The sequence below is a fragment of the Anastrepha ludens genome, chromosome 5 (assembly GCF_028408465.1).
Source record: "Anastrepha ludens isolate Willacy chromosome 5, idAnaLude1.1, whole genome shotgun sequence".
Classification (NCBI taxonomy): Eukaryota; Metazoa; Arthropoda; class Insecta; order Diptera; family Tephritidae; genus Anastrepha; species Anastrepha ludens.
In genome coordinates this window covers 122886238-123030416 of record NC_071501.1, presented here as the reverse complement: position 1 = coordinate 123030416, position 144179 = coordinate 122886238, and the positions used below count along the sequence as shown (strand labels likewise).

General features: G+C 38.3%; 3 protein-coding genes across 5 annotated transcripts in view; 1 reads left to right on the top strand and 2 right to left on the bottom strand.

The window, feature by feature from the left end:
• The first annotated feature begins 55244 nt into the window (after positions 1 to 55244).
• Positions 55245 to 56185, top strand: LOC128864885 (piggyBac transposable element-derived protein 4-like). The gene is made up of 2 exons (XM_054104645.1): positions 55245 to 55998; positions 56052 to 56185. Exons 1-2 carry the CDS (start codon positions 55245 to 55247, stop codon positions 56183 to 56185), a joined length of 888 nt encoding a protein of 295 aa, XP_053960620.1.
• Positions 56186 to 59639: 3454 nt separating this feature from the next.
• Positions 59640 to 139241, bottom strand: LOC128863675 (serine/threonine-protein phosphatase 6 regulatory ankyrin repeat subunit A). 3 transcript variants are annotated; one of them, XM_054102954.1, is made up of 17 exons: positions 138197 to 139241; positions 131745 to 131846; positions 104930 to 105031; positions 89991 to 90107; positions 81802 to 81894; positions 80419 to 80632; positions 80040 to 80335; positions 79662 to 79964; positions 78168 to 79595; positions 77572 to 78108; positions 77259 to 77465; positions 76509 to 77202; positions 76021 to 76119; positions 67431 to 67642; positions 64806 to 64934; positions 63265 to 63373; positions 59640 to 62841 (listed from the first exon to the last, which is right to left on the bottom strand). In XM_054102954.1, exons 1-17 carry the CDS (start codon positions 138584 to 138586, stop codon positions 62558 to 62560), a joined length of 5316 nt encoding a protein of 1771 aa, XP_053958929.1. In that variant the 5' UTR covers positions 138587 to 139241; the 3' UTR covers positions 59640 to 62557. The 3 variants fall into 3 exon arrangements, with proteins under 3 accessions (XP_053958929.1, XP_053958930.1, XP_053958928.1); XM_054102955.1 differs by lacking the exon at positions 67431 to 67642 and adding an exon at positions 66431 to 66660; XM_054102953.1 differs by lacking the exons at positions 67431 to 67642; positions 76021 to 76119 and adding an exon at positions 66431 to 66660.
• Positions 139242 to 143294: 4053 nt separating this feature from the next.
• Positions 143295 to 144179, bottom strand: part of LOC128863186 (medium-chain acyl-CoA ligase ACSF2, mitochondrial-like) — a 13320-nt gene continuing 12435 nt past the window's right edge. The window contains exon 4 of the mRNA XM_054102196.1: positions 143295 to 143794. Within this exon, the coding sequence (XP_053958171.1) occupies positions 143540 to 143794 (255 nt within the window). The 3' untranslated portion in view covers positions 143295 to 143539. The remainder of the gene's footprint in view (positions 143795 to 144179) is intronic.

The window sequence follows — 144179 nt, the reverse complement described above, 5'->3', positions numbered from 1 at the left end:
AACATAATAAGAAAATAATAAACCATAAAAAATATACGAAATGTTGTTGGAAATGGGCAAGTACGCAGTGTGTGTGTGTGTGTGTGTGTGTGTGTGTGTGTGAGGCTATTCGCAGCAATTGGCCAATAACGCTTTGCCACATAAGTTCAACACATTGTCTGCGAAGTGTTTGCCGCATGCAACATCAAAGTTAAATTAAATGCGCTATAATTTGGCGGAGTGGCCACAGGATAATAGAGCGATGAACAGACGTTCAGCGCATTGAAAAATGCCGGTTAAGTGGTCAAGCGCCATGTTGCAGTCGGAGTTGATTGCTTTGAGCCGCGAGGAGTCTCCAGTACGCGATTGAGTCGACTACAAATAAATATATGTATGTATGTACGCATGTATGCATATATGTATGTATGCATAAGTGCATGTTCACATATATGATTACATGCAAGTTCGATTTGCATTGACTGCTGCCGAAATAATTAAGTCACGCATTTCGAGGGCAGCTGCGGTGAGGCGAGATGCCTCTCTCGAATGTGAAGCTCACTAGCATTCAATTTAAACTGCTTGCGAGCTTTCATTTACAGCCCTTTGATTTGTAAAAGATTTTAAGATACAGGCCCATGCACTTTGAAATCACTTTTGAACACATCAAATTATAGGGAGGCTCTTAATGCACTGACACAGGTTATTCCGATTAAATTAGTTGCTAATAGAACAAAATGGTAGCCAAATTCTTCTTAAATAGTTGAATAAAAATTTGCGAAAAAAGCGTATAAAATTTTGGGTCTTTTTTTCTGGGATGTCGCCCGTGAAGAGGAAACTCTCATGAGTAGTGCTATACTGGCATGGCAGTATGTACCGCTCCACTATCTACCACTCTCGCCGCGGCACTGCCAAAAAGGTATTACCTCACGGGGTTGGTTAACTCAAAGGCTCCTAACTACTGCTGACGCCTGTGAAATTCTGCGCGTCTTAAATTGTGTTGCATGCGCGCAGATTCTCTTCCAGTTATTAGCATGAATCCATTCTCCATTTTCTCCGTTTCAAAATTTGGAGGTTTTGGAGGTTTTGGGCATTGGAACAAGACGTGTTCAACATCTTCTCCCTCTCCGTACAGAATGGGCAGTTTGGTGAGCCATCATGGCCGAGTCTGTGGAAGTATAAGTTATCGCTGTTTTTTTGATGAAAATACAACTTTATTCTAAAAAAAGTGAATCATTGAAAGTATTTCCCATCGCTGGCTGGCTGGGAAAAAGCCCATCTTTCTGGTAGATCTCGTATACCGTCGTAGTAAAACTGTTCATCTTTTGAGGCTATCCATGGATCAATCCATTTTTTATCTTCATATGAATGGAACTGCTGATCAGCTAGACCATGGGCCATCGATCGGAACAGGTTATAATCGGACGGCGCAATATCTGGAGAACATGGCGGGTGGGGTAGGATTTCCCATTTCAGTGTTTCCAGGTAGGTTTTAACGGGTTTGGCAACGTGAGGCCGAGTGTTGTCATGCTGTAGAATCACCTTTTCATGCCTCTCCGCGTATTGCGGCCGCTTCTAGCGCAGTGCTCGGCTCAATCGCATCAGTTGAAGTCGATACCGATCCCCAGTGATGGTTTCGCTTGGTTTTAACAGTTCATAATAAATAACACCAACTTGGTCCCACCAAATACCTTCGCAGCGTGAATCTTCGGCCGAGGCGACGACGTAGAAGCATGACCGGGCAGTCCCCATGACTTTCTTTTCTTTGGATTGCTGTAATGAATCTATTTTTTATCACCCGTCAAGATGCGATGAAGAAAACCATTCCTTTTTTGCCGCTGGAGCAGTTGTGCACAGGCGAAAAAACGACGTTCAACATCCCTTGGTTTTAACTCATAAGGAACCCAAGTCCCCTGTTTCTGAATCATTCCCAAAGCATGCAATCGCTTGGAAATGGATTGGCGGATAACTCCTAATACTGAAGCAAACTCTTCTTGCGTTTGACATGGATCCTCATTGAGCAATGCCTCCAATTCAGCGTCTTCGAAGGAATTTGGCCTTCCTTCACGCGGACGGTCGTCAACATTAAAATCACCGTCTTTGAAGCGACGGAGCCAATCTCGGCACATTGTTTCACTTAAAGCAGCATCTCCATAAACCTTTTGTAGCTCTCGATGCGCTTCAGTCGCCGCTTTTTTCGAATCAAAGTGGAAAATCGACACTTCCCGCAAATGACGATTATTCGGCACAAAATCAGACATTTTCACAAAACCAAAAGTATATGATACCAAAACCAAATCACTAATGTGTCGAGCAGTTTGCTTACCATATGTCTAAGCTTTGTTTATGACGTTTAGGTTATGTCAGAATCGACTAGCACACACTGCTGGCGGCATCTATTGACAAACAGCGGGAACTTAGTCTGTGAAAGTCTGTTCCCCCGTGGTTCAGGCTCATGCGTCCATCTACCCTTGGATGACCTGTTCCACCGGTCCTGCCTGTGGGCGATGGAGCGACGCCTTTCTTTTTCAGCGATTTCTTTACGCATTGCTCTTTCGTCGAGTTCCGATAGCCTTATAAATATTCTCTGCATTTCTTTAGCCAGAATGCCAACTGTCCTGCAATAACGAACGATGTGTCGTCAGACATTGTGCGGAAGCCATCGCTTAGGCGATAGACTGGTATTAGTTTTTTTGCCGCATACAAAAGGATCGAGCTAACAATGCTACTATACAGTATTCTTTTGCTATGACGTGTCAGACTGGACTACACACTCGAAGCCTTCTCCACGGCGTTTTCTAGGTGCGTTTTAAAATTAACGACTATTAACTTTAAATAACTATCAATCATCACCCCTAGGCATTTAATAGCGGGCTTTCAATTGAGAGTTGCAGTCGCAATTTTTACCTTCTTGTATTCTACTGCCTTCCTGCTGCTCATCAGAACCATATCAGTTTTGTGCTCAGCTAATTCCAGATTCATGGACGTCAACTAAGACTTGATCCCACTTACGGATTCGCTGGCGATCCTCTCGATTTCCCACTATTACCACCGCGACATCATCCGCGAATCTAATGACTATCGTTATAGGAGGCGTATCTAGTCGAAGTAGCTCATCGTACATAAGGTTCCATAGTAGTGGGCCTAGAACTAATCCTTAAGGAGCCCCTGCCGTTACATTATACTCCTCAATGCCTTTGGCGGTTCTAAACCTCAGTTTACGTTCCGAAAAACAGCCCAGAATTATTTTAGTAATATAACTAGTGTTAAAATCATTTCTAAGTCGCACCATCTCTTGCCCTCAGTGGCTTCTGTTGCTAAGGTTGCAAACACAGTGCACGCTGAGACGAAGACGAAGATGAAGACGAAGCTGAAGACGAAAAACAGTGCAGAACAAATCGTATGAATTCGAAGATGAAGACGAAACGCAAACAATCAGCTTCAAACGCTGCTGTACGGAATTTGAAGACGAATCACTTGCTAGTTACCGTGGTTTTTGTTTGTTTGTTCTGTCTATGCTTTGGCACGTTAATTAAATTAAGACAGTCGATAAACAAGTAATTAAATGAGAAGTAATAATCAATAAAAGGCATATAACTAAATATATTTTAAATTATTTTTTACCTTAACGTCACAATTAGCCTTTCAGCACATATAATTGGCGTTTTATTAAAATTAGTCCAATTTTTAATAATAAGTGGCTCAATTTTAATTAGAATATAATCAAATGTGCTAATTGTCATTCTGGTATATTCCACAAATTTCTTTTCATCGTGGCGCAGCTCATCATACAAATGATGAAATTCACCAAATGCTTCTCTTCCCAAATTTATAGTGTGTACTTTTTTATTTACTTTTATACGTTTTAATTTAAAATATAAGCTTTGCTCAATCAACAGGTCATCATCTGATGAGGAATCTATTGCGACTAACATAACAAAAGCGCAACCAATTCGTCTTGCACTGTGCAACCTATTCGCTTACTCGCAACGCAAGCAATTTCTCTTCAGCTTCGTCTTCATCTTCGTCTTCGTCTCAGCGTGCACTATGTTTCCAGCCTAATTCCGCCACGCATTTGATTGCATACACTGTTGAGCGAGATCTACTGAATCCGAACTGGTACTTGGACACAATGCTTTATTTTCTGCGAAAGATGATAGCCTGTCGCCGATAATTCTATCCAGATGTTTTCCCAGGTATATACCTATGAAATGAGACTTTCAGCTATTAGTCCATATATGTTGCTAGGATTATTTTTAAACCTTCCCAAATGACTTGTTTTTTCGTCTGTCATCTGACAACAATATTCCGTTTGTAACAATTTTTTTTAATAAACGTTTGAAATTGAAAAAAGTCTCATTTCATACACATATGTATACACCTGGTAGTAGGGTTGGTACTCGTGCCGTAAGAGGTGGGCTCGCCAGGAATTTTGTTTCCCTTAGGTAAAAGCACACCTTCCACTGCCTTGGGAAAGTGCCTTCGTTGAGGCAAGTTTGGAATACCGTTAACAATATGTCTAGACCTTCAGTGACCGCGATTTATAGAGCCCTATTTGGTATGCCATACGGTTCTGGAGCTTTCGGGGACTGCATTTTTTTTGCACACCTTGCGGAGTTCTCGTTCGGTAACGCAAAGGGTGTCACCTAATTCGTGTTGAGTGCAGTGTGGCAATATGTTTTCGCATCTTTCAGGAAAAAGAGTCGTAAAAATTTTGCACAACCTTTCTGGGCGAGTAATTTGGGGGTTTGTGCGGTTTTGTTTTGGACAAACCACCTGATACGCAGTGCCCCAGCGATTGATATCAGCTTCTTCGCAAAGTTTCTTGAAACTTATTTGTTTGCTAATGTTAATAGCTGTTTTTAATGACTGCCTTGCTGATCTGAAATCACGAACATTGTCAGCGAAATCAGGTCTCCCTCTACTGCGCTGCATCTTGCGTGTAGTGCGCAGGCAATTTGATCTCAGGAGCTTGGGAGATATGTGTTTACACATTACTCACCTGTGCATATAGGCGTCGCAAGCTTCTCGTAGTTCTGCCACTAGGAGCTTAGTTCTATTCTCGGCGGAACTAACTATGGGTTGAAATTGCGCGATCATATATTGAAATACTTCGCTATTTAGCTTCTTGTCCTTCCACTTTGAATCTATTAGTTTGAGCGCGACTTTGGGCCTCCTTACGCTAGCCTCCACTATAATAGCCTGATGATCGCTGTGGGTGTAGCTCTCACTCACCCTCCAATTAATCTTTCTAGCAAGCGAATCATTTGCCAAGGTAATGTCTATGACAGACCCTAATCCCCTCTTCCTATATGTATACGTTGGCCCGTTACTTAGAACAGTAATGTGGAGTTGCGTGAATGCTTCAAAAAGGAATTTTTCGCTTTTATAAATATTTTGCGTCTGTGAAAAGGCATTTGCTTCATTGTTTTTTACTTACATACATATGTATGTATGTACATACTAACATTTAAGTGTGATAATATTTTTGTTTCTTTTGAATTTCTTACCCCGTTTGCCTGGGAAGTTAGCAGCTGAGTTCAATTAATTGCAAACAATAGCGTGCAATCAATTTAAAAATATGCTATTAATAATAATTATTAAAAAAATATTTAGATAAAATTGTGTCAATAAGAAAGAGAGGCTTAAAGCAAAAGTCGCCATGCCAAATGGAAATTTTCTTCACGGCATCTCATCTCCACCTACCATAATTACAAGCATATGCACTTACACACACACACACACACGCGTGCATTGTTCTCATGCTGCGCTTTAATTAAATTATTTCAAAATTGCATTTGACTAATTAACACTCGTTTTAGCTGATGTGTTCAGTGTTCCGGTATTGTTGGTATTTGCTAATTGTTATTACCCAGTAACAACACTCCGTGCCTGAGTTGTTGCCAGAGCTTTAGTATTGTTACTGTTGTTGTTGCTGTTTACTTTTTGTAAATGTAACAGTTTATCAGTCAAATCTGTGTAAAAATATAATTTCATCATGCAATTTTCACATTTTCCACAAATCATTTTCCATCTTCGTAGGCCAGCCAGCGAATGCACCCAAGTGGCGATCATAAAGCGAAAACCAAGCTGCATATGCGGGCTGTGGGCGAGGGTGGGCGGTGGTGCTTAGGCGATAGTGCAATGCGTTGAACAATGAGGGCATGAAAGTGAGAAAATATGCCCGCTGAGCGGTTAAGTTGTGGAAGTCATTGCACTGATGGGCACAGCGTGGCAACTCTGCTGTTAATAATTGCATAAACATGTCAGTGTACATAGATGTTGTTGTTGTTGGGTGTTGTTTAGTTCAGCAATGTTGTCAAAATGTTAACAAAATAGATTTGTCTTTTTGAGTTGTGAAAAATAATTCTATTTTACGCGCTTAAAGTGCAAAGATGGCATGAATGCGAAGAAACTATCAGAGCGAAAGGAATAATCTACCACGTACACACATACTTACACACGTATGTATTATGAGTGTAAGTTTATAGCTAAAACATGTGGCTGCGCATGCGCAAATCTTGCTTTGCTAATTATGTGGCTCCAGCACGCAATGCTGATTGCGAATTAGGTTTTGCTCGATAAATTTATTTTCAATTTTAATTTTATTTATTTTCTTGTAAAAATATGAATGTAGCAAAATTCCATAGACATACTACAAAGATCGCCTTTTACGTGAAGTGGCTGTTAAAATCCATACAAATTGCATTGCCGGGAAATATGCGAGACATTTCGTATGTATCTCATTGCAAATTAGTACTCAGAAACACCGCGCAACATGCTAGCAATATGTTGCCAGCAACATTTCTTCACACTTTTTTTAAAATGCACAAGCCTTTTAAAATTGAGCAAAAACTGTCAATTCGTTTTCGATTGAAATGTCTTAATTTAAGTACTCCGAGATATGGCATTTTTAAGCGAAACGGCTTGCAAAGTGAGTAAATCTTCTTTATATATTTTGTGCCAATATATTATATGTAAGTAAAGAGTCATCAATTTAGAGGTACCGGATTTTAAATTGAAACAAAACAATGAAAATTCAAAATGATTAGGCAATCTTTATTATTTTTGACATTTACTTTTTATATCTTTAATCCCTTTCAAATATTGGGCGCAACTGCGCCGTAATTCGGCCACCCGTAAAGACCAATTTTGAATGACTCGCGTCGCGTTGGACTTCGGTCGCGAGGACTTTGGTCGGTATCTCGTGAATAACTTTAGTAACGTTAGCTTCAAATGCCTCAATCGAAGCTGATTTATACACAAAGCATTTAGACCTTACATACCCCCACAAATGAAATTCCAAAGGTGTGATATCACACGATCTTGATGGGCAATTCACTGGTCGAAGACGAGAGCCAAATTTCTCACCGAAACGACGACGCAGCAAATCCATTGCACCATTGTTTCACGGGCTGTATGGCAAGTAGTGCCAGTTGCGTCTTGTTCAAACCAAATGTTGTGGAGATCACGGGCTTCAATTTCCGGTATCAAAAAGGCTTTTATCATGTCGCAATAAAGTTCGCCATTTTCAGTCACATTTGCGCCCCCTCGTCTTTGAAAAAATATGGCCCGATGATTCCTCCAGCCAACAGCAAACAGTAGTTTTAAATGGATGTAATGGCTGATCTTGAATGGCAATTTCGCTTAATGCCTTAGCCATTAAGCCAAAAATGGGACCCCCTAAACACCATAAGTTACCCTGAGCGCCCGATAAACACTTTTCACAGAGCGTCGATATTCGCAACACAATTTTACGATTTGCAAACGTTGCTGAGGCGTAAGTCTTTTCATGATCAAATATCAATGAATACTGAAAAAAATTATGTATTTAGTTTGACAGTAGTCACGCGTGATCTGTCAAAAAAGTACCTTGGAAAAAGTACCTCCAATCTGATCACCCTTTATATGTGTATTAATCTCATTAATAACACTTTTCTTATCAAAATTTGCCAATAGCTTCGAGGGTGATGCTCATAAATTTGACGATTCTTCTCATTCAGTGTTGCTGGCGAAATTTCACGGCTGTAAAGTAAGTGCTAGCCTTAAAAAAAAAAATATATAATTGTTGCAAGGAACCGAAGGTATTTAACCTAAAATAAACCTTACGTCCACATTTTCAATATTCAATAAGTCTCACAATTATTAATTTTTTTGAAACTTGTTCAGTCTATTTCTTATTCAAACATACAAATAAACTAATCTTCATAAAAATGTAAGGCATGTCCACAATATTTGTATCATTTCACATAGAATCGCTCATTTGCTAAACCTAATAATGGCTGGTGCAAAATTAATCGTTCTATTAGAATTCGCATGTAAGACAGGGCGAGTCTATCCATGAATACACAGATGGCTCAAAGCTCGACGTCAGGGTGGCCGGAGGTGTATACTCTACGGATCTCCTTCAGTTTTCAGATTTCCGACTACTGTAGTGTCTTTCAGGCTGAACTGATGGCAATAATGAAAGCCGCGACACTGCTACAGTGTGATGCGATATCTGGAAATTACATTTACATTTTCACTGACAGCCAGGTGGCGATAAAATCCCTCACAAAACAGTCGACAACCTCCAAGGTATCCATGAAATGCCGCACATCTCTTAATGTGATGGCTGAGTCATTTCGCCTAAGGATAATATGGGTTCCTGGCCATCGCGACATTGAGGGGAACTGCAGAGCCGATGAACTAGCGACTCGGCACCAAATTGACCGATGAATACATAAACAATGACATAGGCATACGAGTACCCTTACAAATATATAAGCCACTTATCCTTGAAGAAATCGTAAGGAAAACCAACGAAAGGTGGCATAATGAAGTCACCTGCAAAATTGCCCGTCAACTGTGGCCGACTCTCACTGCTAAACGCACAGAATCTTTGATAAACCAAAATAAGCACATCCTTAGCACACTGGTTTCAGGCATTCCCGTACATTGTCTAATAGGTAGGCACGCCTAAGGATGCGTGTGTAGGCACATGCCTTCTGCAGAAGTTGTCTTGCTGAGGAAGGGGAATGACAATCTTGCACCTTCTGTGCCATTGTCCTGCTCTATCCAGACGGAGATTTGCTATTCTAGGCAGACAATTTTTTACGAATTGGAAGATCTCAGTTCTGCAGAAATAGGAGGTATTCTAAAATGTTTGAAAACCACACACTGGTTTTAGGAGAAATAGGGAAAGCTCCCCACGCGGCATCCCAATGGGCTATGAACCTGAGTGTGTCCCACAGGACAGCCGCTTCAACCTAACCTAACCTAACCTATTAGAATTCGCCGTAGCCGAATGGATTGATGCGTAACTACCATTCGGTAGTGACAAGGTTAAAAACTCGCTGTGGGCACGAAACACCAAAATGACAGAACAGGAATTTTCTAATAGCGATAGCCCCTCGGCAGGCAATGCAAACATCCAAGTGTTTTAGAGTAGATTTAGCAGGATTGAATTCATGTTTTTGTAATGGAAGGAATTTTTTTTTCATAAAAAACTATTGGCGCCAGTTTTCTTGTGATAAAAGAAAAGCACTTCGTCTAAATCTTGTAATTTATAATTTTGCCTGTTGGTTGCACTTACCCACCAAATATCTACTTTACAGTATTTTCTGCTAAATTATTTATGACGTTTTGCCATGTTACACGACTGTGAGTGTGACAGCTTACGACTCCCCGAGGTGTGAAACTGTCATGTCAAACATGAACCAGCAAATGCTTTGCCCCTTTTGGCGCAACTTAAAGTGAAGAAGAAGCAGCTAAAGAACAACCCAACAGCCTCGAGCGTTAGGCAGTAGGTGAGCTGCAGAGCATAAAATGAGTATAAACAAATGCAACAAGACACTCTCGTCCAACTATTTGACTAAACTTAAAGTTTATTTGGCACACATTTTTTTGTTTATAAATCTCATGCGTTTATGCGCCAAATGTACCTGGTATTTATGTCTCAGGACATTAGCAGTAGCGCAAGTAATGAGAGGGGCACAAACTAGGTGTGAGCCAGATTTTTTGTCACTGTTGGCTCCGAAAGTCCTACTTGTCCCTTTTGGACCCTTTCAAATTAAGTAATTCCAATGCTGCGTGCACAAATAAAATCACGTGACATATCCGCTATCATTCATGCCAACCACTTGGCGCAGGTACGCCCTCAAGGCGTGTTAGCTCATCTTTGAGTAGCCGTAGCGTATGCACAGAACTGCATATTTACATATGTGTATGTATATGTGTGTATGTAGGTGGACCTTTCCTTCCTTCAGTCAATTTTGCCAATTGACAACGCTTGCGGTTGAACATTCAATGTCGTAGATATTTTATGACAAAAACAAAAACAAAAGTGTGGCTGAAGCTAAAAGAATTAAATAAATTGAAGTTGTTGGGCTTCACACTTAACGGCACCGCCTGCTGCGTCCTCAATTCACGACAAGTTGCTGGTGCGCTGGATTTGCGTGCCTTCGCCAGGGGTTTAGTTGGTGGTGTGACATATTCCGCTGAAAAAAGTGTCAGTGCTATTAATTTGACACGCTTTGTGCGAGGATGAGACAATTTGCGTGTCATTCAGAAATCGGCGGGTGGTGCAGATACATATTTTATAGGGGCATACGGATGTTTGTAAAATGTATGTAAGTGCGGCTTGCAGCCAATTTAGGAGAGCCACCTACTATTTGTTTTACATATGCACGTTATTGAGTATTTTAAATAGGTATATATGTATGCATGTATGTACGCAGATATATATAAGTACCCCAAACGCACTTATACAAATTCAAAGTAAATAAATCACTGCTGTTACATAGCAAAATTTTTTTTGTTTTTTTAATTTTCAATTAAAAATAATTAAATCGAGATATCATCATTCTAAACCGCCTAAACTGCAAAACGAGCCAAAAAAAAATACAAAAAATACAACAAATTCAATATAGCAGTGAACCAACCAATGACCGTGATACAAATCTCGACTTTAGGCAATTCTATTGTAGTAAATGGCAGCTGGACAATCGTTGCCAGTTTATGCGAACGCGAAAACAATTAAAAACCCCCAATTCGGAAGTTTTTCGACAATTTTGTTAATTTCAACAATTGTTGACAAATTTCGAAAATGAGTTTATATGCAGCAGATTTATGGTCAGTTGTCTCATAAATTATAGCAGGAAATCGCGATAAAAATACAATTATTTGCTCAAAAATAGCAAAAACAATTAAAACTTGTATTCGACTGAAATGCGAGCAGTGTAGTTGTGCTTGTGAGTGTAAAAAATGGGCGCAAATTAAAAAACTACTAAACATTTATTTTAATAATGAAAGGGAAAATCAACTTTTTTCAAATCTGGCTTCTTATGAACCTGACAATTAAAGTTTAAGAATTTTTTTAAAACGAGGGCCAGTCTTTAATGAAAATGCTAGGTTATGTGGCTATGTTGTTAAAGAGTAATTGAATGTAAGCATGGATATGGGGTATACATTTTGGTAGCTGAATTAAATTCAACTCAGAATTAAAAGCTGAAATATAGTTAAAGAACTCCTGCAATGTTCTAAGGCAACATTCTGGTCTAGAGATGTGAAAATTGAAGACGTTGAAAATTGCAGAAAAACAATCGGTATCAAATGAAAATCATTTTTATTCATTAGATCAATTCTTTATTTACAAAAAAAAAATATTTTTTTAATGACAATAATAAAAAAAATTGCTTCCCCTGACGTGACACATGCCACTGGCGTAACTGATTGGGCTGCTGAGGTAGGTCTGAAAAAAAAAATTCGGTCGATTATTCATCAGCAGATTTGCCGCTATGGTGGGTAGTAGATTTACAAAAAAAAATTGTTTCTAAATATTTTATCTGTTCATTGGAAAAACAAAAAAAAAAAGGATTTTTTTTCACGTTCTCCTTCTTAAAAAAATAGAAAAATTTATTATAAAATTATGATTCTGCTCCACGCAAGATCCACAAGTTTACTCAATAACATATTAAAAATTTAAATCAATCGGTTAAGTACTTTTTTAGAAATTATCAACGCCAACTCGGAAAAAATAGTTTCGAAAAAAATACGGTTAACGCGCTTATACCTGGGTGTGGTACTCCAAATCGGTCTCGTTTTAAAGGAGTGTAACGTCTAAACTACAGCGAATTTCAATATAAAAATTTGCAAGTATATTTTTAAAAGTATAAACTAACATAACATGAAAAAAATGGATTTTTTCGAAATTCTAGACCAGAAAGGTGCCCTAAATAAAGATGCTTTCGAGGCGTAAAAAATTCTAATAAATCATTACTCCTAAGATTTTTGAGAGGTATGTGAAAAGAATGCGCTCTAGGAGTGAAAGCGAGTTAACTGTCCCATAGCGCACCTTGCATTTTATGAACACATCGGATCAGTGAAGTTAGAAGATCTGAGTGCAAAATGCATCGGATCAGTTCAGTTAAAAGATCTGAGTGCAAAACGAAGAAATTTCTTTTGGATGCATCCAAGTCTGCTAATGTGGCACTGATGATATGGCCGCCAAATAAAGACGGCATACTCCAGCTTGGATTGTACGAGTGAACTAAATAGTGACTTCAAAGTGTAAGGATCCGTAAAATCGGAAGCAAACCGCCGAATGAAGGCAAGTGTAGAATACAATTTGGCGATGACAAAATTCAAATGACTAACAAACTTGGAGGAGGCGTTCGGCCAAACACCCAAACAGGGTGTACGCGCCAAATATATATATATACTAGCAAACCCGGCCCCCTTCGCTGGGCACACTAAAATAGAATAGATATGGTTTAGAACAGAAAATATATGATTTTCATATTATTTATTTCTTTATTCAAGCGCTTTATTTTTATTTTTTGTTTTTCTATTTGTTTTTGAGTAAATATAAAATATAAATTGAAAATCAGGAAAAAAGAAGATTGTTTTTAAATTTCAAATCAACGCACATGAATAAACAATGGTATTTTTTCCTGATCATCCATGAATTTTTCGTTTCAATTTATATGTTTTATTAAGCATTGGATCTTTTTTAACCACTATCCATTTATATTTTTCAAAAAAAAAAAAACGAAAAAAATTTGTTTTTCCACGAACACATAATTCCATTCGGATTTCACATTAAATTCTCAAATTTCGTAAGAAATTATTCACTGTTCCAAAATCCACTCCAAAAAAAATCACAAACAATTTTTATATGTTGCACTTACGTTTTTTCCTTATGGCATCCAAATCAGAAAGAAATATTGACACATTGTAACTCACACTGTCAATTTGACAGTTCAGTTCCGCCCCAAGCGTTAAAAAAGTAAGCGACATTATGGCTGGTTCAAAAGAACGCTGTACCCATTGCCAGTGCTCCGAATTACAACCAAACTTTACGAAACCCATTTTCAATACTTACTTAACAATGTGTGTAAGTTTGGTTTAATTCGGTTTAAAGACACGGCGGGTCCACGTTTTGGCATATATTTCGAGACCCTAGTCATCAATAGGTATGCAAATTACCCCGTATTAAAGCACTTATCAACAGCTTTCATTTGATACCCATATTGTACATACACAATCAAAGGTTACCCGGGTCCACGTTTTGACCTATATCTCGAGACCCCAGTCACGGAGTGGCGTGAAAAATACTCTGCACTAAAGCATTCACCAACAGCTTCAATTTGATATCCATATTGTACAAACACATTCTAGGGTCCACATTTTGGTCTCTATCTCGAGACCCTAGTCACGGAGCGGCATGAAAAATACTCTGGACTAAAGCATTCACCAGCAGCTTCCATTTGATACCCATATTGTACATACACATCCGAAGGTTACCCGGGTCCACGTTTTGACCTATATCTCGAGCCCTATTTCCAAAATAAAATATAATCCATGTTACTCGTGGATGATGTAGCTTTCGAATGGTGAAAGAATTTTTAAAATCGGTCCAGTAGTTTTTGAGCCTATTCATTACAGACAAACAAAGTTTTCCTCTTTATAATATTAGTATAGATGTATGTATAACAAACTGAAACGTGGAGTCAAAGATTACTCATAAATCAGTAATTTTATTAAGACGCGACTGCTTTATAAAATATGAGATAAAGATTAAATGCTTTGACTTAGAAAATAACACATGAGAACATTTCTTAATATTTAACTCAATTGGATTTCTATCACTCTATGTCACGAGGTTGTTGAGGTCTGATTGAAAATTGTGTGGATCAGACGAACTTAGCATAGTTTTAAAAAAATTTAAGTCATCTGTATATTGTATAAAAGAAACTCAGAGATATGGAAACATTCAGATATGTCATTTAAAAAAATTACAAAGAACAAAGGGCCCAGAGGCTTGCCCTGAGGCACACCGGAAGAGGCAGTGGAAGAATAAGGAGATACATCATCGACAATAACTACTCATTCACTATTGAAGTGGCACCGCTTCATTCATTTAAGGAAAATCACCCAAAACATATTAGTTTTGAGATTAATGCTGAGTGGCAAGCTTTAACGAAAGCCTTGGAAAAATCCATATAAACAGCATCAACTTGAAGGTGTACTAAAATCTGAAAAAACAGCAAGATTAGTGACGGTTGACCTACCACCCATAAATTCTTTGCAAAACCTGATTTTACAGCGTTAATTTTTTTTATAATATACGCAATGAGCTCTAAAACCGTTGAATGTTTGGAAATAGGCCTGTAGTTCGTCTAGGTCTAGGTCAGTATTTGAGGTCTCGAAACCATTATTTTTCTCTTAGCTCTCTTTCAGATAAGACATGCAGAACTACAACTTAACTCAAGAAATGAAGAGACATGCAGCTATCGTCATTTTGTCGTTAAATTTGCAATTTAGAAATCTCTAAGCTTTTGAAGAGCGCCTGTTTGTTCATTCATAAAGTACGCCGCAAATTGGAAGCATCAGGTGGCTTCCGCAGAATCTGTTGTAAAACCCAAAAAGGACGAGAAACGTTGTAACGCTCTCCGATCTGCAACATTTATTCAAAATTTGTAAGCGATCGTTGGCGAAGAACTTCAAAATCAATGAGAGCCCTTGCGAGGGAGCTTAATGTTTCTGACGCTTATACGTCGAGTTGTCCATGAAGATTTTTGGTATAAATCCAGAAGACAATTTATGTCGGAGCAAACACGAGAATAGCGAGTTATCCGACCAAAACGTCTTCTAAGCAAAACTAAACACTCTGAAGCGCCTAAGATGTTTTAGTTTTTTTTCTGACGAATAAAATTTTAACTAAGACGAAAAGACCAGTCTTGGCCCCTTTGTTCGTCCATGGAAACATAGGAAATAATAATAAGAAAAGACCACCACAGATATGACAGAGAGCTATGTTCCGATCCCACAGAAGTTTCTGTTGCCATGCACACGAAGTTTCCATCGACTGTTACGGTTTTAGGTGTTGTGAGTAACAAAGAACATGTCATGCATCTACACTTCTTTAGTCAAGGATTTCGAGTAAATTCTGTTGCACATATCAAGGTTCGAGAGGCAGTAGTGAAACCCTGAATTTATGGTGTACGCGGTGGCAGCCCATTCATCTCTCAGCAAGACTCTGCTCCTCCATACAAAGCGACGGCGACACAAATTTGGACAATTTCCATTATCACATAACACCGAACTTACGGCCCCTAACAAACCGGACCTTCATCTCCGACATTACTTTCTATGAGGTGTAGTTGAGCGTGAAACCAATAAGCATCCGCTTCTCTTCTCTGAAGGCCGCAATTATTCGTAATACCGAGTCATTTTTATCAATACGACGTAAAGTTTTGTTATAAATTATTTATAAATATACGAGGTTCGTTTGAAAAGCTCGTGCAAAATCGGAGAGATGGCAATGCTGGGGCATATCGAGGTTATCTTTGATTAGTAGAAACTCTTTCGAAAGATCACACGCAAAGTTTCAATTTCTATGTGCTTGGCATTGGTTTGAATCGAGGAAGTCGAATGAGTTTCCTTTTCTATCCTTTTCCATCCCGCCTATTCTGCAGACTCGACTCCCACGGATGCCTTGGACTACTATTTGCTCCACAATTTGAAGAATTGGCTGGCGTGAAAAAGATTTTATTCAATCGAGGAGTTGATTGCAGAAACGAATGGTTATTTTTCAGACTTGGACAAATTCTATTATTCGGAAGGCATCAACAACCAGAACGGCGTTGGGTGAAGTGTATAAGGCTAAAAATGAACTACATACCTATGTCGAAAAACAAACTGCAAACTTTTCTAACTATCCTCGAATTATAAATTATTTACAATATTAGTTTCCGGTTTTCGTCAGTGTGTCGCTGTGTCTGAATTATTTATTAACTCTGTCATATAATATCTATAATCATTTGATTCTTTTAATGCAAATTTCTAATGAAAAATATATTAACCTATAATTGCGAATATGCAGCGATTTTTATACATACAAACGCACGTAGAAAATTGAGTCTGGCTAAAGCTCACCTTCTACGCATAAATTCCACTGTATAATCGATCGATATGCTGTTTTATTTCTCTATAAGAAAAAGTGAGACAAACCATGATTTCTGATAAACAATTTGCTTTGCAGCTGTCACGCAATTCAGTCACCGGTGCAGGTGTTTAAACCCACGGCCAGGAAATTACAACCTGACACTTCTATCTCAAATACTAATCTAAAAGAAGTATTAAACAATCAAAATGTTGAGGCACTAATTCAATCAAATAGAGGAAAGATACACCCAATCTGCAGTTGAATACATCTTTAATAGAGAAACACTTGAGGGGGGCATAATTAGCCTCGTTCCATTGTGAAGCCAAGCAAGAAGTATACAATCACTCAAAAAAGAGAACACCAAAAAACAAATATTATAATATTTTCATTTTCAAACTACTTCCCCAACTTCCTGCTCGGTCGCTAATCAACCACTTTAGCGCGCAGGCGGTAAACCAGCGCCGATGAACGTCGCTGCTGGCTTCGCTAACCACAACGGCAGCATCAGCGACCTCAATCGCAGCCAGTGCAGGGAAATCCTTTTGTTCTTTGCCGTCAACACTAAATACTCACGTCAGCTAATAAATCCACTTCAACTGTATGGCTTAGCAGTTGATCGCGCGCCATGCTGATCCCTTAACTCATTCATCCACTACTAAGAGTCCAGTCAAGCAGTCCGTCAGCCAGCCAGCCAGCCAACAGGCAGAAAGCAAGTATGGAATGTTGCAGACGTTACCAGGCAGACTAGTTGGCTTTGTGGTTGACTGGCTGGCTGGCTTATAATATCACGGAGGCTGCCCAATCTGAACTTCTGATCTGCCCCATTCGCTCACCGCATCGTGCGGCACACAACCCCTCGCGCAAATGAACTAGAAGCCGAGCAGCGCCAGCCAGATCCATTGCAGATCCATGGCAGACCAATTGTCGATTGCCAACCACAATAGCCGCCAAGCAACAGCAGCAAAGAGGCTGGTACACAATCTCACTTAAGTGTTGGAGTTGACGATGGCGTATAGGCTGCGGATTGCGGGTTGCGGGATGTGTCGCGCTCTAGACCCTTTAGGTGTCAAGCGCAATAAAGTGCCGACCTGTAATCAACGCAATCCTAAATAGGTGTACAAATTACACCCAGGTCCTTAATTATAGCAAAACCGCCGACACAGCAGCAGCCAAAGTCATCACAGCCCGTGTGTACCGCCTTTGTGGCAGCGACGTCTGCAGGGAGCCTGCAACACGAAGGATTAATGAAAAAGGGAATAAATACAAAAATACTGGGTGCATGGATAAACGAGTAGAGCGAGAAGTGTAAACGCGTTGAGCGATGGGCCACGAACGTCACGTGCTCAGTCGGCGTTGTGGCACAACAGATGAACTGTGGCAAACGAGAGCGGAGGAACCATTCTGCCCATTCTGCAACTATTAAGAATTTGCCATGCAGCCGGCAATGAGAAAATTAAACAACTACGATAACAACAACAATGGCAAAGACACTTTGCAACGCCTGTCAGTGTACGTTGAATATTTGTTTGGTGATGCTGGTTGGTGTTGTTGATGTTGTCGATTCGATCACTCGATTGATCGGCGCAATTGGTGTAAATGTACGCGTATTTGCCAACATTGAAACTTGCGCGTGTGTGTGTGCGTATTCCTGCTTTGCCACACTTGAGCACTCGAATGCCGCTTGTTGCAGAAGAGGCCACAGAAATTGCTTTTGATCGATTTGATCGAACGCGCTGCAAGATCAAAGGAATTATGTTTGGCAAACGCCAGTACGATCATGCGAATATGCTGACGGCTTTTCCTGTTCTTTGTTTTTATTTTACTTTTTTTGTATGTTTTCTCAAAAGCAATAAACGTTGCGGTGTCGGGTGCGAGGGACGAGCTAAGAAACTGTTGTAAGAGGTTTCATTAGCAATTTACTCTGTTTTTTTACATTTTTGCTATTAATCTGTGGTACTAGGAGTTAAAGTGTGACGGTGTTCGGTGTTCTAAGGTCTCAAGTGCAAAACATTTCTGGCTATGAGCAAAGATCAAAGAAAGCAAGTAAATGCTTTATCGCAATGAATTATTTTCTAGATGTAATTAAATAATTCTGCTTTGCTAGGAATGTTGACTTATATTTTTAATCCAAATACTGTTGTTGGTATTCCGTGTCACAGAAGTGTCATATGGTCGCGCGAGGGCACAAAGGGTCACAACAAGCTTCCTCCATTCGTTTCTGTATAACGCCAGCCACTTTAGTTCGTTTCAAATTTTGTTTGCCCTTGCTATTTCAGTTTTTAACGTTCTTCTCCAAGTTAGTGACGGTCTGCTTCTGCGTCGGCTACCTTGCGGCTTAACCTTCTTTTTGAAGTCGGCCAGCGTCTTGCTCCACCAGGATGGAAAGTCTTTCTTGCTAAAAGATGCTGGACAAGCCACTTTGAAGGCCGTCTGATAAGATCGCAGCAAGTGTTCCACCTGCTTGCCCAGTTGATCAGTAGATGAGTAGGAAAAAGTCCGTCTGTTCAATTTATTATTGAAACCCCTATTGAACAGAGACCAGTCGGTTCTTTTAGGGTTCCAAATAGTAGCAGTGGCCACTAGGTGCTTCTACACGAACCACTGTCACGTCTGGAAAGCTGAAATGAGAAGTCAGAAAGGCATTAATAGTATTCCTAAAGAGGATACAAGCCCTAGGCTTACCTTCAGACTGGACATAAAAAATATCATAGTGTCTGCTCTGGCGGCCCATGATCTTAGACTGCCGAACTTAGGATTTTTGGATTAGGCAGATATCTATGTCTTCCTCCCTGAGGTACCTTTCTTCAGGTACCGTCTCCGTCGCAGACGGCCGTAGTTCGTTGAGCTGATTAGCTACTTCGCCTATTCCGTCTAGGTCGCCATCCGGAGCACTAGACGCGGGGAAGATCTTAAGTTTGTCCTGAGGCCAGAACGGAGTTTGTGGTTCGAAAAGAGGTTTGCCATGAGGTATTCGACGATCATTTCTGACAGCCGTCCCTCAATAGCACCCCAGCACCTCTCTATAAGCAACCCTTGCAGGATCTCGCTATAAACAACCCTTATAGCCGTAAACACCGGACTTGTTGTAGGACCCTCAACGCCCTGAGTCGAAATTTTTTTTATTTTCTTGGCAGCACGCCCGCTCCCATCTTATGCTCGGCTACACTTAGCCGCTGGTTGGTTCCGAGGATTCTTTTGTGATTGACGGTCGGCAGTTTTCCTCGCGATCATGGTTTCGTACTCCGAAACTACGACATCATATCTGACCTTGTCTCCTACATCGCGATCATCTGCTCTACCGGCCAATTCATTCTTAGCTATTTGAGCAGCGACTCAGAGGATTTTTTGTTTCTTTTTGGCACCCCTACCAGAGGTCGCCGGAGAAGAGGATTGCGTTTGTTGAGTTGAGCTGTAAATAGCTGGGTTCCAGCAGGGGAGTGCTATGGTAAGGTCAGACAGTTAATAAGGACTATTGTTTGGGCGTTGTGAGACGTTTACATGAAGCAATTCGCCGAAACGAAAGGATTTGAATGAATTTCTTACAAACAGGCAAATTATTTCGTTCCACAATTCGTCGTATTCACTCTACGACTATTATCTATTCCAGAAACCAGATCGATTGGAGAGATTCAAGTTGAAGTGACCACCATTCTAAACTACTTTCCCGAAGAGGGTATAGATAACATTTGATGACTTGGAAAAGCGTGGAAAATTGTGTGACGAAACAGGAGACAAATTCATTGTTCAATGAAAAATTATTTTCACAAACTACACATCGGTTGATTCTATATCTAATAATTGTTTTTTTTTTAATGCAGAGTCTATTTATAAAGATGTTTGTATATTTGTGTTGCACTGTGGGACTAATAAATCAATTTGATGTACAATAAACTTAAATTACATTTCTCTCATAAATTTCGTAGCATTTCAACAAAAACCGGCGTAAGCCAGTAACTTAAAATCGCAAAACAAAAATAGCAACCAAACCAGCAAATGCACGCATGCTCAAGTTCCCACCTACTTCTCTAAGTTGTCGGTGGTTATCATTGGTGATCATTAGGCGGCGAAATGCCAAGAATACCGACTTTATAATTAAATTGAATGCCGCTGACCAGTTCAGGCGTTGCGGTGTGTGGCAAATTCATATGAGAACCTGTGAAGCGCAAGGACAGACAAACTGTTGCCACAACGGCTGTTGCAAATAATACCGCACAACTTCCAACGCCCGTAGCTAAGCGCACATTCACACATGCATATGAACATACACGACTCGTCGATTGTCGGTGTGAAATCATTTTGTTCTTTCGCATACTGACGATTATTACTAAAATTAGATTAATTTTAGTGCATCTTCAACTCGTCATAAAAATCTTCATCAAAATAAAAGCGAGTTTAGTGGCAGGCCACCAAATGACATGGCATTGCATTGGCTTGCCCCGTCTCTTAGTAAAAATGCTTTGGAAGCACGCATTCATAGGCAAGCTCTTGGCGTTTGCTTTATGTTATGCAACATGTGATTTGTGCATTTGGAGACAGTTACACAGCAAAGGTGCTGGCGGCAATATTCACTGGGTTATTAGACACTCTCCATGACAAGGACTTGAATTAGCTAAGTGCAACACCTGCGAATATCTTCATACACATATACAATTTACGGATATTTCCCGTAACGAGGAAAATTACTTCTGTGTTCATGGAAAATTCAAGAAAGTTTATGTATGCTAAATTGTAAATATCTACAAATCAAACGTTTCATAAAGCTATGGAGAGTTAACATTTTAAGGCCTCCCTGCCATATTTGCTCTATAGCCGGCTGCCCTCGATGCCATTGAGCTAACGCACCAGTGGATAAGCTCGAAACGCAAATTCATCCCTCCGTATTTTGTATCTACGAAGGAGTTTTAGAAATTCGTTTAGTGCACAACTGGAAACAGAACTACTAATTATAAATGTAAGGTCTCGGAGGGGCCCTAATTATGACTCAGATAATTACTCGTCGCTTGTGTTTTGTGACAAGGAATATCGAATGTTATATCGCATAATAATCACAGGACAAATAAATGAATTTAGACGGCTTCGAAAACCGACAGGTGGTTGAGAGATACCAGAACATGGTCGCGGAAGAACTACAGCGTAATAACACCAACGTTCAATTGGCATTGATGGCACGTCGTCCACAATTAAAGATTCTGTTAAAGAAAGTGCTGCTGCTGCCGTGGGCACAGAGCGTAGCCGCAGAAATGACGAATGATTCGATGAGGAATGCAAAGAAGCGATCGAAAAAAACATTGCTAGGGAAAGTATGATGTCACGTAACACAAGACAAAACCTAATGGAGTACCACCAGAAAAGGAAAATAGCAAAAAAACGTATCCAAAAGAAGAAAAGAAAGACGCTTAAAAAAAAATACAGCAAATGGAGATAAGTGGCCCAGGCAACGCGAGAATATTTTACTCTAAAATGAAACACCAAAAATCAGAGTACATACCTAGACTAAACACTTATCAGGATGCGCAGGATAATCTGATTTCAGATGAAGAAAAAGTTCTCACAAGATGGAAAAGCTACTTACAATACCTACGAAATAATAAAAACGATGGCATTGAGAGCAGTAGCATTCCGTCTAACGCAATTCAATTAGCAAAAATTTTGATTGAACCACCCACAATTGATGAAATCAGCTTTGCGATAAAAAAGCAAAAATTGGCAAAGCAAGTGGGAAGATGGCATAACTGCCGAGCTCATCAAAAAAGGATCAGCGGGACTACAAAATGCCTTGTAATGTCTTACAAAAGATTATTTCAATAGATGGGAATCTGAGATTATACCAAAAGAATGCTAGACTAGCATAATTGTGACAATCTATAAAAAAGATGACAGGCGCGACTGCAACAATTGGCACGGAGTTTCGTTGTTGAACACAGCGCGTAAAGTCTTCACGACACAGATTGACGACGAACAAATATTAGGCGAGTGCCAAAGTGTTTTATATAGGAGTGGAAGGTCGACGAGCGACCAAAGCTTTGTAGTTTGCCAAATATTTGAAAAGCTTCAAGAGTATAAAACCAATATCAATGCCCTCTTTATAGATTTTCTGAAGGCGGTCGATTGTATTGAAAGAGGCAGAAGTGAATACGTGCCACGCATGCTAGGAAAACCGCAAAAATTGCTTGTACTAGTAAGTTTAATCCTCGCTGAGACCTATTCCAAAGTGCTCTTACAAGTCAAAGCTTCTGATTTATTCAAAGTTGAATCAGAAGTAAAGCAGGGAGATGCGCTGTATACGTTTATGTTCACTCTGATCCTAGACTATATAATTAAAGAGGTTGATCCATCAGAAACTATATTCAACAAAGCTTCGCAAATATGTGGCTTTCCTGAAGACCTGATCATCTTGGCGAGAAATTTAAATGTTCTCAGAGAAGTATTGCAAGCACTCCGATTAAAAGCAAAATTCCTTGGATTAAAAATCAATGAAAACAAAACGAAGTATCTCGCAAGACTTAACACGTTGAGAAAAACGCCAGTTCTTAGAATTGGCGATCATAAATTTGAAAGCATGGATGAAATTAAATACCTTGGAGTACTTCTCAGTAGAACAGATGGTGCAACGATTGCTATCCAAGACCCTATACAGGCTGCAAACAAAAAATAAGAGAATAAGCCAAAGGGTGATTTTTTAGGTATTACGTTTTTAAACAGTTGGTTTAAACAGCTGACGCACGTTTCGTGTTTTGTTTCACTGTCAAACATCTTCAGTTTGGTCTATCATTTAACAATAAATCGTCTTACAAACGAACAACGCTTGCAAACCATTGAATTTTGCGAAAGGATTTAGCCTTTCAAAATACAACTGATGCAAGAATTGAAGCCGAACACCCTACCGCAACACAGAATTTTTGGTGAATGGGCTCTTGGAAAGTTGGCCGAAGATCCACTTTTTTAACGGAAAATTGTGTTCAGCGACGAAGGTCAATGGATCAATGTGTACGTAAACAAACAGAATTGTCAATTTTGGAGTGAAAATCAGCTAGAAGAATTGCAGGAGCTACCAATGTATCCAGAAAAGGTCCCAGTTTGGTGCGGTTTATGGGCTGGAGGTATCATTGGACCGTACTTCTTCAAAGATGCTGCGAATCGTAACGTAACTGTGAGTGGTGAGCGCTACCGTGAAATGATATCCAACTTTTTTTTGCCCAAAATGCAAGAGCTTGACTTGCATGACTTGTGATTGCAGCAAGATGGTGCCACATACCACACAGCACACGTAACAATGGACTTGTTGGGAGGCGAGTTCGGTGAACATTTTATTTCACGTTCCGGACCTGTCAATTGGCAACACAGGCCTTTAGATAATTTTTTGTGGGGCTATGTTAAAGCTCTTAAACTTAATGAATGCTAGAAAATAATAAATGTGCAAAGGGGTTAAATTGTTATTATATTGTTGTACAATTGTAATTGTGTAGAGTAAAACTTGTATTGAATATTATTTAATTGTATACTATTTCGTTTATTTTAATTTTTAACGCTTTGGCACTGGTCATTAAGCAATGTATGTAAATCCTGACCAAATTGTTAAACAACGTACTTAATGTCAATGGATAGATGTATAAAATAAAGGAGAACAAAAAAAAAAAAAAGGTAAAAAATGTGGAAAACAACATTAAAGCATTTATATGTGGGATACCGGCCGAAACATTGGAAAGAGTATGCCATAATTGGACTAAACGGATGGACCATTTGAAGCACAGTCGCGGTCAACATTTGCATGAAATAATCTTCAAACATTAAATTATATGGACTGTACTATCGATTTAAATAAAAATTTCATGCATTTTTCTGAATTTTACGTGTGTTTCTGTTTTTGAAAAACTTTCCTATAGCTCTTAAAAAGTCACCTTTTAGAGGAATTCCTACAAGAGGAAAACGTCGTGCGGTTTATTAAACTGCAACGCATCCGATGGCTGAGACACGTTTGCATCCTGCAGTGTTTGATGCATGCATGCTTGGGGAAAAGCGAAGAGGACGGCCGCGGAAGCGAGGAAGTTGTTTAGTGAATGATTCATTAAACTGATTAATTTGTATTCCCTACATTTTTTGGCGTTTGATTTCTTTGAAAGAGTTATGAAAATTGATTTAATACAATCTAATAGATTTTAACACTAAACCTACCGGTATTTTATGTATTCCTATTCCTACCAATGTGGGCCAAATGACCCGTCTTTAAAATATTATATACAATATACCGGGTGCTTCAAAAAAATGTATACACACTTTGAACTTCCATAGAAAATTTATTTACCGGTCTACAAATTAAATTTCAGGAAAATAGAAAGCTGAAAGTCCAATGTAAATGAAACATAAATAACAAATGTTAATACTGTTCAAATTGGTTACCTGCAGCATCAATACATTTTTGAGTACGAGTCACCACAGATTCTGTACATCGTATCAAAACGTCCAATGAGATTTCTCTACACACTGCTTGAATCTCATTCCAAAGAATGTCTAGGTTACGTGGTTTACGTTTGTACACCTCATCTTTTACTGTGCCCCACAAGAAGAAATCCAGTGGTGTAAGGTCTGGAGAGCGTGCTGGAAACTCGATTGGCCCCCTACGTCCTATCCACTGGCCCGCCAAATTTTGATCCAGGTAAGCAAAAATGTATTGATGCTGCAGGTCACCAATTTGAACAGTATTAACATTTGTTATTTATGTTTCATTTACATTGGACTTTCAGCTTTCTATTTTCCTGAAATTTAACTTTGTAGACCGGTAAATAAATTTTCTATGGAAGTTCAAAGTGTGTATACATTTTTTTGAAGCACCCGGTATTATTAAGATCACATATATTTCTCGGTAAAACAATTAGCAAGAGAAGAGTAAATCTTGAAAAATACATTCGTTACATTTTTTAATAAAAGTGAAGGCAAACGACGATTTAATAATGTTATTTCTAAGAACTTCTGACAAGAAGTTTAAAATGGGTCATTTGACCCGTCCATGGTAGGTTTAGTGTTAAGTAATACAATTTTTGACAAATGTTTTCTTTTTCACAATTACCGAAGAATAAGAGAATATATATATATGATATATATATAAGAGCTCCTGACTCGGGAAGGCTGTAAATTTCAAACAACAAACATTCTGCCTTCTTAAGTTAAGCCACTTATTTAATGATTTTCTGATTTCAAAACGGCTCCTGTACTTGTCTGCTTTCGGGTATTCTTAATTTAGCCACACACAAAGCACTCCGGCTATTTTGACACAGAAACTCAATTATTATTGCATTAGTAACGCAGCAAAAAAGAAGAAACAGGCTAATAAATACTTCCAAGCAAACATAATTGAGTGCAACAACAAACGGAATAAGCGTAAGGCATTTCTAACGGTAAGGAGAAAATGCGCAAGCAACATTAAAGAAATTTTATTGTCTGCAACTTCGTTAATCAGCTCTGGAGTTCGGTCTTCACCGAAAAAGCGCGTCTGCGCGTTGCAAATTTCTGGCTGAAGCCAAAGCAAATATTTAATTCGGCTAGTCAATAAAATCACGTGCATAAATTCCCAGCTAGCCAGCCGGTCAACCCAACCGATTACGAAGGTAGCAATTGCAGTGGTGGTAGCAGTGGCGTCGGTGGCAAATGGTCATTTGATACGCAAGACAAACAATCCAATGAGCAGCTAACGATCGCGCGCAAGCAGGTGATGGGTGATGGGTGATGGTAGCGAAATTGTGACCGTGTCGTATGCGAAAATTACTGGGAAATTTATATTGCCGACTACCGCCCGCACCAACACCACTCACTGCAGAAGCTGTGAAAGTAGCAACTGGTTACCACTGCAGCGCCGACGACAGCTACCAGCAACAGTAGTGGACATTATGACCGGCCAGGTGCGAACAATTTCGTCAATTTGTTTTGCTGAGCGCTTTTGTGGGTGCAACTCGGTATGGAAAGCCGATGAAGACGCTGCGCGGTAACAAGAAAGTCTGGGAAATGCTGGGGAAAAATAACTTCGCAGTCAAGTGATATTTGCAGTTGAAGAGGTGCTATTGACAAGGGGTTGTGGGAAGCGTGTGGACATGGATTGGTCGCTTCTGCAACAAAGTAACTAAATAATAGCCAAATCTCATTGAATCTTAATTGATTTTCTCATGCCCCACTTACATCGCCCATATGTATGTGTTATGTACATGCATACATATATACATATATGTATATCTACATGAAATATTCCCGACTGTGCAGCGCTTAGAACACTTGTGGCGATCACCTAATGATGCCACGCAATGTAGCAATGATCGTAAATTTTGAAATTTTTGTGCAACTTGTTGCTTTACTTCGACGTTGCACTTACAAATGACAGCGCAACATGCACATGTTGCACAATCGCATGCCACATTGTGCAGTTCACCAAGCGGTGGCAAATGGGTGCTTAGACGATGGTGGGGATCTGCTTGGGGCGAGAGCTCATGAGTCATTTGGGAATGCGTGAAATTCACAATCACTGAAAATGCGTTGTCGTTATGAATTATTTAATACTTCGATTAATATTTGCTACATTTCTTTGAGTTGACCAAACATTTCAAGAAACGAAATTTTTTAGAGAAAATTAAGAAAAGGGTTCCGGGTATGACATGAAGTGATAGGAAATGAAACTTCAAATGCAAAAATAAGAAAATTCCGATTAAATAAACTCGATGAATTTCTTTGATTTTATATAGTGCTATATGAAGATTTTCTTTGAAGCCAAATTCGAAAGAGAAACAGAATTTAGAATTTTATTATAATCAAAGCGGCGTAAGCTTCTATGGTGCTAACCGATCTACTTTGTAAGCATAGAAAAGATCAAACGCATATGACTTTTCCGGCTCTTTTCCTTAGAAGGTTCATTCCCAAATAGCTTAAGATACTGAACGGTCCTTCATGAATTTACCTGAGTAAATGTTTAGACAAGACTAAAAACTAAAAGATACAACAAAATTTTAAATTTGTAAGTTACCACGTTTCAAAGCGCATAACTAAATGAATTTGTAACGCAAACCACAAAGCTCATTCCTTGCAACTTTTTGGAAAACTTGACATACTGCCTGTACTTGTCTCCTTTGGAATATTTCTGATTTAGCCAGTTCGTCTTGCTTCCTTTCCGGAATTTATACTGCTTTAAAGTTCTAAAAACCTTTTTCATTAAATCTGCCTACCTGAAAAGGTTTCTGTGAGAAATCTACTACTTGCGGAAATATTTACTTCGATCTGTATATGTTTTGCCTGCTTTTACCTCTCACCTTAGACGTTTTTTTATATACTTATACATATGTTTTGTGCAATTTGTTCAATTCTTTTCCTGCTCCGTCCAAGCCATTAGAAATCTTAGCTTATTGCATAAAAATGCTAAAATAAATCTGCTTACTTTAAGCCACTGTGAATTAGAAGCCTTGCTAACGTTGATATTGCTAAACGAAATATTTTTTCTTATTTTTTCATTTATTTTTTTCTTATATTTACTTTTAATTTTTTCCTTGTTTATTATTTTATTTATTTATATTATTTTTTTTTTTAGTTTATTTATTTATTTATTTATATCAATAGTACAAAGTAAGACTAAGGTCTTTTAATAATACTTCAACATTAGTGTATTCTCGTACAACTATGTAGAATGATTTTAACATGAAAATTACTTAGTCTAAATTTATCCACTAGTTCATTAATAAATCAATCATATTTATGTAACTCAACTATAATAGTAAGAAGATAAGACTTTGGTAGTAGGAAAACAAAAGAGGAATTTAAAAAAGAAAAGACAAAAGTAGATATTAGAATATATAGAGAGAAATTTATTGTCCTATTCAATGCAGTCAAACACTTCTAAAGCAGTTATAGACTTGTGCCTTGTAGTTAAGCCTGTTAAGTCCAGCCTTCACAGTGTCGGGTAATGATTTCCACACTTTAACAGCGTTAATGAAGAATAATCTAGATGATGCCAGGTAATTGAATGTTGGAACGATGAATTTGTTGTGTCTGCAAGATCTTACTGGTATTAACTTCTCTGTCAGGTAGGGAGGAGACTTGAATAATGTAAGTTTGCACATTAATATGCAATTTCTAGCAGACAAATAACAGTTAAGGCAACAGCCCAGTAACTTTGTTCGCCAGGCGACAATCCCATATACATACCGCGTGGCATTATTAAATGCCACATTAAGTTTATGGCAGGATATGGAGTAAAGTTTGCTGTATACCACCTCAGAGTAGGTAATGAGGGACATAATTAGCTGGAGAACTAATTTGCGCCTAGTTTCCTCTGGCAGAATGATGCAGAGACTCTCAGCTTACGCAATGTAGCATAAATATTCCCCACAACCCTATTTATATGGTCAGCACAGATACGTTTTGTGTTAAGAATAAAGCCCAAATTTTTTACCTTGTCCATAAAGGTAAGGGAGCTAGTACCTATCCACAGTTTAGGGATATTGTCAACATGCACCACACTATTTCATATAGGTAAGACATATGACTTTGACGCGTTCAAACATAAAGCGTGTTCGTTAGCCCAAACAGAAATAGCAGACAAATCACTGTTTATTTTGAAACATAGATCTTCAACGCGGCTGAAGGCCTCGTAGCCAGTGCTGCGTTTTGATATTTATGTAATAAAATTAGTTTTGTTATATAAATTTAATAAAATAAAAAATTAAAAAAAATAAAGATCTTCAACGAGACATATACGACTGGAAAATTACAATTGTATATCATCAGCATACGCGTGGACATTCACACACTGGCTGAATAAAAGTGGACTAAGGATAGACCCTTGCGGAACACCAGTGTGTACGTATATAGACTGAGATGCTAATTTACTGGTCTTGGCCTTCTGTGTTCTCCCACCAAGGTAGCTGGCCATGAGCTTCACCGCACTGTCTTTAAAGCCGAAATAGTTCTTAAGCTTCAAACATAACAATTAGTGATTCACTGAGTCAAATGCTTTAGAAAAGTCAAGTAAACAAAGTAGAGTCAAGTCTCCGTTATCAAAACTAATTCTTATATCGTCCAATATTTTAACCATTGCTGTCGAGCAACTGTGACTTAGTTTGAAGCAAGATTGTAGTGAAGAGAGTAGACGTCCTGTACAAATAATGAGATTTGTGTGGCCATCAAGTTTTCCCAAACTTTGGAGAAAGTGGGCACTATGCTGATGAGTCTATAGTCACCAGCATAAATAGCATTTGTCCTTTTAGCGACTGGGAAAACTATATCCTTTTTCCATGCTGCTGGGAAACATAAACTAGTCAAGCAGTAGTTTATTATATGGATGAGGGGTCCTATTATATATTGGATAACTATACGGACGAATTTTAGCGAGATGTCATCATCGCCTACAGCATTAGACTTTATTTTAGATAAAGCTTTCAGGACATCTACCTCACTAACTGTCATAAATTGAAACTGTTCTTTAAGATTAGCACAAGATGAGGACTCTTTTAAAATAGGAGCACAATTTGTTTTCTTACCAACACTAATAAAGTAGTCATTAAGTTCATCAAGGCCAATCTCACATTCCGGACTTTCCTTGCCATGAATTTTACTTTAATTTTTTTCTTATTTTTTATTTTGCTTACCTTTTTCCATTAATTTTTTTAAATTCTTTTTTCTTATAATACATTATTATTTTATTTTATTTTCTTCCTATATTTACCTTTTGTATTTTTATTTGTTTTCCTTTTTCTTATTTTGTTTATTTTTATTTTCTCTTATTTCTTTAAATTTTTTTCATATGTTTTTCATTTATCTTTCTTTTTTTTTTTATTTCTTACTATTTCTTACTATTTTTTCATATATTTTTCTGTTATACTTTTTTCTCATATATTTCTTTTACCTTATCTTATTTTTTATTTTTTTCCTGTATTATTCTTTCATTTTTTATTATATTTTGGTTTTTTTTTATATTCTCCTTTACTCATTTATTTTTTTTTCGTACATCTTTCTTTTTTTTTGTTTTCATATTTTTTGTGTGTTTTCATTCTTTTATATATATATATATTCATTATTTGTTTCGCATTCTTATTTTTTTTGCTTATATTCTTCTTTTATATTTTGGTTGGGTTGGTTGGTTTAAGGGTGACCCCGCATCGGAGTGCCACATAGACCGCAAGTTGAGTCCGTTGTGTTGCCCTAGAGCTCATTAAGTTATATGATTTCCCCACCTAACCGAGATTTTTATTGTAGACTTTGGTCAAAGATATTAATTCGTTTCGAGAATTTGATGAGAGATTCGATTTTCAGGTTCGAGAGTACTGAAAGATTGTCAATTGTTGGAGAGCCAAGAAGAGCGAGTCGACTTCTGGCTAGACCGGGACAACTGCACAGCAAATGTCTGCTCGATACTTCCTCATCTTCGTCCTCGCAGTATCTGCACAGGTCGTTTTGAGTAACCCCTAGCCGACGTACGTGAGTGCCCAAAAGGCAGTGGCCGGTGATAAGAAATATTATATGCCTTAGTTCGTGTTTCGAAAGACTTATAAGGGTTTTTGTCAGTTTCAGATTGTAGGATGGCCAGATTTGTCTGGTCGTAACGCAAGTAGTTTCCACTCGCCACCTCCGATCAGCAATGCTGTGAAATTCTCGATCAATGAGCATTACATGTTGAGAGCGGAATGTGGATTGTGGGTAAGTTACTAACATTTGATTGCGCAGCTCCAGCTCTTGCGAGCTCATCAGCTTTGCAGTTACCTTCAAATCCACTGTGACCCGGTATCCAGATAACTTGGACAGAATTCTGAATACTTATCTCGTTAAGAGATAAGAGACAGGATCGAACCACATCTGAGTGGGTATAAGAGGAGCTGAGAGCTCGAACAGCCGCTTGACTGTCGGTGAAAAAGCGGATATCCTCTAGTGATATTCTATTTTCTAAGAGCATACCAGATAGCGCATACTTCCGCTTGGAATACGCTACAGTAGTCGGGTAATCTAAATGATAGATTGATGTGAGGGGAATTGGAAAAGATTCCAAATCCCACTTTGCCGTCTTGTTTTGAACCATCTGTATATATAATCAGAGGGCCATCGATTTCGGTTAGATTTGTCTTCCATTCTTCCCTAGTTGGGAGTGAACAGGAAAATAGCAAGGGTGGTGATGGAAGACTTACATGATAGTCTATGTCGGAAGAGATAACAGTGTTCCTGTTCAGGATGGCCGAATGGCCAAGATACTTATTCCATTTCGATATAGCATTCATGCGTGTCGCTGCTTTCGCTGCAATCGCTTTGCCAGCCAGATCGATAGGGAACAAGTGAAGCAACGTATTTAGAGCCTTAGTAGGTGTTGTACTTAAGCATCCTGTTATCAGGAGGCATGCTGTTCTTTGGACTCGATCAATTGTGGCTACTCTGCACCGTTTTTCGAGTGCTGTCCACCATACAACCACACCGTAGAAGAGTATCGGTTTGATGATCGAGGTATATATCCAATAAATGATCCGAGGTGAAAAACCCCAGGTTTTGCCTATAGCTTTCTTGCAAGTATAAAGAGCTATGAAAGCTTTTTTGCATCTGTTTTCGATGTTCAATTTCCAACTCAACTTCCTATCTAGAATAACTCCTAGATATTTAGCTGAATCAGATAGGAGTAATGATTCCCCTTTTATAGTGGAGGAGATTGTTGTTTCCTATTGAAGAGAACAAGATCTGTATTTGCTGGATTCGCATTTAGCCCGCATTCGGTGCACCATTTTGACAGAATATTGATTGAGCGTTGCATGAGCTCAGTGAGGGTATTCAGGTGTTTGCCTGACACGCAGAGAGCAATATCATCTGCATAGGCTACAACCTTGCAGCCTGCTTTTTCGAGATTTCGAAGCAAATTGTTTACAGCGAGATTTCAGAGAAGGGGTGAAAGTACTCCGCCTTGAGGAGTGCCTTTGACGGCGTACATTCTCATGCGGCTTAATCCAAGCTCTGAAGTGATTATTTTATTTTGGAGCATTTGTTCGATCATCTTTCGGATGGAGTAATTAATACCCAATTTGGCAATTTCAGACAAAATAGCGTTGGGTTCAATATTATTAAAAGCACCTTCTATGTCCATAAATGCGACAAGAGAGTTCTCCTTATTGTGAAGGGAAGTTTCCACTGTTTGCACTAGTGAATGAAGTGCCGTTTCAGTCGATTTCCCTTTAGTGTATGCATGTTGTGCCTCAGATATCAACTTGGTATCAAGTTGGGTTTTGATTTGCTCATCTAAGACTTTTTCAAAAGCCTTTAAGCAAAAAGAGGTTAGGCTAATGGGCCTGAAGTCGTTTGGTTTGCAGTGTGAAGGCTTCCCCGTTTTCGGAATGAATACTACCTTCGATTTCTTCCAAATTGTCGGAAGGTAAGAGAGACCGCAGTAGCCGAATGGGTTGGTGCGTGATTACCATTCGGAATTCACAGAGAGGTCGTTGGTTCGAATCTCGGTGAAAGAAAAATTAATAAAAAAAAAAAACATTTTTCTAATAGCGGTCGCCCCTCGGCAGGCAATGGCAAACCTCCGAGTGTATTTCTGCCATGAAAAAGCTCCTCATAAAAATATCTGCCGTTCGGAGTCGGCTTGAAACTGTAGGTCCCTCCATGTGTGGAACAACACCAAGACGCACACCACAAATAGGAGGAGGAGCTCGGCCAAACACCTAACAGAAGTGTACGCGCCAATTATTTATTTATTTTAAGAGAGATTTAAACACTTGTTAAAGATCCTTGTTAACCAAGGCAGTAGAATTTCCAGTTCTTCTTGAAGTTCTGCTGGAATGATGTTGTCAGGACCTGGTGATTTAAATTTTTTTAAAACTTAGTATTGCTGTAGAGATGCTATTAGAGCTGATTAGATCTGATCTATTCCCATAATTACTCTGAAGAGTGCTGGGAAGTGCAGGTAAGTTGGCAACACAGCCTGGAAAGTGAGATTCTAGAAGTATTCTAAGAGTGTGGTCAGTTGAAGTAGTCCAAGTTCCATCTTGAGTCATGATAAAACTGGGAGAGACTGGGTTTGATGCAAGAATCTTGCGTAGTCTGCTTACTTCTGAAGTGTTCTCTAATTCTTGAGTGTATGATCGCCAGGATGTGCGTTTTGCACTTCTGACAGCTTTCTTAAAGGCTTTGAGACATTGTCGATATTCTTCCCATTCGTCTGTTATTTTAGATTGGTTAAAGAGTTTCCGAGTTCGATTGCGAAGTTCTGAGATTTCTGGAGTCCACCAAAAAGGTTTATGCTTTCCTCCTGTTTTCGTCAGGGGACAAGATTGTCGTGCTGCGCTTTGACACGTCTTCGTTATCATGTTGACAGCGTTTTCGATATCGTTTTTATTTGCCATTTCAAACTGCCTGATATCAGGAAGTCCATTGGCAAGATGTTCTTTATATTTGATCCAATTCATACGTTTTTTGTTAAGGTACTTCATGGGTTTTGCCGTTTCGGCTTTTAAAGTGAATGTTATATATTGGTGGTCGGAAAAAAAGTGCTGTTTATCAACGCTCCAGTCCTGCACCAGTTGTGTACATGATTCGCTAGCAAGAGTAATATCGCGTACCTCTCTTCTAGACGAGTAGAATAGGGACATCATCTCTATTACATATATCAAGCTTATTCGCTAGAATATAATCAAAAAGTTGCTCACCTCGTGTGTTGTTGTTTGTACTGCCCCAAACAATATTATGTGCATTAGCGTCTGCTCCAATAATGACGCGTTTCTGGTTCAGATGCGCCGTATTGACGAGCCTTCTCACTGCTTCAGGAGGAGGCGCCTCCGCTGCGTCGTAAGGCATGTAAGCCGACACAATCCAAATCGGGCCGTGGACAGCTTCAACCTCTATGGCAGTGGTGTCAGCATTGCTAAAGGGAAGAAGAAAAGCATTAATATGTTTTCGAATGAGAATACAAGAGCGCGATCTAACGTTAGCCTCACCTTGAAACAAGGTGTAGTGCCTATCTTTCAGGCCGCATATCTTGTTGTTTGATATCCAAGGTTCTTGGATGAGAATGATGTCTTCTCTGAGGTCAGAGAGACGAAGAATGAGGGCTGCCGAGGCAGCCTTAGAGTGGTGCAGATTAATCTGTAGCACTTTTAGACGAACATTCAATGACTGTGGCGTTCGCGTCATCACCGCTATCTAAAAGTCTATCCTCGTCCTCGAGTTGAATGTTAAATAAGTGTCCCACAAGATCGCTGTTCGATTCCGAGTCGGACTGAATCGTCGAAGCTTGTGAGAGAGGCTTATCGACATCCATCTTGGGGGCCGCCGTACTCTCTTCGCTGGGTGCGAGGAGATTTTTCGGCTGATAGGTCCAGATGGTAGTGGTGATGAACCCGCACGCCACAATCCCCTTGCGGTCGTCCAGTGCTTTAACGCTTTCCTGGTCCAGGAGCAGCGTGACATGTCTGGAGTTTTCTGAAGGCTCTTCCACCTTAACTACCCTCCAGTTTTCGGTGGATAGGTTCGGGTTTCCGATTTTCAGTAGCTCCAGAATGGTTTCCGGATCGGATGGCTCTAGAGGTATTCTTGCTATGCCGCGTGGTTGGTTTGATATTTCGCTCTTATTGACGAGCTGGAGATTCGCCCCGGGCCATACCTCGCCGAGTCAGTCGAGGTTCATGCCGTACAGGTTGACAGAGCGTTGATCCGAGCACGCGATCAACTTGACCCTTGCCTGGAACCATCCCGCGTCAGAGCAGAATGGAGGGGGTCCTGGGTTCTGCTTCAGAACGTCCAGGTAGCCCAACTGAAGTTTTCTCCCCACAATCTTCCAGTTTGATGGAGAGATGAAACCGTCAGGGTGTCTCTCTTATTCACCACCGCCATGACCAGACTATCTCTGGCAACTTCGCAGAACTTGCGTAATTTGACCTCAGAGGAAGTTGTATGCTTCTTGGGGTCGTTGGAACTAGGAGGATCCTCTGAAGACCGCTGCCGCTTAGCTGCACTCGGTTTTTCTTTGGACGCCTCATACTTCCGAAGGAATTCCCGGGCCCAATCGAGAGTTGCCTTTTGTTGGTCGGACAGCTCCTCCTCAGGGGTTTTGCCGAGCTTTTCCATAAGGAAAGTGGCGCGTCTTTTATCTCTATATCGACGGAGATGAGGAGGGACAGGTTTTTTGGATACTTCTGTCCGATTAGTTTTCCCAGTTTCTGGCAAAACAGTTTTGGTGATTAATTGCTTCTCCGCAGCCGAGTCGGTTTTGGAGGAAGTAGAAGCCACAAGAGAATGCGGTGGTGTCTCTTTGACGGTTTTGCTCTTAGTAAGCACTTTTGCCACCGAAGGGGTGGTTTCTGACCCCGCCATGAGTTTGGTGTTGCGTTGTTTGTTTTGTGTTTATTTTATTCATTTTTTTTTCGGGGCGGTCACTCAGCTGACGAGTCAGCAGACGTAACCAGAGATATTAGTAGGGAAATAATGGGGTTCGCCACGCCAGAGCCCTATGCCGTGGTAAGTCGAATTGAAACTGGGGTGCGACAGGTGCCCCAGAGTCCGCATACTAGCGACTTAGCTCACCCTAAGCCATGCATCCCTCGGCGTGCGCTGTTCCACCTTGGATTGGTAGCCTTTGATATAAGGAAGTGGCCTTCTCCCCGTGAGTCCATGTTTATTCCATTCGTATTAGCAGAGACATGACCTACTAATACGAGTGGCTTCTCGCCATCCACCGAAGTGGATATGGGTCACTGCCAGCAATTATGGCAGTTGCGGCACGCGTGCAGTAACACTGCACAGCATGTTGTTCCCCCTACCTTAGTTGTTGGTTGACGAGAACTAGGCTGGTTCGCGAGTAGGCTTTTACCAAGGCTACGACCTACTTAACCACAGAAGATAACTGTGGCGTACCCTATCCACCACCTGGGACGCGCCGCAATAGATGCTCAACTTTTCTTTCATCTTTTTTCTTGTATTTTTCTTTTATTTTGTTACTATTTTTCTTGTATTACGTTTTTATTTTTGGTCTTAATTTTTTCTGATACTGTTTTTAATCTTTTATTACGATTTTTTTTCTTTTATTATTTTTTTTTTTGTTTCCTTTTTTTCGAGAACTTGGCTTTGTACTTTAAATCAAAATTTCTATTATTACTCAAATTAATCAATCACTAATGCTTCGTAATGTCCCTTAGTGCAATCCTTAATTTTGAATATGAAACTTTTCATGTGCAATATTGTGGATGAATTAAAATCACTAAAACGTAAAAAATAATCTTTATTAGATTCGTTTTGATTTGACATCAGCGGTTCAGAGTCGGCTTAAAACTGTTGGTCCCTATATTTGTGGAACCACATCAAGAGGCATACCACAAACAGGAGCTCGGCCAAACACCCCAAAAGGCTGTAAGCGCCAATTATATATACATAAGTATTCTTTTTAATCCATTTATAACAACCTCTGTTTTAATTTGATTTGTATTTGGTATTATTCGTCCATAGAAGAGTTCGGGCTAGCAAAGTGATAACTCGAAATGAGAAACACAACACCACAAATCTATAAATACCAGTATTGGAATAAAATATAGAAATAAAAAATACATTACCATTTACTGTCCGAAAAGAAATGCGAAGTAATAAAATACAGATAACCACATAAGTAAATTCACCCTCAAAGAAGAAGCGAGCGAAGTTATCAGCGGAATTTCAATTTAAATTAAGCGTCAACAACTGAAATTGTGTCGACTGAAAAATGTTATCGCTTTGAATTAAGCACGCAATTATCATGAAGGTTTCGCCGCGTTCGCTGTTGCGAAATGAAAGGACACTCGTTAACATATCGGAAAAGCATAGCAGAGAGAAGGCGGAGGGCACGCAGCGCAGGCGATTATGACAAGTTCAAGTGTGAGTTGCGTGAATGCATGTAAATGCGCGTGTATCTGTATCTGTTTGTGTGTATGTATGTGTGCGTGGTACGTATTAATCGATGTACATTTGTGACGCTGTTGGCGTTAAAAAATTATGCGCAGCTGCTGAAAGGAGTTCTGTGGATTAACCAAACCGCTGAGCAGGCAGAAATATCCTCGTAATAAGGACACAAGCAAAAGGATTCGCATTGTCAACTCGTTAAGCCAATTTAAATGAGTTCGCACATTTCGCGAAACACACTAAGAAAGCAAGCAATTGCGCATGATAAAAGTGGAAGGCGCGGGGAGGGTGCCGGTGGAAGATGAGAGTTAAAAAGCAAGAATAAGTAAGTATTAATATTGTGGCTTTATTTGTAGCTTATCCACGCCGTTGATCTATTTCAGGGGTGAGTGCAAAGGAATATTCCAAGGATATGCCAGGATGCAAGTGTTTTGGAGTCGCATTTGCGTTGCTCGATAAGCGAAATGAAGCCAAATTACAAGCAGAATTTCCTGCATAATAAGGTGACGCGAATTCGCGATATGCACCAGGCGTGTACTAATGCAATTGCAACAACAACAGCAATAACCACGTTACCACCCTTCCTCATTTTTCGTAATTACTTTTGACACTTGACACTGACAAATATCAACAAGCTTAAGTGTTAAATTTCAAATAGTGGTTTCTTATAAACGCTGGCACTTGGCTGGTCCAACAGTTGAGTGGCTCGTTAATTTTACCGCTTGGGGCAGGTGTAGCTTTGTGAAAAATTCCAACATAATCCAAAAAAAAAGCAAAAAAAACAGAAGAAAAAATTAAAAATAACAAATGAAGCATTAAAAATATGAATTCCAGCAAAGGCATCTGCGCACTGCCTAGGCGGCAGGCAGTGGTGATGTTGCAAGTTCCCAGGCCAAAGGCCGCAAACCACAACTGCAGAAAGCGAATATTTTCAATTTGGGTTAATTTCGACATTAAAAATCAATTTGAGATTTACTTTTGTGTGCCGCTTGCCGCATGTTGTCCGTTCACTATTTAGCCGGCCACACAGTCAGCGCGATGAATGTTTGGCCCGCTTGGCACCGCCCACTTGCCGCCGCACTGACGTTTGCAGATTTGCGAATGTCAAATTTGTGTGAAAAATCGTAGGCACATTTACGCCATAATTGGCACCGGTAAATGATACACACACACATAACGAACATGCACACACACACACACATTCGTCGCGGCTCGTCGCCGTAGTGGCTGCTGAAGTCAGCACTAGGCTTGAAGCGCTCAACGCCTGCAAAAGCGCTTAGCACTCAGTAAAGCTGCAAGGCATGTTGTCCGGCCTAAATGGGATTTAAACGGGCGACTGGAGACCCGACTGGCATGAGCCACACACACACACACACACACAACTACACTTAAATGATTTCACAGTCTATTAATTTGTATTTGACGCGTCAGCAGGATCGCGTCAGCAAGATCACTCATTTGTCAGCGGTTGTAGTCCGTCCTTCCGACGGGAGTACGCCGTGTACGCGTGAGCCATTTGAAGAGATCTCTGCCTCCATGCCTAGTGTGCCAGTCAGTCGACCGTCGACCGTCACCCGAAACATGTCCCGTGCCCGTCTCGCAGTTCATTTGTCTAATGTGTTTGTCATTTTTCAAGTACTTTTCCTGCGATGCGCGGTCTCGACTCCACTTTCATTGTCATTGCACTGGCTCGGTGCGTCTGCACCAACAATGACACAGCACCAGCAATGACCCAAAGTTATGGCCGCGGCTACGGCTTCGGCTTTGACTGCGGTGTTGATGTCAGTGTCCACGATGGCAATGGTTTCACCTTCAATGACCTCAAGGGTTGGCAAAAGGTGGTTTCGCTGATTGTTTATGTCTGCGCGCGCAAAAATGTGATGCTCATAAAATTTCAATTAATCTTGCATGCAGTTGGCAGTTGCCGGTGCTATTGCCACTCCATACCGGGGTATCAACTTCTTCTTCTCTTATTGTGGGGAAAGTCATTTTTGACGGTTATGGCATGGTTTTGGAGTGAAGTAAAATTATGCTTGGACAGGAGTTTAAAATTCAATTAAACGAAAATATGTGTAAACATAAGTCAGCTTGAACGCTGGCAGTTGGCATGAGGTGGAGACTGAAGGAAGCAATTGTTTGGTAAAACAATTACTAGGTACCATTTGATCGTACTACGGGCCTGTAGAGTTCGTTTAATTTTTCATCTTATTTTGCAAAGCTTTTTCATTACTTATTTTCGTTGGACTGGTCCTGGTAAAGTGTGGCTTCAAAGCCGTAGTGTTGAACTACTTAGTTCAAGGTTGGTTTAGACAGCAAAGGGGGGCGCCCTAGTAAGTCAATTGGGCATTTATGCAAAAAAAATATTGCTTTTTTATCGCTTAGTTAAATTTTAAGTTTGCTCCTCCCAGAATAGTTTCTTGGTCAACCAAGCAAAAAACTGGCGAGCGCTGCCGTCCTTGCGTGGAAGACGAATAACTCTTGTAAACATTCAAAAGATCGTTTTACGAAAATTATAATTCCTACAAGCATATATTACTTTTCTAAAAGAACTTATGGACGCCTTGCTTAAAAAGAGAATGGAAACTGTAGCGCACACTTTCAAAAATAGTTTTACCGCCGTGAGCTTAAATTATCTCCAAAATGATATGTAGAACAGAATTATATAGACTCGGTAAGTACTGGAAGGATATTTCAGGCCAAGCAGATTTTTTCGCAGAAATCAACGCTTCTCGTCATCGAGGTCCAGACTTGTAAACTTTTCTGGTGTCCATTATATTCAAGTACGGTGAGCTCGGTGGACATTGCAGCAGTTTTAGTTTTAACCACCTTTGCTCTGTAAATAGGAGCATTATCCTGCCGAAAAGGCCTCAATAAGTCACTAAATTTCCACTTAAACTTCACTATCGGAATTGGCTGTCGTTTTAGTGACTTCAAATTCCAAATCATATGGCACCACAAAGCATAACACCACCTTCTCAACTGTGTGACAATCTATAGTAAGTACAACTGCGCATTTTTCTCAAATCAACGTATTCCCAAAATTCTACTTTTAATCTGTATTGTATGAGTAAATGCTGGTGAACGACTTTTTTTCATACTGGCAAATTCTTAAAAGTAAAAATTGATCTAGTAAAAACTTGCAACTTCCTCTCAAAATTAACTGCCAGTTCTTTGCACGATTAGAAGGAGCGTACAATTATTAAGTAGAAAAACGTTACAATATTTATGTTATGGCACAATTTACAGAATATGGTAATATATGAACCTTAATCTATGTACATTATTATGTTTCTATATTATATTTATCATAGGTTCCAGTTTCTTGAAAGATTTTTTCAAAGGCAAAACTATTATGAAATGCCTATGCTTCAGATTTCACAAGTCAGGGTTAATCTGTACGCATTTAAGTACCGCTGCTTAATTGAACACTACGAAAGAAAGTTCAAATACTAGCAGGTTATTCGAAAAATTACAACGAAATTTAAACCTTTCTGTCAAATGCCAGATTTGCTTGCTCTTGTTTGTACTTTACGTGATCGCAAAAAAATTATTTTTTATTAGAAATCATCTCCAGATATTGCCCGGTATCGACCCGAGGAATATCATAACTGCCTAACTTCAAACTTGTACTTGGTAGACAGTAAAGATTTCTGTTTATAGTGTAAAAAATAGCTTGCGGCTTGTCAAGGTTTAATTTAATTTTCCAAGTACACAAATAGTCTGCCAAGCTTATCTTGCACATATTGGCGATCCGATAACTGGGTGTCAAATGATGAGCTCCTCATCCGAGGTAGGCAAAGGAAAGTTAAAATTGAAACTCGCGAGCGTAAATGGAGATGGATTGGTCATACTTTGCGAAACTTTGCGACTGACATCAGCAGAATCTTCTTAGACTGGAATCCATGAGGCCCACGCGGTAGAGATCGATCCAAGGAATCTTTGAGCCGAAACCTGTACGATTAATTCACAACAGCTGACGATTCGCTGAGATGGCCGCAAATAAAGCTTAAAGCCTGGAATTGATCCTAATGGAATTTATTTGTTGTGGTACTTTGCGGCTCCAGCCGGCGCGCTAGAAAATAATAATAACAAACCAAATACCAATACTCCAGCGGATAATTCGATGATATAAGAATATTCGCCGTTCAGGCAAACACAAAAGTAACAGTCTTTTAAAAAGTTATTTATGATTTTTGCTAGAGGTAACGGAAATTTCAAATTTACTAATTTGTAAATAGGTCCTTCAAGCTTTCTCAACGTGAAGAAGCTTTAAACTGGTTGATTTCTTATGATAAAAATCAGACTTGACGTGATTACAGATTCATTTAATCTCATGAGTCGTGCTGTTGTTTTGTGTGTAGCGGCCGCCGTAATCGAATGGGCTGATGCGTGAATGCCATTTGGTAATCTCCGTATACGAACATCAAATAATACAAAAATTTGTTTCTAATAGCGGCCCCCCTTCGCAGGCAATGGCAAACCTCCGAGTGTATTTCTGCCACGAAAAAACTCCTCATAAAAACCATTTGCCGTTCGGAGTCGGCTTGAAACTGTTGGTCCCTTCCATCAAGACGCACACCACAAATAAGAGGAGGAGCTCAGCTAAATACCTAACAGAAATGTACGCGCCAATTATTTTTATAATTTTTTTTTTACAACTTTGTGAGTGTCTAAGAACTGAGATATTTTGTTTTTAATACTTTTATTAAAAATCCTGCTTAAGCTGTTTAAAAGAATAATAAGGCGGTAGCTATCAGCTATGTTTGCCTCGCGCTACCGAGGAAAATAAAAAATATTGTGCTCGCACACCTACCTAAGGAGGGCGTGATATATTTTACTTTTCTAATAAAATCTTTCATCAAATTAAAATATTTCTCGAATGCATAAAAAGCAGCTAAAACTCAAGACTTTTGTAAATTTTTGCCTACGAAAACACCAAAACGTGACGGTGAGTAAGAGTTTGTAAGAATTGTTGTTTAGTTTATTTTTTCATGCCCATTTGATGAGTGACACTTACAAAGTCCGCGCCTGGGAGTTGGTGGACCGGACAGTATATAAACAGCAATCAAGCGACATCCATCGGGAGACTCTTAACACTTTCCTAAACTCCCAACCCCCGAATGCCGTTATCGGAAGCCAAACACCACCTGTTACAAACTAAATGCATCAGCAGCCTCGCGAAACCCGCATAACTTTGGCTCAATTACGTTCAGAATACTTTAGTAGCCTGAACTCCTAGGTAGGTAGGTAGGTAAAATGGCAAGAGTGCCACAGGCACACTTCAAGTAGCACTTACGTGCCGTTTTGATACCATAATGTGGACCATTAGCTGTGAAAAGAAAATTTTTGGGAAGAGAAAACCCTGTACAACCATCCTGTGCTGTTGATGTAGTGGAGGAGAGAAAAGGGATCTAGGCTGGAGAATTTCTCCAAGTCATTCCCAAAGGGCACACTAAGGAATCTCAAGCGCCTAGCCGCCAGAGCCGGACATTTGCAGAGAAAGTGTTCCACAGTCTCTTTCTCTGCAGGATCCCCACGGCTTCTGCAATAGGGGTTGTACGGAATTCCAAGCTTGATTTACCCAGTGACCAGTGAACACCGCAATGAGTTTGGAAATTGAATGGCGGGGGATTCCCATCACCTTAAGCGTTGAACTTCTACTTTCGCAAAATCGATCCCGACATACTCAATATAAGACCAACATGTGAAGGCACGCCGCACGATACTAACCACCTATTCACATACTCACCTAACACCCCTCTCCCTCTGGACCCAACCAGTCGAAATAGCACATTTCCTGGGCCTACCTTTGGATGAGTTGGACGATGACGATCGGTGACTACACCGCACTGACAGGGCTTAGTAAGCTGCTATAACAACAACAACAAAGTTCGCGCTGTGTAACGAATAACTTGAGTAGGAATTTAGAAATCTTAAAGAGACTTGATTGTCAAAAGCTATGTTGCTATACGAATTGTTAAAATATGTTGTGTTTAAAGTTTAGCAAAGTACCGAAGTTCCTGCCAGCAACTTTTTAATATATCGCACACCCTATTCAAAATGGGCGTAATTCGAAAGTGTTTTCCAATAAGCAACGTTTTATTCTTCGAAAATATTTTAATATATTTCATTTATCAAAAACAGTTTTTTGAGTTTTCTAAATGGCAAATTTTTAGTTGTTAAAGGGGTGCAAATGTGAGAAGAAGATTGGGTACCCAATATGCATTTAGTTCAATAATTTCTATCTCAAACTATTTGGAAGCTTTTGTTTTCGGTTTTATCTCATTACGATTTAATAATTTATGAAATTCGAAAGCAACTATGCTCAACTTCCATACTTAACAAACTTTCATTTCCATCTGTCCATCTGTTCATCTACTTCTTGGATGGAAATTCGTATTCATTTCATTAAAACCAGGCCCAGTTGTATGAAGTTCTGACTCTACTTGGTACTATAAATCTTCTACTCAACTCAGTCCTATCTTCCATGGCTTTTCCTGGTATTTGCAATCCCAATCAGAGGAAACAATCTTGTACTCTCATACAGTGACATGTGTAGTTACATTTGTAGATGATTTTTCTTACAAGTAAATTATTAATCTTCTTCAAATTAGCATCTTGATTGCATTTGTATTTGCATTTGGTGCATTCATTTCAACATTGGGCATTCGACATACTCCAAATGATCACATTCACATGATCATTGATCAACACATCCACCACCACCACCACCACCAGCACCACCAGCAGCAGCTGCAGCAGGTCTCGCTCACGAATGCGAATGTAATTACACATCAGTCCCACAGAGCAAACAACAACCGTGTGTTGATATGATTACCACAATTAATCTTTTAAAATGAACGGAAAAATCGTTTTCCGAAAACATGCAGACAGACACACACACACACACACCCACCTGTGTGAACCGCTGGTGTGTGCATTTGCTGCAATTGCTGTACGTGTGTGAGTGTGCATATCTCACTGTGCGTCTGACCGGTAACGACTGCGAAGTCATAACAAACAGCAAACAAATCGACGGCAAAGCGATCGTACCAAACGTATCTCACGCCTTTTTGGAGGCACCAAAGTGTTGAGCTTCAAGTGCCTACCAGCTTGTCAGCCAGACATTCTGATGCCTGGTGACTCTTGGCTGACGGCTGTTAGCAGTAGGCAGTGAGCAGTAAGCTATTACCATCGCTGATGGTTGCCAAAGTCTGGTCTGTTGTCCTATGGCTGGTGGCTGGTGGCGTGCAGGCGCCTGCGCCTCTGTCAAATTAAGTGTTTGTGTCGCTGGCCATTAATCAAAACAAATCAAAATTATACGAAAATATAGCAGAAGATGAAAAAATAAAACAAACACCTGAGATGTTGGGCACGAAGTGTGTGATTGCCATTTCGCCCTGTTCCACTGACACTGCTTGCATGCCACAGCTCCACAGTTCCACGGCTACGTATACTTGTAGAAAACACGCGAACAGTAGAGGATCAACGTCAAAGTTAAGCATCATCTGAAGATGTCACCTGCTGCGCGAACACACACAGCCGGCATATATTATTGCCGTCGCTGCTGCGGCCATTCTTGTTGCTGTTGCTGTTACTGCTTGTTGATAGTGATATTATGAATGTTGCATATTAGGTATTCAACATGCAACATATATGTTTGTATGTATTCGTATGGCTGTACATTTGATGAATGATAGACAACTGTTGTTTTATTGTTGTTCGATGCGTCTGCTCTTCAAATTAACCGTAAAACGTTGGCGATTCGTCTGCTGGATTTTGATGTTCAACGAATGACTGGGAAAGAGCCACGTTTGATGCTGCTCATTTGGGTGAAATTCAGGCTAAATGGGGAAGCAACGACAGAAGCAACGCATTTTCATATCCGCACCAATAATTAATCGAAGTTGTGGCCGTGGGAATTTTGCTACGACTCCGAGTGGTTAATTGCATAAACTAAAATGAATCTCCAAATATTATTATTATTAATATATATTAGTTGCTATCGCACCGGCATTTGATGCATAGTGCCGAAATCTGAACGTGTCCACTAAATTGTACACAAAAGAAAGCTGTATGGAAAAAATGTGCCATGCTTTTATACCCAAGCAATAGTGGAGCAAAGAAGTGTAATAAATTTTGTAATCGAAATATACACGTTTGAACAAAAAGTTCTCGGAATATATTCTGAAAACTCTAAATATAAGTTTATTCCTCAAAAGTGACAGTATCGCCTGATACTACCCTTCAACTGCAACGCACTTATGCCAGCGTTTGATCCAGCTCACCTCTCTCGAACTCTTCGGTATGGCCATCAGAGCCGTCTTCAGCTGTTAAAACGCGTTCCCGGTAGTGTTTTTTTTTTTTTATTCGATCCCAAGGAGCCATATGAAGTGAATTCGATGGCTGTGGATGGCATTCGTTTCGTTCTTGGTCAAACATTTCACGGATATTAATGGCGCCGCGCGACGTTACTTAACGTAAACGTCTCATAACGCCCAAATGATACTCCTTATTAACTCTGTGGCCTTCTCGAAAAAATTCGCAATGTGAAATATCGTTGTAACCCATGAAACCCCTGAGCTTTGCTTTCTTTATTTTTACCAAGTGCTTCTTCTTGGTCTTGGTTCATTCGGAGCTCTCCACCCACTCGCCTGATGTTAGGATTGCGTGCCCTAATCATAAACTCACGCCTTGTCTCCAGTAATGATGCATTTGAGTGTTTGATGAATGTTGGGTCGGATTCAGCCTTAGAAATTATGTCTTTGGCGGTTTCAACGCAGGTCCCTTTTTTGCAAGAAATCCATGTCCAACTTCGGGAACAACTTTGTGGCAGCATTGCGCAAACCCAAATCATTAACTCGAATGCTCTGAATGGACCATAAGCAACATTCAAGTCTTCTGCCAGCTCTCTGATGGTTAAATTTCGGTTATTTACGTAATCCTTGTTGGACCCTCGATCTCTTCTGAAGCGTTCATGCCACTCGCAAATGGTTGTTTTCTTCAGCGTATCACTAATGAAAAACTGTTTCCCTACATTTCTAGGGTTTTCCCACCATTGAATCCATTTTTAATGCAAAAGTTGCTGTTGTAAATTCAAATCCATTTCTAAAACTGTAAAAATCGAAAACACATGCAGAGGTAGATTTACTCAAGGCAACGTAACTTTTGCAAATGTTAAGCAATGCACTATGGGGTTTTTTTTAATTTTTTTAGCATAAATCACAAATTTAAAGATAATGACTGAAATTTGTGCAGGTGAATCACGCAGATTAAAGTAGAATCTCGGTTTTTGTTTATTTTTTCATTCGATTACGCCTACACCTCCGCCCTGAACATGATCTTTAAAATAATGTGACAATTTATAGTATAGTAAATTTGTGTTTCCATATATTTCATTTATTTCGCGAATTTGTGCATTCTTAAACAATAAGTATTTATTTAAAATTAATTAAATTATTTCTTTGTTTTTATATTAAATTTGTCTGGGTGGATAATTCCCTTCCAAAATGGCTTAGGTACATTTTTAAACTGCATATATGTAGGTATGTGTTCTAAGAAGAAAGAAAAATATTACGTAACTTACAAACAGCTTATTGAGACTACTTACTACCAATATGAACTTAGTTTTCTTCTATTTTAATATATGGACATATTCTTCGTCAGAAGTAATCACATCAAGTTCAATATCTTCGTCATATTCTTCATCTTCGTCCTAATCTACATGATCTTCTTCAACTTCTTCCTGATAATCTTTGTCATTATTTGTTAAAATATTTAAAGATGGCGATTGAAGCAGCGCGAAAACTTCTGTTGGTATGTCTTTCTTTTTATTTTTGTTTTGTCGTTCTTTTAAAAAGATAGTGGACAAAAATGGGTCCGAAGTATCTAAGGCTCTGTTAAAAACATCTGTCATATTATCCAGCCGACTGCATTTTCTTGCATGCCCCCTTCTATCGCTCTTATAAAACTTATTTCGGGATTCGGATGCATGTTCCCCAAGACAGCCAACAGGAACCAAGGAGTTTTTTATTATTTGATGACCATGTACTAGTACCTTGTGAACAGTAGGAGACATAGGATACCAAGGATAATTATAATGGTACAGTTCAAAACCACAAAAGGTTTCAAACTTGTTTGAGCTAATTTCATGCTCACAGGAAATGCTCACTAAATTATATAGAAGTTTTTCAGTAATTGTTCTTCAACATTTAAAATTGAGGCTAATAAGGCTGCGTCAGAAAATGCCTCCTTGCTGTGTTGCCATCATTGGAGTTTCCGCTGCCGTTTGGAATAGGCTTGTCTACATTGAGGCCCATTTCCCTTAAAAGTGTCCTTTGTATTAATTGTTTTCGAGCTATTAATTGAGGTTTATCGCAATCTTTAACGTGCCACTTTTTCATCTCGACTCTATATGAAAGTTTCAACATAAACTCGAAAAAGCGGATCCAAGCATGCAAAGGGCTGATTCCATATTGAAGGGCATGTGTTTTGGTCTTGAAAACTTCTGAATTAATATCTTTAATATTAAGTAATTGTGTTGGCTTTGCTCCGCAGATGGGGCAAGACTGGCATGAGTTGCATCCCGATTAGGGTCATTTGTCCTAAATATTCCACAAATATCTTTTTACCATTATACCCGTACATATATGATTTCAGATTTCGAATCTCAGTATCCAAGTACTCTTTTTCTGTTAGAATGAGAGCATGACTTTCCTTGATGAATTCAATCTTCAATGACCGACAAAACCGAACTGAATGGGGTGCTTTATTGACCCAAATAATTTGATCGGTCTCATTAATCAGTTTTAAAGGAATAATTGTTGTTACGAACAATGAATAATCAGACACATTACCATGGTCTTGAAAACGTTTGGAAGTATACCTAGGACCTCATGTTGCATTTCAAGGATGCGGGTAGTTGTATAGTCCAAAAGTTGCTGTAAAGGAACTTGTATCTTATCTTCAAAATATTGAATGCCGTCTGGTCTTAGCTTTAATTTGGAACTAGACAAATCCTTATAGGGTGGATATATATCATAATCATGTATTTTTGCATTTTGTTTTACATTATTACATATATTCCTCTTTTGTAAATCCGTTTTCTAACAAAAATGCTAAATCACTGTCGGCTGACATTTGTTGGGGCTCAGACGAAAAAAGTTTCCTTGTTGTCCCGGCAATTGGCGGCCCGCAAATAAAACAATATTTAAGTCCTGGTAGTTGTGGCTGAAATCTTTATTTAATACAATTATTTCAAGTTTAATTATCAAATGTATAAAACTTACATTTTGTTTGCTTGCGGCGCCTGTGCGCTCGAACAATCCAGAAATAGAAAAGAATGAATTTGACATTTGGATGGGTTGCCTCGCACTTTTCGCAACAAGCGTGAATGTAAAAAATTATAAATGAATCGATAATCGCAACAACAAATATCTTTGCTTTTTGCAGCAGCTTTTAAAATAGCAACCATATCTTTCTCTTCTGATTTTTTAGCTGAAACTGTAGCAGCATGTAAAAGCAAGGGCAACGAGTTTTCGTGTTTTTGCGAAAGTTCTTGTGCAAACTTCCGTTTTAGTCGGGAGCTAGCATTCTCGTAGTCCACTTTTGGACGACCAACTTTATTTTCGGATACACGATTAATTTCGGTGTTGGCTATCCTTTTATCAAGCCATTCTGAATGTTTTTTTCTAAATCTTGACATAACTCGATGACAATGGGGCCAGTGTTTTTCAAAATATTTGACAAAAGCTCGTGCTTTTTTATTAATTTGGGCTACCTTAGATTCATTCAGATTTTCACCAATTTTTTTTAATATATGCTGCTTAACTGCGACCTCTGCCCGATTATTTTTGATATAAATATCTAGCAGCTCTACATTTCCGAACGTATATCCCACTGTAAAAGGCGATTTTATCAAAAAGGGGCAAATTTGTGAAAACAAAGTTAGTTACATTTTATTGTGGACGTTTTAGTAAGTAACTCTACATTCAAAACTCTGTGCACTTCTGTGCGCCTTGGAAGTTCTATTATACGGAACGCACCTATACTTGTTAAGACTAATTTAAATAATACATATGAATAAACCACACATAATGGAAAAAATGTTACTAAACTATAATCTTATACACCTGGACTATGACCTTCCATCATTTAAATTTGGAATCATTGTTTTATTTGGATAACTCGAGCAATCAAACTTTTTTCAATGTATTCCCCAAACTGTGCACAAAGCGAACACGATAATCAGCTGACTTTGAAGGCGTACCGTTCAATCAGTGTGACCGTAAAAATTTTTAACGACTAATTTCTCAAATAATTAAGGTATGGTAAAAACAAAAATAAAGCTTATTTTAAAATACAGGATACGTTTTTTTTTAATATATGCTAAAAAAAACGCCAAAACCCCCATAGTGCAATGGCGATAAAATTTTGGTAGGAATGTTAATCACAGATGTTCAGGGTGTAATCAGTTGACTTAGACGGCTGTTCCAACAACTTTTTAATCAAGGTGGTATATAGATACTTCTGCTTATGCATTAGGCTGCCTCACCAAAAAAGTTGCGATTTTACCACAGAAACTATGAAATGTATTATATTTTAGGGCTTCCGCTAAAATATTTCGGAAAAATTTTAAGATTTACGTGAACTGAACAGATTTGAAAATGCCTCCGAAAAACGAGCTTTAATAAAATTAGTTTTTAAAAATGTTTTGTTTTTATACAAACTAGTCTCAAATAATATACACATAATATTAAAAATTGTATCAAATTGCGTCTCAAAATAATGAGATTTTGCGTACTACTTTTAACTTTCTTTGGAAGATAGATTTAATGAAACTTGAATAACTCAGCCAAGTCTTGACGGATTTAGACTTTTTCAGCTAGCAACTATGTGAGCCAAACAATGGTTTTATTAGGGCACTGAATAAACAAATCTCTGCCTTTTTCGTAGGTTAGAGTAGAATGGGGTAAGATAGGTCTTTTTTTTTTGGAGAGCTCTTGCTACGGTGTTTTTGCATTGATTTTCAAAAATAAGCAAGATTTTGAAAGGTTATTTATCTGCTAACATTTTGGTTATACTGACTTATGTTTGGCTAAATATTTTGGAAGCTGCATTCAATAAGACAAAGGTACTTTTTTTCGATATTTTTAAAATCGGGGGGCACGATAGGTCACTATATGTGAGGGGAAAATAACAATGTACATGGCATGGAAATTAACGTTTAAACTTTTATTTATAGAGTATGAACACTTCACATGATATAAAAGTTAGGAATTTTTCTTTAATTCATCACGCGAGCACGTAATGTTTCGAACGGAATTTTAAATTGTTTAGAGGCTGATCGAACACTAGCGCCATCTCGCACTGTCGCGATTGCGTTTTTTACGTCCTCTTCACTTTGTTTCGGCGTTTTTCGCACATAATTACGCACCATTTTGCTGCAAAAACAATTAAAATTTATTTTATTCAATTAAAAGTAGTGACCTATAATGCCCCCAGACGGCTGACCTATAGTGCCCCCAAGCACATGTTTTATGTTAGTGTCGATATTTTTTTTAAAAACAAAAATATCAAAAAACTAACACGTTATTCGTGTTCAGCATTATTTTCTACGTAAAATAAAACTCACCTGACAAATATTTACATACATTAAATGCACTGCACCGTAGAATAAAAAAAATGCGATGCCGGAGAAAAGCTCACAAAAAACTAAACGACGCCAGAACTAGGATAACTAATCAATGGTGACGGCCGAAATGACAGTCGCGAACGTTGTTCCCCACCACGTATTCAATTCACATAAGACGAGTGACCTCTGCAAAAACAGTGCGACGAAAACCCCACCTACCTATTGTGCCCCCATACCTATCTTACCCCATTCTACTCTACTTCTAATAGCATTTGCGTTGCTCCAACCCCTATTAATTCCAAAAATAAGAGATTACGTAAACAATTTTCCAAAGTTTCATCAAAACTTTTAACTTTTTTACCAAGCTAGGTTTTGTCTTCCAAATAAAAAAAAAATAGGTTTATCTGTTTCCTATGGAATAAAAGACGTACCCTTTCAGCGAAAAAAGAAATTTAAAAAATCAGCGGTATTTTGTAGCCACTTGAAACTTACCTACAATTCGTTATACTAAAATTCTATCGGCTATAAAATTGCTTGTCCAGAATGACCCTAAAAATTCTAGTTAAAAAGTTGTTATAATTTTGAAAAACGTTTAATATTTTTTTTTAATTTCTAAACTTAGCGTTAAATGGTTTTTGGTGTATGAACTAAACTTTGCGGCCGCCGTAGCCCAATGAGTTGGTGCACGACTATCATTCGGAAGTGCGTAGGCTCGAATCTCCGTGCATAAAACACCAAAATAATGGAAAAAGGCAGGCAATGGCAAACTTCCGAGAGTATTTCTGCCATAAAAAGGCCTCTCATTAAAAAGCATTTGCCGTTCGGAGCCGTCTTTTAACTGTATTCCCCCCATCAAGACGCGCACCGAAATAGGAGGACAAGCTTGACCAAACGCCCAAAAAGGGTGTAAGCGCCAATTATATAAATATATATGTATGTATATAACTTAATAAAAGACTTATTAATTCCTTTTTTTTGTAAAGAGAGGACTATGTCCTCTATGTCTTTTATTATAATTTTTTATTTTTTTGCCGGAAGGCTATGTCTTCTTAGTCGGCCTGTTGTTGATTTATTAATAATTTTGTTTCTTACTAGCTACTTAATATTAAATGTCGAACAGCAATCATCACATTGAATGCAACGTGAGCTATAATGCAACGTGAGCTGTTTGAGGTGCATTCAATGCAAACATATCGTCAGCACTTTAAATAAATATGTATTGTGATGATTAAATTTGGAACAAACGGAAATGTGTCAGCAATTAAATTGCGACAAGGTGAATTGAACTTTATTATAATAAATATGTTAATTATTAACTTATATATTAAAATACTTATGAAAAAGTTGAGATTTGTAACGAAATTAAAAAAAAAAAATTGTTGAAAGTTTGAAAGTTTTCGTTACCTGAGTTTTTATGTAATATGAGATTAATTTTTAAGCAAAAATAGTTTTGGGTTGATAATTTTGCAACAGGGTTTATAAGAGAAGAAATCGTAGGAGTACGAATTAGTAGTTGCTAGCGCAATATTAACTGTTGTTTCATGCAAAAAGGACACAAATATAATTTTCCATTTTTCGAGGCTTTCAACTCAATTTAAGAGATATAATATCAAATCAATATTTTTAGCAGGTATAGAGGAGGGACTGTTCTATTGAGTCATTTCTCGCGCAAAGGGAACCTCTCGCTTGTGCCCTTATTAAATTTACACCTACTTTTCAACAAAATTCTATTCGCTGCCATTAAGCGTTAAAATTTCTTATAAATAAAAATATAGCAGTCAAACTATCAAAGTGACCGTTCATCGCATGCTATAAACCTCTATCCATGAGCTCAACGATTTATTGCATGAGATGTGCCATGAGTGGTCTTCATTTGCAATATATTTGTATGTACGTAATTAAATCATTAGCTCACTTTTCGAAAAGAAAAACAAAATTCAAATCGTAAACTGTTATACACATTAACGCACCCTGTGCTTCCTAATTGTTTTTTTACCTATTGCGCTGTCTGACGACAATTACACCAATAATTATTGCAGTGCAGAACAGAACCTGCGCATAAACCATTCTTCGGACATCAGATGGCGCTCAGCGTTAAATACACAACATTTGGTAACGGTAGATGTCGCACGCGCAGAGTACACACAGAGAACGTTAAATATAGAGAATTCTCACGAGCTACGAATAGTGTGAATTGTCAAAAATTAAGTGTAACCACCGCCGGGGTGTGGTGAAACTTTTAACAGAGCTGTTTACAGCGATTTCTCCTTTAGCATATTGGCTCTGCACAGTTTTTGGCTTCTGTAGGAAATCAAATTGACGAATAGCCGACGGCGAAAATTTATTCAATTTGTATTTTCAAACAAAGGTGATGAAGAAAAAATTATTGAATATTTATTATATGCGCCAACATTTCAAATCAAAGAAACTTTAATATTTGGATTTAATTTAAAAAACTACATTATAAAACGACCTCTCACATTTTGGTACGTGCGTTTTATTAAATTTGATGAAAGTTTTTACTAATTTTTTGAGTCGAAATTACTTCATAGCATACAAGTGTTTTGGTATATCGACATATGTATTTACATTTGAATATGCATTTATTTGCTCCTTTGGCAAACCAAATTTTTTTCAATTTACATTTTATTACAGGGAATAATAATATACATACATTTGTATGTATGCATTTTCTAGATAGTATAAAACTTTAAAATAAATAAATGAAAACTTCAAAGGAACGTATTTGCATATATGGGACAACTAAGTTCAATTGCATCTTTTTTAAATATAGTGTTGCACGCATATGTACTGTGCACTGAAGCAACATGACCTACCTCACGAGCATCGCCTTATATTTCATGTAAATAACCTAATGATCAAAATTTAACGTTCTCTGCCACGCATTCCAAAATGTTCTAGAACACAACAAAAACACATGCCTCAACATGCGTATGTCGTTCAAAGCCAAAATCTTAGCCTAGCGACTACAAAAACAAAATACATTCGTATACGCAGTCGCAGCGGCCACGATTCTTTTAGTCGCGACGGGGCTGGACAGTCCCAAATATTGCATATCAAAACGAAAGTAAATTCATTCATAAGTTCGAGCTCATATTTCTAGGAGCAAAGTACTTTCATTCATAAAACGAGCCGCCCATTTGCCAATTTTCTCGACCATCCGAAAATAGTCAATATTGGAATATTTCGCGTGGAATTATTTGCCAATATTTGATAAATCTTGAATTGTTGTCATGTCGAGGGGCCGCGGCTCCGTATGTAGCACCGTTATATGTATGTAAATATGTCTTCTAACTGTTCGACAGTCGCGAGTTGAATGCGAGTTAGATTTCTTGAACAATTCCAGCTAATCACATTTTTCTGTCCGCAAAGCCGCATATGTGTACCCTATGATCAAAAAGTATCGGCAATGTTTAAATAAAACCATTAACATTCTCTGGTTAAAGTATATAAATATCGTTTTTTAAATTTATTTTAATTGTTTTATGTTGTCAAAATCAGGTGATCTCAGACATTTTTTGACGACCAGCTGAGAATGTTTTTAGTTATGGATCTGTGCAATGACTAAATCAAAAACAACAGAAGCAATGAATTTGGTGTTTGCTTTTGGTCTCTAGAATTTAAAAATCGATAAACAAACTGCGACAATTTTACCAAATAAATAGAAGAAAATCAATGTTGATACTCTGCTGTTGCAACTGGTTTACATGGGAATGATGCAGTATTTATTGCATAAAAGAAAGGTAAACATAAACATACATACAACACCATAATCAGTTGTATGTCGCCAGCACTCGACTAAGAAGAAAATGTACTCATATTTTTACAGAAGATTGGGAAACAAAAAATTTAGCGTATCCTAAGGCGTTAGAATAAAGTACTTTGCCTTAACCCTTTCGACCCCAATGTTGCCTGTGAGCAACTTCGGCAGTTTAACAGCTTACGGAAAGCGTTCGTTTTGTTTTTGTCTGTTCGTTATAAATGATAACGGTACTTTTATGTATCTACTCAAAATATGAGCAAAAAAAATATCAGTTGTAGATCATTTAGCGAAGTTATGTTGAATAAACAGCAAGTGCAGCGCAGAAAATATTGTTGTGAAATTCAAAAGAGTTTTTAAAGTGAGGGATTAACTTTTATAATAATGAAAAAAATTAAAAAGTTTATATGCCATGTTTTTTAGCAAGGATTTAACTTTCTGAAACTGAATTTAAATTTGATTAGTTAAAAATATTAACCAGGTGAGTAATTTTCAAAGTTGCAATGTTGCCTGTGGGCAACCTTGGGCCATTGAAGTAATAAATATTTTTGTACTTAGTTATGAGACCGAAAGAGAAAGGATTGTCAGATGACGACATTGAGAGGATTGTTAACTTTGATTGGGATGCCTCTTCTGACGACGAAAGTGATGACGAGATGGATGACATTTCTGCAGTGCTAGAGAAGAATTTGGAAGGGATCGTGCAAAGAGGGGAAACTGTAGAGATTGACCTTCTCGAAAATATGATTGCAGAAGAATGTGAGCCGAAATCTTGTGTGGCTGATAATTGCTTTGAAAAAGTTGACCCCAAGACACTAAAGGGGGAAAAAAGGCCATTTGCACCTTTGGAGACCAGTTGGGAAGAAAATACTTTGAAGGTCGACGATGTGATGATGCCAGTAGAATATTTCTGCACTTTTTTTAATAGCCAAGTTTTTGATTTGATCACACAACAAACAGATTTATATGCGCTGCAAGAACACGGCATTGAGCTCAAATACACTGTTGAAGATATTAAACGCTATATTGGTATTTTGTTGTACATGGGTGTTTTAAAATTGCCTCAACTCAAAATGGCATGGTCAAAAGATTTAAATCTTACCGCTATAACAGATTCAATGCCGCGCGGAAAGTTTGAAAAAATAAAACAATGTTTACATTTCAACGATAACACTAAACAATCCAAAAAAGGCGATTTGAACTATGACAAGTTGTACAAAATACGTCCTTTACTAGACAGTCTCAAAGAAAATTTTGGAAAGCTACCCCAGGAAGAACATCAAAGCATTGATGAACAAATCATTGCGTTCAAAGGTATACATTCATAAACGTCATAATGAACATTTTAGTTTAAATTTTTGTTACAGGTCGATCGTCATTTAAACAATACAACCCTGCTAAGCCTCATAAGTGGGGTCTGAAAATGTTTACGGGTGCTGGAACCTCTGGATTAGTGTACGACTTTACGTTGTATGTTGGTGAAGGTACCTGTCCTGCTTAAGGATTGGGCCTATCTTCGGATATAGTTTTGGCTAAAGGACTTCCTAAGGACAAACATTTTAAGCTTTATTTCGATAATTGGTTTACGTCAGTAAGCCTTCTGATCTCGTTGAAAGAAATGGGCATATTTGCAACAGGAACTGTACGTAAAAACCGCATAAGCAATTGCCAACTACTTTCAGATGCTGAGTTAAAAAAGCGTGGAAGGGGATCTTTCGATATGAAATGTGAAATCAACAATAATATTGCATGCGTCAAGTGGTTTGACAATAAGCCAGTTCAACTTATATCTTCGTGTGGAAGCAATGAACCTGTTGGTATATGCAAACGTTGGAATCCAAAGGAAAAAGCTTATATTGATGTTGCAAGACCTGCGATTGTTGCTTCTTACAATAAGGGTATGGGAGGAGTAGATTTGGCTGACATGCTCATGGAGCTCTACAAGGTCAACCACCGTTCAAATAAGTGGTACATACGAATCTTCTATTGGTGCCTCGGAACATCCGTAACAAACGCATGGCTATTGTATAGAAAGCATTTAAACTTGATAAACCCGAGACAAAAGCATATTCCTCTAATAAAATTTCAACTAGAAATTGCTCATGCGTTGCTTACTGCCACTACTTCGCTCGGAAAAAGGAAAGGCAGACCATCGAATGTTGAAAAAGCTACCTCGATAGTATCCCTGAGCTCCCCATCAAGCAGCGTATCTTCCCAACAGTCCAAAAAGTACAGGTTCCATCCGAATCCTTCAGTCTCACAGCGTTACGATAAAATGGAACATTGGGTAGTCTTTAGTCAAAAGGGACGTTGCAGATTGTGCAAGACAGGAACCCCAATGTCCAAATGCCTTAAATGCAAAGCCACCTTTGCTGTAATAACAATAAAAACTGTTTTTTGTCATATCATACCTAATTTTTCAAAATAAATAAAAATCATTAAAAGTTGTTCGAAAGGAAAAATTTGTTTATTTTGTATACCACCATTGCCCAAAGTTGCTCACAAGCAAATTTCGGTAGCGCTCAAACCGTGGGGCGTGACGACTCAAAATTTTGGGCAACTGCTTCTTAAACAAATACAAAAGGATTAAAATTAAAAAAAAAAATTTCGTTCCACAGGAAAAAAGTTGGGGTCGAAAGGGTTAATTGCCGATTTTATAGTTGCCGAAACGACAACTACAGAGCAAGATGAGTGGAAGAGTGAGAAAGCTTTCCCCAAGCGAATCCGTACAAGGTGATATCAATAGTACAAAAACTAAATTTACATGTATTTTGTTATTGCATTTGGTGGTTTGCAAGCCAAAATTTGTATGCGAAATACTTTATTGAACATTAAAAGGACGTATGGAAATTTATGTTACTTGAATAGAATTAATTGAGTCAAAGTCTTGCAATTGAAATGAAAACAACAAATACAATATAATACGCCATAAAAGTTGACAAGAAATATTTGCATTTTTGTAAGCAATATAAGCGATAATCTCAGGTGGAAAAGAAACAGGCAAGTAAACGCTTTTATTATAAAATTTATTTTATTATAAACTTAAATTTTTGATAATTGCACAAAAAAGTGCGTGCATACGTACACATTAGTTGATTGCGTTTTAATAGAGGATACGTTTTGTAACCTGAAATCAAAAGAAATTATGAAGTCTTCCGTGCGGTATTCACCTTTCTTCGTACGATGCTAAGCAATTTAGTCTGAGTTTATAATAATTTTTTTTTTTTAAAGGCTTGGAAACATTACTATACATTTAACATTACTGTTTGGATACTTTGCCTACTTACTTTCATTTTCATATAACTTTTTGCTCATTTCTTTTTCTGCCCTTACATCTGCTTGAAAGACGCACGACTAGTTGCTGTGGTGCCGCCAATCTGAATTTATTCTGCAAATGCCGTCCACGTGCAGGTGCTGTGATGATGTGTGTCGATATGGTCCTTCGTGCCGAATATTTGCTAGTGTTAAAATAAATTGTCTAACTTCGTACCAAAAAATTAAGTAAAAGGTCAGACTTTTCTTCATACAGTTACATACTTAATGTATTTATTTCAATAAAATTTTAAATGATTATAATAGTACAAAAACTGAATTTGGATACACGTTTGCTTTAAATAGTGTTAGGCTTAAAAATTACATATTAACAAATATTTTTACATGCAGTTCTTTAAATTATTAAATAATTCAAAACCTTAATATTACATGGCTTAATTGCTTGTGGTAGTTGATATATATATGTACATATTCATGTGTATATTACATACCAATATTTTATTTAAAAATGTGTGCTTGACACACAATTCCAAAATCTTAATTAAATATTACTAAACTAAATTAAGTGCAATAGGCTAACAGCCAGGATAATAATAATTAATAGGACTATGAATAAGTTCGTGCGGTTTTTTTTCGAAATTTGAAACTTTATTGACGTAAAATGGTTACAAATTTAATATTCAAAATATTGTCCATCGCTTACTACTACTTTTTCCCATCTTTCTGGCAATTCACGGATTCCCTTTGTGAAAAATTCGGTCGGTTTTGCCGCAATCCACGAATCGATCCATTTTTTGACTTCATCGTAATTACGGAAGTGCTGGTCAGCCAGGCCATGTTGCATCGATCGGAAGAGATAGTAATCGGATGGCGCAAGGTCTGGACTATACAGCGGGTGGGGTAGGACATCCCATTTGAGCGTTTCTAAGTATGTTTTGACCACTTGTGCAACATGTGGCCGAGCATTGTCATGTTGCAAAATAACTTTGTCGTGTCTATCGGCGTATTGCGGCCGTTTTTCTCGCAGTGCTCGGCTCAAACGCATCAATTGTCGTCGGTAGACATCCCCCGTAATCGTTTCATTCGGTTTCAGTAGCTCATAATACACAACACCCAGCTGGTCCCACCAGATACACAGCATAACCTTCAGGCCATGAATATTCTGCGCCGACGTCGATGTTGAAGCATGGCCAGGGTATCCATACGTTGCCCGACGTTTTGGATTGTCGTAATGGACCCACTTTTCATCGCCAGTCACAATTCGATGCAAAAAACCCTTTCTTTTGTGCCGTTGAAGCAGTTGTTCGCATGCCATAAAACGGCGTTCAACGTCTCTTGGCTTCAATTCATACGGCACCCAATGGCCTACCTTTCGGATCATTCCCATGGCTTTTAAACGTTTGGAAATGGTTGATTGATCAACTCCCAAAGTTTTTGCAACCTCTTCTTGCGTTTGAGCCGGATCTTGATCGAGCAATTCCTCCAATTCGGTATCCATGAACTTTGGCGGCGCACCCTCGCGTTCTTCGTCTTCCAAGCCAAAATCACCACTTTTAAAGCGTGCAAACCACTTCTGGCACGTTCGCTCAGATAGAGCATGCTCACCATAAACTTCCACCAAGATACGATGACTTTCGGCTGCTTTTTTCTTCATATTAAAATAATGAAGAAGAATTCCCCGCAAAAACACATTATTTGGCACGAAATTCGACATTTTCAAGTGTGGTAAAAATATTGTTGTTTACGCTTCAAATAAAAAACTTATACTGACGTTTGTGCCTTACGACAGTAGCTCTCCAATGAATGTTTGGAAATGTGGATCGATGGAATAATAATCAAGTTACGCCATCTGTTGTAAAACCGCACGAACTTATAAATAGACCTATTAAAACTTCCAAAAATAAATTTTCACTTAATTGGCCATCGTGAAACCGCCCGCAAGTAAAACAAAACTTACGTGGCAGTTTAAAATGAGGAATTGCATAGAGAAGGTAACTGGCCTGAACTTCGTAGAGAAGATATGTATATAAGAACAAAGTATAAAATTTGAGGAAATTTCTGATTAAACATGTAACCATTCTTTCTTTAGACGGTTAGTTGCAACTACCTTTCTCCGTTCATTTGAACTTGTAATATTTATAATGAGGTCACTATAGGAAGTAAAAATAGCTTTAGCTAAGGAAAAAATCTGTCTCTACATTTAGGTAAATTCTATGAAGTCGCTTTATAAGTGACGCAATTCGTTTTGTGGCTCCCTCTTGGGACAAGCGCATTTTATGCAATCGCCACATCTTCACTTTTTGCTGACAAGCGCGCGATATTTCTTAGCAATCGCCTCCCAATCGGCCACATTTTCAATCCGAGTCTGATTGGCAACGGTAAAGTTGCTTTTGTTCGCTGGTAGACCTAATGCATCATTTGAATAATTCTATGATATGAAGTTTTCGTCATGACTCGGCCACGGTGGGGCACATTTGCATTACTATTCTGATTGGCAACGGTAAAGCTCGTTTGTGGCCCAAGCGGTGAAAGATGTACGACAGACCGAGCCACCGAGTTATCTTTGACGCAGCCGCTCCCTATCTAATGGCACCTACGCACTCTTCGCCCATAAGCGCAAGATATTTTTTAGCGATCGCCTCCCAATCGACCACATTTTCAATCCAAGACTAATTGGCATCGATAAAATTCTTCTGCGACCCAAGCAGTGAAAGGTATACGACAGATAAAGCCACTGAGTCTATTGACAATCCGAAAGTTGTAGAGCAACATATTTTTCCATTTCATAAACGCAGGATGAAAAATTGTAATGAGATTAATTGCTTATTTGAGTTGTGGTGAGTTGCGAAATTTTAAGGTAGCGTAAGCTAGAGAGCGCAATTGTAGAGTGGGTCGGACTTCTCCCAACAATTAAATTTCCTACCATTCTTGATTTTCAACAGCAACTTGACATCAGCTTTTGTTTTGCTGGTAGGCCTAATGCATCATTTGAATAATTATACAATATGATATGAAGTTTTCGTCATGAGTCGTATACGGTTGGGCACATTTTCAATCCGCTTCTGATTGGCAACGGTAAAACTCGTCTGTGACCCAAGAAGTGAAAGATGTACGACAGACAGAGCCACCGAGTTATCTTTGACGGAGCCGCTCTCTACCTCTGAGCCTTTAATGGCACCTCCACACTCTTCGCCGACAAGCGCACGATATTTCTTGGCGATCGCCTCCCAATCGGTCACATTTTCAATCCGATTCTGATTGACAAAGGAAAAGTTCGTCTGCGATCCCAGCGGTGAAAGGTGTACGACGGACAAAGCCACCGAGTCTACTGACAATTCGGCAGTTGTAGACCAACATATTTTTCCATTTCATAAACGCAGGATGAAGAATTGTAATGAGTTTAATTGCTTATTTGAGTTGTGGCGAGTTGCGAAATGTTGAGGTAGCGTAACATAGAGAGCCAAATTGTGAAGGGGGTCTGACTTTGGTAAGGTGGATTAAAAACGAAACAGCATTGCACCAACACTTAAATTTCCTATCTTTCTTGATTTTCGACAGCCACTTGGTTCCAGCTTTTGTTCGCGGGTAGGCCTAACACATAATTTAAACCAGTCTATGATGTTGCTGCTGGAAAAATATTTTTCCAATTATGGCAGTGGCGCTGGCACATCCGCACCGCCACCGCTACCTTCGACAGAGCCGCTCTCAGCCTTTGAACCCTTAATCCTTTTGCTCAGTCATACATATATGAGCTGTCACGAGCATACATACATATATGAATGAAAAGGCTCAAATGGTCTTGTTTGCGTTCGTAATACGAAAAGTCTGAAGCTGAGGGTTCGGGGTGAGAAAAAGAACCACAATCTCGATATTAGATGCATTAGTAAGAAATCAGAGATTCTTTTTGCCATTGGTGGCACCTGCGAAGTGTCGAGTTACCGAGTTTAAAACAAATTCTATTGCTTAAGTTTAGAAAGTTATGCAACGCGTGGAAGTGTAAATGAAATTTTCATGATTAAATTTTAATTATATTAAAAGTAAATTTCTTATCTGCAAAACCTTTAATACAGCTTTATTTTCAATCTTATACTCAACTGGAAAACATTTTTGCTTTGTTGTTTATTAAATCTTATTACATAATACTTTATTTTGCTGGCTTACAATACATTACATACAATTAATTTACAGTTTGTGTAGTTTTTTAGAATTTCATAACGGCAATAAAGTTTTTTTTGTGACACTTTATTTGCATATTCTATCTAAGGTAGACGAATTAGGAAGTGTTTAAAGCTTTTAACTACAATTAAATTTCTCTATTATTTGATTTACTTTTTTCTATCTAAAACTTATTGTTAAATTTTTTTGATTAACGCTAAAACCCATTCCTTCTTAAAACAGTTAGTTACAACTATATTTTCTTGTTGACTTAAACCTGAAATATAATTTATGATTAGTTTGCTAGTGACTTTCGTAAGCTTGTGTGGCTCAACGTTCTACTCGATGGAAATGTAGCCATGGGATGTGCTTCAAACGCTCAATGAATGCAGTTGTTTAAATGAAAAAAGCTTTTTCTATTCTCTAAATGAGGAAATAGCTCTCTCTACACGTGCAACAATTGTTCTTGTGGTTGCGCTGCTGCAACATTATTTCCCACCTGTGCCGGCGGCGGTGGCGCACCCGTACCGCCACCGCTACCTTCGACGGAACCGCTCTCTGCTTCGGAATCCTTAATCGATCCGCCCTCCTCGTCACCGACAAGCGCACGATATTTTTTAGCAATCGCCTCCCAATCGGCCACATTTTCAATCCGGTTCTGATTGGCAGCGGTGAAACTCGTCTGCGATCCAAGCGGTGAAAGGTGTACGACGGACAAAGCCACCGAGTCTACTGGCAATCCGGAAGTTGTAGAGTAACATATTTTTTCCATTTCATAAAAGCGGGACGAAAAAGTTTAATGAGTTTGATTGCTTTTTGTGGTGTTAAGAGTGGCGAAATTTTGAGCTAGCGTAAGCTAGAGAGCCAATTATCTGTGTCATAGTTAAAGTGGAAAAAAGTTTTCCTCCTTCACTTTTTAATTTATTATAGTGAAAATCTGCGCAACTATTTACATGTGAGCTTTCCATGAGCTCAACCCGTTTTTAAGCTCCTTGGATCACTTCGCTACGCGTAGCTGCAAAACTCGCTCAAAGCGTACGCTCACTTCACGAGCTTCACAGTTAAATCAGATTACTTGTGAAGTGGGCGTGGCACTTGGTATGGTGAACTAAAATTGGAAAGCAGCGTTGCAGCGACACATACATTTCCTACCTTTCTTGATTTTCGATAACCACTTGGCACCAGCCTTTGTGCGCGGGCTGGCCTGACGTATTCCCATCATCTGAACCAGACTTGGACGCTTCTTTTTCTTCATACGAGCCTATGCGATAAGGTTGGCGTATAGAGCATATATGGAGGGATACGGTGGATTGTGGTTGATGATCGGCAGTGTACAAACGCAAACGCAGTGGCGTTGGCAGTTGGCAGGCAGTTGTTAGTGGAGGCGAGGACAAGAGACAACAACAACAATAACAAACACATATGAGTATGAGTGGCGGCAATAGACAAACATCTACTAAAAATCGTGCTCAACATAGTGCCGGGTATAGTGTATTTAAATAGGGATAGGCACACATAAAGGGCATTGCATTCTGTTAGGCGTAAACATTTTTCTTCTCCACCAAATAATTTATGTGGCTTTGCGCAAATGTAAAGTTTTATATGAAAAACCAAAAATACTTAATATAGTCACTGGCATTAAAATTTTAATTTTATGGGAATTTCATTATGAAGTGAAAGTGAATATGGAATTCACGTATAAAATATTAAAATATAGATTTACATACATATGTATTCAAAGGGTGTCAACCGGTTTTGTAACAAAAAGAAAAACAATGTCTGCCTTGGAATTCAACGGAGAATCTCTTTTGCCCACAAGTCCTCTCTCGACGATCAAAACTATCACTTTATAAAGCTTTCATTACGCACGTATGGCGCAGAAGCTTGAGCGATGATAATATTCGATGAGGCGTCCCTTGGACTGTTTGAAAGAAAGATTCTCCGGAAGATTTTTGTAGCTATCCATAGTGGAGTGAATAAAGATCCAGCAGTTTCGTTGGCTGGGTCATATCTTCCGAATGGATCCAAACGCTCCGACTCTGAAAGTATTCGATGTGGTACCAGCTGGTGGTAACGGAGAAAAGAAAATGCCTCTTCTGCGCTGGAAAGATCAAGTGGAGAAGGACTTGGTTTTACTTGGTGTGTCCAACAGGCGTTGGTTAGCACGCGAAAGAAACGACTGGCGCGCTTTGTTAAACTGGTTATCGCGCCAATCAAGAAAAGAAGCCTCTAAGGTTATTGTAATCATAGACTTAAATAAATAAATAAATGCTTAAATTAACAAAATTGTTTCTGAATGCGCTACTGAAGTATTTTTTTCTCATTTTTGAATTTTCTCATATGAGCGCCTTTGTATTTGCAACGCCCTCTGCTGCCCGCCCCTATATTAGAGAGTGACATCGAGTGCATGTGGGTGAGTACAACAGGCAGATTGGCTGGGACCAATGCGAGCTGACAGAGTTAAATACAAAAACAAAGGTGTTTAATAGAAGTTTAAAATAAAATGTGTACGTAAAGGTATTAAACGAGCTAAACTAAATGAGTTGTTGCCATTTCGTTTTAAATGGGTTGGGGAAAAGGTCAACTATTTCTGTGTGTTAGGTAAAATTGGTGTTGCAAGTAATTTTTTTTTTTTGTTTTTTCGTGGGGGATAGACCCGTTAGAACAGCTGTTATTACACTCTTGTTGTTTACCTTGACCTTCTCGACGATCCATATAAACCACGTGGTAACTAAATTAAGCGGAGATGGCGCAGTTGTGGTGCGATGCATATTGCGTATAAGCTTGGACAGTCCGAATTTCCATTCAATATCCGATTGAGCCTATATTTCTCGAAGCAGCCATTAGGCATTTTTAGTTTTGTTTTTTTTCAAAAACACAATGCATTCCAAAAAGTGAGCATATATTTTTGCATGATTGGATGATGTTTTTGGAATGATGAGTTGCAATCCGTTAGATGTGCACAATAATTCATGTGTTGTGAATGTTGATGAAGAGATGGGAGAAATAAAGAACAAATATGCAATATTTCATTTTTAAAGCAGTACAAAATTTCATAAGTTTTATAAAAATGCTGAAAAATTAAAATTTATTATAATACATAGAATGGCCTGCAAGCGTTGAACATAATTTAAACCATTTCTAATATTGCTATGCTACCAAATTTTTCTCCATAATTAAATGGTATTGCCTATTAGCCACAGAATTGAAATGTTATTGCCAGCTGCCGTACACAATATTAATTTTCATCTGCTTAGAAATATATTTCTGCACTTTCATATGCATATACTGTGTAACGCAATAAGATTTCAATCCAGCACGAACGCTTTCGAAGAGCTATGTCATCGATAGTTTTCGTTCATTGAAAGTAAATCAATATTAGAAATTCACAGTTTACAAGAAACGAATTGAACACAAAATTTGTTTCCATGCAATCAAACATGCAAAAGTTATACAGCAATACACTTAACTGAACCGCTAGCTCTAAGACAAAGCCTCACACTGAAAGCTCACAGCCGTTTTACGGTTTGGCAGGCCTAAAAGCTCGACATTTATTTTTAAAAGCAAAATTTTCTATGCCATTACTTTTCACTAGACTAACACATAGAGGCATTTTCACATAAAATAACTTCTATTCTAATAAAAAAATAAAACAACAGCTTAACACAGCACTAAACTAAGGAAAGCTAAGCTTTTGAAATAGCACTTCGTCATCGTAAAGAAACAACCGCACTTTAATTGTATCTTTAAGACCCCTTTGCGAACACTCTTAACACTGATTTTTCGTGAACTGAAGTTGCAAGTCTGGGCAAATGATGGAGTTACTTTAAACTGCATGTGAACTCGTATTTGGTAACTGGAAATAAGCTTTGATTTGCATTGGGCATTACTAGGCCACACGCTTATTTATATGTACACGCCTGGAAGCTGCTAGAGCTTAAAAGCTTTAAGTATCTCAACATTTTTGCACAAAGCTTCCGCATTTTCTAACCTAAAAACTTTAATATGCTTGTGCACTTTTATTTTCGTTATTTTTAGGCACATTAATATTTACAGGTAATGTTTTAGAAATACAGGTTTGCAAGCGAAAGGTTTTCTTAGAAAAAATAAAAATTTTGCTTCAAAATATGCAAAAGCATACAAATGCGATTATGTCATCCATATCCCCGGAAGCTTTCGTTCTCTGACTTGATGAAAATTACTTTAGCAGAAATTTTATTTACTTTTACCACACTTTCTCAATCAGTTAGTTAACATAAACGAATAATTAGATATGTTTGTATGTATGTACCGAGTAGGCAAAGAAAGGGAATACTACCTGGATCCGCTGGTAGGTGTCAGACATCATAGCAATCAACAGGTTGATCAGCACAACCACCGACACCAGCATGTAAATGCCGAAGACTATTTTGAACAGATACTCCACCCAGTACGGCTGAGTGGGCTCGGCCACGTTTTGTATTTTGTCTACTTGCGTTTGTTCGGTTGTCGTCTGACCGAATACGGCGAAGAAGAGCAATTCAAAGGAGGTAATCGGATGCATGCGCACTACGTTCCGCGCAAACACAAGCAAGCACATTAACGAAGAGCCAATAGGCAGGACGTGGCGCACAAGAGGTGAATAATGATAAATAATATGACAAAAAAATCAACAACAATGCGCAAATCACAGCATTGATGGCGTCCATATTGGTTTTTGATTGCATTTAATTTTTTATTTAATTTTAATTTTATTTATTATTTTTTTTTTATTATTTAATTTTTTTTTTTTAAATATTATTTTGTTTCATTAATTTAATTATTTTTAATTTTTTTATATAATTTTTTTTTTTTAATTTTTGATTTTTTAATTATTATTTTATCATTAATTTTAATTATTTTAAATTTGTTTGCATTTTTATTATTTAATTTTTTGTTTTTTAATTATTATTTTTTTTCATTAATTTATTTATTTTTAATTTTTGTATATAATTTTTTTTATTATTTAATTTTTTTGTTTTTTAATCATCATTTTTTTTATTAATTTAATTATTTTTAATTTTTTTATATCATTTTTTTATAATTTTTTGTATACATTTTTTTTATAAAATTTTTTTATATATTTTTTTTTATAATGTTTTTTTAAATATTTTTTATAAAATGTTTTTTTCGTTTGTTTTTAATTTTTTTTTATATAATTTTCCAGTTGGCATTACAATCACATTTATTTCATAGATTGTAAAGCATTTGTTATTTTCCAAATTAAAACGTGGTAAAATGTAGGAAGAGAGAACAGAAACAAAAAAACTTACAATTAATAAATTGCATGCGATACCAACCTGTATGCGTTGATAAGTATCCGACATCATAGCAATGAGCAAATTAATGAGAACAACCACAGACACAAGCAAATAGATGCCAAATACGAACTTGAACAGCACCTCGGTCCATTCGGGACGCAGGTGGCGCATTGGATTGATGTCCACGGTCGTTGTTTGTCCAAACACGGCGAAGAAGAGACGCTCGAACGCCAAAAATGGCGTCATGGGTCCTTTAGATATTTGCGTTCATTTTTACATGTTTTGTTTTCAGTTTTTTGCAGGGTTCATCATATTTTTGTGTGTTAGGTTTATGAAGGAATCGAAATAAATGCCAAGAGGCAGATTAATTAGTAGAACTTCATTAAGTTTATGCAAAGATTGCAAACACGATAGCGATATTTGCGCATTTGGACACCGAGTGATTGTGAAGTGTGGCAGCGTTTGTTTTTATTTTTTTTTTATTTTTTATAACAGTTGAATTTTGTTGAGGCTGTGCTCCACTCACACTTAAAGCAACACATTTTTGAGGTACGAGTAACTAACATCGATTTTGCTTTGTGCAGAAGCTGTAGGCAAAACCCCCTGGAATGGGAGATACGTATGCCATATAGCTTAGGTTAAACATCAACATGCGCCAAACGAATAAAAGAAAGTACAGCATATAAAGCAAACGAATGTACGCAAATACCAACAAAAATCGAATGGAAATAAATGCAAAAGATATTGTTTCAAGTATTCGTAGCCCTACCATCTATATATCTGTACGTTTGTATATTGAAATATCTACTCCATTGTCCTAAGAGTTCTCAATTGTCGTTTTCCCTCTCGCCAATTGAAATTTGGACATCATAATATACAATCCCGAGAAAAAAGGGGCCACAGCATTTTCGTAAAATCAAAATTATATATTAAAAAACTCGATTTTACTTAATTGAAAATACAAGATATCGCGAAAGACTTTTTAACGAAAGGAAGTTCATAAAAATAGCTTTAAGCTTTTTTGGATTTTTTAACTTTTTCCTAAAATCTCATTTACATTACCACAAAAATTAAATAAAAAAATATCAAATCGCCGTTGTCAATAATGAGTTTACCAGAAAATGTAATTTCATTGCTTTTAAAATTTACACAAAATACTAGAATTTAACTTAAATGTAAAATTTTCTACTTAAAATGAAAAAACGTATAATTCCTAAGGTACACCACAAATTTCACGTACAAAAAAAAAAATTTCGGTTAACCTTATAGCATTGACAGACAGCGGCGTTAATCGGGATTACCGGCGTAGTTATTATTAGAAGGCCATTACGCATTGCGACCAGAGCTGATCTATTGTGAAAGGCCTATTTTGTAACCCTTTTTAAAAATTTTAGCACAGTTACGATACCACCAAGGTGGTGAAGTCTCTGTCTGCCCAACGCAGGACATTCACAAAGCCCATGTTCTGAGCTTTCTATGTCCGTTTCGCAAAAGCGGCAGACATTGGTCTCGGATAGACCACTATTATTTAGATGGTACCTGAGGCTGCAGTGACCTGTAAAGTATCCTGTTAAAAGACGCAGATCTACTCTGTTTAGTGAGAGAAGTTTGGCAGATATTCCTTTGTTGGGACTTAGGAATAGTTTAGCTTGACGCTGACCGGCACAGTTTAGCCAGTGTGCGGCAAGTTTTCTTTCTTCCCATTTCCTAAGGAATTCATTTATGTGGCCTTTTGTTAGTCCACAGAAAGGCTCAGGACCAGTAAGTTGCATATTTGCTCCTTGTTTTGCAAGGTCATCAGCCATTTCATTTCCCTCATGCCCTTCATGTCCCGTAATCCAGCATAGTGTTACTATGTTGAGGTTTCCTAACGTGTTTAGAAGGTTTAGGCAATCATTTACGAATTTAGAGGTGATAGTTGTTGATAGAAGGGCTTTTAGAGCCGCTTGGCTATCTGAAAGTATGTAGATGTGAGTAATTCTCATTTTCCTTCTAAGGCATTCTCTCACACATATTTCAATGGCATGTATTTCTGCCTGGAATATTGTTGGGTAGGATCCCATCGGAATCAATTTTTGAATTTGGGCCCATTGATTCCTGCCCCTGTTCTACCATTTTCCAATTTGGACCCATCAGTAAACCATAGCCAGGTTGGGAGCCAGGTTTGAAAGTGATAGAGTTAGTTCTCCAGTCTGTTCATTCATTAATTATAATTTGGAAGTTCCTGAAGAGTATTGGTTTGGGTGATAGTATATCATCCCTATGAAGAATGGGACTATGTAGGAAGTCTTCCAAGATCTTTAAATGTCCTTTCATATCCCCACTTTTAAGTTCAGCTTCCCTTTTAATTAGAATTGGAAGCGGTGGTATGTTCAGGAGCACACGCAATGCATCCGTGGGACATGTTTTCATAGCCCCTGTAATACCAACACATACCAGGCGATGCAGTTTGCTTAATTCGTTTGCTGCCTTTCTTTGCTTGACCTTGGGCCACCATGCTAAGGATGCATAAGTGACTATGGGTTTCACAACTGTGGTGAATGTCCAGAAGGTCATTCTAGGGTTTAGTCCCCATGTCTTACCAAAAAGCCTTGTACAGGCAAAGAATGCCCTTGTGGCTTTTGAAGTAACTCTCTCAATATGGGAATTCCACGTAAGCGTTTTGTCAAGACTGACGCCAAGATAGTTCGCTTCTATCGAGAGTTGAAGTGTTGTTCCATTAAGGGTCGGACATTTGAGATTTATGTTCCTTCACCTAGTAAACGGTACAAGTGTTGTTTTGGATGGGTTGATGGAGAGCCCTTTTTCCGTGCACCATTTGTTTATTATTGTAAGGGCTTGCTGCATGCGATCCGAAATGGTTTCCTCATGCCAGCCTAATACATAAAGTACTAGGTCATCAGCGTAACCCTGAGTGTGAAATCCTAGGTTATTCAGTTTGTGGAGAAGTTCATCTATGACTAGAGTCCACAAAAGAGAAGAAAGAAAGCCACCTTGAGGGCAACCTCTTGTGGCTTGAATAGATTTGATTGTTCCTCCTAGTTCGGTGCTGATCGTCCTAGATTTCAGCATGAATATTATCCATCTAGTGATGGGTTCAGGTACCTCCTTTAGATATAGGGTATTATAGATTGCCTCATAGGAAGTGTTATCAAAAGCTCCTGATATGTCAATAAATGCACATAGAGCTATCTGTTTGGACTCAATAGCCTTTTCAATAACTGCTACCAGGCTGTGTATTGCAGTCTCAGTGGATTTTCCCTGTTGATAGGTAAATTGAAGTCGATGCAGTGGGAATTTAGTTAGTTCTGATTAAAATTTGTTGTGTGATCTCATTTAATTATTGGGTTGGAAAGAAGTTTGTAACCTTTCTTTGACACAAAGCAATTAACTACAAGTTTAGGGCAGGTTATTCGTCTTCTAAAAAATAATTAAATTTATTGTGTATAAGGGTCGTTGCCCAAACGAGAGCAACAAAGGAAAGTGATATTTTTGGTTTTTCCAAATCCCTTTTCTTGGACAAAAGCACGTGTGGACAGTGCTCAATTTCCTCATCTTTTGCCTGCACTTGTGCTTGGAATGCAGTGAATTGCTCGTGGGCAAAATCTTGATATTCGACTAGAAAGGCTTTTTCTTTTACCAACTCGGAGCGATGAAAGCGTTTTTGATCAAGCAGTTGACCCTGTAGCTGGTTGCATTTGGATTTTTCGTCCTTAAGTAGCTTCAGTGTTGTGGTTAAAAATTCATGATTTTTGTTTTCTTCGGCTCTTACTTCCGGAGATTCGATTGCACCCGATGATGTACTGATATTATAGCAAAGACGGCTTCTTTTGCTATTCTTTTTTTACTCCAACACAATATCCGTACACCATTCCCATGTTTTTTCTCTTTTAAATATTTTATAATAATACACTTTGCAAAATTATTTTGGACGGTTCGTGTAACATACTTCAAATCTCGAATGTAAACTGACTCGTTGCTTGAATGTCCCCGGGTTTATATAAGCAAATTCGCGTTCTGCAGATAAGGCAAAGTTCTTATCAGCATCCCATGAATCCGCGTAAGATTATGGCAACAGCACAACAACAATAATATATGGTGCTAAAAATTCGAAATAGGTTATAAAAAGCCCACAAACGAACAACAAAAGAACATATCACTTGCGCATTTAAAATAGAACTTCTCAAGAAAAAGACAATAGATCAGTTGTTTTAGTGATGAGACCCTTTATAGTTGCACCTTTGCCTCAATAAAAGGTTTTTCGATAGTCACCACGTAAACAGCCCAGTTGTTAAGCTATTAAGCCGAAAGGGGCAGTAAGGACAATTGAGTCACGAATATTTTGCCCAGCCACTAGCACAGCTATTGAGTGAATTAGTTAAATACCTCTTGGCGCGAAGCACTTGTCCTTGGGGTTTTTTGAATTCGAGTATCCGCTACACAATGCCATTTATCTGTACTTGTGAAAAGTATTAGCAGAAATGTCGAAAATATTTGCGGTGTTCTGTAGTTGTGTGTAGCAACAGTTGTGCGAAACATTGGAGAAAACTGAGAATTCCTACGCAGGGCATTTAAAAGATGCCATTCAAATTAGGAGCAGTACCTGGAACACATAAGTATGCTTACGAAGGAAGTCGAATTGATACGAGCCTCCAATAAAAATAGGGAGCGTGAACTGCATGAAAAGTTGAATTTAACGCAAAATGAAATTTCAGATTTGCGATCATCTCTATGCAAGTATCTCGGATGTGGCGTTTTAGGAGGTGTACTTTTGCGCAGATATAATTAAAGGCACAAAAACAAAGCATTGACGCGTTCAGTAATCATTGTAAAATTCTTGCGTTATGTTAATTACACAGGTCGACAATGTTTTGTCCTATAAAAGTGTAGGGTCATTTCCGAAGTAATTTTTTGCGTAGAATCCGAATCCGGGGTTTAAATTGCTCTATCACGTCAGGATTTTGAGATATCCTAACCTAAAAGTGCAAAAATCGCTGTTTTTGCCCATTTTTGAGGTTATGTAGCTACGCAGATTTTGCTCTTCATAAAAAAGTAAACATAGTATTTTAAAGTATAAGTCTTCCTCTTTTAAATGCCGTTGAGTTTGCTCAAATATCTTTATTTTTCACTGAGATATCGCATTTTGAAGTTTTTTTTGTGCGACTATGTAGTCGACCGTATCACGTCTCATGTTATCTCAATGGATTTTCGAATATCGAAAAATTCACAAACATGGGTGTGACTACCGTTCGGAATTCAGAGAGAATATAGGTTCGAATCTCCGTTTAAACCAAAATGAAGAAAATGTCTTTTCTAATAGCGGTCGCCCCTCGACAAGCAATGGCGAACCTCTGAGTGTATTTCTGCCATGAAAAGGCTCCCCCTAAAACATATCAGCCGTTCGGAGTCGGCTTGAAAATGTAGGTCCCTCCATTGTTGGAACAACATCAAGGCGCACACCACAAATAGGAGGAGGAGCTCGGTCAAACACCCAGAAAGGGTGTAGGCGTCAATTATACATATATTTGTAATAGATATTATCCGTCATTTTTTGGCATTGTTGCCATCGAGAATCATCCGAATCCACTTAAATTATGGGAATTAGGTTAAGTAGTTGATCCGGATAAGTTGCTCTTAATTCCAGGAATAATTTCCAATTAAGGCGATTAACGCCACCGTCTGCCTATGCTATTACTGATCTCGATCTAATGAAGGAATGCCAGCTTTTAGTGGTAGCGTCTGTCAAAGATACTGTTTATTATTTAATCGCTGATGTCAAATTGTTCTGGGTAATTAAAAAATTGAGCAGCACAGGCAAATGGAAAAATATATTAGAAATGATGGGAATTGGCCATAAACAGGGGCGAATGCTGTTTAAAATTTGCCCGAAATTCCAGTGGAAAATGTTGGAAAAATTTTCTTTCGATTAGTTAGTTGCTCAAACAGAGACACTACCATAACTTGGAACGACTAATAAACATTTTGTGTTTTATTGACCAGTTCCCGGTAACTTTTTAACATAATATATAAGAAGAAAAGTTTAAAAAAAATCACGACCCAAGTATTTTAGACATTTACGTAAAATTTCTGAAAACTGGTTTATTTGTAGGTTTGAAGGTAGGAAGTAAACTGAAAAAATTAAAAAAAAATTTATGATTTTGAGATTTATTCAAAGTTGAAAATTTTGATATGGAGTTTTTAAAGTGAAATTTGATGCTTAGCATTGGAGGAATTAGACGAGAGGAAGACAAAGCGCAATAATGTTCACCCAGTATTTACTCTCGTCGATACGAAAAGCTTCATTTATTGTTGCGTTGACTGTACTGAAACGATTTTTAGCTTAACGAAGAGTTTATTTAAAAAAATATAAATCTATACACAACGGAACACATATTTGGTGAAACTAATTAAATGCAAAGAAAAAAACATTTTTTAAAACCACCCTCGAAAAAATTGTTGCCTGCCTTCTTCTCTGGCGGCAAAGCTATACGATTCGGTTTTCTGAAGTCACAATCGGCTGATGCCTTCAAAGTCAATATAAAGTAGGCTATTGTTCAAATTCAGCCGGATCCCGCAAAATATTTTCGTTAATTTTATATAAAAATATATGTGACATATCACAGAAACCTTATCAAAGTTCAAGACTTTGTGAAAAATAATTTTTTTAAATTTTTAAAACTTAAATTAAATTAAATGTTCAACGTTTTAATCAAAATTTTTAGAAAACTTCAGTGCATGCAGTTTTATAGCTGATTACATTTTAGTATCGCATTTTTTTAGTATTGATTTTTGACAAATAATATCATAAATTCGTCTTTCGAATAAAAAAAAAGTTAAACGATCCGCCTTTGTTGTGAAATCCACTATATACAACATAGGGATCCTATCAGAAAATTTACAATTTTTGCAAATGGTATCGTACGCCAATCATACTGAACTAGTCAGCTGCAGTAAACAAACAGACAAGTAATGGAGCGCGAAAAAGTCAAAATAAAGATTTCCACCACTCAGAATAATTTTTTTCGCTTATTTAGCAAAAACACTTATCAAAAAGTAAAAAAATAGGTTATTAATTTTGCGCCATCTTGTAAAACCAAATAGGATGATTATATTTTCGCGGCCTTGCAAAAAAAAAAACCAAAAATATTTTTTGCGCCACCTAGCAGAAAAATTGGATGATTAATTTTTTGCCCCTTGCAAAATAAAAAAAAAAAATGGATGATTATTTTTGCGCCACCAGCAAAAAACTTGAATGATTATTTTTTTCACCACCTAGGAAAGAAAATTTGATGATTAATTTTGTGCCACTTTCCAAAAAAACAAAAAATGGATGATTATTTTTGGCAAAACCAAAAAAGGGTGATTATTTTTGCCCCACCTATCAAACAACTTGGATGATTATTTTTGCGCCACCTTCCAAAACAAAAAAAAAATGGATGATTATTTTTTTCTCCACCTTGCAAAACCAAAAAAGGTTGATTATTTTTGCGCCATATAGCAAAAAAAGTATATGATTATTTTTGCTTCTATATATCTTTCCTTTGTATGCTGTGACTCCCACGTAAGCCTGTACTGGAGTGTTTAATCATTTTTTTAAAAGATCTCTCTATTTGCGACTTGGGCAACTCATACTGTTTCAAGTACTCATAATCTACTCTACTTCTTGTCTGATTATACGACGTCTATTTCGATTTTTCTTTAAATTTTCGTGGAACGTATCAAGGCGAGCCTATTAAAGATGGTAGCGGTAAGCCAGCTGATTTGTTTTTTTTTTTTCAGATGCCAGCATAAAATGAAATGACGAAAAGCCGTTCCATTCGCACTATTGTCGTATGTTTCTAGCTCCAACTCGGTTGGGCAAATTATTTGTCCTTTTCTTTTTTTTCTACTTTCTTTTGTCGTGATATTTCTATGTAATATACAAAATGTTGTTGTTGGTCTAACGCAAACAACTTTATTGAATACGCCTGGGTACATTGAACGTTTGCAAGAACTTTCTTAGGATTTCTCCAATCCAAAGTCGATAATGTCAAATTACACTGTAGGTAAAGGCGTTACGACTAGTCGAGTTAACTGTGTTTGTCACTGGGTTGGAGTTTCTCTGCATTGCAAATATTACTTAAAAAACACTCAACATAGCTTCATAAAGGAAAGTGGAAGTGTTACGTGTATTTGTGTTGAATTTGATAGAATTTGTAGAGAAAAGTGGTGCAAAGCATTCAAATAAAAAGTACCACAAAGAACACAATAGTCAAAATAAGGGTGCCCAAGGAAAATAATATTTGTTCGGAAGCATGCGAATAGAAAGAGGAAATATAACGTAAAATTAAAAACAAAAAAACTAAAAAGCATTCCATCAGAAAACTATTTGTATAGAAAACCTGAGCAAACATTTATACACAACATCAAGGATGCACATCTGTGGGTGTGGTGGACCACTCAAGCTATCATGCCCTTTAAGTTTTGGAGCGAAAAAGTGCGACGGTTTGGAACAAGTAACGCTAATTAGGTACCGCAGCACAATAATCCAATAAGGGTGTTCAAACAGTGAAGACACAACATCGAAGGCAGCACACAAATACAAATAAAGGCGTTCACATTTACTATGCGACACCGGCACTGGACTTACGATCATTTTTATGCTTGCGTCGAAACTCGCTAGATAAGCTTCGACTATCGATATAACGCTCGGCGGAGCTGGGGGGAGGACGTGGTGTTGGCATGTCATCTGTGCGAATTGCGATTTATAAGAGAAATATAAAGATACAATGTAAGATCACATTTAGAAATCAAGTCAAGCAACAGCCGCGGCAAATTTTTTGTTCTTTTTTTCTTTTTCAAAGGACATCTAATACGAGTGGTCTGTAATTGTTCGGCATGCAAGCTATATTCGAGACTTTCAACTTGAAGGCAACCTGTTGCAGTGCTTTCAAGCCAGATACTTATCCATACAGTTTTATTTAATTTCTTCTTGTAATATTAATATTTAAATAAACAAAAAGACAAACGAGTAAAGAGAAAAGCGACTCCTAATGGACACTTTTCTCTATATAAAACTAAAAATCCATGTAACAAAAACTAGGACAAACACGAAACACCAAAGAACACAGTACTCACCGTCACTGAAGTAGCCCCGGTTGCGGTTACGCTTTTCGAATCCACGCAAATCCTCTGGCTTCAAATTCGCAAACGACTGGTTCAATGCCACGATATGCATGGAGAAACCGAACACGAAAATCGCCAGCACCGCCAAAAAGCGCGCCAGATCCTTGAGTAGATCGCCGATGATAATGGCCCATGGTCCGAAGAGGTGATGGAATGAGAGAAAGTCCAGTATTTGCACGCAGGCGAGTAGAAAGGCCAATGCGAAACACTGATTGCGGCAGTAGATCAGTGTCGGCCAGTACAATTTGGAGACGAAGACGAACGCAGCCACATGCACGCCCACGCCGGCCATGCCCAGAAGTAGCACCAACAGTTTAATCGATCCCAATCCAGACTTGTCAGATGGATTTGTCAGCTCGAACAAAAGTAAACCACTCAACCAAATGAGCAGTCCAATTTCGTACCAGTAGGGGACCAAACTTAGCCGTAGCACTGGATAGATGGGCGTAATGCCCACGATGCTTAGGTGGATCATCAGATAGATGTGTGAAGTGAGATAGGACATGAATTTGATAATGGGCACTTTGTTGAATTTATGGCCCATTGGAAAGGTGAAACCGATCCAGACGGGCGGGCATACAATGAAGGCGACTAGGAGGAGTAATATTTTCCAGGAGGCCCAGGTAAGTGAGCCGCGCCAGAGTTCCTGCACGGAAGTAAGAACATAAGCAGTTTGGGCTTTGGAGTCTACGGAAGACTTACCTGCAGATAGCGTTGGACTACGGTGTGAGCAATAACTTCCTTTTGTTCGTTTTCAATAAGCACGTCGAGGAACTCGACATTTCTGCGATCGGTGGCTTGCAGTATTTTTCCAGCCGAATCGGAGCCTGCAGCTAGTGCGAGCAGCTCGGTAGCCATGGCCTCGCATTGTTTGCCAGCAGCCACTAAATCTTTGGCGCGTTCTTTTTCCTGTTGGTGAAAATGATGGCATTAATATTTTTTTTTAAATTTTACTTAGAATTTTAAATTCCACGCCTTAATTTATGCCCATCTCTTGTCGCCACACTGAACCCACCTTTGTCGATAAGTTTATGTAGATATTTGACAGTTTGGCTGCGGTATCTACTGGAGCCGGCGATACGAGCACAAATTCCTGTATGGGTTTGTTGTTGTGGTTTTTCGAGACTACCATCAAGTTGTACACAAACCGTTTATCCTCCATCAGACTATAGGTGTCGTGTTCTTTGTTCATCAGATACCGCAGCACGTCGTTGTGGCCTTCGGAGGCGGCGAACCATATCGCCGCACAGCCGTAGTTCGTCTCCGACTTGGGTGAAGCACCGGCCTCGCATAGCAACTTCACAACTTCCAAGTGGCCGGCTTTGGCAGCACAATGCAGTGATGTCCAACCGTTTTTGTCGGTGGCATTTATTTCTGCGCCCTGACCCAACAGAATCTCCACCATCTGTATGTGGCCGTGCATGGCGGCGATGTGTAAACCCGTCCTGCCATGACGATCCGTCGATTGGAGCAGTTCTGCTGAGCGACTCAGAAGCAAGCCAACCACTGACATGTGACCACCGAAGCAAGCCAAATGGAGTGGATTGTAGCCCTGCATAATTAAATGAATTGGATTTATCACAAAACACGTGGAAATTGCATTCGCCTCACGTTCTCTGTCGTTGCCGCCTCCACTTGCACTCCCGCCGAGTTCAAAAGTAATCGCACAACATTTTCGTTGCCTGAGAACGCTGCTAAGTGTAACGGTGTCATGCCCGATTCTGCGCCCAATTCACCAAAGAGACTTTGTCCTGTCGGTGGTTCGGATTTCACCGTCGCCGGCACGCTCGTCAGTAGCTCGCGCACAGTGTCCGCTTGTCCGTAGTAGGCTGCCACATGCAACGGCGTCAGTCCCAATTTCTTGCTGGTTATCCTCAAAGAGTTGGTACTTTTCAACGCATCCAATACCTGGCCATGCCCGTTCTGTGCCGCTAAATGCACCGCTGTGAAGCCGGCTTTGTTCTCGTCCGTGCATGAGGCGCCCGCACGTACCAACGCCTTCACCACGTCCGCATGTCCACCCTCGGCCGCCAGCTGTAGCGGTGTGGCATCAGTCAATTTGTTTCTAGCCGAGATCACGCCAGAACGATCGAACTTCATTAGCTCCTCGATCACTTTCACCGAACCCTGCATGGCAGCGATATGCGCGCAGGTGTTGCCATCCTTGCTGGTGGCATTCACCAGCGACGGATGTTGTTGCAGAAATAATTTGGCCACTTCAGAGTAGTTGTTCTGCGCGGCGACATGTATGGGCTTCTGGCCCAAATCATCGGTCGCGTCTATGTTAGCTCCAAGCTCGAGCAGAAGCTGACATACCTCCATCTGTCCACTAGCCGCGGCTAGATGGAGAGGCGTTTGCTTACGCAGTGTCAATATATCGATAACAGCATTATGATCCTTGATGAGAAACTTCACCAGATGCGTGAAGCCATTCATCGCAGCCAAATGTAGCGCCGTACGACCGACTCGCGATTTCGAATTGATAAATGCCTTGTTGGTGAGCAGCGCGTCGCAGACGTGCAGATACCCTCGTTCGGCAGCCAAATGGAGAGCGGATCGGCCCTCAGTGTCGAACACATCCACTCTGGCATGATTCGCTAAAAGGTTGTTGACCAGCTCCATGTGCCCGCGGTGACAGGCGATAAGCAACGGCGTCCAGCCCACCGACGTCTGTCGGTTCATGGCTTTCTGGATATCTGTGGGATTCATGTGTGCGATCATCTCCATGAGGACGTCATTGTTGCCAGCCACGGCACAATAATGAAAAGCAGTCTCTAGCACAGTTTTCGTTTGCAGCGTCACATCAGCGCCATTCTCTAATAGCATGCGGACAATTTCCTTATCCGACTCGGGAATCTTGACCTCTTCCTTGGTGATTTGGCATGTGTAGTGTAGTGCGGTGGCGCCATCATCGTTGACTGAATTAATGTAGGTGGTAGCCTTGTCGGGGCCATGCTTCTCCTTGACCATCTCAATGAGATGGCGCACGATTTCCGGGTGGCATGAACGGCAGGCCATATGCAGTGAAGTTTCGCCGGTCTGCAAAAACAAAAAGGGAATCGTATGTGTGAAAGAGTGCATGTTTGAGACGCGCATAGGACTTACATTGGATTTGTATAGCGGATCGCCGCCGTCTTCGAGGAGTTGTATCAGCGTTGCCAGATTACCGTTTCGCGCGGCCACATGCACCGGCGTCAGGCCATCATCGGTAGTTAAATTGGGACTAGCTCCGGACTTAAGGAGCATTAAGGCACAACGATCGCCATCCTTAACTCGTGCGGCAATATGCAGGGGCGTTTCGTGAATCGCGCCGCCACGGACATGGACATCAGCGCCAAAGCCAAGCAATGTTTCGACGACGGCCGGCTTCGCAGACTCCACGGCGATATGGAGTGCGGTGTAGTTCTCCTGCAAATACAAGCAGTATGGAAATTTTTTAAAAATATTTTTCTTTCTTCCTATGCGCATGCAAGCGATACCCACATTCGTCGTCACATCGACCTTCTCGCCTTTCTGCAAGAGCGTATTGATGATGCCGGTGTGACCATAAGCGGCCGCGGTGTGAATGCTGCGCGCGCCATTCTTATTTGGCATATGTAGATAGACGCCCTTCTTGAAGAGCATCGTCGCGCACTCAGCATGGCCATTCAGCGAGGCGATATGCATCAGCGTGCTGCCATCCTTTGTGCGTTCGAAGATGCTCGCCTTGAATTTGTCCGCCAAAATTTCAATGATGTGCGCATGGCCATTCTCAGCTGCTAAATGCATCGGTGTACGATCTGCACGTCAGCAGCGCATACAAAACACGAGAAAAAAATACTAAATCACTAATACAACGAACGATAAGCTGAACGTGACCCACCTTGATTGTCCGCAATGGACGCGGAAGCGCGCACGCCATAGAAGTACTTGAGTAACGCCTCGTCACCTTCGGCGGCCGCTATATGCAATGGCGTTTGACCCTCGCCATTTTGGGTGTCGACATTGGTGCCGTAATCGACCAGGATGCGTACCATATCGACATCCCGTCGTCTGGCGGCCAAATGCAGGGCCGTGTCTCCATTAGCCGTTGTTGCCTGCACGTGAAAGGTGAAGGAGAATATGCAGATTAGTGCTACGAAGTGATAAAGCAGAGGAAGCAATTATCGGTGGTGTTAATTGGTGGGAGTCATTGATTGTTCATTGGTATTCGGGGTCGCATATTTTGTGTGCCTGGTTTCACGAAAATTTATGCAAATCGCGCGGCGCTCAAGTTGAATGTGAAGGTAAAGGGCTGAGGTTGCAAGGTTGTGGGCTTAAGCACTTCTGAGCGTGGCCTGAGTGACGTTGGTCACAATTTAAGCGATTTTATGAAATTGTAGTTTAAAGAAAAACTACATTTCACCACACAACCTTTCATGTAGTCAAAAAAAAAAACCAACAACAAAAAGGATTGCAATACAGAAACAGCGAGCCACGTGGCACTTCGAAACCTTTATGTATACCAAACATCTTCAACGGCTTTTGCGTGACTCCTTAGCACACTGAGTAAATTGAATCTAGCGAAAAAACCAAGAAAAAAGTTTCTCATAAAATTAGTTCATGGGGAATTCCTCACATGAGCAGTAATTTGCCTGCTTCGTGGAGCGCTGCGACCGCCAGTCGAACTGCCATGACCCACTAACTGCACGTCGTTGGCAATTTAATCAACGCATTTGCAGGTGCAAAATTTAATTTTCAACACCACAGCTTTTATAAAGTTTGAGTGTTGCCGTCTAAGAGGTGCATACTTTCTGGCGCAATGGCTTAATGAAGTGCCTGCCAGACTATGTAACTGCATGTCTGACTTCTAGCCGCTAGTCATTTCGTGTTTGTGGCGTGCAACGGCCGTCAATGTCACTGGCGGCACTGCGTGTGTGTTACTTCGCTTTTTTGCTGCAATGCTTCATGGGCCGTTGCAATAAATACCATAAGGCGGGCGGTCATATTTATTTGTGCGTTGATTCGACTTGCCATTCTTAGAACCATGCGCAGTCTTTTTTGCGAAGTTATGAGAGCTCTCTTACAGTGATTGATTTATGGACATTTGTGTATAATAGAAGCAAAGTCGTAAATCTGTGCGCAATTTGACATTTCAAGGTGGACATAGTGACTTATAAGCACTGATAAAGGCTCTGTTGTTTTTGCTCTTCCTTAGGCGTGCATTTATGAATATAAAGGCTTCTTTGCATTAAAAAAAGTAAAAAAAAAAAATATTCTTATGTACCTTCAGTTGGTCCGACGTTTGAGCTGAAAGCAGCTCTCTAACCATAGACTGATTACCAGATTCCACTGCAAGCAGCAGTGGAATTTTACCTCTCTGTAAAAAAGAAAAACAAAGAAAAATTGATTAGGAAAATATGTGAAATATTCATTGCCTTAAAAGAAGGAAACATATTATAAGGGGCCTTTCAAAAGGCGCACCGAGATGCTACTCTAAAATGAAATACGTAAAAATTTAGATTATTTCAAGTTTCACTATTTTTTTTATTCCAAATACGGTTCTGAAAATAGCATAAATTTCCACCATGAACAGTTCTACAAGTCTACTTGTTCAGAACGTGCAGATATCCACGATGAAGGCTGCTCAGCAATTCTTTGCGCTACAGCAGTAATATTCTCAATACAACGCCTACTTTTTGGCCAGTCCTTCTTCCATTCATCGGCTGAGCCAGTTTCTTGAAATTGTTTCACCAACCTTCGAATTGTCGACTCATTTGGATGATCGTTTCACCAAAAAAATCACGAACTTTGCAAAGTGTTGCTCTTAAAGATCGACAATTTTCATAGTTAGTCTCAATAATTTGAACGCGTTGTTCTATCTTGTAAAATTGTACATCTGCCTACTTGCCCTCACTTGATCTCCCCAACGTAGATTAGGTTTTCATCTTCCTCGTCGTCCACCAGTGGGTTCCCTCTGAAAGGACTGCCACGCCGTAGCACTTTCGTTCATACTCGAGCTATGGGCAAGCCAGCACAGCCGCTGTATTTTAATACGCTTTACTATGTATAGTATCTCAGTACAGCTCATATAACTCGCTGTTGCATAGGATACGAAAGTCTTTCTCGCCTACGAGAAGAGGACTAAAGACTTTTCGGAGAATTTTTCTCTCGAATGCTCCCAGTGCTCTCTTATCAGTTGTTGTCATCATCCAAGCTTCTACGCCATATACAAGGACGGAGCTAGTTAGGCTTTTGTACAGCGTCGTTTTCGTTTTTCGAGAGAGAGAGCAGATAGGGATCCACTTCTCAATTGCCTACTGAGCCCAAAGTAACACCTGTTGGCAAGAATTATCCTTCGTTTCATCTCTATGCTGACGTCGTTCTGGCTGTTTAGATAGCCAGATAGTTCTAAGTCACCTAACTCCTACGATGTGAGATACCGAGCTGGAACTTTGGACCCTGAGGTGTTAGATATAATGATGACAAATTTTACGCCTACATGAAATGCAGCTGAAAAGTCTAATCAAGTCATGAAGCAACTCACTAAAGCATGTAACGCAGCTATTTACTCATAAGGCCTAGTAAATACCACAGAGAGCCTGTTTACTGGTGGACGGAAGAAATCTCCGCAGCTCGCGAAGAATGCAATAGAGCAAGGCGAACATACCAGCGGTCAAGAGGTACGGCCAGTTTTGAAAGAAACAAACTCTTTTTCAAACAAAAAATGAGAACACTTAAAAATGAAATTAAGAGCAGCAAGCGTCTACAACAATGATTCTTCTTCTCCTTATCCTACTTGGGCAGCAGAAATCGCGGTGGGCCACTACGTAGGTGGGCAGATGACGTGCAAGACAAGCCCCGTAGCAGGAACGCACAAATATGATAGGGAGTTTCAAAGGCAACTCTTGCGCAATCGATACAAGGGGGCCATTGCTGAATTGGATAACCTAATGACACAGCTGATCTAGTTGATAAAAACAACGATTGTTTTGCTGTAATTATGTACCAATTCTCAATACTTCTTTGCCATTCAAATATTTTCTGAAGATTTTTTCGAATATATGTATTTTGAACTTTATAACACCGCACCCTACGGGTTCCAATTACTGTTCAGAGTCATTGCCATAAGTGCAAATCGGTCAACACATTTATTGTGAGCACACTGGAATTTTATTAGTACATAAAAAGTCATAGGAAAAATGCATGTTTGATTGACCACTGTCGCAAGACTTCTGATTTGTTTTCCCGCCAGTTAATAACGCCACAATTTTGAACTAATATTATTTTGGGAAAATATCCCTACTTAGACATCGAAATCGTATATCAAAAGAGTTGAAACAAAGTAAATTAAGCAAAAAAAGCCTTATTGGAATTGTTCGCTTTAATTCTTTAAACATTTGTTTCCATTTCTCCCCAATGGTTTCGCCATCGATTTATGCCACCCGCTTTGCATTTCCGGCTGCGATTGATCCGGTTTTCCCCTGCTGTATTTGTTTGCAGCCTTAAGGTATGCTACAATTTCAACGCATTACGATGGCGTCTACGGAAATGCTGAAAGGTGCGTGTTTATGTCACTGTTACTTGGAAACTATAATACTTTTTCAAACATTTTTATTGTTGCCGAAGACAGACTTGTATTCTGGTGATATTTACAGAACCATATACTTACATACACCTACATATGCATGAACATAATGGAACAATTAGCATACGCGCACTTACCTACTAAGCAGAAGCAAGTAGTCAGTCCCTGTTGATTTGTGCTCGTATGCATATCGCGAACTATGTCGGTTTTGCTGCATTCATAAAGAGTTCAACTTGTAAACTTCTCCGACGCGAAGTTGCTGTCTCAGACACTTTCACATTCGCTTACAAAGAAAAAAAATCAAAACATTTTGCGTGCCAAGGAGAAATTGAAGAACGGACAAAGCTGCTACAAACACATAAACTCATGGTGCAGCCACACATACAAGCCTACTATGCACAGTGTGTCTGCTTTTATGAGCTTATTTGGTGAAATAGAGCCAAGTTTACTGCTAAGTGGATGGGCGTCAAGGCAAATAGTAGCGTACGTACATATGTACGTTTGCTTGTGTGTAAAGACGGACAACCTTAAGAATAGTTTACATTTACAGTTGCAGTAAAAAAAGAGCACAATTAGAAAATTGAAATTTACATTAATTTATTCGATTTAGTGGGCAACTTGGTGTTATTCGGACGTTATGCAGAGTTCGAGAAAGCGAACTTGTCGAGAAAAGCCAGAATTGTGGAAGATTTTTACACCAGGATCATTCGGTCGATCGATAGAATATTTTTCACATAGTGAAGAGTTTTAAATACCTGGATGTAAACCTTATCAGGCAAGTAGCAACATATGGATGCGAAACAAGGGTACTGACATATAGCGTAAAGAACTACCTTCTCCGCTTAGAGCGTAAAATCCTAAGAAGGATAGACCAGTAAGGGGATAATCGAGAGGAGATGGAGCGGAAAACAGATTGGAGTTTTTAGTGACAGTCAGGCTGCACTGAAAGCCCTGAGAACACGAAGCAAACCTGAAAGATTGTTCAAGAATATAAGAAGTAACTTAATTCTGTCGCAAGACAAAACAGGTCTGTACTTATATGGGTTCCAGGACACTCCGGTGTTGAAGGAAACGAAATTGCCAACCGTGGATCAGCGGCTCCCCCCAAGGGACTAGAGCCAAAGATCGAAATCAGGATTTGGAATTCATGGAATCATGAATTGGATCAGCGATTATAAATGCAATTTACATAAAGAGCGATGGTCCGGTCTAGAACGCTGCAGAACTGCAAAGTGTTTTGTGACAAGTCCGAACAGAAAACTGTCAAACTTTCCACTAAAACTTGGAAGGAAAGACATTCGGTTGATGGTCGGTATTATTACAGGACATAGCCCATGGGGTCAGCATATGACCACCACTGGAATCATTGAGGATCCGGTGTACCTGTCGTGCTTGGAGGAGGCGGATAGCACTGATCACTTTCTCTGTGACTGTTCTGTCTTTGCTAGGGATGTCGTGAGAATGACAAATATTTGTTATCTAAAACCGGAGGATATTCACAGATTTGCCAAAGAATCTGAAAAATTCTCGCATGACAAACTATTTCTACCTCTGTCTCTATTCTTTCCTATCTTTTTCTCTGATACTTTTCTCCTTCTCTCCTTGACTATCTACCCCCTTTATAGAGCTCTAAATACGATGGGCTTTTTAGCCTGAATGTTTAAGGAGTCACCAAATCTCCTGGTGCTCCTTGGCTCGACCTTTTCAAATTTCAATTTCAAGGGGTAGCAGATGGATCTTACAGAAAAAGAAACAATGATGAAATCAAACAGCTGATATCAGGTCAAAACAATGTGCGTTTCGCTAATTAGTTCGATTTCTCTCGAGAACTTTAAAAAGATAACTAAAACCCATAGTGAAAAGAATGTGGTGCCAAGATCAGACCGTCTCTAAGCGAATTTGAAAGAATCAGCTAATCGGCTAACGTCCCCGGGGGTCATGACAACGATTTGTTTACGAAAAAACGGAGATTCGTTGCCGTCTGAAGAACGATTGAGTGGACGAGTGTGTGAATATGTCTGAAATGAGCGTGAATAATTCCGCTGCCGAGTACCTGATGACGTGGCACCCGAAGTTACTCGCCCAATTTCATTTTTCACTGTAGCTGACAGTCAAACTTTGTAATCTATCATCCTTGACTAAAATCCACTACGAAAATGGTGGAAATGCGAATAATGATGGAAATATAATAAGTGAAAATATATATTTTCCATGTATGTTTGCTGTCGAGGTACATACCAAGATATTTCGTAACATTGTTTTGGGGTGCGATTACATTATTGAGTTTCACGTGAGGGCAAATGCTTCGTTTGAGTAAAAAAAATTCCTTGTTGTAGTTTAAGTGAAGTCTTCTGGGGGTTATAGTCAATTGCGAGAACAGCGGTGTCATCTGCAAAAGTTCCGACGATAGTCTTCTCAGTGACTGATAAATTGTGGATGTAGAGCAAGCATAGGCTTGGACCAATTGTACTGCCCTACGGCATACCAGCTAAACTTTCGCATAGCTGAGATTCTTCTCATTTTGTTTTACAAAAACGTGTCAATTTTTTGGTTGATAAAGATATAATAATGTAGTTATAATAGTGTTTATTTTAGAAAGTAAACCGTAATGCCAGATACGGTCTGGCAAATTTGAGATATATCCAGAAATGCGGTTATGCAATAATTCTTCTACTCAAATGCTTTGTGAATAATATTTAGTCCGAAATTTTTGACGTAATAAGCCTCAGAGCTCAATATTCCACTTTTTCGGAGTTGTTTTCCGGGTTTACGGATCACTTTTATTTGTGCAACTTTTCATTGGGGCGAAGAAAGCCAGTTAATATAATAGAATTGAACTTTATAAGCCTTGAACTCCAAGCTTAGCATAGAAGTGGCCACCCATTAAAATCGGTTTTTGTGGCTGTTAATTAATTGGTCATATTGATCGCGTTTAATTTGATGTCGAGAAGGGCTATATATGGCAGTTAGCGATATTTTGTTCTTAGCATCGATGTTAATGGTAGTTGTATTTCTTCGCACTGTTTTATAAAGGGTTTTTCAAAAAGGGCGGGTAGATGTTGAAATAGAATAAAATGGCGTTTGCTGTGTGGCACGTAGCGCCGCTGCTGGAACCACATGTCGTCTAGGTCCATATGGTTCAATATGGTCCATAAGAAATTGGAAGGGCCACCACGTCTACCGAAAAATGGGCGCGATGCGCGCAACGTTTGCGTTAATGAACACTCATTTTGATAATAAAGTTTTATCATTTGAACGTGCTGTTCAATAGTGTAACTTGCCATGATGATTTGGCATAAACAACTGAATAATAAACAAAAGATTTGACAGATGTCACTAAAACAAAATGGCTGCCACAGGGCGCCAAAATCGACCCGCGCCAATTGAAAAACCCTTTACTACCTTTCATAATAATCGCGCTAATTACATTGAAACGCACATAAGCTACACTAAGCTGCACTTTTATCCAACTCAAATGTACATTCATTTGTCTCTGTCCCTATCAGTATGCAATGATTTACATTTGAATTTTAATTTATTGCAATGCAATTCATGCCATTCCTAAATTCTTGTCACTGCCCGTGCATGTGTGTGTGCGTGTGTTTTCTTTGGCTTTTAGAAGCACAAAGCTTTGCTTATCGTTTTTTTTTCTTCTTTAAATTCTCTGCATCGATTTAGTTGCCTGAATCCCTCACTATTACCGTTTGTTATGGTTCCTGCCACTTTTATGCCCTTCCGCTGCTTAGTATTTTGAAGCTCTCACCTTTACGCTGTTTGGTTTCTCAACTGTTCCAACTTTTTTGTTTGCATTTTGCATTCTCTCTTTCGCATTTATTATTTTGGGTATCCCAAATTTTTCTCCACCTCCCCAATGACTTTGTTGTGATATGGCCATTGTTGGTGTAACTCGTTTATTAGCTTAAGCCAGCGCTGCTATTTCCGTTACTGCCACGTTTACAACATTTTTGTTTACGTTGACACGGAGTGACACGGCTTGCAGATGGTTACAAAAGCAATGGCAATAATGACGACTGTAAAAGTGGGGGAATATATTGAATGGAGCGGAATGGAATGGTGTGGTCTGAAAGACCAAAAATTTCCCCATCCTTTCGCTGTGAATTTTGGCCCAACTAAAATGTATTCCTTTGTTGCCAGCGATGCTTTGTACTAATTTGCTTGCTTTAAGGGTTCAGTGCTAAAAGGTGGGCACTCAGTGCTTAGACGCATTAGTGTCCTAGCAATGAATGCTGGGATTTTTTTTTTATTATTTGTTTGGAAGCAAATGCACAACTCATTAAAAAAAAGAAAAAAAATTGTCAAAAATCAATAGGAATGTTTGGCGACTTCAAACTTCCACCATATTGAAGCAAAATTCAATGGGCTACCAAACTGCGTATGCAGCATTTTTCAAAAAATTCTGACTAAAAAGTTTGAAGTCTTATTCAAAATTTTTAGAATTTTTTTAAATTTTGTGCAAGGTTTTAAACTTAGATTTTTTGAAGTAAAATTTAAAGGGCTAAAAAAATTGTGATTAAAAAGTTTAAGGAAATGATTTAAAACTTTTTTTAAATTTTATACAATGTTTTAAATTTTCATTTTTATGATTTTTAATGTAGTATCAACCAAGAATAATAGAAAGAAGATTGCGCCCATCAAGAGTGCGTGACGTCACGTTTTTCCGAGTTGTGCAGTGTTGCCAACCATTTGCTCTTCACAATAAATTTAGAGCTTTTTTATACCCAAAATGCTAAAATTTTGAAGTTTCGTGTTTGTTTCTTTTTTTTTTAATTTAAAGCTACCGAAACTTTAAGTTAAAAAAAACCATAGAGGTGTAATCGTTTCTCCCGGCCATCAATTCTTAGTGGGACATAGGGCATCAAATGGTGTATTCATTGTGAAAATAAACCACCAAATATCAGAAAATACTAAAGAAACCATACTGACATTTTTACAAAAAGAGTACCTTATCTAGTTACATAACGTCAAATATAGCAAAAAAGAGTCTCGCTTAACAAAAAAACTCATAAATTAAATTGTACATAAGCATAACACATTTATTAAAAAAAACGCACATTCTAAAGACAATTTGTCACGCATACAAAGTTCTTTAAGTAATTCAATAAAAATATGGTGTTTTATTTTCTTTAAATGGGCATTTTAGGGCGTTTTTATATCCAAAGCTAGGCAACACTGCAATAGCGAGAGAGAGATTTCACTGCTGAAAGCAGAAGAACAGCAACAACACCTGCAATCGCGGGCAATGCCACCAGATGTTAAAAAAAGTAAAGATAAATAAAACTGAGTGAATTATTTAACTAATTATTAAAAAAATGTATATTTTATAAAATTATAAACATTACATTTTAATTAGAAGAGGCTAGAAAAATGTCATGAAGAAAGAACTAAAACTCCGAGACTAAATAACAAAAAACAAAAGCTAAATCAAGTTACGAAAATGGTAATCTGACCATACTGGAGCTAAAATCACGTAACTCATTGTCAAATTCGCTGAGCGCAAAGTAACGACACCACGATAGCCGCCATCTCATTATTTTTTCCATCATGAGTATCAACTATATTTTCATAAATTTTTTTTTTTAAATAGATTGTCAAAACTTGTTAATATGTCAGGCTGCTATTATATCGACCGCCACTGTATAGACATACGTACAATTTATCTACATCCACTTATGAATATTTTCAAAAACATATTTTCTATTATATTCTATACATTTTTTTATAATATTTTATATATGTATTTTCTGTTATAAATATATTTTCTAGAGCCTTGTTGTATAGGCTTTTTATAATTATTACGCTTACAAATAAATAAAAAAATAAGTAAAAAATTAAATAAATATTTTCTACCCATCAAATTGTTTACTTACACCGTCTACTTTCAGTCGAATTTCTTTCCCAGCCGCTGCCAATAAAGCTCGCAAAATATTCGTTGCCGTTCCCGTTTGCCGACTTGAGACCAAATGCACGGCAGTTTGTGTGCGAGACTGCAAGAAGTAAAAGAATATTTCAAATTTTAAAATCAATATTCAAACACTTCAATACTCTTAGTAAACCATACAATGATAAAAATTAACACTGGCAGATGAACCTTTAAAAAAATTTACAATTTTGCACGCTTGCATGAGCAGGTCGATAGCCTCTGTTGCTAGTTGCCTTAGTTGTGTGAAATACAATAATTATTTAAAATTATATTTCATGCAGGCAAATAAGTAAAAAATTTATTAAATAAATAAATAAATACGTAGAAAATGACCAGCACTCCTCTCTTGTCATGCTTTGCCTCAAAATGTAATAAATTTCGGGCAAGACTTCTATGCAGTGAGGCTTCGAAAGTATTCAGTTGCGCCTACCCACAAATTTCAAATGTACAGTCGCAGTTTGCTATCAACTTTTTAACTCCACGCTGACTTCAATGAAATATTTTAAACTGCATACATAAACACCTTACAGACATGTACGCGCCAATTATTTATTTATCTTTATTTTTTATGCAGAATTTTTTAACTTGAAAAAACTCCACTTTTTCATTTTTTATTTTATTATTTTTTTAAATAAAATTCAACCAGACGCCCAAATTTTATATAAATTCAAATTTCCCAAATGTAGTTCAAATATTTCTTCCAAGCGTTGCAACCTCTCCGACTAACGGTCTCGACTACAACTACTTGCCACATTGAAACACTCACCGAAAGGAAATTCAAGTGCCTTCAAATTTACTTGAATATCTTCGATTACGGGTGTAAAAATTGATGGTGAATAAAGTGCAAAATTAAATAATATAGAAAAACAATAAAAGCAAAAAGCGGGAAGGAAACGGAAATCGTAGTAGTATGGTGTGCCGTTAGACGTTAGACATGTCATTCAATATAATTTACGACAACCAAATCGACTTACAGTAGTACCTCGTTCAATAAAACGTGAGTGAGTGGAATGTTTGTCTGCTTAGGAAATGCTTAACCCACTTAACTAAATAATTAACTTCATATATAATATATAAACTTTTTCAAGTGCCAGAATTTAACTTTTTCACCAATTTGTGGTGTGCGTCCAGATTTTCTCCACAAATAGGGAAAACTTCAATTTATTGTCAGATGCGTTTTTTTTTTTGCAGCTGTTTCATATCAGCATAAAAGCACGCGGAGGTTTGCTGATGCCTGCCGTAGAACGGCTGCTATTAGAAAAAAAAGGTTTTTATAATAATTTTATGTTTCATGTTTCCCACGGGTCTTTGAGTCCGGATCGCGCCGAATGGTAGTCACGCAACTGTGTCGCTCGGTCTGGCGACCACTGAACTGTGGCATACAAGTCAACTTGTTTTGTTATATAGAAAATGTTGTATGTACGAAAAAATAGAAATTTCATATAATAAACCTGCATACTCAGCTTTTCAATTTCCCATTATTTAAACTTTTTAAAGGACTTTAAAGTTTCAAAGTACTAAATTTTCAAAGAATTTTCTTCAATATCATGAAGAAATGAAAGATGTGCAGTAGGGCGGGTCGATTTAAAAATCGCTCATTGCTCTGTGAAAATCGTATTCTAGGGACCAAAATAAGAAACTTTGCCGAAGGAACCATACCTCTAAAACGAATTCTGATGTCCCCCAATTTGGGTCGAACGAAAAATCCCACTTTGACCCATTTGAGTGCTCCAATCGAGTCCAAATGTATGACCGACCCCACTAACTTTGGACGGCCGATCCACCCATGACAGTGGCACACCCCCTGGAACTCCCCTGGGAGGTTCCCCATACAATCATTTCAAAATATCACATTTTTGGCCTTTACATGAGAAAAGAAACTAAAAAGTTCGACCCAAATTGGGGGACATCAGAATTCGTTTTAGAGGTATGCTTCCTTCGGCAAAGTTTCTTATTTTGATCCCTAGAATATGATTTTCACAGAGCAATGGGCGATTTTTTTACCTCCCCACAAATCGACCCGGCCTAATGTGCAGTCTTGTCTTTGCCGGGGCAATACAGTTGCACAAGATATGCTCGGTGGTTTCATCATCCTCCAGACACAGTCTATATTCTGTTTCATTCCGAATTTTTGGTGAATTTTCGAGGAACGGTAATTTAAGTAAAAGTGACTCCTTAGCTAGGAAGGGCTCTGGGCCAAAGAAGTTGGCCTCCCTTCTGCAGCCATCAAAGCCACGGTTAGCAAATGGATTACTACAACCCACAAGCAAGCTTGGTAGGCTGAGAGAGGCTACAGATGGACTAAACTGATGTAACCTGTCATGTCCGATCGACTGCCATTAAGCAGAAGGGAGTGCAGACGGCTGGTTGGTCAGATGACGGGCCACTTTCTGTGGGCGACGCACATGGAAAAGGTAGGCATCTCAGACAGCGGACTCTACCCAGCTTGTGAAGAGGAGGATGAGACGGCGGACCACTTCCTGTGCATCTGCGCCGCCTTCGTTTGAATCAGGTTTGAGGTCTTTGGCACTGATGTCTTAAGAAGCTACCACCTTGGCTCCTTGGCACCACAAGATCTACTCAGATTTCTTCGGAGATGGAGTAGATTTAAAGAAAACTAAAAGGGAATCCAAGTGTAGTCCAATGGACTTAATTAATGTCTGAGAGCTGCACTTGCTAGTTGTCCCGACAAAAAAAATCTCTCTGAAAAACTATTATTTTCCTGATGTCTACTGATGCCTTTCCTGGTGTAGATAAAAAGTTGTATAAGCATTTTCGCTTGACGGAGTTCTTGTATAATTCTTTGAGTAACCATCAGAGATCCACCGCCAACATTTCTTTTCGAAAATATCTTGGTTCTGAACGCAAATCTCTCCAATACTTACTACACCCATCCGAACCATCTAAGTTAAATTTCTTTTCATCAGAAGAGATAATCTTAAAAATAAAATTTGTATACTTTAGAAATCTTATAAATTTTTGAAAAGCTGTTTTATTTATTTTAGACTACCAGATTCCACGATTTACATTAAAACGAGCGAAGATTTTCCGTCTCATTTTGTGGTCACTGGTGAATTTAAGAGCAGGCTTCATTTTAGAGAACTTAATACTCCTCGAATGCTTTAAAACTCAACTTAGAGTAGCCCGAGGAACAGTGAGTTCACATTCAGCCTGTTAGGAAAATGCAAAAAACTAGATATGCAGCATAACTACTTAAGATCTATAGTTTTACGTACATTCGTCTTATATTTCATAATCATATTTTTCCTCCATAAATTTTACTATCGCATGATGACATTGAATAAGCCGCGCGTTAGTAATATTTAAAGACGAAAGTCCAAGTTACCATAGGCCATTGATTTAGGCAGCGCTCATTCGAATCATATTGAATTTTTTAGACTGTTGAGGAATTAAAACTCCTTTAAGCCAAAAAAATATTTTGGTTTTTAAATCCGAATCATTCGATCGACGATTTATCAAAAATCTTGACCATAATTTCCATCCCACCGATTTCCTTAGTATGGCTTCAGCTAATTTATTCTCTTTGCACATCTCAAATTGTGGTGGCCTCCGGTTTAAGTAGTTAAAAGCTATTAAAGACGACACCACCACGAAAATGATGGATCTCCTCAAACCATAAAAAAATTGCTCTAGCAAGCAGCGCGTGCGTGATTTTACAACAGCCGACGTTCCCTACTATAAAGTGATTACTGTACCTTCACTCGAGTATTCAAACGCTAACAACTTTTAATATTCTCACTTGAAAAACTAACACTAAAAAATCAACAAATACAAAGTTTTATAGGAGATATTTGGTATTAGCCCAGTTGGAATTTAAACTACGGAGAAAAGTTTCTGCCACATTAAATGTTAGTTCAAGAAAATTATCAAAAAGTAGAGTGAAAGTTTGCAACTTTCTCGACTATTGGAGCGAAAAGTAATAATTTGAACTTCATTGAAAATATGTAACTCGAATAGAAATTTCCTGTTCTTTGCTAAACTTTTATAAGCCCATTAAAGGTGCCGGTGAAGGTTGTGAATACGCGAGATTCTTGTGGTAAGTGAATTTTTTTTTCTTTTTTTTTGTTTTTTTTTTTTTATTGAAGCGTTATAAATATTTAAATACATTTCATTCTATTACACCTAGTTCACAACTATCAAGTAATATTATTTTATAAAATTCGACAGTATTTACAGGAAATACGTATAGGTATAACTGGAAGACAGCTGACAGAAATTTACATATATTTGTCAGTCCTCAAAAATTCTGGAACAAAATCACTTGGTTTTTTTCGTTTAAGTCTCCGGCATTGGTCATCTAAATTGGCAAGTCGCCGAGCCTCCGGGTTGGTATGTTTTTCCAGCATTTCGGCATGAGCTACAGCGTAATGTTTGACAACTTCTGATACTAATGACATCTTGAGGTCACGATGTAAATCAGTGTTCCTCACATACCATGGTGCGTTTACTGCGTTCTTTAGAAACTTGTTTTGAAGTCGTTGTATTTTTTCGATATGAATTTGTTTGGCACAGCCCCATAGCTGTATACCATAAGTCCACACAGGTTTAAATACTTGTTTATAAATTAAAAGTTTGTTTTGTATGGAAAGAGGAGACCTCCTTCCCGTAAGCCAGTTTAATTTTTGCATTTTGAGGTTTAATTCCACGTGTTTTATTTTAACGTGCTCTTTCCAGCATCTTTGGCATCAAGCGTCATTCCTAAGTACTTCGCCGTATTGGAGTAAGGAATTTTCTTGCCAGAAATATATACAGGATGATATTGAATTTTTTTGTTTGTAAAATCCACTTGAAGTGACTTGGCTTCATTAAGTTTTATACGCCACTTTGTAGTCCATTCGGTGATTTTGTTAACATCTTCCTGAAGTTTGCGAGAGGACTGTGTCTCATCGTCTCCAATTGCTAAAATGCACGTATCGTCAGCAAAGGTAGCTATAGTGGTAGTCTCAGAGACCGGTAGGTCAGATGTGAAAAGCACGTAAAGTAAAGGGCCAAGGATACTGCCTTGTGGAACCCCGGCTTTAATTCGCTTTAGGCTTGAATAAGAGCTATCGCACTTGATCCTGAAATATCTGTTATTTAGATACGAAGTAAATAGGTCCGAAAACTCTCTTGGAAGCAAGTTTTAATTTTATGGAGTAGTCCGTCATGCCATACTTCGTCGAAGGCCTGAGCAACATCGAGAAATATGGAAGAGCACACTTTTTTCTTTTCGATTGCTTCTTCTATCACATTTGTGATCCTATGCACTTGTTCGATTGTTGAGTGCTTTGCTCGAAATCCGAACTGGTGCGTAGGAATAAGGCGTTTGTTTTCAATCAAAGGCTTTAACCGCTGCAGAATTATTTTTTTGAGTAGTTTGGACATTAAAGGTAGCAAGGAGATCGGACGTTATGATGACACTTCTTGAGGACTTTTGCCAGGTGTTGGTATCATTATTACCTCTGAAATTTTCCAGTACGTTGGCACATATTTTAGCTTAAGGCATGCATTTATAATTTTTGTTAGCTTAATCAATGTTTTCTGAGGAATATTATTTAAGGTTTCAGCGGTGATAAGATCGAAGCCGGGTGCTTTTTTAGATTTCAGGAGATTTATTTCATGCTTCATCTCTGCAGGCGAAGACAAACAGAACTGGTTTTCAGCTTGATGAATATTTGTAAGCAATGGTGCATGATGTGCTTCATGAGGCTTAAATGTTTTTCCTAAGTGATCAGCAAAGACTTCCGTTTTTTCAATATCGCTCTTAGCCCACAAGCCATTGGGTTTTTTAATTGGAGGGTTTTGTATAGTTGGTCTTTTCAGGTATTTTGTAGATTTCCATAGGGAGTAGTCAGTATTTTTATCCGCTGTTAGTTCCTGTATATAGTGATTGAAGGATACATTTTTTAGTTTATTCATTTCTTCTCTTAAATGTTGAGTCATTTTATTTAACAAAGTTTTTAGCGATGGTTGTCGTGTTCGTTGCCACTTTTTTCTTAACTTCCTTTTTTCGGCGATAAGGGAAAATATTTCATTTGTATAACGAAGTCCAGCTTGTTTTGCTGTTTGAGTTGGTGTGCTATACCATGCGGCATTTTAGATTTGTTGGGTAAGCAATAATACTTCTTCATCAATTTCATTATGTGACGAGAGAGAAAAACAAAATATTTCAACGTTTTGATTAAGCGTATATTTGAAATACTCCCAATCAGTAAACTTGTTCGTCAGAGTAGGCGCTTGTTGTTTAAATTCAATGCCTTCACTTAGTTTTAAATATATGGGTGAATGATCTGAATTAAAGTCTGTTCCTTCATATACTAGCAAGGATTTAAGTTAATTAGTTCTGGAGTTTTATTTTGGTCTGTTCGCCAATAAGTAGGTTTGCCGGTGGAGATAAATTCACACCCAGTTTCTCTTGCAGCTTTATAGAGCTCACGACCTTTAGTTGTTGTGAGTCTCTAGCCCCAATGAACGTGTTTTGCATTGAAGCCTCCTCCTATTATGAGTCTCTCCATATGCTTTTGAAGTAGTTGTTTATACTGCTCTGATTCGATATTATGTCGTGGAGCACTATATAACGCAGTTTAGCATATTCCGTTCGTTTCGACATTTATTGCTATGCTAGTGGATTGAAATTCTTCAAGGCAAACTTTTTCTGTTTTAATATATCGTATACTATTTTTAACCAGAATTGCACTTCCTCCTCTGGCGTTGTTTAAAAGGTGATTTGTATAATAAGTGCTGTAATTTTTCATCTTTGCATATGTGTGGGTTGTTAAGTGAGTTTCTGATATAAGGCACACATCTACTTTTTCTATTTAAAGAACTAGTTCCAATTCGTTCACATGTTTTGTTAATCCGTTCACATTCCATGTCGTAATTCGAAGTGATTTCTCCATTCTTATAAATTTTTATTTGCGAGCTTTTCTAGTCGCTCCAGACGTTTTTCCAGAGATTTATAAAAAGTTTCTTGCGAAAGAATTTGGGAAAGTGTATCATTACTATTGTTTCCATTGTTTCGAGATTTGGGTATATTTTCTCTTGCAATATCTGCATATGTTTTTGTTTGTGCTGTTTGGGCTTCAGAGCTGCGTCTATTTTCAGTGTATTTAACAAAATCATTTCCACGGTTAGCTGAATTAGTTGGAGCTATTTTTGTCTTACTGTCTGATATCTTTTGTAGTTTCTTTGCTACCAGGCATCCTCTGTAGTTTTCCGGATGTTCCTCCCCACAATTACAGCACTTGGGCATTCGTGTATCTGGTTTCGTGCAACTAACAGTAGCATGTTTGCCTGCACATTTTACGTGTCGAGGTGGCTTGCAACAATAGTTCTTTGTGTGGCCGAAAGATTGGCAAGTTTTGCATTGGGGTATCATTCTAGATGGCTTAAGAGGCTCAATTTTGACAATCGAACCCAAGATTTTTGTAATTTCGTAAATTTTTTTAATATCCTCCTTACATTTAAAGGATAGTATAAACATGTTTAATGGCTCTTTGGTTTTCCACTTTAGTTTATTTATTGCATTTGTTATTTCAAACCAATGTTCTTTAAGATCTGATATTATAGATACTGGGTCACATGTAGGTTCTGGGATGTAGGTTCTTTACTATAACTTTAATTTCTTTTGTTTGTTTATTTTCATAGGAGTGCCACGGCATATTTGCCGTAGTTAAGAACGACGTTACTTTTCGATAATCCAAGCTGTTAGTTAGATTGAGTTTGTGAACGTTATTGTTTTCAAGTTTAATACAAAAATCATTTTCTACTTGGTTTTTAATATCATTATACAATTTCTGATAATTGACCACACCTGCTATCATTATTGGTGGTGGTCGACGTTCCTTTGGTACCGAATTTATATGCAAAGATTTTATTTCGTTTTGATCTGCGGTTTTGGAGATTGGTAAAGATGGCAAAATTTCGGGTAATGTGTCTGCTTTGCGCTTCTTGCTTGGGCGCCTTTTCTTAAGAATCCAATCAGTTTCACGTGCTAATTCCTCTTCGTCGGTATGAAATTCTTCCATTATTTTTGGATGCACTTGAGCTGGCTCTTGACTTTTACATAATTTAATATTTTCATTTTGTAATTGTAAATTTTGTTGCAAACAGCTGATTTGCAGTAAATTTATTGTCCTATCAGCAATTGAGTGATTTTGTGTTGAAGATAGCGCAATAGCGAATAAAAAGTTTTCAAAAGTTTTCGTTTCACTATTAAGTGTTGAAAACCCGATTGCAGCAATTAAATTTTTTTTCGAGGCGATAGGACTCGCGAAAGCGGCACGCTTGGGGCGAACCTTAGGTGACTTGCGCGCTTATAGACCGAACTTTTCGTGATTCCAACCGGAGTCTTTTTCTAACACGTCCACTCGGTAAGAAATTTGATTTTCAATCGCGAGATTCTTGTGGTAAGTGAATAAATTAATTTACTGCTTTAATTTAGCGCCATTTTCAGTGCACGAAACAAAAAACTATGAAGTTTTTAAAATGAAGTGGAAAAAGAGTTGGACAATTTTCATGATATTTATTGTTTTATTTATATTTTCACTGTTAAAAATGGAAAATATTTGAAATAGAAATTCCAAAAAATTAAAAAATGGAAAATATAACATTAAAAAAAAAATATAAAGTATAAAAAAATATAATATAAAATATAAAATATATTAGACATAAAAAAATTTTAAAAATATACAAAATAAATTAATTAAAAAAAATATAATATATAAAAAAATATGAAGTATAAAAAAATGTAAAATATAAAATATAAGAAATAAAAAAATATGAAATATAAAAAATTTAAAATATAAAATATATAAAATGAAAAAAAGTATAAAATATAAAAAATAAAAAAAAATAAAAAATTTAAAATATAAAATATAAAAAATATATAATATAAAAAATGAGACAAAAATATGAGATATAAAAAATATTAGACATAAAAAAATATAAAATATTAAAAAATATGAAATATTAAAAAATGTAAAATTTAAAAAATATTAAACATAAAGAAATTTAAAATATATAAAATAAATTAAATAATTTAAAAAAGAAAAATATAAAATAATATGAATTATTAAAAAATGTAAAATATAACAAAATAGAAAATATAAAATATAAACCAAAAATATGAAATATAAAAAAATTTAAAATATAAAAAATATAAAATATAAAAAAAAAATAAAATATAAAAAAATATTAAATATAAAAAATATAAAATATAAAAAATATGAAATGTAAAAAAATATATAATATATTATAAAAAAAATAAATTGTTCTTCCTTCAGACTAAAACTCAGTTTCGAAAGTTTTTCCACCAACAAATATCGATTTCTTACTGGTTAGCAATCAACACCGCAGAAGTGGTTGGAAAAGCTGAAAACCGTACAGGCGTATTTTTGAATGACATATTACCGATATTTCATGACGTTCAACCCATTTTCAAATGCATAGCTCAAGCTTACATATTTCTACCTATATGTAGTTGTTGTTGTACAGGCATTGTTTGAAGCAACAGACAATGCACTATTCCCATTACTTCACAAATCTGTATAAGCATTTCGTACTTCGCTGAAATTACTGCACCCCAAAGCAGTCGCTGGTGGTTGCCCACAAGAATTTTTGCTTAGTTACCGAAAATTTGTTTATTTTCTGAAATTTTTTTTTGTCTTATTTTTTTATTGCTTCTACATTCAGAGGCAAGTAATATCCGACGCAAACGATAATTGTGGGCGTTAACGCTAATCCAAGTAAATATCTCACGATTCGTAACAACTTGCAACGACAACTAAGTGTGGTAGTGACAAGCGCTGATAGCTGAGAATATATACCCATTCGATTTATGCCCGATAAAGTATCACATTTGGCAAATTTAATTGATAGACGGCGCTACATGCGCCTTAAAATATAGAATAAAAAAAATAAAAAAATTAAAAATATAAAATAAAATCATTTTCGCAACAGCATTAAAGCATGTAAACAAACTTAAATACTTAAACATTTATTCGTGTTCCATTTACGCGAAATTCGTCCTTCAATTCCGCCCAACGCTTGCGCCCATCAACGTTCGGCATTGCGTATAAGTAACAAATCAATCATCCTAATAAAAGGCCTGCCTATTTTCTAAATTTTTTGTTCTTTCTTCAAAGTGCAAAATCCGTGCCAATATTTAAGTAATCACAATCAGTTGACCTTCACCATTCCTGCTGCAATTAAGCATTTGCGAGAGTGGCGGTCAAGTATGTGAAAGTTGCACGCCACTTTGGTATTAGAAGGCGCTGGAAAGCGCAGCAGAGAACGGCAGGCGCGCAACAGGAAATTTCATGTAGTCACATATTGGTCTCATATGCATGTGCATATGTAGGTGTGTAAGTGCACGTGTGAGTGCCGAGTGGTCTTGCATGCAGCTGTGTGCCTTCTTGAGCAAAGTTGCTTTTGTTTGCTGCGCCACCTGTCAGCTGCTGCTGATCCACTTCGCATGTGCAGCAATGCGACTTGACCTTTACGGTTGTGAGCATGCAGGAATTTCTAACGTGATTACTTGCATGTATGTATATATGTATGTGCATCCAATATTTTAATTAAGATTGGCTAAGTTTTCTTGACATCCGCACTGTTTTAGATAAGCATTTGAAGGGTCGTGAAATTTGTTGCAATTTCAGTGATTTTTAGCACGCCATTACTTTACTTTTTTTATGTATTTTATATGAAAACTAAATGCGCTTTGCTGGATATTATGTATCGGATGTTTTTTTAGCTGCATGAGAACTAACAACATCTCTAACTTTGGTTTGACAGTTGAGAATGGCGAACTGTGGTGATGTTTTTATTCAGGTTTCGCAAGTCGTCACGAATCGTTTAATACCAGAACAATGCTTCAAAATTGTGAAAATTTACTTTGAAAAAAAATCTCTTCTTGATTCTCATAAAGCAGTGGCGGCACCATCGATCACTTTTTTTATTCTACGGGCGTTTTACATGCTTCAAGGCATCATCGTCCTTATTTCTTCCGACTGAGAAAGGAGCTGCCATTACGGTGAATGCTATCGAGTCACGCTGACTAAATTTTTGTTTCCAAAAATTTATCAGTTTAACACCGACGACATATGGTTCCAACAGTTTATTGCAATATTCAAGCCACCATTGACACCATACGGCCAGATTAATTGGAAAAAGTTGTACGGCGGATATATGCTGCTCATTTTATATTTCCATGAAATTATCTATACCTTGTAATAAAAGAAATTCATTCCATTAATATTACTGTGCTGTATTATCGTTTTAATTTCTCGAGCTCTTGGAAAATATCCGGTATTATCATTTTAAGTTAAGGCAGTGGCGTATGCGGATCACATAGTGGCCATGGCGTCAGCAATGTTTCCAGCAATAATCAGTGAGATCATGGATGAAGCTCTGAGACTGCTCAGCAATTAGGCCACAGACTGTGGTTTAAGTGTTAACCCGAGTAGAACTGAACTGAGGCTATTCACTGAGAAAACAAAGATACCAAGCGTTAATCTCATAAGATTAAAGTCTTACGCTAGTCCAACAAGCACACTTGTTAAACTTTCCAAACTCAGCTGGAGGTTCAATTTACATAGAACACAGAGTGAAGAAAGCTAATATAGCACTTTACATGTGTAAGAGAATGTTGGATAAGAAATGGGATCTTCAACCAAACCTCTCCAAATGGTCCTACACAACCATTGTAAGTCTGATACTAATATACACGGCACTAGGCAGGTGGCCCGCTATAGAAAAGAAATGCATGTAAACCAAGCTAAACAAGGAACAAAGATCAGCGTGTATTCCAACCACAGGAGCTCTTAGCATCAGTCCTACAGAAGCGCTTAACGTACTAACACAATCTCTACATGCAGCGCGGTGAGAGTCAGGATATAGAAAGCTGGACAACAAGATCGTATGATCACAGCAAGACTCTCCTACAGGGGCCCTCACTGTTCAAAAACAAAATCAGGCTTCACAATCCCCGACCTTAAGTTCAAGAAAGACTGAATGGCACGTGCGGAGTCGGAGCCGCTCAACTTACCCAAATCCATTCGACTTCCTGACTATGCCAGCGTGTTTCAGGCAGAACTATTAGCAATCAGGGAAGTTTGCAAATCACTCAAATACTACAAAGAAATTGGTACAAAAGTAGTTATCTTTTCAGATAGTCAAGCAACTATCAAGGCCTTAGATTCAAATTCTATTTCATCCAAACTAGTTTTACAGTGTAGAGGGGAACTAGAATTGCTGGGTAATTGGCTTTAAATTACTCTGATAGGGTCCCCGGTCATAGCTTATGAGCGATAGATGGTACTGAGATAGTGGATAAGCTATCAAGAAACGGTTCGGCACTAGACATAACTGAGGCGGTGGCAGTTGCTACCCCATTCAACACAATAAAAACATCCATTATATATATATATATATATGTATATATATATGTATATATATATATATATACAATTGGTGCGTACACCCTTTTGGGTGTTTGGCCGGGCTCCTCCTCCTATTAGTGGTGTGCGTCTTGATGTTGTTCCATTGCTTCACACTAATATGTTTTAGCCAAAAGAAGGTGGAAGCAATTAACTATGTGCACCACAACAAGAAAAACATGGCCGTCGTACAACATCCAGAGTACGAATTACCTGTTAGGATGCTCTCGCCCAAGTATTTCACGTATCACTGCAACCTTTATAGGTCATAGGATGGTAGGGATCTTGCAGCCAGACTTAATCTTCCTTTCAATCCCATCTGTAGAAAGAAAGTCCTTTTCACTACCCTTTACAAACTAAAGCAAGACTTCGCTCTTTCGGTAAGCCTTTCCTACAGCAATTTATTGAAATCTCAGGCGTAGAGATACAAAGTTTGCTGCTATAGTTGGATCTCACGAAATGGACCTGACTCAAACAAAAAAAAGCAAACATCACACGAGAACAGTGGTAGTAAAACGGCGCTAGTCACTAATTAAGATTATTTTAATAGAAACACTCATTTCAAGTTTTCAAGCTATTGAAAAAAATACCATTTACATGACCATGCAAATTTTGGTGTTTTACGCTTCAGAATTTTGTTTGATATAAAAAAAATTTTAAAGTTTTTAAGTTTTTTATTTATAATTTTATACTTTTTTTATGAAAGAAGAAACATTTTTTAATATATTGTATTTTTTATTTTTTTATGCAAGAAAAAAATTTTTTTTTCTCATTTTTTTAAATAAAAAAAATTGCCCGTTTCGCCAGGAGCGCTTTGAAAATTACCACTGAATTTGCATAGCAAAAATGCACTTTTCCGTATATTTTATAGAAAATACTTACATATTGTCAGACATCATTTAATATCTCTCCACAAACGTGTAAAAACCCCAAATTATAAAAATAAATGAATAGACAAGTTTTTTTTTTTTGAGCCATCCTAATATACATATACATATGTATATGTACATTAGGGCGATTACATTTTTTTCGACATAGTTTCTGGTAGATTCGGATTCAGAAAATTATAAGAAAAAAGTCTATTAGAGCATATCTCTAAAGTCAATTTCGAGCCCTCCAAACTAGTAAAGTAGCTATGTTTAGTGAATACGAAGAATTAATACTCAAGCCGGCGCTACAAAGCAAATTATTTTAATTGTTTAATAGGGAAAGAGTTTGTGTAAGTGTTTTCGTATATAAATAATACAAAAATTTGTATCTTTACTTTAATTCAGAAAACAGTGAACGTCAACATCATTGAGTCTCTGAATTCTCTACAATAAATTTTTTTGGTCAGTTAATTTTCCATATTTCAAAAAGGACAAAAATTTACTTTCTTACAAAGCCTTAATCCCTCACGTAAATGCATCCCAACAAAAGCGGTAACAGACAAACCAACAAACAGAGCAAGTTAGTAAGTGAGCGTACCCGCTCAGAGCTTAAAAGGCGCACGCGCTCAAAGATAAACGGGGCCGATCCCCTTAGCAGCAACAGGTTTAAAGTGTCTATTATCTGGACACGCCGATTTTCAAAATCAAAAAAATCGGTCATTTGACTTTTCTCTGCTCCCAGAGTCCCTCCATAATGGTGACCATGTCCCAGGTTTTCTAGTATTCACCGCTATTTCTAACTCTGTAGACCTATTGATTCGTACAATGTGTTCCAAATTGAGAAAGGACTCGAAGCGATGGCATGCGACTTTCAGAAGTAACCCCTCTAAAATCCGGTGATCTGCTGCTTAAGGTAAACAAACGAAAAGTTGCTCAGATCTTTCTCAAAACTACGCACGTCGACACTGTCCAGTAAATATCACATTCGTCACTCAAGGCAGAATATACTCAAGAAATATCAATGACTTTACTGAAGAAGAGCCCTCAAAGGAATTTGTCTCTGAGATAGAAATCAATATAAGGAAAATTGTGAAGAAAACCGACGAGAAGTTAACAACAACTGCGATCGTAACATTTGATTGCATACGGCGACCAGAATACTTAAAGATAGGCTGGGAGAGAGTCAAAGTATAGCAGTACATCCCAAATTCCATGAGGTGTAATAGCCTGCCCCGGGTAGCTCATGCACACGAGTTGTATTATATTTGTGGAATATTTATTTCATTGTACAAATAATTTAGAAATAATAAATATTTAACATTTTCTCTAATCATAGTTGTTCACAATTAACAATTTGGTTTTAACCTTTTTACTTTGAACACAAAGTGCTTGCTCTTTAATTTCTATCTTCCTAGCCTTCTCCCAAATTTGGGGAACTCGAAATTGACTTATAAGACTATTTTCTCATAATTTTAAGTAGCATCCGAATCTGCTTGACCGATGCCGGGCAGAATTACTCCATACAAATTGACCTACTCTAATATAAACCTTTTTTTTTTTAGTTTCTTAAGAATACTTACGCCACCCGTGGAGTACGGATCCACTCCACGTTTATTCAGCAACAGCTTGACGACATCCTCACGCGAGTACATCGACGCGATATGCAACACATTGTAATTGTCCTGTAATTAAGAGCGAAAGGAAGGTGAATGACTATAAATGCGTTTGACATTCAAAACAAAAAAAGAAACAAGCATAGCGATTTCAATTTCATTTTCAATCAGCTAATAGTTAATAAAATACCTTTGCTAAATGTGCTGTAAAGAAAATGATGAAAAAAAAACATTTTAATTTCATCATTACCACCCACAAATTGATTGTCCATTGAAGACGTTTTGCCAGTTATTGAAAACTCAAAAGGGGTTTGTTTGTATTTCATTATTTCTCTGGTGTAAACAATCCTCACGCTCACTCACACATGCTTGCGTTGACTACTTTTCTGGGCGCACCAATAACCCACACCTTCGTATTTTCTTAATGTTGTTTGGCCAATGTTTTCTGCATGCAATGAATGCATAAAATTTGACCCTGACTTTCTTTATTTCCTTTTACTCTCAAATTTACTAACGGATATTTAGTGCCGCAATTTTAACAACAAAAACTAATAGTTTGACGTCCATTTGGGTTTCTGGGTTTTAGTTCGTAGAATTCTAAACTTTTTCCATGTGAAGGTGTAAATATTTGACTTTCTTGGCACTTGTGGCGTATGAGTGACATGTAATTCGCGCAGAGACAGGCGTTGCTGTTGCGCCTAAGAAGCAGTTAAATGGCTGTTACAAAAATAACACTGGGGATGCATAAAATTAGAGTACAAATAGCCAATTCCATTAGGCTTTGCATGCAAAATTGGTAATTTGGTAAATTTGGATAATTAAAATTCAATTGCACTTCTCGGTACTGGAAGTGGAGGAATCGGATGCGTTTAGGCTAGTTTTGCACTTCCTTTTGTCGATGCCATCTCAATTGTTAAGTTAAATTTTATTTTCAATTAAAGTTGAAGGCATTAAATTTGTGATTTAATGAAAAAGAAAGAAAATTAGCGAATTTTTTTGGCTGATTTATGGCAGTAAATATATAATAATTTTATATAGCACAGAATCTAAGAATTGGAAACGACTTGACACATTGCTTTATTTAAAATTTTCAGAACTTAATTTTTAGTAAATAATTTTTTATGAATTTGTTTAGAATACTGCGATTGGCCAAGAGCTTTGCTTGTTGTAATTAAGGCAGTAAAACGCAGACGAAAAGGTCTGTTATTTAACCCAAACTACTACTCTCTTTTCTCGAATCAACGTTCAGAATGCTTGTGATTGCTTCGATAATATTAAGCAACAGCTCGAGTCTACTACCAATTTACATACATACAGCGTGCGCCATCTTTTATGTCGGTATGAAAACATTGAATAACTTTGAAAAACAAAACAACTGATTTGTATAAGTGAGGTATTTTTATTTGGTTTGGTTATTTACAATTTATTAAAACTATTTTTTGAATACAATATCAATCAATTGGCCACCTTTATTAGCAAACACAAACTGCGATATTTTTTCTGCGATTTTCATCACCTTGTCAAGCATTTCGGGTTTTATAGCGTCGATTTCGGTAAGAATGTTTGCCTTAAGCTGTCTGCGGCTTGTTGGCGTAAACCTTACTGTTCAGATAACCCCACAAACAGAAGTCCAAGGGGCTTAAGTCAGGCGATCTAGGGGCCAGTCGATATCACCTCGTTTTGACACTAGACGTCCCGGGAATTTTCGTTGCAGAAATTCAATTGTTGCATTCGCAGTGTGGCATGGTGCACCGTCTTGTTGAAACCAGTAGACGGGCAGACATAATGAACCAACATCCATCCATATCGGTTTCCATCGACCGTTTCGTTTTCTCGGTAAAAATATGACCCAATGATAGTTTTGGTGCAAAAGCCAGCCCAAACAGTAACTTTCCGGTCATGCAATGGCGTTTCATGAATATCGTGTGGATTTTCAGTTCCACAAATGCGGTAATTTAGATTATTCACGTTGCCAGAGAGGTTAATATGAACCCCGTCAGTCATTAAAATTTGCTTCCAAAAATTGGGTTCAGTGTCAACCATTCCAGCGACTGTTTGGCCGTAATCCAAGCGAAGTGAATGGTCTGTCGGCAATATTCTTTGTGTCAAATGCACTTTATACAGAAACAAATTTAAATCATCCTTTAAAATGCGACGCATTGTGGTTTCACTGACGCCAAGATGCTGAGCACGACGACGATACGACACTGTTGGTTCCTGGAGTTCAACAAGTTCATTAGAACGTCGTGGTCGTTGATGAATGGCATGTTGACGATCTTCTACTGTCCCGTGCTCAAAAAAATTCGACACCAAACGACGAATAGTATTTTCAGGCGGTGCCTGTTTGGCGCGATACTTTTTGCAACATGCGCGTTCAGTTAGAACATTAGAATGACTATTTTCGATGTATAGCGTCATATTTCAGCGCGTTGTTTCGGTGTAAAGCGATCCATGGCTGAAATCGTACTGAATTGAAGTATCGAAAACATGCATATTGAAGTCGATCGGTTGGTAAATGACAAAGTTATTCAGCTTTTACATACCGACATAAAAGATGGCGCACCCTGTATGTACATATATGGGGCGAATTTATGGTACGGAGAAGATTCGAGGACGTAACAAAATAGAATGAAGGCATATAATTGGGCATTGTTGGTAAGTCTAGTAAGTCTAAAATTTCCACTTTTCAATGATTTAAGCAATCTTCGCTCATTTAGATTTTATTATAATTTTAACTCCCCTTGACACTTGCAAAAGGGTTATCAGAAGAAGCTGGAGTTTAAAGTCACACTTTGGATGCATACTGCCATAGTAAGACCGATTATGTCAGGCACTTAATGTCGTGCTCTACCTGCTACCAATAGACTTACAACTACGACTAACTTCAGAATAAAAGAAGATGGTTTTTGAAATGCCAGGATGTTTGGTCATAGTGTTATTTTAGACAGTCAAAGACTTACTAGCAACTCATCTGTTTTTATTTCCGCTATCATAGACTTTAGAATAGAGTTTAAGGTAAAGTTCCCGCATAAGGAATGGGATTTGAATTCAATAGTCAAAGAGAATATAAATACACTGCTCACTGGCGGATCTAAGATGACTGTGTGTATTCGAAAAACTTCGTATCCTTTCAAGCAGAAGTTCTCGGGATAAGGAAAGCTTCCAGGATAATTGAAAACCATATACAAAACCTATAGAAAGTATGTATTTTTTCAGATAGTCAAACAGCAATGTTAGCTTTAAAGCCACCTATAACAAAATCATCAGACAACGCAAAGAAGAAATGAAATTGAAATTTGAATAGGTCGAGTCAAGGAACGCCAAAAGATTTGGTGGCTCCTAAAACACTCAGGCTAAAAAGTCTATTGTATTTAGAGCTCTGGAAAGAGGGTAAATAGTTAAGGAGGGAAGGAGAAAAGTATCATAGAAAGAGAGAGAATTTTCCAGATTCTTTGGCAAACCTGTAAGCATCCTCCAGTTTTAGAGAACGAATATTACTCATTCTCACGACATCGTAGCCGTGGAGTTGTCACAAAACACTTTGCAGTTATGCAACATTCTAGACCGGACCATAGCTCTTTATGTAGATTACATACATAATCGCTGATCTCATTCATGATTCCTGCAGAACTGATTCCGATTATTGGCACTGGTCCCTGTGGGGAACCGCTGATCCACAGTTGGTCAATTCATCGGCAATCTCGTTTCCTTGCACACCGGAGTGACCTGAAATCCATATAAGTACAAGCTTGTTCTGTTTTGCAACAGAATTAAGTTACTTCTTACATTTTAGAACAATTTTCGAGGTTTGCTTCGCGTTCTCCAGGGCCTTCAGTGCAGCCTGAATGTCACTGAATGCAAAGAAGAACTCAATGCTTTGGCGCACACGACAGACATCACTCTCATCTGGGTAGTTGGCCGTAAGAGCATAGAAGGAAATGAGAAGGTTGATAAATTGGCAAGACGGGAGACATCCTATAACGAATCCGAAGCAGTAGAAATAGGCTGTTCACAAAGAGTGCGCAAATGGCCAGAAGCAGGGCGTTGACCGAAGGGCCAATATGGATAGCTCCAAAATAACTAAGCAAATGTGGCCAAATTTCAACAAATCCAGAACTGAAGAGTTGTTAACAAAGCCACAAGCAGACATATTCAGAATTACGTCAACAAAAACCAGTCACTTGTCTTGGGGAGACCATGCCAGGTATGTAGATGGGGTGGCCGTATAACGACATATGCAGAAACTGCAATCAAGAAGAATCTAAGGAAATAATCCTACACTGCCTGTGTGAGTGCACAAGTCGCTTAAAGACATAGAATGTTAGGTGGATTCTCAATGAATAGCTTGAAAGGAATTGCAGACGTCATAGGCAGATTCATAGTCAAAGAAAGATGGTTCGCCTAATGAAAAGTGATGTATCAACATGGCATTCTTGTGTTAATTGGGTCTGGGCTGTGCCACTCAAACTACACCTCCACCACAACCACCACCCGCTTTCGAGAGCCACTTTTAAAATATGTTTGTATCTTTAATTTTTTGCAGCACTTATATTATTCATTATCAATTTATTTGCTCTACACACCTTTTATTTTACAATATAAGAATCCATCTGGATATATGAAGCCTCGCTGCTAAACATTCTATGCCTTCAAACGTGCACACACAAATATATTCTGTCACAAGAATATACGAAATTTATCAGGAATACTTCAATGCGTGCTTGGCAGGTCACTGAACCTTTTGGCACCTCGCGTAAAATTCGATACTCGTTTGTCTTAACTACCCAGAGTGCTTGGGTCCTCACGTTAGCGTTGTGACAAAAAAACATATACTTTATTCTTCTTCTGCTACCAACAACGCCACGCTTCACTTTGCTGCGCCTAAAAGTAGGTCAAAGCAATGCAAATATTTCGCACCCTCTGCAATAAGTTGGAGAATTTTGCGCTTCCGCTGATTTCTTTCCACTTATTTTTCACCTCTAAGCCATGTTTGTGTCTGTGAAGGCGTGCATGTGTTTGGCCCCAACTTGTGCATATGAAATACCTACTAGTTGTTGTTGGCGGCAAGCCAGAACGACCTTTCGTTTACGCTTTTCTTTAGCGCAGATTTTTCAAAGCTGAATAAAAGCTATTCCATTATTGGCCTATTAGCGTAGAGTAACGTTCAGAAATGAAGCAGGTAGTTGTGAATATAAATATTCGACTTTAAGTTGGAATGTCAGAAGTGAAATATTATCTGTCCGCTAATGAAAACATTTGCATAGATTCTTACATGGCATTCGCAATTTACGTACATAAATCGCAAGTTAGAAAAAATTTTTGTTGAAATGTGTAAGTACTTTTGCTCTTTCCACAAAGTGGATCACTCAGGGTAGGGGTTTCATGCATGTTAAGACGTTCTTTTAAAGAAAAAATTAAGTTCAATATACAGGGTCTGACACTCGAAGTGTAGTCAACTTTAGACCACTCGCACGTGCATCAGCTGTCTGTTAGTTGGTTAAATGACAGTCCAGAGTGTTGTTTACAAGCGCGCGGAAGCATTTTGCCGAGAGTAAACGCGATAAAAGAAAATCAGTAATAGATCTCAAACGTAATAGTGTGATTACATTATATTTGGCTGGAAAATCACAACCAGCTATTGTTTGTGAGCTCGAGCACCTCAAAGTAAAGAAAGTTTTTGTTTGTGGCACCATTACTCGTTACAATGATATTGGTAGCATCGCGAAACGTCATGGAGGTGGTCATCAAAAGACTGCAACGTCACGTGAAATGGTTTACGTAGCATCCACTGCATACTGAAAAATGATCTCAAGGTCAAGCCTTACAAGATCCAAAAGGCGTATGATCTCACACCAAAGCAGCAACAAGCAGACTTGAGGGAGCGAAGGAGTTGCTTCGCTTGGCCGAAATCAGTCAATTACCGAACATTGTGTTATCTGACGAGAAAATTTTTCAAATTGAACAATTCATAAACTCCCAAAACGATAGAGTTTATTTGACCTACTGTTCATAAAGAATTGGAGTCATAGATTGGCCACCAGGAGGCAGCACCCGCCACAGATAATGGTTTGAGCCGCTATAGCCACAAATGAGCGCTCTCCAATTATCGGGAAAGTATTCTGGACATTTCGGTGGTAGACCATGGGCTTTTCAACAGGTCTCGGCCCGGTCTCACAAAGCTAGAGTGAACCAAGAATGGTTAAAAAACAGCGTTCCGAACTTCATAACGTCCATACAATGGCTCTCAAATTCCCCAGAAGGGAATGGATTATTCTCTTTGGGCCATTTGGGAGAGCAAGGTCCGCACTAAAAGATTCACCAGTCTGGAGGCGCTGAGAAAAGCCATTGCCCGCGAGCGGAACAAAATACCTGCAAGTCACATTCGGGCAGCTCGCGACTCGTTTCTGGACCGTTTCAGGGCCATAGTCAACGGATAGTCGATAATTGCAGAAGTCAAATGCTTCGGCAATTTGTTTGTCTTGAAAAACCATCAATACGTGGCTGTAGAATGGTTAAATAATATTAACGGTGCCCGAAATTTCTCTGAATATATCAAGATTATCCGAATCCAATTGTTTTTAGTGAGGTGGTAGAATGTTTAGCCTATGCTTTTAGTGCCTCAAAGTTTGAGCTCCGTTCTTGGAAAATGTTACTCTCTGAAAAAATGTTATCATAGCCGTATTCTTTTGTACACGAGTTGTTGTTTTACATACAAAGCAACAACACTGTTCAGAGTGCAATTGAATAGTTAAGCAGCATTATACTCTATAACAAAGCTGTAAAATTAAAACACTTTGATTTTGGTTTGCACGCCGTGAACAACTGAACATCCGCACATAATTTCTTGTAGGTTTTCTTTTCCTATTCCTCTATTCGATGTAGTGCAAAAATTCTTGCGCGTTGACAACCAACCCAGTGGAATAAAACTCATATAAAGACGTACTTACTTGAAATGAGGTGCTGTCAAATTCGAATATGACGCAATTGTGAATGAATATGGAATAACTTCGAAAATTTCTATTCAAATGTAACTCATTGTCTTTTGCTCTCTATTTGTTTAATTTTGTGAATAAATTACAGTTTATGAGAGTACTGCCATAGCTGCGTTAACCGAGTTGGAATGTTCAACTCGAATATGACTCTTATTCACCATATATATATATGACTCTGTTCACGGTTTAGTCTTACTGGGTAACGGTACCGATAAAAAATGCATCTAGAAACTGCAACGAGGTACGATCGCTTAATTTTTTAGCACGAAAATGCTCGAAAAAGTGATGAAAACTTCATTAAAATTTATTTTAAAACGCTCAATTGGGTGTCGCCATCTCACCAGCAATACTCCGACTGCACTTTTCGATTACTGATTACTGAAGGGTATGCAAAAGAATTTGGTTCGTGGTCGTTTCCTTTATTTTATTACAGAAAATTTTTAAATTGGATCGATTCCTGGATAACCTCAAAAAGTAAATAACTTTTACAGTGTGAAATTCAACAATTGCCTGAATGATGAACGAAAGTAGTAGCTAGCGATTCTTTGTCCTTGATTTGCTTTCAGTAAATACTCAAAGCTTGAAAAAAGCGCTAGTTTTAAGTTGAAATCCCAATGTGGAAGCAAATAAAGGGTGATTTTTTAAGAGCTATTGGAAAGTTTTTCAAAAAAAACACACGTAAAATTCAGATAAATGCATGAAATTTTTATTTAAATCGATAGTACAGTCCATATAATTTAATGTTTGAAGATTATTTCATGCAAATGTTGACCGCGACTGCGCTTTAAATGGCCCATCCGCTTAGTCCAATTTTGACATACTCTTTCCAATCTTTCGGCCGGTATCTCACATATAAATGCCTTAATGTTGTCTTCCAATGCGTTAATTGAATCAGGCTTGTCTGAATAGACATGCGCTTTAACATAGCCCCACAAAAAATTATCTAAAGGCCTGTGTGGCCAATTGACAGGTCCCGAACGTGCAATAAAATGTTCACCGAACTCGCCTCTCAACAAGTCCATTGTTACGCGAGCTGTGTGGCATATGGCACCGTCTTGCTGCAACCACATGTCATGCAAGACAAGCTCTTGCATTTTGGGCAAAAAAAAGTTGGATATCATTTCACGGTAGAGCTCACCATTCACAGCTACGTTACGATTCGCAGCATCTTTGAAGAAGTACAGTCCAATGATACCTCCAGCCCATAAACCGCACCAAACTGTGACCTTTTCTCGATACTTTGGAAGCTGTTGCTTTTCTTCTGGCTGATCTTCACTCCAAAATCGACAATTCTGCCTATTTACGTACCCATTGATCCAAAAATGAACTTCGTCGCTGAACACAATTTTTCGACTTTAAACTTTTTTAACGGAACACGCATTTTTATAATAAAATTGAATGATTTGCAAGCGTTGTTCGTTTGTAAGACGATTCATGGTTAAATTATAGACCAAACTGAAGATGTTTGACAGTGAAACAAAACACTAAACGTGCGTCAGCTGTTTAAACCAACTGTTTAAAATGATAATAGCTAAAAAATCACCCGTTATTGATATGACGGGCTTCAACCAACTAAGTCACTGAGATATCTGAATGCTTCTCAATATAATTCTTCTAGATCTGAATTCTTGAAGGTCTGGAAACAGTTAGAAGTCGCGTTGGGCGAAATCTGGTGAATTCGGGGGATGCTCCAACAATTCGAACTTTAATTCATGGATTTTAGCCATTGTCAAACTGGGTAATTTTACACGAATGCAAGTAATCCACAAGCAAAGTTCCTTTCGCATCCCAAAAAAACTTCTTGACCGATTTCTAAAAATGCACTCGTTTCAGCGCCGAGGACCGAGATTCGCACTACTCCTTAGCCTCTTGTTTTGTTGTATTAACATGGTGATATACCCACGCCTCATCCATAGTTCTGAATCGACGCACAAAAGCCACTTTATCCTTTCGTAAAGGCTCTAAATGTTGCTGTGAAAGTCGCATTCGAATGCGTGGTTTTGTTCCATTGGTAACGAATGTGGAATGCGGCACCCATTGTGCGGCACACAGCTTTCTGAAGCCCAATATATATATATATAATTGGCGCGTACATCCTTTTTGGGTGTTTGGCCGAGCTCCTCCTCCTTATTGTGGTGTGCGTCTTGATGTTGTTCCGCAAATGGAGGGACCTACAGTTTCAAGCCGACTCCGAAGGCAGATATTTTTATGAGGAGCTTTTTAATAGCAGAAATACACTCGGAGGTTTGCCATTGACTGGTGTTTCGTCGAGTTTCGAACCTACGTGCTCTCTGTGAATTCCGAATGGTAGTCACGCACAAACCTATTCGGCTACGGCGGCCGCCATGAAACCCAATATTTCAGGTAAAATATTGCTTACACTGTTCAATGAGATGAGGCAGCAAAGTCAATTTCAAAATATTTGTAAATAACCGACTACCAATTAATGATGATGAATCAAACTGTACCTGATTCAGATTTTTGGAATTAAAAAGCAGAAGTTTTATGAACGTAGGATTATGATGCTGTCTGAAAGATGGCAAAAGGTCATTGATCAAAATGGGCAATACATTACAGAATAAAGTTATTTAGTTCCATGAAAAAATTGTCTTCGATTTTCAAAAGAAATCCGCAGTTACTTAGTTGCCAACCCAATAGTATTGAATTCTATCAGAGCTCTGACGATAGGTGTATTCCTTGCCTACAGAGTTCTTGTAAAGCCAATATGGAAACAGTCCAAATTGAAAAGCGCTGGGGTACTAAAATAGGTTCGCTTCCGAAGGGAGAGGCAATCCCCAACACCTTTAATAATATCAAGGATAATGGTTATGTTAGGTTAGCCAGGTGGCTTGTCTGAGACAAGACACTTGGTGGCCCTAAGGTCCTTTGTGATACTGCATTTGATTTCAATCCCCTAACTAATTTTCGTAAAGCATTTAGATCTTTTTAAGCAGGTAATTAGTCCCGCCAGTGAGATATTTTACAGATTTTTTGTCTTTAGTAAAATGTGTTAGGGTCAGATTTTTAGTAATAGTTGATGTGCATATAAACAACTATGGTGACTTAGTTGTGCGAAATATGTAGGTTAGGTTACGTTAAATGGCTGCCCTAGCTAAAGGGCTCACTTGGATAAATGTTAAGAAATTCGTCCGCTGTGGTGCCACACATGGGAGAGGAGAAAGGAGATGGGAAGGAATAAGGAGCCTTGGGATTAGATACGATGATGACCATACATTTTTACGACGGCGCCGACGGGGGCTGATTTGCGTTCGTAGTTAGCCGTAACAAGCTACTAATGAACTTCACACAATTTATGATATTTACACCGGCTATATCCGCAGGCGTAGCGAAAAAGTGAGAGCCCAGATTTCTAAGTCTTTGCCAGACGAGAGCAGGGCAGCTGAGAATAAGGTGTTGAGATGATTCCACCTCGTCCTCCAGACAGTTTCTGCAGAAGGGACTTGAGGCAATCCCAAGTCTTACGGCGTGAACACCTAACGGGGAATGTCCGATAAGGATGCCTACCAAATTTGAGAGCTGAGGCTTTGTTAGCCTTAGCGAAATATGTAACAATGAATTCAATTGAAATATATTTGGCCTCCTATTTGGTCAATTATGCGGATGATGTTGCAATCGTAGTAAGAGGGAAATTCCCTAATACACTTAGAGAAGTCATGCAAGATTTACTAAACATGGCTGAAAACTGGTCAAAAGCAAATGGGCTAAGCGTCAACCCCAATAAAACTGAACTCATTCTATTTACCAGGAAACATAAAATTCCAAATATAGCTCCCCGACTCTAGGTGGAACGGCACTGCCATTTAATGATGAGGCCCGCTACTTAGGTCTAATATTTGACAGAAACCTAAGTTGGAAGGCAAATGTCGAAGATAGAGTAAAACGAGCGACAATAGCACTCTACTCTTGTAAACAGCTGATGGGGCTAAGTTAGGGCCTTTCTCATCTATCGTATATTGGCTTTACACAGCAATTGTCAGACCAATCCTAATATACGGCACACTAGTATGGTGGCCAGCTTTAGATAAGTTATACATTAAAAGAACCATGGTGCATGTACAAATGATGACCAGTCTTTGCATCTACGGGGCCCTTAGGACCACACCCACAGAGGCACTAAATATTGTGCTTAACATTTTACCAATAGAGCAGCTCTCAGGCTAAGAGAAATCGGCCTACTCAGAACGAAGCAAAGAGGACACTCTTCAATTTTAGAAAAATTCCCCTGCATTCCCAGCACAACGGATTTCTGTAAGACAAAGGATATCAACTTTAATAAATCCTTTGTCACAGTATTTCCTTCCGAAGAGGAATGGGATAACGGGCTTATTGTTAAGAAGAATGATAAAAACATCTACACAGATGGCTCAAAACTAGACAACAAAGTGGGTGGAGGGGTTTACTCCGATAAACTCGGAGTATGCCAATCATTTCGCCTACCTGATCATTGCAGTGTATTTCAGGTGGAAGTCACTGCCATAAAAGAGGGACTTACAGTAATAAAAACGAGAGTATTATCCACAATGAAGTCTTCATATATTCGGACAGTCAAGCGGCAATAAAAGCGCTTGAATCTAAAACACACTCTTCAAAAACAGTTTTAGAATGTTTTAAACTTCTAAATGACGTATCTAAGTGCTACAAAGTGCACCTTATCTGGGTGCCAGGCCACAGGAATATAGCAGGAAACTGCAAAGCGGATGAACTTGCTCGAACCGGCAACAATGCTCGATCTCCAACCGGATAAGACGCTGATACCCCTACCTATAGCCACTTGTAAATTACTTATAGACAGGGAAACCATCAAAAAGGTAAATACAAGCTAGCAAAACCTCAGAACATGCGAACTAAGCAGACAGACATGGCCGAAATGGAACAACGGTCAATCGAAAATCTTGTTAAGATTTAACAGAGAAGTTATGAGAAAAATGATATGGGTATTAACTGGTCATTGTTTAATAGGCAGCCACGCTAGAAGGTTAGGACTCCCGTACTTCGATTTCTGTAGAAGCTGTCTTAATACAGAAGAAGGGGAAACAGTCAGACACCTTTTATGTGAGTTGGAAAGCTTAGCTATGAGAAGGCTGCGCACTCTTAATACAACATTTTTAACCGATGTAGCGTACATAGCCCATCTAAAACTAACGAAGCTCTGCTCGTTTATTAAAGTTACCGGATAAGGATAAGCTTCAGTGGTATCACAATTGACCTGCGAAAGGTCTAAGTGTATCATTGCGACAACCACCCAGCCTACCTACCAACCGTGGTAAATTATTTAAAAAACCCAGGTTCTTCAAATGACACGTCAAAATGTTGCTGCGTCAGAGGAAATTAATTAAAGGCTGTGTTACGTAATGTTTCCTTGCACTATACGGATATGTGTGCGTGTATGTGTGTATGAATACACATTTGCACACAACCTTTGCGTAATCACCGCAATAAGCCGTAATTTATGCAACACTTTAATTAAAGGTCCATTTTGTTAGCCGCAAATTACAAGGTGTGACTTAAGAAAAGTACATTAACGACAAAAACCATAATATTCTTAAGTGTCAGCACCGTGGCTCCGCGCAATGATGACATCTCAACAAATGTCATTTCGCATTTTGCAACTGTCATCAACCGCACCAACCGCAATTGAATTGTGAATTAAACAGCAGAGCCGCTTTAGAATTTCGAGAGGGTTGGAAGAGCACACCTAAGCCAGTTTGATAAATCGTCATTTCTAAAAATTGAAGTCAGAATGAAGAAAGACTCGCGGCGCTAACTTTTGTCACGTGATAAAAGAACAAAAACCAAAAACACTTTAAATCATTACAATTCATGTAAGTCCCTACTCGTGTACACATCCATCTGTATGTATGTATCTCGCAATAAGGTCTGACATGTGGGCTGCCTGCCTGTGATAGGCGAAGTAGTAGTCTCGGCTGCGTTGCTGAACAAATGGTCTTCTAATGATATTTAACTGTACGGCTTCCGGTGGCTGCAAAGCAAAGCAACTTAGATTCGCACTTAGCTTCGTACTTATAAGCGCATATGTAGGACAATACACAAGTCACGGCTAAGAAAAATTACGCTAAAAAAATCAAGGAGTTTGAGCAGGAAAGGGTGTGCATGAGTTTGAGTATGTGCGCGTGTGTGCGTGTGGTCAGTTATAATTAAAATTGCATATTAATGGTGCGTCAAAGTCAATGATGTAAAAGCACATATGCAAAATAAGCCACTCTCACTCCCACACCCACACACACACCAATACGCACTCCTTCTTGCCTTACCCACCACGTATGTATGTACTCGTATGTATGTGTGCATGCATGGAGCGTGACTTGAGAACGCAGTGGGTGTTAGCACTTGATAATTGAGTACTTTTCGCGAAGGTTTCGTTAAGGTTAGCTCATCAAGCAGTGAGTCAGGGGAAAGTTCATTGCCAAATTGGAGAGGTGACTTCCCCCGCACAAGGCGTTGATTAATGGGGAATTTGGTGCAATTTGGTGGCCTTGCCTTCTTTTAAAAACACAGCGAATAATGGTGGTCAGAAGAAAATTGTTATAATTGAAATTCAAAGTATTAAAATTAGGCGTCACGTATGTATGTACGCGTGAGTGTGTATTCTATAATTTACCAAATAATAAGCAATTACGCGGTCAATTACACGGTTGCCAAATTTCACTTAATGAGAATTGATTTTGTTTGTATTTACAAGCGTGGAGTAGCAATTGCACTTAAGTTGTTACAAAACAAGATTGTGATGCGTTAGAGTTAAAAAGTGTAATAGTGTATAGGTGGGTGACACTTTTACTTGGCAATCAGTAGAATTTTAATTACTTTTATTATTTCAACCTGCACATTTTAGGATTTGACGCTGTTGGGGTTTTCAATAATTTTTTGGAAACTTTTTAAGATTTGAGTTTCAAATTTATTGAAGGTTTGCACTTCGTCCTAAGTGCCACTTCGCCACTAAGTCTCTTTGCTAGAGTTATTTAACGCAGTGTATATTTTTGGGCAATACCTGGTTTGCCTTATGCTTTCTTCTCCTCAAAAAGTATTGTACTTTAAAAAATGTGCCACGAAATACCTTTAGATCGTAGCGCAAACCTGCAATTAATCCAATCCTACTATTTTTGTCAAAAAACCAAAATTTATTCAGATCTTCAGAAACTCGAAAACAGCCTATAAAAAGAACTCTTAAGCGGACAGTCACCTGTAGGATTTCGAATTTTTTTTTTATAAAATGTTAATATAACCCTTTAACAATATGTCAAACAAATTATAGACACTTCAAAACTATATGTTTCGAATTGGCGTACACGATAACTCGAAAAGTTATTGACCGATCTCCGTGAAATTTTGCATACATCTTTTTTATGATATAACTTTCTATGTAAATAAAAGTTTTCGAAAATATTATGTTTTCGAAGCAAAAGTAGTAGGAAAAATTTTTGAAGCATTTTATTCCGTAATTTTTTTCCATTTTTTTTTTTAAATCATATAGAAATTGTGACATTAATGAACAAAAAAAATTTTGGTATTTTTTTTTCAAGTCACTGACGCCGATGCTACAATGCCCGCCGATGGAGATACCCCGCTGCGACCTTCCTGGAAGAATTAAGTGTACATCCGCCATTTTAAATGATTAAAATAAAAAAAAATGTTTTATATTATTTTAATGTATAAATAAACTGTATACCAAGTTCGAAAAAAATATATTGACTTCTTCATTTTAAATAATTTTAATGAACATCAGGGAATATATGGCCGTTTACAGGTATCTGTCTCTTAAATTCCTTACCTAAATGCTAAAGAAAAATTTCTGGTGTCAAAGTTTTTTATGCAGTACCTAGTTCTTAACGGCTTTGCTACATTTATTGCTATTATTTTCTAAAGTGCTTTTTGAGAAAAGGGCATACGGCAATCCAGGTGTCACACAGAAATATACACTGCGTTAAATAACTGCAGCACAGAGACTTACTGAAAATTCGTTTATTTTCCACTTAATTTTAATAACTTTTAATGGAAATATAGTCCATTCTTCCACCAAAGCCCTATTAATCCAAGTTTGAAACTTCGAGTAAATTAAAAAAAAAATTCTACAAATTTTCATCAAAAATTCACATTTTTTAGACAGAATTTTTAGAAAATTTTTGGGTGCACAGTTTCATAGCTCATTAAATATTGGTGTAATAAAGGGCGAGCTTCAGAAGGAAAAGAACTAAACAGATGCAAAAAGGAAGAAGGGGATGTGTATTAGAGGATGAATACCAACATTCGAATTAACCACTTCAAGCCACTGATGAAATTCAAGAGGTGTGTGATATTTAAACCCACAATATCCGCAGTTGTATTAACAAAAGGGTAGCGCCCAGATGTTTAAATCTTTGTCCGATGAGGGATGGGCAACTGAGAAGAAGATGCTGACGTGTTTCCACCTCATCCTCCAGATAGATTCTACCGAAAAGACTTGAAGCAATGCCAAGCCTCAACGCATAGACACCTAACGGACAGTGTCCGGTAAGGGTAGCTTCGAGAGAGCTGCGGCTTTATTAGCCTTAGAAGTGCCCTCGAGCGCCCCCGATCTATACGTGGGCAGAAGCATGTCGCGACTTTGCACATTTGCGCATTAGACCAGCACTTGCTGAGTTGACGGGAGGCCCATCTTTTCAGGAATAATACACAGATTCTCAAAGAAACCCCAAATCTTCTCAGTTTGCTATGAAACCATCTCCAGAGTGTCCTGTCTAGCCAGCTCGTGATCCGAGCATTTTCCCGCTAAGCCAGTTTCCCTAGCGCGAACCAAAATGAGCCCAATATCGAAGTATTCGAATGCAGTCGAGGGAGAGAAGTCAGGCATTCCTCGACCACTTTCGAACGCACAAACAACGACCCCAAGGCCCTAGTTGTCGCTTAACTGACGGAGCAGGTATTTACGTTCTTTACAGTAATTACCGAACAGAGCAATCGGTCCACTGCTTTCTTAATTGCGGCTACCTCCATTTGGAGGATGTAGGCCAGACGTGATGAAAAAAAATTATTTTTTACGCACGAAATTATTTGACCCCAAGCTTGATGCGAATATCTTTCGAGGATAAGTTTTGAAAAATTCCATACTAAGTTATTTAACACCAACTAACAATACAAGAGAAAAACGTTCAACACTTTCTTGATATTGATAGTGAACTGAGGCCAAGGTTAACACTAAAAATGTCAAGGAAATGATTAAGGAAGTGTAGAGAAAATACGCAGGTACACATTTATGTCGCCTTTTATTCATTTCTCGAGCGGCACAGTTGCATATATCGGTCCAAAGGCGAAACATTTTTCCAACATTTCCAACTTTTGTGACAAAAAATTCTTTTCCAAATGTAATGGAAAAAACATCATTCTAAAAAGTTGCAGCTCAGTTGTGGCACCCTTTATAATTGGTCAAAAAAAAAAAATAATCTCAGATTGAATGGGCAAATTAAGCTACAGTAAAATCACTAAAAGGTCTTTAGACTCATTTACTTAATAAGCGAACGAATGTAAATACGCACACACATTCACACATATTTACAATCAAACTAAAGCAATTTATTATATAATCACTGAGCTTTGGGAAAGCCACACCGGCACGTTTAAGGGGGAACACCACTGGGATATTTCATAAAAATCGATTTTGTTTATGCATTTTCTTAAAGTAGATACATATATTCAAAAATTTATATATAAACAAATTTTGACTTAAAATCTTGAAAACTGACGTAGTTATACCCAGTACAATAAGTGCAGGTAGCGAGTTACAACGGCCAATGAAAACTTTAAACGCGTTTTTCTCAAAACGACTTTTCTGAACACGGTGGCCTCGAGTTCTCGAAGACCTATGAACCGATTTTCATTTTTTTTTTAGTATAGTTGAATATATGTTAAATAAATTATAATTTGTCCGATCCTCAAATAATCATCCCTACTTATAAAAAAAATTAATGAAAATCACTTAATTTTCCCGCGTTCACAGTGCCATTTGCCATTTTACCTACGGACCTACCTAGGGTTCCAACTCGTTTCACTTCCACCCTATTCTCCAGACCTGGCTCCTTTGTATTCCTTTGCCTACTTTTTGTTTCCTAATTTGAAGAATTTACTGACGTCAAAAAGATTTTATTCCAACGAGAAGTTGATTGCAGAAACGAGTGACTATTTTTCAGACTTCGACAAATTCTATTATTCGGAAGGGATTATTATTATATTACTCAATTATTTCCACAACCACCGTATTCACCTGATTTGGTGGCAGCTGAATGCTTTCTTTTTCAACAAACTGAAATTTTCACTTCAACGCATCCGCTTTCAGTCGATAGAAAACATGAAAAAGACTCGAATCGATTTTGGGAAAATGAGTTTCAAATATTTTTTAGTGATTGGATTACCGAGAATTCTTTGACATTTAGTTATTCTATAAACTGCATTTAGAGGCTCCATTTCAATTCAAAATTTTCGATAAATCTTTCCATTTTTTAACCCACTGTACGGGTTTCTTTAGCAAGGTTTTGCGGAAGTCTCTCATTTGGCAGAGAAAAACAGTGCAAGTATAAGTACATACATTCTGTCAAAAAAGTACCGGGAATTGTTCAATAAAACGCAAAATAATTGTTTAATCATCAAAATTTATTTTGTCGCCTTCAAAATAGCCTCCATTCGAAGCAATACACATATGTCCAGTCTCCAAAGCATCTTTTAAACGCGAAGATGGCCTCTATCAACTCAAAGCGGCGTTCGCGAGTGGCAATTTAAGTTTTGGGAAAAGAAAAAAGTCAGAGGGGGCTAAATCCGGTGAATACGGTGATTGTTCCATGATATTTGTCGGGTTTTTGGTCAAAAAAGTGTTCACAATGTGAGCCTTGTGAGACGGTGCGTTATCATGGCGCAAGATCCATGAGTTTGCTTTCCACAAATTGAACCGTTTCTTACGCACATTCGCTCTAAAATGTCGCATAGCTTCTAAATAATATTTTTTTACCGTATAATTATTTGGAACGTATTCAGAGTGCACAAAACCATGATAATCAAAGAAAACGAGTAGGATGGCATTCCCTTTTGACCAACTTCGACGTGGTTTTTTTGGTTTCGGCTCATGTGGATAGCGCCATTCACCCGCCTGTTGACTGGTGTGTATGTCAAACTCATATACCCACGTTTCATCACCTGTTATGGTGCGCTGGATAAACGTTGCGTCCGCATTCACTTGCTCAAGCATGTCTTCAGCCACCTTCTTCCGATGAATTCGTTGAAAAAAATTCAACTCCCTTGGAATGAGTCGAGCAGCCACGCGTCTCATGCCCAATTGATAGGTAAGGTCACGAGCTACCTCCCTCAAACTTAAATGATGGGCGACCAGATCGTGGCAAATCTTCCACGTCTTCTCGACCCTCTGCAAAAGTCGTATACCACTCGTAGACCCGTGTTTTTCATGTTTTTGATAAGGCACATTCGCCATAGGCTTTCTGCAACATTTTCAACGATTCGGCACACAAAAGCCTGTGCATAGTAAAACATAATCGATCTTGATCACCCATCAAAGATTTTTTGTATTTTAGAAATGGAAATCTGAGGGTTATTTTTATAGTACTATATTAACCATGCAGCTTCAGTTTGCAATTAATCAATACGCCAAGATATTTATATTCATTGACAGTCTCCATATCTTCATCCTCAGACTTCCAACGGTATGAGGCAAGAATTCTTATACACTCCCCAAAACACCATAAAAAATTCGCATTGCATTGTAATGTTTCAGTTTTAAAGCCAATTGTTCCCTAGTTTTAATTAATATTCTTGAATGATGTATTTTTTCAAGAAAAACCTATCTGGTGGTAAATTAAGCAAACAAACAAAAAAGCCCTTTAAGTACCTGCCAGTATACCCAGGCAACCAAACTTATGTAAATTACATTCTCATGCACGTGAACTATACTTACAACTTACACACATACATACATACATATACATATATACATAGTACATGAGTAATATGAGAATTATACACCTAGCAGCATTTTTGTTGCCCTAAGAAATATTGACCAGCCACAAGCGGCCGGTCATTCTTAAAAGTGGCTTTCGTGTGCCATTAGTTGGGGTTAAAGTTGTTTCAGTTGGCGGTGGTAATGACGTGTGGGTCGCCGCTGGTTGCCTAAGTGGCTTTGATATTTTTACATTTTATTGTTTTTGGCAATTTCTGCTGTGATTTAGGTCAAGGATTTTTTTTATTTTATTCCGCAATTCGAATGTTACTTTAATATCAAAGAAAATAAGTAAATTTTCAGTAAAGCAAACTCTCCGTGAAGCGACTGGTGGAAGTTTAGTGCTTGCTCTTTATTCAAAATTAGGTTGTACTTAGGGAGCGTCGGTTGCTGGGTTATAAAGAGAAGAGAGCAGGGATAAATATGGGATTTGGGGCGTGAGTGATTATACAGCCTGTGTCAGAAAAAAGGAACCGCGATTATTCATGAAGTATAAAAGATATAATTGAAAAAAAATTTACATGAAAGTATGTACAAAACTACGAGTCGCATTTACTCAATAAGCCGTGTAGTCTCCATCGTTGTCGAGTATAGCCTGGCATCTTCTTCATGCTTTGAACCAGCTTTTCTGCGTGGCTCGTCGACAAACAGGACTAGATTTTCCGAACTTGACGCACGAGTTGCTTTAAATCATAGACTGGCCTTCCGGCGAGATGCGTTCTCATAGTTCCCCCATACATTTTCAATGGGGGGCGTCTGGGGACTGGGAAGGCCAGTCCAATACTGTAACGCCTTTTTCTTGTTTTGTTGTTTCTCAATGTGTTTTTCTGAGAGCAGTGGTTTTGATGATGTGGGACGGTAGGATATGTTCGCCTCCTTCAGTCGACGTTCGATGGTATTGATACTCACAACTATTCCCTTTTTATCAAGAACTGGTCGAGCTTGGAATAGTCGCAAAAAAAGGTCCCGCTTAAAAAATTGGATGATCACTTTATCCTGCTTCTTTGCCGTCACTCGCTTCAAGCCGCGCTCAGAAAAGTCATCAACATTTTTGTAAACCTTATATAGCTGATTCCATATCACAACAAACTTTTTTGATTTTTTAATGACTTTTGCAACCGCGGCGTAAGATAATTTCGGCCCTTTCGAATGCGTGCATAAAAATACCGCCTCAAAACGCTTCGGGTACTTCTCACTCATTTTTGTTTGGTTGCGTTTACGGGAAAGTCTCGAATGACACTAACCTGACTTAGCACTAGCGTCGTAGCCCTTGAGTGGGACTATTATTCAGCAAAAAGTAGGACGAAATATATATTGAAGTTACAAGAAAGAAAGCGGTTCTTTTGACACAGACTGCAGTTCTAGAAATTCTATGGATAATAGTGTGCGCTTTGGTGACTCTTGTTGCGGGGGAATAGTTAAACTACTGGCTGTGAACCTCTTAAAGCTAGCGGAGATCATACAGATTTGCATAGAGCCATATACAAGGTGGCGAGCGGGCGCCGTAGCCGAAAGGGTTAGTGCGTGACTACCATTTGGGAGTGCGAGATTCGAATCTCCGTCCATGAAAGAACAAATGATAGGAAAAAAATTGTTTCTGATAGGGGTCGCCCCTCGTCACGCAATGCCAAACCTCCGAGTGTATTTCTGCCACGAAAAAGCTCCTCATAAAAATATCTGCCGTTCGGAGTCGTCTTAAAACTGTAGGTCCCCTCATTTGTGGAACAACATCAAGACGCGCAACACAAATAGGAGAATGAGCTTGGCCAAACACCTAATAGAAGTGTACACTCCAATTATTTATTTAATTTTTTTATACAAGTTGGGGCAAAATTAGTCACTCTAACGGAGGATTTATAATTTTTGCATTAGACAAACAGACAAGCAGTGGAGCGCGTTAGGGTCTATATAAAAGTTTGCATCACTCAAAATTATTTTTTTTTATTTAATAAAAAAGTTACTCAAAAACAAATTCGCTGATTGAATTTGCACAACCTTGTAGCTGTAAGACATTTTTAAGCGCCTGATGTGAATTGCAGCATTTGCGTCATCTATGCATCATGCCACTAATCTATGACTTTGAAATTTCAAGAGGTAAGAACCTTTTACCCCAAAATGATAGAAACAAGATTGCGCCCATTCGAGTGTGCGTGACGTCACATTCGTGTAGTTGTGCAGTGTTGCCAACCCTTTGCTCTTTGCAATATTTTAGTGTTTTTTATTTTTTTTCTTTTTTAATTTGAAGCTACCTAAATTGTAAGTTAAAAAAGTTATTTAAATGAAAAAAGGCAGGAAATGGCCACTCTTGCATTTTAAGCTTAAGCTGAGATTTCAGAAGATTTCAGTGCTATTGAAAATTGGTTGATTCTTACAAAATTTAATGTTTTGAAAGTGCAAATCCAATTTTTTGCTCCGTTGCGCAGGCATTTTTGATTTTATTCTCTCAACTCTTCTTAATATTTAAAGCGTTATTATAAATTTAAAAAAACCTTTGAATTGACTGAGGTATATTCATAGTAAACATCAACACAAAAAACCAGATAATGAATACCTGATTATGTTACATAAACTCAAATACAGCAAAAAAGTGTTTTTCGGCCCTTTTTTAAAGATATTCTCTTAAGAGGACATATACCTGTAAAATTTCGAAAAAAAAAAAAAAAATTCATGAAATGTTAATATAATCCTTTAAGAATATGTCAAAAAAAATTGTAGAACGTAAATTTATGTATTTCCTACATTATATTGTTAATTCATATAGAAATTAATAAACCAAAAAATATTTGGTTTTTTGTATTAAAGTCACTGACGCCGATGCTACAATGCCCGCCGATTGAGAAGCCCCGCTGCGACCTTCCTGGAAGAATTGAGTGTGCATCCGCCATTTTAAATGATTAGAATAAAAAAAATGTATGAAAATCAGGGGCAAATATGGCCGGTTACAGGTATCTGGCCCCTTAGCATAAATTTTAAATACGAAGAGGGATTTCGAAACTATGTTTTTTCAATACAGGCTATTCCACATAGCCATAACACATATATTAAAAAAAAAAAAACAGTAAAGACAATTTGTCACGCCTACAAAACTCTTTAGGTAATTCCATAAAAATTTCGTTTTTTTTGTCCAAAACTAGGCAACACTGCAGTTGCAAGAGAGAGATTTGACTGCTCGAAGGAGAAGAATAAACTTAGAACGAAATGTAAATAAAGCGAAAAAATATCACACGCGACAATCTCGCACCTACTGTGCCACAGTCCTGCTCTATCCAGACGCAGTTTTACTATTCTGGGTGAACAATTTTTTGATGAGTTGGAAGATCTCAGTTCAACAGAAATGAGAGATATTTTAAAAGTTTTGAAAAGCACACACTGGTTTTAGGAGAAATAGGGAAAGCTCCCCACGCGGCATCACAATGGGCTATGAGCCTGAGTGTGTCCCACAGGATAACCGCTTCAACCTAATTATCCGCAAATTACAGACACACACACAAATAATCCACGAATAATCACAAACAATAACGATAATCGCAAGCTCCAACAATGTGACCAGATGATCAAAAAAGTAAAAAAACAACAAATAGAACTTGTCAGGCCCTATGAACCACAAGGAGGTCAGGCCAGCAGTAAGTAAGTAAAGTAAATAGAACTGAGTGACTTTTTGAAGAATTTTTTTTTTTAATTATATTTTACATAATTATAATTAATAATTACAAAATTTTAATTGGAAGAGGCTAGAAAAATATCAGGTTTAAGGAATTTTAATTTTAGTCCGAAGCTAGAGATCAAACAAATAACAAAAAAACACGCTACCACGATAGACGCCACCTTATTATTTCTCCATCATCCCTTTTAACAATTTCCTGGCATTCATTATTTATGTAAATTATTTCACAAGCCGATTTTGTGCTAGAGGAAGTTCCCGCTGTTTGTCAATAGATGCTGCCAGCAGTGTGTGCTAGTCGATACTAACATAACCTAAATGTCATAAACCAAGCTTAGACATATGGTAAGCAAACTGCTTCGACACATTAGTGCTTTTGTTTTGGTATCATTTTCTTTTGGTTTTGTGAAAATGTCCGATTTTGTGCCGAATAATCGTCATTTGCGGGAAGTGTTGATTTTCCTCTTTAATTCGAAAAAAACGGCGGCTGAAGTGCATCGAGAGCTACAAAAAGTTTATGGAGATGCTGCTTTAAGTGAAACAACGTGCCGAGATTGGTTCCGTCGCTTCAAAGACGGTGATTTTAATGTTGTCGACCGTCGGCGTGAAGGAAGGCCAAAAACCTTCGCAGACGCTGAATTGTAATTGAAAAAGTAGTAGCCAGCGATGGGCAATACTTTCAATGATTCACTTGTAACCATTCTTTCAGAATAAAGATGTATTCTCATCAAAATAAAAAGCGAGAACTTAGTTGCGCACCTAATACATTCTGGAAACCGTAATTTCCATTGGCTTTAGTTTGCGCCAAAAACGAGGAGAAGTTGGAGACTTCTCATAAAACAGCAATAGCTGACTTTGAATTTCTTAGCCGTTCAGCACTCAAGACAAAAACTAAAATGTAAACTATTTCGAACAGCAGTTTATAGGTCTTCTACGACTAGGTTACTATTTCTACTTTGTCCACTTATATGTCGTGTGGGAGTCTCAATTTTCGTCATGTAAAAATGTTGCGGTTTACAAGTGCCATTATTTTATTGTTCAAAAATCTGCTTCAATTATTATGAAATTTAGTAATTATTTAACAAGGTGCAAGCATTTCTGGGTCATCTTGATTAAAAGCATTGAGGTGTAGGCACACGCATCCGCACTATTAATAAGTAACAACAAAAAGAGAGGTTGAACAATGGCTCAGTGTGTGTGTATGGATGGACAAGTATTACATTACAAACATCGAAAGCATCAGCTTCAATAAAGCAAAAACATACAAAACAAATGCACTTCCACATTTTCCTTCAAAGTAAGAGAGAAAAGTCAGAAATAAAGAAAGCCAAAAGCAAGCAAAGAAATGTGTAAATTCGCGCGAAACTAAATTTGTGTTATACCTATACCCAGAGCACATTTTGGTGAAATGGCCTTAGTCGCGATAAAGAGAATAATGAGATGGCTCCCGTTACTTTGCTCTCAGCAAATTTTGCAAAATCAGCTAATTTTCGTGGCGTGAACGTTGTAAAATTTGTGATCAGTGACCAGATTTAGCATTTTTTTGTTATCTAAGACTAGAAAAAAGTACGTGTAGCGTATTACACATAACAGAGGTGAAACTTTCAACGCAGACAAAGAAAGAGAAAGAGAGAGAGAGAGAGAAAGAATACAAATAGACAAAATTTACAAAATAAATTACCCTTCATCGCTCGACATATTGACAACTCTTACTTTTACGATAGATAGTTGCATTGTGTGCGGACAAGCCACTGACGATACGGCCCGTGTGCGGAGGCCCTAAACGCGAACGTTAATTCCTAAACATTCTTCAAATTGAATCTGCTTTGTGAATACCTAGCAGCGACGTTGAAATAAAATTTGCTTCGGCATAATTGTCTTGCTTTTACCTAATAGCACTGCTTACATGCTATTCACAGTAGAGCAAGCGCATCCAACTTTGCGCTAAACATCAATCGGCTTTTTTTTACAGACGTTCACGGGGACAAATTTGTTTCTTTTTCGTAATATTTGAAGGTAAATTAGTTAAAAAATTCTTAATTTATCAATTATCGAGGAAAAAAAGAATCCGGTATGCAACGACTATCGATCTAAGCTTGGGCGAAATAATTAAAACCAAAAAGGTTGATCGACCATCGATCGACCAGTTAAGAAAATGCAAGTATGTCGAAATATACGCAGCAACAATTCGGAAAACCCACGTAAAGGAATAACATTCCGAAAAACCTTAAATAACCCGATATTTAAACAGAGCGTTGTGACTGATGCCCGTAATAATACAAAATATAAACTGTCAAATATCAGACGGTCAACAGCAAATAATCAACCGAAAATGGATGGATGTATGATGGTAAGTTACTATAAAATATATAAGGTATAGCTCTCTCTCTCCTTTTACTCTACGTTATATCTTTTTTCTCTCTCGCGGAACAAAAATGCCCAAAACGTTGCATGGCCTTGAAATTTTACTCTCCTCTCGCTCATTCATCGACGCCTAAGAAGTTTCATTTCAAAAATTCTTTCTTCCTAACCTTTTTTTAGCCTCTTCTATTTGAAATGTGTTTTTTATAATTAGTTAAAATATAAATTTTATAAATTAGTTCAATAATTAACTCAGTTCTATTTAGCTTTACTTCTTTTTATCATCTAGTAACACTATCGGCGATTGGTAATTATTGTTGGTCTTGGTGATCATTCGTGTGCTACTTATGATGACATTTCTTCGCTTTATTTAAATTTTTTTCCAAGTTTGTTCTTCTTCTTCTCCTTCGGGCAGTCAAATCTCTCTCTCGCAACTGCAGTGTTGTCTAGGTTTGGATATAAAACAGCCCTAAAACGCCCATTTAAATAAAATAAAATACCACATTTCTATTTAAGTTCTTAAAGGACTTTGTATGCGTGACTTGAATTGCTTTTACTGTTGGCTGTGATATCTCAATTTTCACTTGAGTTAACCATAGAGCTAACAGCAGTCACCGTAGCTGAATGGGTAGGTGCGTGACTACCATTCGCAATTCACAGAGAGAACCTCGGTTCGCATCTCAGTGAAACACATTGATAAAAACATTTTTCTAATAGCGGTCGCCCCTCGGCAGGCAATGGCAAACCCCTCCGAGTGTATTTCTGCCATGAAAAGGCTCTTCCTAAAACATATCAGCCGTTCGGAGTCGGCTTGAAACTGTAGGTCCTTTCATTTGTGGAACAACATCAAGACGGACGTCACAAATGGGAGGAGGAACTCGGCCAAACACCCAAAAAGAGTGTACGCGCCAATTATATATATATATATATATAACCACAGATACATTCGGATGGACGGACAAACAGGAACATTTTTGTATATTTCCACATCTGGCTACATCTGGTTGCTACAAACAACCGTTACAGGAACAACTATGGCGCACCCTCGTAATCCAATGCGCGCTGACTTTCAAAAATGCAGAATTCTTTCATTTAACTTCTAATTCGTCTATGTCAAATTTGTGGTTAAATGCTTTGCAGGTCGCGGCCCTTTTGGAGAACCTGGAAAAATGACACCTACACTAATGTAGGGGAACTTCTCAATCGAGAGAGCTTGCGATTCATTACGTATTGTGCTGTTTGTAAGATGTAAATATGTATGTATTGCGTGTGCTTTATGTGTGCGTAAGCATTTATGTGCGTTTGTATGAGTTTGCGGTTTGTTGAACTAATTTTTATTAACCAGATTCTAAAGGCGCTAAAGCCGCTAGGAGCACAAACAACTTAGACATGCCCATGCACATTGAGTTAAGGGTAAAGCAAACAGGGGGTGGGGCGCTTTGGTGGCGGAAGTACTATGAACGGCGACCGCATTTAGCTACCCAATTTAATTTATGCGATTTGGTAGGCATTTGAAGATTTATTTATCGATTTGACACAAATTCGCTTTTCTTAGCGTTTTTTGTGCTTTTGCTTTGTTTTTATTTTATTTATTTATTTTTCTTGTTTTTTTCTTTCTTTTTCTTGTTAAACATGGAAGTGCTTTTAAGCCGTTTAAGAGTGAACTGATTTTGAAATATTTTGGTTATTTTTATTTTTTGTTTTTTGATACCAGCTTTTTAAATAGCTTCAAATTTGCTAAAAAAAAGTTTAACTTACATTATTTCGTGCTCCGACATCTGCGCCCAACTCAATCATTCGATCCATAATGGAAGTTTTATTGTCCTTGGTGGCGTACATTAGCGGGGTCATGCCGGTGTTCTATAAATTAATAATATTATTAATTTAAACGTGAACAAATACAATATTTTCTATAAATAAATAAAACTTTTAGGCTCCAATATGTCACTTTCTTCAGATTCCGTAGTCAATGTACTTTGTTTATTAGTCCGTAAGTTGGGCATTACTCCCGCAAATATTTATTTAAATGTTATCCACGCTCTCTGAAAATTGGAACCTTTAGGAAGATTGAGAGATTTTTCTTCACTCCTTTAAAAATATCAATAGCGGGCTTTTTTAAACAAAGAGAGAAACGTTTCTCTCATGAGAATCCACCACTGTTAGTAAAAAATATAAAATGAGAAGTGTGAAAACGTGAAAAATTTGGCCACTTTTCAGTTGTATTTACTTTTTTGACTCGCCAGTTTCCGGCAGCCGTAGCCACATTGGTGCGTGAATACCATTCGAAAGCGCCCAGGATACAAGTTTTCCCTCTGTCATCCCTCGGCAGGAATTAGCAAGCCTCCGAGTCGATTTCTGCCATGAAAAAACTCCTTATAATATAAAAACACAATTTTCCGTTCGGAGGCGGTTCCCTCCTGTAGATCCTTCCATTTGTGAAAAATATTAAAACGCAAACAGAGCTTGGTCAAATACCCAATAAAGAGTGAAAGCGCCAATGATATAAATGAGTTGAGCTCTATTTTGCTTTTTTGCTCCTACCAACATTTTATCGCCGTTGCTTGACATTTGTAAAAGTCACGCAGCCTTGAGTAAATCTACCTCAACACGTGTTTTCGAATTTCTACAGATTTAAAAATGGATTTGAATTTGTACCAACGAGTTAGTATTAAATTTTGCATTAAAAAAGTGATGCAGACTCGATAGTGCGAAAACCTTAGAAATATTGGGAAACCCTTTCAGTAGAGATACTCTGAAGAAGACGTTCGTTTACGAGCGGCACGAACGCTTCAGAAGAGATCGTGGGTCCAACGAGGATGAAAAGGTAGTGGCAGTCCGTCGTCATCGAAAACTAATGAAAACATCAATAAAGTTAGAGAAAAGTTGATCAGTAACCGAAAACTAACCATCAGAGAGCTGGCACAAGACTTGAACGTTGCTTATGGATCCGTTCAAGGCATTGTAAGTAATGATTTGGGTTTGCGTCGTGTTGCTACAAAGTTGGTCCCAAAGGATCTGAATTTCATGCAAAATAGTAACCGCGCTGATATCGCCAAATACATACTTTCCAAAGCTTAAACTGACTCAACAATCAGCAAACTTATCTTTGCTGGAGACGAGACGTGGGTTTATGAGTACGATACGCAATCCAGACATCAAGCGAGTGAGTGGAGAGCTCCGAATCGAGACAACCAGACAAAAAAACAGAAAACGATGCTCATGTTTTGCCAGAAGGTCAGACTATTATTTGGGATTTCTGAGACTTTACGTGAATCAATTCGCCAAAGAAAAAAAAGAAAGGATTTGTTGGAAAACAACTCATCAGCTACGTCACACAGTGTCATCATTAACCGTGAATTTTTGGCCAAGAACGAAACGAATACCATCCAGCCAACAAATACCAAAGAAAAACTCATGGAATTCTGCTTGTATGGCTACCTGCGAGTTTTTTATGTACTGACTCTGATCGAGTCAAAAACCACTACGGCGAACCATTTCGGTGTTTTGACAGCCGAAAGGTAATAATGGGAAAATCGAAGACCAGAAATGTTCCGAAAGCTGAATCAAACTGCAGGATAATATGGAATATCAGCACCTCAGATTCGCTTCTATCATTAAAACTTATTAGGTGCGCAACTAAGTTATCGCTGTGTGTCAATAGATGCCGCCAGCAGTGTCTGCTAGTGGATTCTAACATAACCTGAACGTCATAAACCAAGCTTAGACATATGGTAAGCAAACTGCTTCGACACATTAGTGCTTTTGTTTTGGTATCATATACTTTTGGTTTTGTGAAAATGTCTGATTTTGTGCCGAATAATCGTCATTTGCGGGAAGTGTTGATTTTCCTGTTTCATGCGAAAAACACGGCGGCTGAAGTGCATCGAGAGCTACAAAAAGTTTATGGAGATGCTGCTTTAAGTGAAACAAAGTGCCGAGATTGGTTCCGTCACTTCAAAAACGGTGATTTTAATGTTGACGACCATCCGCATGAAGGAAAGCCAAATTCCTTCGAAGACGCTGAATTGGAGGCATTGTTCCATGAGATCAAGCGCCTGAAGAGCTTGTTTCAGTATTAGGAGTTACCCGCCAATCCATTTCCATGCGATGGCATGCTTTGGGAATGATTCAGAAACAAGGAACTTGAGTTCCTTATGATTTAAAGCCAAGGGATGTTGAACGTCATTTTTTTGCTGTGACGCCTGTGAACAACTGCTCCAGCGGCAAAAAAGGAATGGTTTTCTTCATCGCATCGTGACGGGTGATGAAAAATGGATTCATTACGGCAATCCACAGAAAAGAAAGTCATGGGGACTGTCCGGTCATGCTTCTATGTCGTCGCCTCGGCCAAATATTCACGCTGCGAAAGTTATGTTATGTATTTAGTGGGACCAAGTTGGTGTTATTTATTATGAACTGTTAAAACCAAGCGAAACCATCACTGGGGATCGGGTCCGACTTCGATTGATGCGATTGGGCTGAGCACTGTGCGAGAAGCGGTCGCAATATGCGCAGAGGCATGAAACAGTGATTCTACAGCATGGCAACGCTCGGCCTCACGTTGCCAAACCCGTTAAAACCTACTTGGAAACACTGAAATGGGAAATCCTACCCCACCCGCTATATTCTTCAGATGTTGCGCCGTCCGATTATCACCTGTTTCGATCGATGGCACATGGTCTAGCTGACCAGCAGTTCCATTCATATGAAGACATCAAAAAATTACTTGATCCGTGGATAGCCTCAAAAGATGAACAGTTTTACCACGACGGTATACGAAATCTACCAAAAAGATGGGAAAAAGTAATAGCCAGTGATGGGCAATACTTTCAATGATTCCCTTGTAACTATTTTTTCAGAATAAAGTTGTATATTTATCAAAAAAACTGCGATAACTTCGTTGCGCACAAAAATATTGAACTAATGAAGCAATAATTAAAGGTGATGTGATATCTAATTTTCGCCCTCAGTCTATCATCTTGAGCTACTTAGTAAATCAGTCATGTTCTTTTGGAAAAGCTGCTTTTTATTTCAAAGAAAATGCTAAAGAAAAAGTACTCTAGAGAATAAAAATGGAAACTTTTGCTAAAAAAGTGAGTAGGCAAAACTGTTTTTTTTTTGTGCCAAAAAATGTGAGCAAAAGAGGGCGTTGAGTTTGTTCATGTCCCAAAACACCAAATGAAAAGAAAAGATTGAGTGAGGTATGTAGGTGAAATGCTTCAAGTGCCGGTCTGGCACTCCTCAAGTAGCACTAAAGCGCCCTTTTGATACCATTATGGGACCTCCAACAGGCAGATATCTACAGCCAGCTAGAGCTGTTGATATAATGGAGGAGATTGATTGGATTTAGGTTGGCGCACTGTCCCAGGCGGTCGAAAAATGGAGCTCCGAGTGACCTTAATAGCCTAGCTCCCAAACCCGAACATTTACAGAAAAAATGCTCTACAGTCTCCTTCTCTGAAATTAGCTTCTGCAATGGAAGTTAAATGGTAATCCTAGCTTTTCCGTGTGTGTGCCGATCATCCAGTGACCGGTAAACACAGCTACATGTTTGGAAATTGAATGGCGAGGAGTCCAAAGGACTTTCTGAGTCCTTCGTTTATCGTACTAAGGCCAAAGGGTTTTCGAAATAGCACATGCCGAAATGGAGCTCCATCTTTTCTGCACTTTGCTGAGAAATAATTTGTGCAGTTCCCCTTGAACAACTGTCAGGGGGATGCCGATGACCGGGCAGGAGGTCTCTGAGGCCAATTCGGTCCCCTTCCTGGCAAGCTCATCAGCAATTTAATTTCACTCTATGTTCCTATGTCCTGGAACGCAAATCAGAGAAATGTTGCATGCACACCCACTCAAGAGATTTGTTGAGCAAAATCGTGCGGCACTTCATTGAAAACAAGCAACAGATTTCGAGAATTTTGATTTATATCATAAAGGATGGTAGTGCGTTTCACCTGGAAAAATAATTGAAACATTTTAAGGCACGATTCCTGGAACTGGAAATATTCAAATCCTACGTTAGTCAAACACTTTCTGAGTGACAGATTAAAAATTTGAAAGACGCAAGCAAAACAATTCATTGATCTTGGGACGATATGGCGGACAAGCAATATCAAAAACTTCTACATCGATTAGCATAGGTCTTCTGGGAATGGTAAACTAATAGCTTTTCAGGCATAGGCTGTCAAGCCTATATAGTGAAACGTACCAACAATTAAGTTTAAAGTATTTTTATTAGGTTAGGCTAGGTTTGGCAGCCGCATTGCACATAGAGACAACGATGCCACTTAGACTACGAAATGGGTCCTTGTGAGCCGCGGGGGCTGGGCTACATTTCCCTCCCCATATTGAACCATCCTGAGCTTTTGACAAAGCGTAAGATCTTAAATATGGGTTGCTACTTCTGGCTAGAGCTGGACATGTGCAAAAAAGGTGTTAAGTGTTTCCAACTACTCCTCATTTCTGCAGCTACCACAGAAATCATGCGTGTAAACGCCTAATGTCCTTGCATGATTTCCTATGAGACAATGTCCTGTGAGGGCCCCTACTAAGGTCCTAATTTGAAGTCTATTCAATTTTATAACACTCCTGGACAAACGTAGACTTAGCCTTGGCCATGTTTGCCTAGCAATTTTACAGGTGTTAACGCTAACTGATTAGTGCGTCCTTAATGAGAAGCTTACAAGTTGCGAGAGGTATGTCGATAAAATTACTTATGCGGGGCATACAGGTACCTTCTCTTGCAAGTTGGTCTGCCCTACAGTTCCCTGGTATAGCTCTGTGGTCTGGAACCCAACACAAGATTATACGATATTATCTGGCCATCTCATTAAGAGATTGGCGACAACGTAAGACACTACTTGATGTTGTTTAGAATGCATCCAGGGCCCGTGGGGCAGTTTGGCTGCCTGGTAGAATGCAGATATCTGTTGATGATATTCTGTTTATCTTTAAGCATTTTAAGGCTTCATGAATAGCATTTATTTCCGCATGAAAAACACTACAGAAAAGCTCTTCGCTCTTCCTTTCGAAGCAGAGAATGGGAGGGTGATAGTCACAATCACTAAGTACATATATCCGTACAGGAGTCTAAGATGGTTGAATGTCCATGTGTGACAGTCTTCCATTGTGAGCTTTGAGCCTTAAAGCGCAACAGGCCGCAGAGTATTTGCAGAAGAGATCTAGGGGTGGCAGATATAATTTGATATCCAAAGCCGTGGATGGCGTATTTTCACTAAGGTAAGTTTTATTTTATATCTGTATGATTTTGGTTGTCACAACTGTTTGTCAAAATACGAGCCTTGCGCGAGGTTTGCTTTGTTGTTTGGACACTGTGATTGCTCAAAAACAGTATTTGGAGAAATTCCAAACGCTGCGAGACACCTACATAAATTGTTGTTATATTTTCGTATAATGCACAAGATTCGAGAATATTTTATATTAAATAATATGTATTAATATCTAGCAATGAATTTGTTTTTTATTTGGTTTTTTTTTTTTTTTTTTTGGCGCTGTGCCTGACTGGATTCCTTTTAGCAGCGCCCTCAATTAAATTTATAAAAAATAGAAAATAGACTAAAACCGTTGGAGAGCCCTCAGCGTGAATTGTGTGGATATCACCAAGGAAGCATTTTAACAGGTTGCGGTGCTGCCGTGCCATACAACTATTTGCGACAACAACTTCCTTTTTATGTTACTGTTACCAACGCGACAACCGCCCCTCCATTGAGAAATCATAAAAAATAATCACGACTTGACGGCAGCTTTAACCCAAAGACAATAAATTTTAGCACGACACAACCCTTTTTAGTAAATTTATTGATATTTTATTCGAAAATTTTATGACTACGATTGGTTGTTGTTGCTGCATATTACAAAAAAACTGCAGCCTTCCCCATTTTTTATAGCCCCAAACAATGCGGTTATGTGTCTGTATATCTGTTGCTAAGATGGTGAACTCCAGAATGTCTCTGTGTCATAATTTGCATAGCTACTTTTCCACCGTCAGGGAATGCCAGCGCCCCCAAATGTCGCTGCAGTTACAAAGGTTGGATGAATCTGTCGATTTGTCGTTATTTTGTCACCTAAACAACACGCCTTGTTGACAATGGATACGAAAATCGTACGAGGGGGTATATGAACATAAACCAGAAATATCAGCGCAAAACTTATTCAGTTGTCGAGCAATGCAGTGCGAATATTTTAAAACTCACCGGGTCGTGTATGCCCGCCAACGGTATGTGATTGCCATCCTCACCCGAATTCGCTACATATTTCTCCAGTTTCTTTAGCTCCTGTTCGATCGGCGTCCATTCGCTTTTCATCGCCAATGCGAGTATCTTATTTGAGGTGTCACGGATGGAAGCGCCAGCGCTTGGTGGCTTCGGTGTCACAAAGCTGTCCACCTCTTTCTTATCGCCATTACTGGAACTGTCGTCCTTCTGATCTGAGTCGGCCTTACTGGCTGGCGTGGCGCGTTCACTGGCCGCATTCGATTCATCAGGTGTGTTGGCACCGATTGCGCCAGCAACGTTCGAGGGCGTACGGCGTCCAATGCCACCGCCGGCGCCGCCACGCCCACCGCGTTTCCCCGGTTGCGACATCTTTTTTTTTTTTTTGTTATTATTTGTGCCTATGCCGCTTTATCAATAGCGCAAGAAAGCCACATTTTTCGATAACGCCATATTGTGTTGCATATTTTTCGGCAAAAACATTAGAGCACTAACACATTTGCATATGCATACAGGTGAATGAGAAATTTTACTGTATTTGTGAATTCGTTGCTTGTGATCCAATTTGATGGGAACGTTTGAACTGGCTTTGGTGCGATTACACAACAAACTTTTCGATTTTTTCACAAACCTCGAGAATGAGTATTATTTTTTTATGGAAAATTGTATGATATGATTTTCTACGAAAATTATTTAGGAAATGGTTTCAGGCGGTGTTAGGCACTTTAATATGTTTTTTTTTTTGTTGTCGGTAAAAATGATTCTAGTTTTCTTTAACTTTTCGTTATTTGTTTTAATTTCCAACTCATGCAGTCTTACAAAACATTTTATTTATCACAAATTATTAAAAATTTCTTAAAAACACCTTACAACTTCACTAAACTTTTTCTACTCGTCACACTTAATAAGTAGGAGCGCTTATATGTATGTACTATTAAATATACAAATAAGTATGTATATATGTATGGTCCTTCTCAACAATTTTGTATGCCTTGCGAATAGTTTTCAAAACCAACCGTTTGCAATGAGCGACTCCGACTTTCTGATTTTTCACGCTAAATCCTGCCTCAGCTAAACCTCAGCAAACTTCGCTTTCCAGCGTTTAAGCCATGTGACCGGAAGCTACCTTAGCAACATGACGAACACTTGCGCAGTGACGGAGGACGCCATGGAAGTGCGGACTCCTTCCGCTTGTTTAGAGTTATTTCAACTTGTTTGATTTCTCCCCATGCCCCTGCATTCCAACTCAAGTTTTCCACTGATGTGCATTTGTTTGTTTACATTTGTTGATTGTTTACCAACAAGAAGAGCGTAAGGTGATTAACGCTCCATGAAACACACACACTTGATTTGGCAAACAGCTACTCTCTTGGCATGCACCAGTTGATGTTACACTTCTACATATACATACATATACGAATAACTCAGAACTCATTATGAGGCTGGTCTCAGTCGCCGTTATATATTATATTTTATTATCCTAAAGTAAGTTTAATATTACGAATACAATACAATAAAATACAAAGTATGAGATATTTCTGCATAATCCACAGCTGTGTATTAATTAATAAAATAAGAACAAATTGAATCAGCTGATTTCACTGACGCTACATATTTATACATAACAAACAAAGAGATCGCATAAAATATGAGAGAAATCAAACATAATCTCACAGTAAAAAGTAGAGTGGCTACTTTGAGAACAAATACATTTAAGATTTTGGGTGACATACACAACATGCTCGTATATGTCGCTGAGAGGATAGAGAAGCAAAAATCAACGTAAACAAATTGGTTATCAAGCATTCTTTGCTCTCCATGGCGATGGTTGTATTGTATTTGTATATCAAAATTTTGCCATATGCCCAAATGAAAGCAATAAGAGGCGATAAGTTTATGTCTCAGTATAAAAGTGCAAAGTCCTGATGATAAACAAGGTTCTGATGATAGTTTATTTATTTTTATTTAAAAAAGCTTAAATAATATTCAAATTATGAGATAAACTGAAACAAACGCAACGCTAGCAACAGAGGCTTTCAGCTGCTGATGATAATTAAATTCTTTGCGTTGAAGGTTTTTTGTTTTTTTTTTCTTGTTCACTCCTCTCGGGAGCATAGAGCCGCGACAAGGCTTTTCCATCGTATACGGTCACCGCAATATGAGATGTCGGCATCTGCTAATTCACGCAAAATCCAACTTCTTCAAATGTTTTTTGATCGACCACGACCTATGCTCCCTTCTGCGTTCCAGTCCAGTTTTTCTTAATTTTATCATTATTAAATTGAGCGGAATTTCAGAAAATGACAATACCTTTTTTATTACCGATGGCTGAAAAAATTAAAAAATAAAAATTTGAACCAATACCTTGCCGAAAAAGTAAAAATAAATGAAATGTTTATTTTGAACAATAAAGAAATTAAAAAATCTTTATAATTATTAAAAAAGGGTGGTTAAGTTTCAAGGGCCGGTGTTGATTTTGAATAAAATACATTTTTTTTAGGAAATTATTATAATTTTTCTTTATCATGATAATACTGGTATGGCTCAATCACGTATGGAACAAAATGGCCAAATGGCCGCCGCGGCCTCGGCGGCACACCTTCATCCGATGGTGGAAATTTCCGATGACGCTGAGGTTCTATGCCGTTAATATGCCGAATGAGAAATCATCCTTTAACTCTTGAATTGTTGCTGGTTTATCGACGTACACATTTTTTTTCAAATAATCCCAAAGAAAGAAGTCCAACGGTGTCGTTGTCGTTTAGGTGTGGTTCACATTCAACATCGGCCCTTGAAATTTCACCACCTTTTATTAAGTACTCGATTTGATGCAAAGACCTTGGCTATTCATTCCAATAAAATATTTATGAAAATTTATATTTATTTATAAAATATTTATTAATCTTACCTGTTAAATGTGATTAAAAAAAATGAAGTGCCCAACTTTTTTTTAAATAGTATTTCCAATGCAATTATTGAACAAATTATTAAAAATGCGTAGGAGGTGGGTAAGTAGGTAGGTAGGGGGACTGTCGCAATGACAGGCAATGTCATCGATGACCTGTGCTCTAAAGTGAACAACTACCTGACCGACCTTTCACGCCTTTTCACTGCGAGGAATCTCCAACTTTCTCCCACTAAGTCCGCGGCGACCCTCTTTACCACCTGGACAAAGGAGGTCAAACTGCCCCTCAAGGTAAAAGTCGATGACACACCAATTTCGACTGTAAACAATCCCAAAATTTTGAGTGTAACCTTCGACAGTTTGATCTCCTTCCCTGCGCAAACAACCGCAATTGCCACTAAAGTCAAATCGCTTACCGGCAGCACTTTGAGCAAAGACAAAGAATTGTTGCTATCGGCATTTAAGGCAGTTAGCAGGCCGGTTCTCAACTATGCTGCGCCTGTCTGATCGCCTGGAACCAGTGACTCGCAGTGGATAAATCTTTAGACACTGCCATTCGGACAGCGAGGGGTTGTCTCCTGATGTCCCCTATTCAACACCTTTACAATGAGGTACAGATACTCCCTGTACAGATGCTACCGCAGGTTTTACCCTTGCAAACATCTGCTTGAGCCAGTGCCGGCTCCCAAGCACGTCAGGAGACACCTACTAAATTACGCCGACGAGATCCAGGACAGAACTAACAGACATATACTGGACCAAACAGTGTTTAGACAGACATTAAACGACATTCACCGGGAGACTGTTACCACCTTCTTAAGCTCCCGTCCACCGAATGCCATAATCGGAGTCCAATCACTACCTACAGCAGGTGAAAAGCTCCAGCTTTTCCGTGAAACCCGCGTAACACTGGCACAATTACGTTCTGGATATTATAGCAGGTTAAGCTCCTACTTATTCAAAATTGACCCCGACATACCAAACATATGTATGTTCGGCATGTGAAGGCACCCCCGCACGACATTAACCACCTTTTCACATGCCTTTACCACCTTCTAATCTAACACCCCTCTCCCTTAGGACCCAACCTGTCAAAGCAGCATGTTTCCTGGGCCTACCTTTAGATGAGTCACACGAAGACGACAGGTGATATACCCTACAATGACGGGGCTTTTATTACTGCTATAACAACAACAACTGTCGCAATGACACCCGTCCTAGACCCATTGAGATATCGCTGGAACTTATTCGTACACTATGGGTGCCTTTTTAAACCATCTTGCAGCTTTTATAAACGAGCAAGGAAGGCTTCGTTAATTTTAGATGCCCGATATCCGCTACATCTGTTAAGAATGCAGTACCAAGAGTGTGAAGCCTCCTTCCGGTTAAGCCTTCACACTCACATAGGAGGTGTCTGTTTGGTGCGGCGTTAGTCCGAAAACGATTATTGGGCCGTTTTTCTTCGAAAATGAAGATGGTCAAGTTGTTACCGTCAATCAGCAGCATTATCGCGATATGATAACCACTTTTGTGATGCCAATTATTCGTCGAAGCGTATGAGGCAGTTCTGGTTTCAACAAGACGGCGCTCCACCACACACAGCTTGCACCACAATCGATTTTTTGAAGAAATTGTTTCCTCGTCATTTTATGTCGAAAAATGGCGATTTTGACTGGCCACCGCGTTCGCCCGATTCAACGCCACCTGCCCTCTTCTTGTGGGGATATTTAAGATCAAAGGTAGTATGTATATTAATAAGCCAAAGGCCATAGAAGAGCTCAAGAACAACATCCGTGAGGAAATAGCCGCTATTCCAGCCGAAATGTTAGCTAAAACTATGGAAAACGCTGCAAAACGGGCACAATACGCCGTACAGTCTCAAGGCGGCCATTTGAGAGATATTATATTCAAAAAGTAATGTCGACAAATCTACTTGAACCAAATAAAATGATTATTATCGGCAACATCAAAAAAGTAGTGTTTTTCTTTGATTTAAAAAAAACACATGGGTCCGTCGAATATGGGCAACCCACTAAGTAATCTATTTTGAATATCCATTTACATTAATTTCCCTCAATTCTAATAAATTATAAATATTGCACAGCAGAGCTTATTGAACGTATAATCGGCCTCGCCGCAAATTCCATTTGAACAAATCAAATACAAAAACAAATCTTGAAGTTTTTTGCTACTTGGTTAAATTTTGGAAATGATTTATTCACGAACACGCAGAATTTCCTAGAATACCCATATTTGAGCTGACAATTTCAAATCTACTCAGATTGAAAACTTCTTTTAAAAATAAAAAATTAAATAAAAATGTTATAAAATCAATAAAAAAATGTTCTTAAACACGTCTTGAAATTAATCGTAAACGTAAACAGCTACATAAAAAATGCACTTCGATTGTGTTTAATGCATCATCGCCCTTCTCTATTCTCGCCATTTTTTAATTCGTTTTCAAAAAATTTCAACAACTCGAACTTTTTTATCTTTCCAGATGCAGTTTTTGGATATTCCTCGACGAACCGAATATAACGGGGCACTTTAAAGTGGGCTATTTTTCCTTTGAAAAATTCCTTTATTTCCTCAAGTGTCAGCTGTTTAGCCCCAGGACGTAGACGTAAATAGGCGCAAACCTCCTCGCCCATACGCTGATCAGGAACACCAATCACCTGCAAATAGAAAGAAAACAAAACAAAAATTTTAATTTTAAATGCGTGCTTTGGAAGCTCTTCGGAAGGGCTATAGTATCACTAAACTCAGGAGGGTGCAGAGCATTGCATGTGAAACTTGTCCCAGTGCTGTCGTAAATGTCGTTTTGCACTTATTTCCCATCGACTTTTCCGTCATGTCTATCGCTGCTCAAAGTGAAATCAGGTTAAAGGAGGTTGGCCTCTGGAGCCAGTCTCTCAAGGGACATGGTAGCATTTTTGGCAGTTAACGCCGTATGTCTCTGAACTTCAAACAGATCTCTCTATCCGCAAACTGGAGTTTAGCGAGAGTCATGCCAGGGCAATGACAGGGCATGTAGACAGGATTGAAGCGAGTGGAAAATCT

What these genes read in the sequence shown, in the direction of transcription:
- LOC128864885 (XM_054104645.1), top strand. Translation starts at nt 55,245, where the DNA reads ATGAGACCGAAAGAGAAAGGATTGTCAGATGACGACATTGAGAGGATT. An exon ending in ACAAATCATTGCGTTCAAAG is followed by an intron (nt 55,999 to 56,051) that starts GTATACATTCAT and finishes TTTTTGTTACAG; the next exon opens with GTCGATCGTCATTTAAACAA.
- LOC128863675 (XM_054102955.1), bottom strand. Translation starts at nt 138,586, where the DNA reads ATGTCGCAACCGGGGAAACGCGGTGGGCGTGGCGGCGCCGGCGGTGGC. An exon ending in TTCGACTGAAAGTAGACGGT is followed by an intron (nt 81,895 to 89,990) that starts GTAAGTAAACAA and finishes TCTTTTTTACAG; the next exon opens with AGAGGTAAAATTCCACTGCT. An exon ending in ACGCAAGCATAAAAATGATC is followed by an intron (nt 66,661 to 76,020) that starts GTAAGTCCAGTG and finishes CGCGGAACGTAG; the next exon opens with TGCGCATGCATCCGATTACC.